The 143,144-nt window shown below is 49.5% G+C and overlaps 3 protein-coding genes across 9 annotated transcripts; 2 read left to right on the top strand and 1 right to left on the bottom strand.

Moving 5' to 3' along the window:
* Positions 1 to 206: 206 nt before the first annotated feature.
* LOC135245800 (anoctamin-1-like) lies at positions 207 to 46,240 on the bottom strand. Of its 4 annotated transcripts, none has more exons than XM_064319079.1 (27): positions 46,053 to 46,237; positions 44,696 to 44,868; positions 43,374 to 43,415; positions 42,424 to 42,768; positions 32,594 to 32,686; positions 30,402 to 30,556; positions 29,966 to 30,020; positions 29,583 to 29,634; positions 29,009 to 29,064; positions 28,791 to 28,838; positions 28,125 to 28,189; positions 27,069 to 27,203; positions 26,103 to 26,263; positions 23,508 to 23,590; positions 22,827 to 22,907; positions 20,888 to 20,974; positions 14,604 to 14,678; positions 14,022 to 14,223; positions 12,503 to 12,614; positions 12,313 to 12,370; positions 11,374 to 11,474; positions 7,330 to 7,466; positions 5,721 to 5,873; positions 5,278 to 5,330; positions 3,633 to 3,814; positions 2,520 to 2,625; positions 207 to 1,789 (listed from the first exon to the last, which is right to left on the bottom strand). In XM_064319079.1, exons 1-27 carry the CDS (start codon positions 46,207 to 46,209, stop codon positions 1,424 to 1,426), a joined length of 3,333 nt encoding a protein of 1,110 aa, XP_064175149.1. In that variant the 5' UTR covers positions 46,210 to 46,237; the 3' UTR covers positions 207 to 1,423. The 4 variants fall into 4 exon arrangements, with proteins under 4 accessions (XP_064175149.1, XP_064175148.1, XP_064175150.1 ...); XM_064319078.1 differs by having other exon boundaries at positions 32,594 to 32,689; positions 46,053 to 46,236; XM_064319080.1 differs by lacking the exon at positions 20,888 to 20,974 and having other exon boundaries at positions 32,594 to 32,689; positions 46,053 to 46,240.
* An 8,506-nt stretch (positions 46,241 to 54,746) lies between these two features.
* On the top strand, positions 54,747 to 69,779 carry LOC135245530 (CD9 antigen-like). Of its 2 annotated transcripts, none has more exons than XM_064318633.1 (8): positions 54,747 to 55,044; positions 64,632 to 64,734; positions 66,250 to 66,347; positions 67,370 to 67,444; positions 67,664 to 67,765; positions 68,016 to 68,105; positions 68,624 to 68,707; positions 69,195 to 69,779. In XM_064318633.1, exons 1-8 carry the CDS (start codon positions 54,976 to 54,978, stop codon positions 69,258 to 69,260), a joined length of 687 nt encoding a protein of 228 aa, XP_064174703.1. In that variant the 5' UTR covers positions 54,747 to 54,975; the 3' UTR covers positions 69,261 to 69,779. The 2 variants fall into 2 exon arrangements, with proteins under 2 accessions (XP_064174703.1, XP_064174704.1); XM_064318634.1 differs by lacking the exon at positions 54,747 to 55,044 and adding an exon at positions 59,327 to 59,504.
* A 339-nt stretch (positions 69,780 to 70,118) lies between these two features.
* Positions 70,119 to 141,491, top strand: LOC135245511 (cGMP-inhibited 3',5'-cyclic phosphodiesterase 3A-like). Of its 3 annotated transcripts, none has more exons than XM_064318596.1 (14): positions 70,119 to 70,708; positions 120,861 to 120,911; positions 124,001 to 124,279; positions 124,874 to 125,031; positions 127,186 to 127,250; positions 127,626 to 127,807; positions 128,153 to 128,290; positions 129,279 to 129,390; positions 129,727 to 129,840; positions 130,432 to 130,631; positions 131,232 to 131,435; positions 132,105 to 132,266; positions 135,538 to 135,787; positions 138,217 to 141,491. In XM_064318596.1, exons 1-14 carry the CDS (start codon positions 70,697 to 70,699, stop codon positions 138,534 to 138,536), a joined length of 2,247 nt encoding a protein of 748 aa, XP_064174666.1. In that variant the 5' UTR covers positions 70,119 to 70,696; the 3' UTR covers positions 138,537 to 141,491. The 3 variants fall into 3 exon arrangements, with proteins under 3 accessions (XP_064174666.1, XP_064174665.1, XP_064174663.1); XM_064318593.1 differs by lacking the exon at positions 70,119 to 70,708 and adding an exon at positions 91,583 to 94,065; XM_064318595.1 differs by lacking the exons at positions 70,119 to 70,708; positions 120,861 to 120,911 and adding an exon at positions 91,569 to 94,065.
* The last annotated feature ends 1,653 nt before the right edge of the window (positions 141,492 to 143,144 follow it).

Below are 143,144 nucleotides of genomic sequence, written 5' to 3'. Positions count from 1 at the left end.
CACGCATTCTCACAAACAGGCAGACACACACACACACACACACACACACTCACACAGACAGACACACACACACACACCAGTGGTCATGACACAGTGTGCTCTGACCCGACATACAGAAACCCTTTAGCCGATTCCAGTAACACTCTGTGATCACCACCCACTGCAACATTAATAAACCCCTTTTAAGTAACAAACCTTTGAACACCTTTAAACAAAAAACATTTTAATATTTTTTTTTAACATTCATATTTTTAAACAATGTTTTATTTAGCATTCATAAGCTTAAGTGATTTTCAGAATAATACAAGCCATACAGAATGAAATTACACAGCAAAGATTTCAGTGTAAAATCTACTCTGACAGAGTAGCTTTAACACTAGCAGAGTACATTTTGCTCCTGTTGGACTCAAACACTGTTAGAGTTAATTTAGCACTAGGAATTTTGCTGTGCATTTTTAAATTCGGACAGAAAGTGCCTTCATTGTCGTCGTCAGATGTGCTGCTTGGAGACGGAAGTATTTCAGTATCTAAGGAAAAAAAAAAAACCAGACAGACAGACAGACAGACGTTTCCCTGTTTCCAGCCATTAAGGCTTTTAAAGGTGAAATACCCCAAAAGCACGTCTGAGCTCAGATGCCCCAGTCGTCCGCAGTCTTCCTCCTGCTTCTGCTGCTGTCGTGGGGGGGTGAGGGGGGTGAGGGGGGGTGAAGCCAGGTCCGCAGAAAACGGGCAAACTGTCGTTTCGGAGCGAGCGGCTAAACGGCTAATTTCTGCAGTGAGCAGGCGGACTCGATGAGGACTCAAAGTAAAAGAGAGAGGGGGAGAAAGAAGAGGAGGACAAAGGAGGAAAGCGAGAGAGAGAGACAGAGAGAGAAAGAATTGGAAAATGGAGCTTTGGGTACCGTGGTTTGGGTACAGAAGGAAAGGAAATGTTAGAAATGAACTCCGGGGTCGTGTTGGGTCCGACAGGTCCGTAGTGGAGGTGGGGTGAGTCCTCTCTGAGCCTCCGGGGCGTTTCCCCTTCCCTAAAGTCCAGCACCACCCACCCGCACCTATATACCCACACCCACACACACACACACACACCCGCCCACACACCTTCCTGCACCCACAAACCCACCCACACACACACCTACCTCTACCCACAAACCCACACACACCTGCCCGCACCCACAAACCCATCACCCACACACCTGCCTACATCTAAACCCACCCATGCACACACACCTGCCCGCACCCACAAATCCATCACCCACACGCGCTCGCGTAGACACACCCACCCTCATCCACCCATACCCACAAACCTACACACACATGCACCCACACACGCGCACACACACACACCCACTTGCACAGACACACCCACCCTCACACACACGCGCAGCCACACACACATACACACACAGACGCACGCCCCCCTGGCTCACACGTCCGTGTGCTTCACCGGTTTCCCGGGCGACGGCTGCCGGCTGAACTGGCTGAAGCTGGCCGCCCGGGCGCGGGTTCGAGGCGTGTGCTCGGCCGGCTGCTGCTGCTGCTGCTGCCGCCACCACCCCGCCCCCCCCGGCTGTTGCCCCGGCAGCTGCTGGCCCGGGGGCGGGGTCCGGCCCTGGCTCCGCCCCGACGGGTCCTTGAGGAACAGGTTCTGCAGCAGCTGGATCTTCTCCTTCTCCTCCTTCAGGAAGACGTCCACCAGCATGGTCTTCTCCCGCTTCATCTGCTCGCTGATGTCCTTGGGCACGTCCGGGATCATCCAGTCCACCAGCATGCTCAGGAACATCACCAGGTTCTGCCACCGGGGGGACCACAGCGACCACGCCCACAATGAGTTTTGAGTCCCCGTTACAATGCGCCGAGCTGTCAACTCAAGCCTTATCGCTGCTGTTCTCCTTTCCAGTTACAAATAGCAAATTACTCCGTTTAATTTAAATTCACGTTCTAATGAATATTCTTTACTTCTGTATGTACGCGTTGGCAATATTTACAAGTGTGTGTCATGCCAATAAAGCATTTTGAATTTGAATTGTCACTGCGCCCGCTTAGATATAAACCTACAACTGCTTCAACGATTGTTCTCACTAGGAGGGGTTGTGAAACCCTGTTCCTGGAGAGCCACAGGGCGCTTTTGCTTTTGTTGCTATCCATCCGTTATCTGCCCTGCTTATCGCTGGTCAGGGTCGCGGCGGGGGGGGGGCCGGAGCCTATCCCAGCATGCATTGGGGCGAGAGGCAGACATATACCCTCCTGGACAGGTCATTTTGTTGCGATTCTGCACTTAATTGATCGAACAAAGCAGACTATTTACCGTACCTTTCACTACCTTCCAAAAATCAAACCACGTGAAGTGTCTGTTTAGTGCAAGGCGTTTCTACCAGGAAGTAGCCGGAAAGGGCCCACCAATCACCGCGAGCATAGTTCTACGGGTTGTCGCTATTGGTGGAACTCCTCTCGGTATCCCATGCAAAAGGCGATGACATCACATCCCTCCCCCCTTGTGTAACCGTCCCCTGCGGCCCTACCTGGAAGACGATGACGAAGGCCAGGCGGGCGGCCAGGACGGACCAGTACTGCTTGGAGAACTGGTAGGCCTGGGGAGACCAGGGCGGCTCCCGGTAGTCCTTATACCTGCGGGGAGGGAGAGGAGGGAGACGAAAGGGGCGGAGACCGGGTCAGGACTCCGCCCCAAGAGGGCCGCCGAGCCGAGCGCGTGCCACCTCCGGGCGGAGACCGGGTCGCGACCCCCTAAACTGAACTTCCTGCACACTGTCCCGGCCTGGTCTGAAGACAGTTCACAGTCCTCCGGGCCGGGGGGCTGCCAGTCAGGCCCCCCCGATGTAAAAAAAAAAGAAAAAAAGGTCGCTGACCCCCCACCCCCCCCCTGCTCCGGAGGGGCTGGCGGTTCGAGCCCCGTAAGGTAAACAAAACGGGCTGCCAGTGGGTATCTAAAGCCGTGCTTTATCCTGCTTCCATATAGAGGCATCGAGCGGGAGCGTGAGAGACTGCATTTTGGATTCCCCCAAAGCCCAAGATCTCATCTGTGACTGCGGTGAGCGCTGCGTCAAAGTTCTGTGAGGCTTTAAAAGCGGCTGGGTTTTCTCCGATTGCGATGGGGTTTGGGTGGTGGGGGAAGACTGTACCGTGGTGGTCGGGGGCTGGGTGGCTTCAAAGAGAAGGGCCGGAGTTTGAGGAGCTGTCCGTCAGACTGCAGCTCAAAGGAGACTTTGCCCATTCCCATATCAGTTTGATCTGCCTCCATCCTTTCCCATCTCTCTCTTTCTCTCTCCCTCCTCCCTCTCTCTCTCCCTCCTCTCGCTCCCGCCATCCTCTCTCTCCCATCCTCTCTCCCTCCTCTCTCTCTCCCTCCCTCATCTCTCCCTCCCTCCTCTCTCTCTCCTCTCCCTCCTCCCTCTCCCATCCTCTCTCCCTCGTCTCTCTCTCCTCTCCCTCGTCTCTCCCTCCTCTATCTCTCTCCCTCCTCTCTCTCCCTCCCTCCCTGCTCTCTCTCCCTCCTTCCTCTTTCACCTCCCCCTCCCTCCCTGCTCTCTCTCCCTTCTCTCCCTCCCCCTTTTTTTTTTGTGAGAGCCGGGGTGCCGCGCCCCCCCCCGGCGGCCTGGTCGAGGGGGTCTTCTCACCTGCAGTACACCACCTCGCGGTCGGCCGGGGTGAAGTCGGGCGCGGTGCCCGGCTTGAAGTTGCTGACGTTGAAGTAGGAGAGGGTGTGGTCGATGAAGCCGTGCATGCTGCCCGAGTCGCTGTACATGTACAGGTAGACCAGGCGCGGGATGAAGTCCGAGGTGAAGGAGATGACGAAGGCCTGGTAGGGGGAGGGTGGGGGGATGGGGATTAGACGTACGCCCGCTCACAACAGGAAGGAGCTGTGCTTTTTCGGACAGCCCTCTATGACCTGCTGGCACCAGATGGGTCACAAGCTTTAAGTGGACTTTAGAGAGTCAGGAGAGAAATGCATTTTAAGGCAAACCCTAAGGCCATGGTGATCCTACTAAACAAAACAAAAAAATGTCATACAGGTATAAATTGCCACGTTCCTTCTGTCCCCCCCATGTCAGCAATCTCTTTTCCTCCCTGTCATGATCTACAGTGCCTTGGAATAAAACCCTAAATTCCTCTTTCTTCCACGTCTGTATCTGAAGGGAGATTTGACTCCACTGAATCCAGCCTTTGGAAAGGGCGGTTCCAGGATCCCTCTGCGGTTCCCGAGGATGTGAAGCGTGCTACAGCCGAAGACATCGGCGATAAATAAAAACGATGTGCGATGAGGACCAGATGGCCTCCACAGAGCTCATCTCCTGGCCCCGCCTTCATAAGCCCTCCGGTTCAGATGTCCCCAGAGGATCTGTGCATAGAACTCACTTAACCCACACTTAACCAACAGTGCATTCACTTAACCCACACTTAACCCGCAGTGCTCTTACTTAACCCACATTCCCTTAACCTTCGCAGTTGTTACTGCATTACTAACCCAGTGGCCTTAACGCAGGTGTCTTAACCCTGACCCTTCCGCAAGTGACTCTTACACTTAACCCGCACTTAACCCGCAGTGCTCTCACTAACCCACAGCTATAACCCGCAGTGCCTCTTAACCCACTTAACCCAGGCACTTACCACTTAACCCGCAGTGCTCTCACTTAACCCACACTTAACCCGCAGTGCACTCACTTAACCCACACTTAACCCACAGTGCACTCACTTAACCCACACTTAACCCACAGTGCTCTCACTTAACCCACACTTAACCCGCAGTGCCTCACTTAACACCACTATACCCCATGTATAAGCAATTAAAATGCATGTGTGTGAGCTTGAAGGCGCCTAGATTGCTAACCCCAGTCATCACTTAACCCACACTTAACCCCAGTGCTCTCACTCACTTAACCCCAGTGCTCTCACTTAACCCACACTTAACCCATAGTGCTCTCACTTAACACACAGTGCTCTCCCATGCCTGCGTGTGGCTGCAGGAGCCTGTTGCATTAGCCTAGTCACTGAAAACAACCTGCTTGCATTATCCATTCTAACTGAGAATGCTCATCAATGAAAACATACTTTCTCTTGGAAAATCCCTTTGAATACCACAGAAAGTCATTTTTTACTGGTTTTACTGGTAAAACAGCTAAATAAATTAAAAAAGAAAAAAAGAAATAATCTGAAGAATAAGTGAAATTAATTTGAAACGAATCTATGGCTTTACTTTATAAAGGTCAAAACTTGAAGTGATTACTTAAACCAAGCGACAGTGTAGGACAGGTGTTCACTCACGTTTATGATGACAGAGAACTTCCCCATCCCACTGAGAATGTTGTACCAGATACCTGTGGAAGGAGGGAGGGAGGGAGAGAGGTAAACAGGGAGGGAAGAGAAAATCCCTTCAGTAAATACAAAATTTAAGTTTCCTGTCCTCATTACTGTTCCCCGTGCGTATCCTGTTCCCTGTAGGTATCCTGTGTGAGATATCCGTATCCAGTGTCAGAATCATCTGCATCTAGAGCTTATTTAAGTGCTTTGTAAGGGCAGAATAAACCCAGGCACAATGCATTGGTGCAGCCACCTCACACGAATGCAAAAATCAACCTTTGACTCTAAACTTGACCGTCAAGCTACTTGAGCCCCGCTAGTCTCCCGTCTGCATTTTTACATATGTGGATGACTTAGCGAGGCAATGTCCCCCCCCGTACAGCCCAAACCCCTTCGAGCCGAGGTACCGATGTCTTTGGTTCGCACGGCGTCCGGCCGCCGGAGCTCGGTGACGAACTTCTTGGCGTCGAGGCGGATCTCGATGACGTTGTTCAGCAGGGCGAAGAGCGGAGCCAGGGGGAAGGAAGCCACGAAGAGGGAGACGAACCCGAACTGGATAACTGCAGGAGAGACACACACACACACACACACGCGCACACGCACACACATGCACACAAACACACACACAGACACACACACACACACACGCACACGCACACGCACCACACACGCACACACACACACACACAGACACACACACATGCACACGAACACGCACACGCACACACACACGCACACACACGAAAACAGACACACTCGTATTCTCGCTATATACTGCATCACTTCATTCAAAAACAAGAACTGGCCTTCCAGCTTCTAACATGAATCACGTATCATTTCCACTTCTTAAAAAAACGTTCAGCAACGTGCGCGTGGGGACGTCGGCCGACATCGACCGGCGAAGCGACTGACGAGGGGGGGGGCGAGTTGCGCGCCGAGGAGTCCCGGGAGCTGGGCGCAGCCATGCCGACGGTTCCCACGGAAATGAGAAAGGACGGCGTGCGCGCGGGCCGACCCCCCGAGACGGCGGGAAAGGCGGCGTAATTAAACCGCCTGAGACCGAGACGCGCGGCGTCTGCGGGGGGGCGGGGGGGGCGACGCTCTTCCTCGGCTCGGCGAGGACGCGGCCTCCCCCCGGGGGGCGTGGCGGAAGGAATGCGCTGGAGGGCCACCTGACATCACCTCTGATGTCTCTCTCAGTCCCCCTCGCCTCCCTGAAGGCTGGGGCCCAGACTTTCCTACAGCCCCAGTCCTCCATTACACACACTCACACGCTCACGTATGCGTGCGCGCGAGTGAGAGAGAGACAGCGTGTGTGTGTGTGTGAGTGAGAGTGTGTGAGAGTGTGTGTGTGTGTATGTGAGTGAGAGAGTGTGTGAGTGTGTGAGTGAGAGTGTGTGTGTGTGTGTGTGTGTGTGTGTGTGTGAGAGTGTGTGTGTGTGTGTGTGTGAGTGAGAGAGTGTATGTGTATGAGTGTGTGAGTGAGTGTATGTGCGTGTGTGAGACTGAGAGTGTGAGTGGGTGTATGTATGTGAGTGAGAGAGTGTGTGAGAGTGTGTGTGTGTGTGAGTGAGAGAGAGACAGTGTGTGTGTGTGTGAGAGAGAGAGTGTGTGTGAGTGGGTGTGAGTGAGAGAGTGTATGTGTATGAGTGTGTGAGTGAGTGTATGTGCGTGTGTGAGACTGAGAGTGTGTGTGAGTGGGTGTATGTATGTGAGTGAGAGAGTGTGTGAGAGTGTGTGTGTGTGTGTGTGAGAGTGTGTTAGTGGGTATGTATATGTGAGTGAGAGAGTGTATGTGTATGAGTGTGAGAGTGAGTGTATATGCGTGTGTGTGAGTGGGTGTGTGTGAGTGAGTGTATGTGCGTGTGTGAGAGTGAGTGTGTGAGAGTGTGCGTGAGTGGGTGTGAGTGAGAGAGTATGTGTACGAGAATGTGAGTGAGTGTATGTGCGTGCGTGTGTGAGAGTGAGTGTGTGTGTGTGTGAGTGTGTGTGCGCGCGTGTCTGTGTGAGACTCACTCATCTCCATGTACTCGGGGGTGAGCCCCTGGAAGGGCTCCAGCCTGTAGTCCTGGTGCCAGCGCTGGGTCTGCTCGTCCACCTGCTCTGGGTCCGAGCCCTTGTCCTTCAGAGACCGGTACAGCTTCTTCAGCTTCCTGCAGGGAGGGAGGGAGGGAGGGAGGGGGGGGGGGGGGAGGGAGAGACAATGTGCGTGTGAGAGAGAGAGAGAGAGACAGGATGTGAGAAACTGTGTATGAATGTGTGTATGGTAGGGGGCCATCAGTGAATCTAGATGTCATGAGATGTCAAGATTCTGCCCATGTCATGATGTCTGATCTAAATTGAATCCAGAAGGCTAGACAGGGCTATTTTAGCAATACAAGGTTGTCGGACAAACGTGTTACTTGGGACACCAATATGGCCGGTTTACTGTGAATGACAGCCCGTTTCATAGTGCAAAAACAGCCACTCGGAGACACACAGAGGCTTGGACATACGCACAGGGAGGCGGAGAGGAAGAAAGAAAGAAACGTATCTGCCCGTCTGACTGGAACACGGGCACGGAAGATCAAAGAGGGCGCCGATGGGTAATGGCTAAGGCGCACCATTTATAAATCGCTTCTGAACTTGGTATCCAAAATTGGTGTACTTCATTTTAAAACTGTGTTCCAAGTTAACTTCTGGAAAGTGAAGTGTAAGTGCACTTCAAGTACACTATCTGAGATTTAGTGTGTACTTAAGGCCAACTTTTATAAACTTACTTTTTTTTGTAAGGGATGCCATGCTGAAAAGCTATTATGAAACTTCCATATTAAGAACACCTGGACTGTCAATAGTGTTATTGTGATCGCGCTTCTTCGTCACATTGTGTTTATATCTTAAAGCTGCCATTTAAGAACTGTTCACTCAAGCAGGTACACATCCATATGTACACAGGTCAGAAACAGGTCAGAACTGTGTTGGGAACAAGTCGGAAATGGGTCTGGAACAGGTCGGAAATGGGTCAGGAACAGGTCAGAACTGGGTCTGGAACAGGTCAGAACTGGGTCTGGAACAGGTCAGAACTGGGTCAGGAACAGGTTAGAACTGGGTCTGGAACAGGTCAGAACTGGGTCTGGAACAGGTCAGAAATGGGTCAGGAACAGGTCAGAACTGGGTCTGGAACAGGTCAGAAATAGGTCTGGAACAGGTCAGAACTGGGTCAGGAACAGGTCGGAAATGGGTCAGGAACAGGTCAGAACTGGGTCAGGAACAGGTCAGAAATGGGTCAGGAACAGGTCGGAACTGGGTCTGGAACAGGTCGGAAATGGGTCTGGAACAGGTCGGAAATGGGTCTGGAACAGGTCAGAAATGGGTCAGGAACAGGTCAGAACTGGGTCTGGAACAGGTCAGAAATGGGTCAGGAACAGGTCAGAAATGGGTCAGGAACAGGTCGGAAATGGGTCAGGAGCAGGTCGGAAATGGGTCACGACATCACATAAATGAGAGCTCAGACTCTGGAGGCTCTTTCTCTGATGCCATGTGAAGTAAGGCCTCAGTAATTAGATTCTTTTTTTTTGGATGATTTTCATTAAAACTGTGCCACACATGAAGCGCCTACAGGCTAAAATGCTCAGTGTGATCCAGAGCAGACAGGAAACGGCCTAGTTCAGGTCTCCGGCCTGACACCAGTGCTCAAAGTAACACACACACACACACACGCACAGATATATACTCACACACACATGCACACACACACGGTTCCCACTCCAACCAGGTTTATATTGTCCATGATTTTGGGGGGTGCAAGATCAGGATTAATGATTTTTTTTGTGTGCAAGGCCTACCCTGAGCTACAGGGCTAGTTTTATTTTGAGGCAGATTTACTTTTAAAAAATATATATTTTATGTCTACAAAGGCACACATTCACTTTCCAGTGACCAAATACTTTCGGTAGTGGAAATGACGTCACGTACAACCCAATAAGCTCTCAATTCAGCACACTGATACTGCAGATACTTTAAAGGATTTTCAAGGACTGTGGGAACCCGGCACGCAAACGTACACACAGACACACACACACACGCGGAAACACACCCACCACTCGCGGGCCTGCGGAGCGTCTGGTGGAAAAAGGGTGTTGAGAGAAACACTATGGAAGCCCCATTACGGTAAACAAGCCAATTTGGCTGCCACGCAGAATATCCAGCGGCGATAAGCCCGAAACTTGTTTACAGGAAGCTTTACAAAGGACAACATGGGTGGGGCGGCCTTCCCCCCTGAAACGCAGCCAATCAGGAGTGGCTTCAGAGGCCTTGGCGGCGCATGATGTCATCTCAGACATCTGCTGTCAGAGCGAGAGAGAGAGAGAGTCCGATAACTGGATGACTCAAGGCTGGCTGACACTGGAAATACACACGAGCTGCTTTACATAAACAAGCCTAAAAAAAAAAACACACTTCAACGCCTGGAAGGTGATGAGTCAGTAATTATTCGGTGTGCCCCCATTTCAAATGGCTGTTTGCAGAGAGAACGCCGTTTTCCTGTGTTCCTGATTCACACGGCTGCAGAAGTGAGAACGCTGTGTTTGACTGTTGTCGGGCAGGTCAGCTGTTCGAGGCCAGGCTGAGGGTAAATTTCCTGGTTCACTTGACTCTGACGTTGACTCACAATACATTAAAATCGTAACAGTGCGACTTCAACTGGGCTACCCTTCCAGGAAAACCAGCTGCACAAAAAGACACTTCACTTCAGTTTGCATTTCAAGCCAGGAGAGGACTTCATCTTATTTTTGTTAATGCAACTGGAGGGGCTGCATACGCAAGGCCAGCCAGGCTAAGTGGGAGACTTAGTTAAAAGGCCATTACTGAGGAGTAGCTATAAAACAGGAGGTCGGGAAATAATGTGCACGCGGTTTCTCAGTTTTGAGTTTAGAGGTAATTAATGGTAGTTCAAACACAATACCATGAAAGAAAAACTTGTGAAGGAGCCACTGGAGATGTTCTTCCCCATGTCCTATTAGTTTTTATTGGCTCCGTATTTCCTAGCCCATTTGAGACCCCAATGACGGCTGAAAACGCCAGAGAATTATGAACCACGCGTCCCTTTTCGGGGTCTGATAACTCCCTGTTTCCTTAAAAGAGGCCCCTTTGCGGCAGAGCAATCCTTGGGGGCTGCAGGGTCCGAGGAGAGTTTGGGATGCGTGATGTTGTTCCGGAATTCACCAGGGAAAAAGAAGAGCGAGAGAGAACTAGAGAACAGTCTGCAGCTCACGTCTGACTGCTGAACACATGACACATTCAGTCACGTGTGCTCTTATACTGTACAGACTACGCTGTCATATTCCAGCACAACCTAAATCTGTAGGAGCAGTACTGTCAGAAATGGGCCCTGGCAGAATATTCTTCAAAGATCTGAAACAACACCAGATATCATTGCCTCACTGCGCACGTAGAACTATACGCAGAACTGCATTTTGGAGTTTGAGCATGGCATAGCACTAAATGCATTCAAACAAAAGGCTTGTAGAACAGGAAATGAGAAAATGAGACTTCAAAAGCTGAATATTATTACCTAATTCTAACCGAATTGATTGGGCAACTATTGACGAGGATAAAGGATATCATCAGTACAACAGTCACAGACCACAGACATTTAACTCTACAATACGTATTACGACAGTCGATAGTAGCATGCTAATAATACAAAAGGATATTTAATATGGATCAAGCATTCTGCAGCTTCTCTAAATTGATTAGTCTATCCATCGTTATTTGAATTCGGGAGACTGAATTCATACTCCAATGCAACGGAAAATGTTTAAAAGGACAAATTGTCATTTTTTCATTTCTCAGATGTGACATGCAGAAAAAAAAAACAAAAGCAAAAGGTCGCGCTAGGGGTGGGGCCCGCAGACCCGACAGCAGGCTGACGTGTGGTCACAGCCCGGAGGACACGCCGCCAGCGCTGTACATCAACAATGGGAGAGCCTGAGCGCGCTCAATAGCTAGTCACGCTACCTTTTGTTGAGGGCTGTGCCTGGTGGGTGGGAGGGCGGCCGGGCGGCGCACACGGATACTCACGGGATGCCAATCTCAAAGATGTTGTTTTGAATCAGCTGCTTGCCCAGCATGATGATGCTCAGCTGAATGCAGAGCTCTATCAGGCAGCCTCCCGGAGCACACTGGACGGACGGGAAACACGTGCGCGCACACACACACGCACACACACACACACACGCACACGCGCACACAAACGCAGGCTCGTGTTAGTCAGCTCATACCCTACAGCGAGACAAGCAGTGTTTGTTTTCCACAAACACTGACAGGACTTGAATTTCCTAGAGCACATTTAATACAGAACATCATGTGCACCTGCGGAACGCCATTATTTCAGAGCAAAGAGCTTAACAGAAAAAAACGTTTTAAAAGACGCAACCTAACAAATGCAATTACGCAATAAAACCATATTCAAAAACGGCACATGGTAAATACACAATAGCGCGATTTACTACAAATAAACGTAGCGAAAACTACATTTAATATTACAGAAAACAAGAACTACGAAGAGTTGCAAAAGCAAATAAATAGTCATCACCCAACAAGCCATCTTAAAAACACGGGCTTTAGGTTTCATGTTCTACAAATATTTTTTGGAGCAACATGTTCCAAAGTCAGGGGCTAAAACAAAGACCGACTGCCTCCCCCTCCATCCGATGAGAACTCAGAGCTGTAAGATCAGAAAACATCCCTGCAGATCCCCGAGACTTTTCCACGAAAGCTATCGACCAAAACGAACAATTAGCTGAGCGGGTAATATTTTGTTCTGAGCGCTTTGCGGAAACAGACTTTTGCTTTAAAATTTCCATCAATACGCTTGATACTGTATACATGGAATTTCAAATAAAGCGTTTGACCCAGGTCGACTTCTAGCGCTACCGCTACAGATGCTACCGCGACTGATATCAACGGTCATCGTCGTCATACAGTGGAACCCATGCCCCCCCGCCGGGCGGGCCGTACCTCCTCCATGCGATAGTGGTTGAAGACGTAGACGTAGTTCCCCGGTCGGCCGGCGAACCTGACGACAAAAAAAAAAAAAACGGGAGCAGTGAAGTCAAACGGGCCGTGGCTGGTTTCCGGGTTGCGCTCCGGCCAATCGGAGTTCACCCCCTCTGCGGGGGGCAAACCGGGGCGTTTTTTTTGCCCTTACCTTCCCTTGAAAAAGGCCACGTAGAAGATGGGGGCGTACGCGTTCATGAACTTCAGCAGGAAGGCCTTCAGGATCAGACGCTCCTCGAAGTCCGTCTCCGTTTTGGGGATCTCTGAAGACGAGACAGCGAACGCGCCCGGTCAGACGTGGAGCGACGGCGACACAACAAAAAAAAAACTTATCCGTTTTAATTTTCGGTTTAAAAACTCGTATTTTCTCAAGGGCCACCGCCTTTACTGTCCTGCCCGACCTTTCACCTTTCCCTGACCTCCACCACCCCCCCCCCCCCGTGATTCCTGCTCATCACCCCCCCCCTTCTCCAGCTGTGCGGCCTCTCAGCGTAATCTCCTTCTGTGCACTGCCCTGTGAAACCTGGCTGGGACCCCCCCCCACCTCTGTCATTATCCCCCCCCCCCCGGCCTACCGTAAGCCAAACGCAGATTACCGCGCCCTTCAAATACTACGGCTTTATTTGACACAACGGATTATTCTCCCGCTCGATAAACACACAATAATGCCATAATTACTCACGCGCAGCGCGCACGCATGACCAGCCCATGATAAACTCAAGAGTGCGATGATTCAGGTGTGGTAGAACGGTGGACGTGAACTTTACGTTACATTACATAACAGGCATTTAAGCAGACGCACTTATCCAGAGCGACTTACACAACTTTTTTTTTTTTTACGCTGCATCCATTTATACAGCTGGATATATAGTGGAGTAATGCAGGTTAGGTACCTTGTTCAGGGGTACAATGGCAGTGTCCTACCGGGGGGAATAGAAGCTGTGACCCTTCAGGTTACAGAACTAGTACCTTACCCATAGAACAGTGTTAGAACAGTGGTTCAGAACAGTTAGAATGGGGGTTTAGAACAGTGCTGGAGTAGAGGTTAGGAACAGTGTTAGAACAGTGGTTCAGAACAGTTAGAATGGGGGTTTAGAACAGTGCTGGAGTAGAGGTTAGGAACAGTGTTAGAACAGTGGTTCAGAACAGTTAGAATGGGGGTTTAGAACAGTGCTGGAGTGGAGGTTAGGAACAGTGTTAGAACAGTGGTTCAGAACAGTTAGAATGGGGGTTTAGAACAGTGCTGGAGTAGAGGTTAGGAACAGTGTTAGAACAGTGGTTCAGAACAGTTAGAATGGGGGTTTAGAACAGTACTGGAGTAGAGGTTAGGAACAGTATTAGAACAGTGGCTTAGAACAGTGTTAGAACAGTGGCTTAGAACAGTGTTAGAACAAGGCTTTCCCATTCACTCCTGCGATTCCACAGAGGCTGTCATTCATCAATGGACGGTGCTAACTGTTAGCTAACTGCGAGATGCTAGGTCCCACCACTTTGTCCCTAAGAAGCCTTTCCGCTGTATAAAACTCATACCAAACATTTAAGAAAAGAAATTCACGGTTTTAATGGTGCTAGCGCTTTCCCCTGGGCAAGGCGGATAGCGGTTGGCGTGAGCGAGGCGGGGGGTGGGGGGGGGGGGGCGGGGCTGATAGGGGCGGGGGGGGGTGCGCCACCGAGCTCGGTCAGCCAGACGGCCACGCTGCCGTAGATCTCGTCCAGGATGAGGATGACCACCAGGTTGATGACGACGGCGGTGGCCGTGACCGTCACGCGCACGTTGGACTTGACCTCGGGGTCCGGGCTCATCGCCATGATGGCCGACAGGGTGATGCGGTACACGATGACGCCGAACACCGCCGAGAACGTCACCGCGAACTGAGAGAGAGAGAGAGAGAGAGAGAGAGAGAGAGAGAGAGGGAGAGGGAGAGAGAGAGGAGAGAGAGGGAGAGGGATAGAGAGAGATTTGAGTTTTAATAGAACCTTTATTGTTCCATTTTCAGTAGTGGCTTGACCTCAATTCCAATACTCAGTCAGTACATCGCAGCCATTTTGTCACAACACGCAAAAATCACATGCATTGCACAAACAGCAGAGAAAAAAGAAAAAAAAGACCATTAAAAATCAAAAGTCAACTGCCCATCATCACCAACCTGGGAAAGAACCCCCCCCCCCCCCACCCCACCCACACACCATGTTGAGCAGAACTTTCGTGGAAAGAGAGAGATGGAGAGAGGAATGGACTAACAGCCACCTACCATTAACAAAATGGAGGAGATGTTGATGAAGTACCCAGGCAACCGGTCTCTCCATGTTAGCTTCTCATGTCCTGGCTGTATTTTTTTTTTTTTGGGGGGGGGGGGGGGGGCATAGGAAGACATGATCATTACCAAACAGGGGCATCGACCCAAAAACCAGCAAACACCCTGAAATTGTACTGCAGTATCACTTTTGCGCCTGAAATCGCTCGTTCTTCCGAGACTTAAGAACTATACCAAATACAGCACGCTAGAGTGGCTCGGATCTGTGTATTATTTTGGGCAGCTAATGCAGGAACAGGCAGATCGGGAGACGGTCAGGTTACTCTGACTGAGCGGTGGTAATCTGCTATAGACGTCAGGGGTCCTTTAGTACTGATGATTTTTTTTATTTTTAATTAGTAAATCCGTTGATAGTACAAGAAATCTCTCAGATACGCCGAATCGCAGAAGCATCAGATTGGCAAAGGAGCGCGAGTCATCTTACCCGATGCTACGAGAGCGGGGGATTAAATTAAATTAAATTAAATTAAAAGTTATCTCGGTTATCTGACCCCAAAGTGTTCTAACCTTTCCTCTGTAATTGTGTAACGTGTAATTGAATGGCGGTACGCATATGATGCACAGAAGACCGTGTTCGAGCCATCGCACTTTCCCCCCCCTTACATACCCAAAAGATCAAAGCAAAACCCCAAGCCATCAAATAAAGGCACAATCGTACCAAAAACAGTACATGAGCAGTCCTGCTTGCACTACCTCTGTAAGCGTGCCACCCCGGGTTAGCCTTCGTATCTGGGCTGGGTGCTGACCCATCGGTATCAAGATCTTCAGTCAGCACCCCAACCACCAAAAAACACCGACTTGTTCCCCATGACGTGGGCTTCCCAACAATGCGAAACACGATTACCCTGCATTATGGGGAATCTTTTTCAGTAGGATGTTTTGTGTCTGTCTCTTTATCACACCCTGCTGCCTCCCCGTCAGCACAGTAAACAGCCTGTTTTCCTATCCTGAGGGGCACGCTTCTCTTAAACCGCCTTACAATGGGCCTGGTGCGATAAATCACTTGGTCCATCACGGAAAGAGCATGCTTTTTGCCTTTAGCAGGAATACTTAGAAACAGAGTGTAGAAACAGACAGAGCATCGAAACAGAGTGTAGAAACAGACAGAGCATAGAAACAGAGCGTAGAAACAGAGTGCAGAAACAGACAGAGCATAGAAACAGAGCGTAGAAACAGAGTGTAGAAACAGACAGAGCATAGAAACAGAGCGTAGAAACAGAGTGTAGAAACAGAGTGTAGAAACAGAGTGCAGAAACAGACAGAGCATAGAAACAGAGTGTAGAAACAGAGTGTAGAAAAAGTGTAGAAACAGAGCATAGAAACAGAGCGTAGAAACAGCATAGAAACAGAGTGTAGAAACAGAGCATAGAAACACAGTGTAGAAGAGCGGAGAAACAGAGCATAGAAACAGAGCATAGAAACAGAGTGTAGAAACAGTGTAGAAACAGAGCGGAGAAACAGAGCGGAAAGCACTAAAATGGCGAAATGCACGGCACTGCACTGCCAAAAAACAGACAAAAATAATGCAGTCCATGACACCTGCGGCTTATAAGACAAACACCCAGCCGCATAAATAATTACTCTTCTGGGAGAAATAAAAGATGACCTAGAACCTCCCACGTGTTCCCATTCCATCTCGGCAACAGGCGAAGCTCCTAGCACCATTACGCTATCGCACATCTGGATCAATTCAATCGCCAATTGCCACCACAGCTGGAATATGCGTATCAGGTTCTGTGCCGTCTGTAAATGCTGGATAGCCTGTGCCCTTTCTCCACATCCAATGAAGACACACTGCACAATGTGTTCAGCATTAAATGGACTCTTATAGTTTATATGGGTCCACTGTGGCCAGAGGGGACTCACAAACTCCTTAATAGTTGAATTAACACAGGGCATTTTATTGTGTATTCAAGGCACTAAACTGGAGTCTACATTACATTACATTACATTACATTACAGGCATTTAGCAGACGCTCTTATCCAGAGCGACTTACACAACTTTTTACATAGCACTTTACATTGTATCCATTTATACAGCTGGATATATACTGAAGCAATGCGGGTTAAGTACCTTGCTCAAGGGTACAACGGCAGTGTCCTACCCGGGAATCGAACCTGCGACTTTTCGGTTACAAGCGCAGTTCCTTACCCACTGTGCCACACTCCGTCCCACTGTCTATTTTTATTTTCTGTTTAACTGTACCTTTTAAGCTGTGCTTCATACACAAAATGTGAATAGTAGGCAGTACCACTTTGCTGATAGCTGTGGCCTTAGTAAATAAGACGCTAATTTCAGGCAGGCCGCAAATGCACCAATTTGCGCTGAGTTTTATGCACATAAATCTAGGCCCAATTGTCCTTCCAAGCAATGGAGACGAAATGGTGCGAAACGATTCCACCAATGAAAACCATCGACACCTCAGCCCTGAAAAGTCTGTTGTTGGATTCGACCAATCACCTTTCCCAGGGGATCCACTGGAGTTTACCTTCAATAGATTGACTATGTACAGATTAGAGTGGCTTTCATTTCAGGCTCCACTGTGATATATATATGCTGAAGGAGGACAGGAAGGCGGATTCCCTTCACTCTCGTAGGGTCGCGTGTATTTTAGGGCCTTTTCACCGCCAGACACCACCCTTCTGGTACTTGTAGTCCATAATGGCTCGGGTCCGTGGGAGTGGATACGGCCCAATCCTTAACGAAGCTGTGAAAGGCAATTAGCCGCCCAAAAGGTGCTTACGGCCAAAGCCAATTAGCAGCCAGGAGGCATTTCCCGCGCGGTTTGCGGTCGAGTCAGGCGTCCTTTTTCCAAAAAAGGAAGAAGCCGTTCGGGGCGAACCGCCTGTGAACACTCCGTACGACAGGGACTAAGCATCAAAATCAGACAGCACGGCGACTGTGGCAGCTGAATTTGATTGGCTGGATCCCAGTCTGTGAGAAACCGCGGCCATGTTCAACCGCTGCAGTTTCACGGGTGTGGCGAGTCGGCAACTTGCTCTATTCAGAGGGCAACAGCGCCACCTAGGGGTGGGGAGGACATCCCTCAACCGGAGGGCAGTGCAGCGAGAAGATGTGTGTGAGCTTGGAGCCCCCCATACAGGAGAACGAGGACGACCTATCAGGACTGAACACTGCCTATCAACACTGTCTTGCCACTCTATAGCAGTGGAGCCCAATCATGTGCAATGGAGGGCTGAGAGTATGCAGGTTTTTACCAATTACATCACCTGGTTATTTCACTAATTAGTTCCCTCCTCTCCAGTTGAAGGTGCATTAATTAGCAGGTGAAATTATTGTTCTGAATGAAAACCTGCACACTCTTGACCCTGCATGGCACACAATTTGGCACCATTGAATTCTTCATTTTTCAGAGAACTCACAACGCACATACAGTACATTACCATCTGAACCAGGACAAACTCTGAAGACCAGGTGACCTAAAATAACCCATTACTAAATATGTCCACATACCCTAAATCATTTTTTAGTGGGTTCCTCATCAGCAGAAAACTTGGCCAGTTACAGCCATTTGACTTCAAGTGAAGTTGAACGTTGGACACTGAATACAATAATGTAACCGTTACCGCATTGAAAACGCAATGCAGTACGATGGTAGTGCGATGGACAGGATGACGTGATTGACAGCTTTTGTGGGCGTGGTTTAGGCGTCAGGTGCGGTTTGGAGGCGTACAGCTGCCAAACGGAGAGTGGGACTCCGGTGGTCTGTCTAGACCCTCCCCGCTCAGCCGTATGGATGCCGTGCCGGTCGAAGCCTGCTCTCAGACGTCTATCACTGGTTATCGCTTAGTTACTGACACCTGTCAATCATAGCCACCTCTGAAAGTATATCCAGCTACAGTCAGTATACACTGCTCAGTCAAACCTTGCTTACAGAAGCCCCTTAACCAAAATCAACTAACAAAGACCCCTTGTCAATCGCACCCTAATCAGACACCTGCCAATCACTCTAGTGGTCGCCCAGGACCAAGTTTGAGACCCACTGCACGAGTCAAAGAAACCCTTTGATCATGCCATTCTGAGAGACACCTGTCAATCAAAATCCCTATGTAGAGAAAATAATTGAAATTCAGGAAATATCCACTTCCTCTCAGCAAATCAGGTTAGCTCTGAGATAAGAAGGGGAAGCTCTCAGTTTGCGCCATTTCAAAAGTCAGGCATAATTAATAAGCCTTATACATATAACCACAAGCTTCTTAACATGGAGCCAGGGAAATACTGGCATTAGTCCTGTCAAAAAAAAACTATATCTGCGCAGATTGAAGCATCATCTACTGCCCTCCGGCTCCCTCTAGAGGCCAATCTAATGCAGCAGCACACAGAAAAATACAGAGAGCCATATTTCAGTGCGGTATGTTTTTCCTCATAGCACTGAATTCTGACAGCACAATTTCCCCCTTTTTTCCAGGCACATACGCATGAAGGCCACCTGCGTCACCAGAGAAACCTGAGGCACTCAACACACTACAGGGCGGCGCGCTTCCATAGAATTTCATACTACCTGACTGTGTTTTTACAGTCCTGTATACACGTATGCGTTTGGACGGAGTGTAGCACAGTGGGTAAGGAACTAGACTTGTAACCGAAAGGTTGCAGGTTCGATTCCCGGGTAGGACACTGCCGTTGTACCCTTGAGCAAGGGTACTTAACCTGCATTGCTTCAGTATATATCCAGCTGTATAAATGGATACAATGTAAAATGCTATGTAAAAGTTGTGTAAGTCGCTCTGGATAAGAGCGTATGCTAAATGCCTGTAATGTAATGTAATGTAGACTAGCTTCTTCTTTACTCTTTCAGGATACTGCCTATTAACGCTTGAACACGAGGAATCTGCAGTCTCTTCCAGAGAGCCCTGCAGGCATGTATCCAGCCAGCACAGCTAGGTATGGGGAGGGGGGGTGGGGGGGTCAGTTCCATTGACATTCGATTCGATAAGTGAAAAAACCGCCGCGTAGCATAGTGGGAACTTTTCAAATTAGTTTCCTGAATTTATTGAACCGAAACCCTGAATCGCTTCGTCGGCCCCTGACGGGAGGGTTGTTTATGAGAACGGAGGAGGAGGAGGAGGAGGAGGGGAGGAATGAAAAAGGGGAGAAATGAAGGAGGAGAGGGAGGCGGGGCGGAGGGGAGAAATGAGGAGGGAGAGGGAGGCGGTGCGGAGGGCCAACGAACGGGGCCGAGAGCCGTGTTCACCTGCGCGGATACGAAGCGGCCTAACCGCCATTGTGCTCGTTGTGCAGAGCCCGGGTTTCAGCGCGCTAAGAGGATTATCTCCAGAGAATGGCCGCGAAACCAACCAGGCAAGCCCCGCCCCCTCCCTCCCTCCCTCCCTCTCTCCTCCTCCTCCCTCCTCCTGATTTTCACACCTGGCACTCCCAGCTGCTCGCCTTCTCTAATTTCCCCAAACGCCGCGCCCTGTGCACGCGACCGGGGAGTTCTGTGTCGTGTGAGGACAGGAGTTATTTATTTATTTTCTGCTGCTCCGCTGCAAAATAGCCCAGCCATTTCCGCGGGGGGGTAAAACGTCTGAACGTGCGAACGAAAAAAAAAAGAAAAATAAATTAAGTAGCCTAGGTATCAAGGAAGAAATAAGTGATGTTTAAAACGTTTATCGGTTTAAGAAAGGGCGCGAAAAGGTTTGTTTGCGATTAACAGACAACAGTCGTCATGAGGTGGAGGTGAGAGGAACACACCTTTAAGCACCCGGGCTGATTAGATAACGCAACCCAGGTGTGCGTGTGCTCTCTCCCCTAGCTGGCACAGCCAAGGCCAATCCGGTTAACCGCTGGACCGAATGCCACATACCTCCGACCCCAGAATTCAGCCAAAGGCTAATTCAGTTTACACGGAGACCGCTCCCTCCCGGGTTTGATTCCAAGTTGCAGTATTGAAATGATATTCCAGGTTGCAGTATTGAAATGATTCCAGCTTACAGTGTTGAAATGATTCCAGGTCACAGTGCTGGAATCATTCCAGTTTGCAGTGCTTGGTGGAGAGAAACAGCGACACGACACTCACACTGACAGTGGGGGGGACACCAGCGACTCGCATGCAGAACTACAGAAACCTGAGCGAGGGGAAATGGCCCGCCAATCACCCGGGAAGGACCGCCCACGGAGAGGGACGGCCCAACGGGTGGGGGGCGGAGGGGCGCGGCTAACGTGAGGAAAAGGACGGCGCGGCGGAGGGCTGGGTTACCGGCAGCATCCCGTTCATGGCCAGCAGTAACCTCTGCCTCCACTTCTCCCTCCCGGCGTCCGGCGTGTCCACCGAGCCTCGGTACGACTGCAAGACACACAACACGCCCGCCGTCACCTGCTGCGGGCCCCCCGAGGGCCGCCAGGGGCCCCGCGGGCCCGCTCGCCTAAGGCCACGGCTTCCGACGGGCGGGGGCCGCCCCCGCTCCCAGGCCGGCCCGAAGGCCTTCCGCGGAGAGAAAACCCCCACTATATAAGACAGGGGGTGACCGACCACCTCTGTGCGTCACCTGAGCCAAAATGGAGGGCTCCGGAGTAAATAGCAAGGTCAAACACACAGAACAGCAGTGAAACAGACAAGAACAGCAGTGAAACAGACAAAATGGAGGAAAGCATGGCAGGTAGAATGTGACAGAAACGACAGGATGAGCTGAGCATTTTTACATACATTTCAAATGCATATGTTATGTATGTATACACGCACACACACACACAAACACACCTCATTTTTTCTACTATGTATATTGTATATAGTTGTACCTTCATAGTCAAATTTTAAATTTTTTTTATTTAAATCTATATAAAACTTTATTACCTGGTGGAGAACCGCTCCGTTAAAGGGTACTTCCACCGACATCAAGGACAGGTGTCATTTATTGCGTATTAAAAAAACCAGTAGTGCGGAAATCCACCTGCAGATATTCAATACCAGCATGGTTTTTACTCTCTGCATTCAGGCACACGCCATCTCCCCACACACAGCACCGAAGGCATTATCACAAAAGGGATTAGTCCACGCAGCCATTACTAGCTTTTATCGATATCCATAACCGTATTGAAAAGCACCATTCAGCTGGAGGGAGCTCTGGCCTCATGCTCACACGTACGATGGCCATATATGGTAATGCGGTATTGGACTACGGACAGGTGCAATGTGGGCCGGTGCAACTAAGATGGCTACCTGCGTGCGTTTTATAATGGTCTATTATCAACGAAACGCGCGTCAACTGTTTGCGTTGCTCGTCTTATTTTCCTGCATCAACGCATGTCTGTACCTCTGCGTGCAAGTAGAGTATGACTTGTGACGCAAGACAAATTTCTGCGAAATCTGACCATAGAGTACCATCTAATTTGATATGAGATCAGAGGCAACTCAACACCGCCTTTTGTGATACACCATGTGACCAAAAGTATCTGGACAGCCCTTGGTCTGGGGCTGTTTTTCGTGGTTTGGGCCAGGCCCCTTAGTTCCAGTGAAGGCTAATCTTAATGCTCCAGCATATAATTACATTCCAGATGATTCTGTGCTTCCCCTACAGTTTGGGGAAGGCCCTTTCCCGTTTCAGCATGACAATGCCCCCCCGGGCACATACATAGGTCAATATAGAAATGGTTTAGGTGTGGAAGAACTTGAGTGGCCTACACAGAGCCTTGATCTCAACCCCATCCGACACCTTTGAGATCGATTGGAAATCCAACCGCAAGCCAGGCCTAATCGCCCAATCACTGCCCGACCTCTAATGCTCTTCTGTCTGAATGGAAGCAACTCCCTGCAGCGACGCCCCAACATCAAGCATACAGCCCAAGGGTGGACCAACTCCATATTAAAGCCCATAATTTTGGATGAGATGCTGCGATGTCAGGTGTCCACATACCTTTGGTCATGAAGCGTATCAGAGAGTTTCTCCACAGCCTTTGAACATAATAAGATTCACTTCCCATATCCTGAAGATGCTAGTGTAACTACTATCACCAATCTGATTCACCCCACCGGTATTCAACGCGCGTGATTCAACTCACCTAACTCCATCCGTCTGATTCAGTCCTCGGGATTCACGTCACCGATCCAGACCGCCTGACTCAAATCAACCCGATTCAGCGCATTCGATTCAGCTCGTAAGATTCGCACGCCCGATTCCGTCCACCGGATTCAAACTCACCTCGATTTTGCCCTTTTTATTCTTCCTCTTTTTCTTGGTCTTCTGCAGGAGGAGGGTTTCGTATTTTGGTCTCGGGTGTTCCTGAAGGGACAGAGAATAGGGGTCACGTCCCGTTCGCAACCCGGCTCTAGAGACGTACGCAGAGTTGTACTCAGAGTGGTCAAACTCAAACCAAACACGAGAGGGAAGAGGTGTAGGAGGGGCTAGCTACACTCCCAAGAAAGAGCCAAGCCAACAATACTGAGAGGGGTACAGTTTAGAAACAAAAACTCCAAACCTTCATTCGGTCCTTGAGGAGAAGATGGCAGTTTAAAAGAGAAAATGAAACATTTATTTTTGAATGAAGGGAAGCTCATTTCCCCCCCCAAAAAAAAATCTGACATGAACTTCAATGCCAAACCTTGAAACTGTTCAAATTTTGGCTCCGCCCAACCAATAACAACACCAGTGGTGATTCGTTAAAATATGAAGGCGATGTTTCGTGGCGACATGATGATTGGCTACTATTAAACCATCATGTTTGCTGGGCCCATTGTATGCACCCACCACATTCTGTTCCACGACAATAAGCCTGATACCCCTGAACCAGCTCTACTGCCAGGGTGAGGACTTTTGTTGCATCCACTTCCACTGATGCTGACCCCTGACCTTGTGACCTGTGACCCCCGGGCCCACTCTCACCTTCTCCTCTTCCAAGCCAGCCAGGTCCCAGCTGTAGTTCAGGCTGATCTGCCTGCGCTTCCAGTGTTCCTGGAACATGGCCGCTAGAGAGAGAGAGAGCGAGAGAGAGAGAGTGAGAGAGAGAGAGTGAGAGGTCCTGTCAGAGAGGCCTTACACCTGTAACACCCCACCCAAACCCCGAAACCAACTTCGAAACTCAACCTCCACCCCAACTCGCTCGCAACAGCATACTCACTCACTGACAAAGACAGGCCAGCTAGCGAACGCACGCTCTCGCACTTGCCAGGCATACTCTCGCAGACTTGGCGGCTCACACAGAAAGAAATTCAAAACTACTCCGACAGAGTACTTTTAACTAAGAGAGTACATGATTTCTACCGTACTAATATAAACTGAGCAGACGAGGCACAGAGATCGATGGAGTGTGAGTGTGTGTATGTGTGTGTATATATATATTTGGGACCTATACACACAAATATTATATTAACACGCACACACACACACACACACACACACGGTGTCACAGCCCACCCGAGCGTGCGTGCTCATTAATACTTCATGCCCCGCCCCCTGCGGAGGGCCAGGTGGAATAATGCATGCCCCCCCCCCCCCCCGGGCGCGCACACGCGCTGGGACGCGGGCCGTGAAAGACTAGCTGGGTCACGGGGGCGGGCACAAAGGGCGGGCGGGAGCGGAGCCAGGCGTAACCCGACGCCCGGGCGCATTCACGCCCGCCGAACCGCCGAACCGCCGCCCCGCCCGAGGCCCGGGGAGACGAGTGACGGCCGCGCGGATCCCGTTGCTCCCGCCGCTCCCCGAAAATCGGTCCGTCCGCGGCTGCGGGTTCGAGTCCCGCTGATCTACCGTCACGCCACACGCTCCCGTCCACTTCCAAGCTGTGTGGGTGAGTAGTGCCGTGTGCATACGTGTGGAACGACCGGAGTCGGGCGTTCAGACCCGTGGAACCGATCTGGTGACGGTGAGGTTCGGTGTTCAGCTGCACCGTACGCATCTCCTCATGCTCACCAGAGGTGGAAAGGTTCAGAAAGTACCGTGAAAGTCCTGCCCAGCATTTTGTTCCAACCACCTGGATTTGCTAATTGGCACAGTTCTTCAGCCAGGTGGTTGAGCTAATCAGTGAAATCAGCTGGCTGAGTTCATGGGGGGAAGAAACACACGGCAGGACTTTTACTCTCTGACACCTGGACTCTCCACCGCCGGTGTTCTCACGCACGCTGACCAATCACACCGCACCGTGTCTTTCACAATACACGTGCAAACAAAGCTATGCTTATGATGAGCCCTTAAATGTCAGGCTCATAATCCAAAAGATAAACATGATGCCATTTATGTAGAAAAGGGATGATGCAGTGGTGCGTGTACAGTGCACTGTAGTTCAGGGATGATGCAGTGGTGTGTGTACAGTGCACTGTAGTTCAGGGATGATGCAGTGGTGTGTGTCCAGCGCACTGTAGTATATGGTCAGTACTCAGCTGTACCCCAGAGGGACATAAAGATGGTGAAACAGACAGTGGGTTGGGTTAGGGTGTAGTATACAGTCAGTACTCAGCTGTACCCCAGAGGGACATAAAGATGGTGAAACAGACAGTGGGTTGGGTTAGGGTAGTGAGTGGGGAGTATGTGCTGTTTGACCCAGAGGGACATAAAGATGGTGAAACAGACAGTGGGGGTTGGGTTAGGGTGTAGTATGGGGGGAGTATTGTGCTGTACCCCAGAGGGACATAAGATGGTGAAACAGACAGTGGGTTGGGTTAGGGTGTAGTATGGGGGAGTATTGGCTGTACCCCAGAGGGACATAAAGATGGTGAAACAGACAGTGGGTTGGGTTAGGGTGTAGTATGGGGGGAGTATTGTGCTGTACCCCAGAGGGACATAAAGATGGTGAAACAGACAGTGGGTTGGGTTAGGGTGTAGTATGGGGGGAGTATTGTGCTGTACCCCAGAGGGACATAAAGATGGTGAAACAGACAGTGGGTTGGGTTAGGGTGTAGCATGGGGAGTATTGCGCTGTACCCCAGATGGACATAAAGATGGTGAAACAGACAGTGGGTTGGGTTAGGGTGTAGCATGGGGAGTATTGCGCTGTGGAGGGCGAAGTGGTGGTAGGTGATTGAGTATGCCGTCCCAAGGGCTAAAGATGGTGAAACAGACAGTGGGTTGGGTTAGGGTGTAGCATGGGGAGTATTGCGCTGTACCCCAGAGGGACATAAAGATGGTGAAACAGACAGTGGGTTGGGTTAGGGTGTAGCATGGGGAGTATTGCGCTGTACCCCAGATGGACATAAAGATGGTGAAACAGACAGTGGGTTGGGTTAGGGTGTAGCATGGGGAGTATTGCGCTGTACCCCAGATGGACATAAAGATGGTGAAACAGACAGTGGGTTGGGTTAGGGTGTAGTATGGGGGGAGTATTGCGCTGTACCCCAGAGGGACATAAAGATGGTGAAACAGACAGTGGGTTGGGTTAGGGTGTAGCATGGGGAGTATTGTGCTGTACCCCAGAGGGACATAAAGATGGTGAAACAGACAGTGGGTTGGGTTAGGGTGTAGTATGGGGGGAGTATTGCGCTGTACCCCAGAGGGACATGAAGATGGCGAAGAAGACGGTGCCGGGGTTGTCGAAGAGGTGGCTGGCGCGGGCGGTGCTGCAGGCGGTGCTGAGGTGCCAGTAGTCACATGACCCGTCGCACAGCGGGCACATGGTGAAGTTCTGCTTCTCGTCGCACATCTCCATGCTGCGGGGGGGGGCAACGGAATCACAGGGAAGGGTGGGGGGGGGGTGGGGGGGGTCAATACTTCATTTTCAATCTTCTCTGCAGATTTCACATTGAAGTGCTGACGGTGCTGCTCCACCTCAATACAGGGTTATCCACACACATCGCACTGTAGAAATCACAGTCATACAGACCGCACAAATACACATAAACCATGGACTGGAGCAGCTCAGAAATAGTCTCGCTTCTTTGGAAATTGACCATGAGAGCTGGAACAGAGCGGTACCACCACGCGACAAGCAGATATAAGCTGTATGAATTACCGCACACCAGGGCTGCCCAGCCCTACTCCTGGAGATCCACTGTACCGCAGATTTTCCTTTCAGTCCTAATTTGGCGCACCCGATTCCACTATTTATCTGCTCAACGAGATCTCTAGCAATTGAATGAGGTGTGGCTTTGTTAGGGTTGGAGTGAAAACCTACAGGACAGTAGATCTCCAGGAGCAGGGTTGGGCAGCCCTGCTCTAGCTGCTGAATGAGGTGCGGCTTTGTCAGGGTCGGAGTGAAAACCTACAGGACAGTAGATTTCCAGGAGCAGGGTTGGGAAGCCCTGCTCTAGCTGTTGAATGAGGTGCGGCTTCGTCAGGGTCGGAGCGAAAACCTACAGGATGGTAGATCTCCAGGAACAGGGTTGGGCAGCCCTGCCACACACTCAAATGCGCGTATACGCATGCGCGCTCGAACACAAGAAGACACGCGCTAAAACGGCGCGGGTTTGAACAGGCTGCAGACTTTACCAATGGCCCCCAGACCCCCAGGGTTACCTGGGCACGTTGGCGTCCACGGTGGCGCACCCGTAAAAGAACACGATGATGCCCACCACCGAGGCTGGGATGAGCAGCTGCGTGTAAACGCCCAGCCAGGCGAAGTACAGGCCGATCTTCTCCCCAAAGTACTTCCTGGGTGGGGGGGCAAAGGTCAAATGCACATCAGCTGACAGGGAGGATTCAGGGATAACCAATCACACGGGAACGACTGTACTTTTCGGCGATGCAGAGTTTGCAGGGAGGCAGTGTGAAGATGTTTTAAGGACAGCTATCTGCTCCTGCACCAGATGGTCAATTGTTTGTCAATTAATTGTCGTTTATTTGCCTTAAGCTGAATTTCTTAGTTTCAAACCAAATCAATAAATGCACTGCAAAAACCAAAAAAATATGTCAATCTTAACCAGTATTTTAGACTTATATTTAAAATCTTATTTCTATTACTTTTCTGCTAAATAAGTCAAAGATTGCCAATGAGGTCACACAGTTTCTACTTGAGAGAAAGAAAATAAGATTATAAGTCCTATTATAAGACTAAGACACGAGACTAAGACTCTTGTAAACAGACCTTTTTTTGCAGTGTGTGTTAAAACACACCCCTGCAGACTCAACTGCCCCTTTGAATAAGGAGGCTTCAGAGCCACAGAGGCAGCAATCCCACAATGCATTATTCTGCTTTTTATAAAAAGGTCCTCAGCGTTTTTACATGTAAACGGCATATAACAAGTTTTGTTTTTTGAAACAGGAACCAAATGAGGGATAATCTTATTTCCCGCCCTGCGTGTTTAATTCTTGTTTAGGGGCGACATGGCTCAGGAGGTAAGACCGATTGTCTGGCGGTCGGAGGGTTGCCGGTTCAAACCCCGCCCTGGGGGAAGTGTCGAAGTGTCCCTTGAGCAAGACACCTGACCCCCTAACTGCTCTGGGAAATGAGAGGCATCAATTGTAAAGCGCTTTGGATAAAAGCGCTATATGAATGCAGTTCCGTTTACCAGTTCGCCGTTTGTTTCTGTCCCTTTCGAGACGCGTGCAGGAACAGGGCGAGGGGGTCCGTACCTGATGAGGTCGACGGGCTGGTACTTGTAGAAGGCTCCGTATCGAGCCCACTCCTCGTGCAGTATCTGCGGAAACAAGGCAACAGGGCATGCTGGGAGAAATGCGTTACTCCCCCCCACAAAGCCTCTTAGAGCTCCGATCTGGGATCGGCTTAGCCTCGCGGCTCAAAATTGGATGAGGCTCGGCGCGGGGAAGGGAAGGCTGATCCAGGAACAGCGCTATGACCCCTGCCCGACTGAAAAAGCCGTTTCACGACGTCATGCCAAAACTGGATCAGATTACCGAAAAATGCGCGCAAATAGTTTCCATCTTAAAAAGTCAAGACCTCAAAAAGGTTTCCATACTTGGGTCAAGGGAATTTTAATTTTAGAAGGAACAGGAAGAACCTCCTTCTATTCCTAGCATGCAGTTCCCCCCCCCAGCCAGTAATGATATAAAATTATTTCTTGACCATAGGGTTTAGAATGTTCTAGACTGAACATTCTAATGCTGATGTACAAATACCCACTGGTAATTGAATGCAATGAATATAATATTATAAGAATGTTGACTTACAATTTTGAAGAAAAAAAGAAAACGAACATTCCAAAAAACCTTGTCTGCAAAGGCTTAAATAAACATCAAGTGGAGAGCAAACGGTAAAGGAAAGGCGCAGGACCCACCCACCTGTCTGTCGTTTCTCGGTTCGTCCTTGCCACTGCCGTGGTAGTCGCCCTGGGGTACAGTAAGAATGCCACACCTTAAAGTCGCTAATCGCAAACCGTCCACACATCGTCCGATAATACGCTACAACGCTCAGACAGTTTGGGTGGGAGATGTGCTTTATGCACCCTGGGGGGTGGGGAGGGGGTGGGGGGGGTGGTGGGGGGGACAGAAAAACTCACGTCGTGCAGAGGGAAGGCGGTTGTGTAGACGCCTTTGGCGATTAAGGTGGAGATACCTGCGGAGGGAAGACACGGTCGGCCAAGGCTCTCCACACCATGCACAGTTCAGGCACACCACAAGAACACCAGCTTTAAATAGCCCTTTAACACGCAACTATGCAATTAGAACGTTCTGAACTGAACATTCTAATGCTGATGTCACAATCACTACTGGAGTTCTAGAACACTGGCATAGAATTTTGAAGAAAGAAAAAAAACATTCCAGAAAGCCTACTCTTGAGAAGGGTTAAAGGGTTAAAGCAATTTCAAAATGGCTGCTGAAAGGGCGTGTATCGAAACCGCAGCGATTGTCCCTGCGATAATGAGAAGGGGCGTGCGTCCTCGTGGCGTCCAGCCAGGGACGCGGCGACCCATTTCCTCCGCCCGGCTGTGGGCGAGGCTCTGCCTCCCTGCCGGCTACGGGTTTCCAAGGCGGCCCTCCCCCCTCCCCCAACAATCCTTCCCGCATGGGAAGGGGTATTCTGGGAAACTCCTCGGCGAGGACCGCCCCCCTGCGCGGGGGATTGGCTCGTACCCATGGTTTGGCAGGTCCGCAAGCACGCTGTGCGCCTCAGGATCTCGTACACCTCGGGGAGGGAGGGAGAGAGAGAGAGAAAGAGAGAGAGAGAGAGAGAGTGCAATAAAGAGAGAGAGAGAGAGAGAGAGAGACCACCATTACACAAAAATGAAAGGAATTGCAAAATGTCCCTACTGCACCTACTACATGCATAAGCCTTAATGTTGTACAATGTGATGTTATTGGTTATTATGCCGTTCGGTCTATTTCTTTGCATCTCGTGCCAACAAAGCGTTCAGGCATTTCGAATTGGAACAAACGGTGGGAGAAATAATGAGATGGAGAAGGGTGGAGAAGAAAGACGGAGCACCACGGGAGATTTTGCACGATGAGGGACTCACTATGCGACTGCGGGTCGTGTTGTCGAAGAAGGTGTCCTTGCACTTGATGTCGTATCTGGAGAAAATCAAAATGGAGGTCGGCGCTGACTGTCAAGAGCGCAAGTCACAGTCGTGCCCTTACTTAAAGAGCGTTTAGCAGACGTTCTCATCCAGAGTGACGTACAAAGCAACCACAAGTGCAGCAATTCCCCAGAGGGGGACATGTACTCCCATAAGAGTCGACTGGCTGAAGAAGTGTACACTCCCTTGACAACTACCTTATAGAACAATGAACCAAGCTGTACCAACAAGGACAAAAATGACCCCAATGAGCATTAAGCTAAGTTAAATAAACAACGGGGTCAGAAAACAGATCTACTGTAGAAGCGTAGAAGCAGGTAATGTGTACTGCTGTTTAGTTGTTGAACCCCAGCCCCCACCTCCAACCCAAACTCACAGGTGTAGCTTGTCCCGGGAGAAAGAGTGGGACAGGTACTTGATGCGGCCCTGGTCCTGGGGTTGTGGCACGTTGGGCTGGAAGGGCTGGTTGAGCGTCCGCCAGATGGCGGACAGGGTGCCCGAGAGCCCCTTCTCCTGCTTCAGCTCGTAGCTCTGAGGGACGCCGACACAAGGAACACTGCTGAGCGCCCTTCTGATGTGCCACGACCACACACTATGCCCTCATGCAACCCAACCACACTACATCCTCATCCAACAAGACCACTTACTACACCCTCATCCAACAAGACCACATACTACACCCTCATCCAACACACACAACCACACTACACCCTCATCCAACACACACAACCACACTACGCCCTCATCCAACAAGACCACACACTACATCCTCATCCAACAAGACCACTTACTACGCCCTCATCCAACAAGACCACACACTATGCCCTCATGCAACCCAACCACACTACACCCTCATCCAACAAGACCACACACTATGCCCTCATGCAACCCAACCACACTACATCCTCATCCAACTAGACCACTTACTACGCCCTCATCCAACAAGACCACACACTACACCCTCATCCAACATAAACCACTTACTACAGCCTCATCCAACAAGACCACTTACTACAGCCTCATCCAACAAGACCACTTACTACGCCCTCATCCAACAAGACCACTTACTACACCCTCATCCAACACACACAACAACACTACACCCTCATCCAACACAACCACACACTATACCCTCATCCAACACACACAACCACACTACACCCTCATCCAACAAGACCACACACTACATCCTCATCCAACAAGACCACTTACTACACCCTCATCCAACACACACAACACCCTCATCCAACAAGACCACACACTACGCCCTCATCCAACACACACAACCACACTACGCCCTCATCCAACAAGACCACTTACTACACCCTCATCCAACAAGACCACACACTATGCCCTCATGCAACCCAACCACACTACACCCTCATCCAACAAGACCACTTACTACACCCTCATCCAACAAGACCACACACTACACCCTCATCCAACAAGACCACTTACTACACCCTCATCCAACAAGACCACACACTACACCCTCATCCAACAAGACCACACACTACATCCTCATCCTACAAGACCACTTACTACACCCTCATCCAACAAGACCACACACTACACCCTCATCTAACAACCACATTACACCCTCACATCCACCAAGGCCACATACTACACCCTCATCCAACAAGACCACACACTATGCCCTCATGCAACCCAACCACACTACATCCTCATCCAACAAGACCACTTACTACACCGTCATCCAACAAGACCACACACTACATCCTCATCCAACACACACAACACCCTCATCCAACAAGACCACTTACTACACCCTCATCCAACAAGACCACACACTACACCCTCATCCAACAACCACATTACACCCTCATCCAACAAGACCACTTACTACACCCTCATCCAACAAGACCACACACTACACCCTCATCCAACAAGACCACTTACTACACCCTCATCCAACAAGACCACACACTACACCCTCATCCAACAAGACCACACACTACACCCTCATCCAACACACACAACAACACTACACCCTCATCCAACAAGACCACTTACTACACCCTCATCCAACAAGACCACACACTACACCCTCATCCAACAAGACCACTTACTACACCCTCATCCCACACACAGAACCACACTACACCCTCATCCAACAAGACCACACACTATACCCTCATCTAACAAGACCACACACTACACCCTCATCCAACACACACAACCACACTACACCCTCATCCAACAAGACCACACACTACACCCTCATCCAACAAGACCACACACTACACCCTCATCCAACACACACAAACACACTACACCCTCATCCAACAAGACCACACACTACACCCTTATCCAACAAGACCACACACTACACCCTCATCCAACACACACAACAACACTACACCCTCATCCAACACAACCACACACTATACCCTCATCTAACACCCTCATCCTACACATTTCAACCAACGTGGACAGGACAGCAACACCCACGTGCAACGTAACACACCATTCCTGGGTCGTGTACAGGTATAAAGAAGGGGGTTCAAGTTCACAGGGGTCAAGGGTCGGAGGTCAACGGCGACTCACCTTCTTTGTGGACACTTTGACCTTCAGGAACTCGGCCTCCCTGCAGAGCACGGGCCAGGGGGCGTGCACCCGGACGAAGCTCAGCCCATGGCCCTTCTTCAGGGAAAGAGAGAGAGCCAATCAGGACAGGGCTCAAAACCGAAACGCTGCACTGTCACTGAAGACCCCACCGCAGGGGGCGTTTCTCGTTAAGGTGCGAGCGTCGATTCCCTCAGAAATTCTCTTTCTACATCCGGCCACATGACCGTGCCTCGTACAGCTGGCTGGCTACAAACCTCCCTCAATTCTCAGGTCATCTCTGCAAAAATGACATACATTCTTGGTTGACCTAAATCAGGGCTGCCCGACCGCGTTCCTGGAGATCTACCATCCTGTAGGGTTTCATTTGAACCCCAATTTTCCACACCCGATTCTACTAATTAGCAGCTCAATGCAGACCTTTAGCTGTTCAATGAGGTGTGTGCTTTGTTAGGGTTGGAGTGAAAACCTACAGGACTGTAGATCTCCAGGAACAGGGTTGGGGCAGCCCTGAGCGAAACGGTTAAACAAAGGTAAGCAAAATGAAGATACATCAACGAACGTTGAAATGGACGGCTGGAAAGAGAGCAAACTAACAGAAATGAAAACGCATGCTAGCACAGGTAGAGACAGATGTACTGCACACACGTACACATGTATCCTGATGCTTGACTGTTGTGCTAGCTAAGGACAGAGCTCAATGCCAAAGGGGATTAGGATGTGCGCACGCGTGCACTGCAAGTGGTGTGTGTGTGTGCGTTCAATGCGTGTGTGTGTGTGTGCACGTGTAATGTGTGTGTGTGTGTGTGTTATATGTGTGTGTGTGTGTGCGCGTGTGTTATGTGTGTGTGTGTGTGTGTGCGTGTGTGTGTGTGTGTGTGTGTGTGCGTGTGTGTAATGTGTGTGCGTGTGTGTGTGTGTGTGTGTATAATGTGTGTGTGTGTGTGTGCGTGTGTAATGTGTGTGTGTGTGTGTGTGTGTGTGTGTGTATAATGTGCGTGTGTGTGTGTGTGTAATGTGTGTGTGTGTTTAATGTATAAGGGTGTTTGCGGACGGCTCTTGGCAGAGCCCCATGTCACGAGGCTCGTGTGGCGACGCCCGCGCGAGCGCGAGCAGCTGGCAGGTGAGTCAGCACCGGTGGAGCGCACCAGGGGTGCGCCGGGTCCCCAGGGGGAGCTGTTGTGCCGGTGCACACCGAGCTGAACTAATGGAAGGGCCGGGAGAGAGAGAGAGAGAGAGAGAGAGAGAGCTCACTCATCATGACAATAACAGGGCCCGCCCGCCCGCCCGCCCGGCAGAGAGAGAGAGGCCGACCGAGCGCGCTCGCTCTCTCTCTCACGACATGGCCGCCCTCTATCCCCCGCGACGCCGTCGCCGCATCGAACGCAAGGCGCCGCGCAGAGGCTGCTTTTCCCCCCCCTGCGCGGCCGCCCCCCCGGGGCCGCAAATTGCTTATCGACGGCCGCGATAATAAAACGCCGGTCGTAAACGGGAGATCGATCGAGGCTGAAGGCCGAGGGCGATCGAAGAAAGAAAGAAAGAAACGGGGAGGTTGAGAAGGAACGGCCGGCGCTGGAGTACGCAGTGCTCGCGGGGCGCGCGGCGATTCGCGGTTAATCAAGCGAACGGGTCGGCGAACGGCAGTCCGCTAAACGGCCGTAAAAGGCGCCGTTCGTCGCATCTTTCGCCAGGTGCCGTTACCGTCCCTTACTTCTCATTACATTACATTACATTACATTACAGGCATTTAGCAGACGCTCTTATCCAGAGCCACTTACACAACTTTTACATTGCATTTTACATTGTATCCATTTATACAGCTGGATATATACTGAAGCAATGCAGGTTAAGTGCCTTGCTCAAGGGTACAACGGCAGTGTCCTTACCCGGGAATCGAACCTGCGACCTTTCGGTTACAAGCCCAGTTCCTTACCCACTGTGCTACACTCCATCCAGACGCTCGCGGAGATGAGAACGCGTTTTTTTGGAACACGGAACCGTCACGAGCAGGCGATTTACGCGATAAGGGTTCGAAATCGCCTTCGATGCGTTTCACATTTGAAAGGAGACCTTCGCGCCTACGTTTCTACAATGGGGCGACATAGCTCAGGAGGTAAGACCGGTTGTCTGGCAGTCGGAGGGTTGCCGGTTCAAACCCCGCCCTGGGCGTATCGAAGTGTCCCTGAGCAAGACACCTAACCCCCGACTGCTCTGGCGAATGAAAGGCATCAATTGTAAAGCGCTTTGGATAAAAGCGCTATATAAATGCAGTCCATTTACCATTTACCATTTACATCACAGGACGAATCGCGGTTAGAGTACGCGCGTATTCCTTTTTGCCAAACTGTAATTTTCACGTGCAAGAGAGGCCAGCTAAATTTAATCTGGAAAAAACCAGCATAACTGACATACATCTATCAGTCAAGGCAGTAATTGGGAAGAACACACAGAATAAAGGCTTTCTTGATGAGTATTTAGGAATGATAACATACAAGGAAAGTTTTCTTAAGTAATTAGGATTGATTACGCGCAGAGAAGACTTTCTTGGTTAGAAATTATTTTTATACACAAGGAAGGCTTTCTTGATTAGTAAGCAGCAAATTCATTCTCGATTAGTTAAGAGTCATAATTACACAGGCAATGGTGTGTCGTCTAGTAATTAACCAAAAAAACTAGACAGGAGGTCTACAGTGCTCCCATTTTAGATGCATTCGCACCTTAAAAATGATGCGTGCCAACTGGAAAAATAATTTAGGCGCACATCAATCAACTGGGATACATTAGTGTGCTCCTTAATATTTCAACTTAGGAGCACTTGTGCTCCTTGGAAAAAAAAGTTAGCACAGAGCTCTGAAACAGTTGCTTGATTGACAGTTGACAGGACTAATTAGACAGGGAAAACTGTCTTGATTGGTAATCAGAAACATAATTCTCGGTCAGTTTCTTGCTTAGTGACCAGGAATGATTATGCAAAGGCTGGGCCACGATTTGAGACCTTTCAGACTTATTGAGGGGCAGGTGCTCAACGTAAGAAGAGTTTTACAACGCACAGCTATTCTACAAAACACGTGCAACAAAAATGACAATGAATGAATGAATGACAATGAACGACACCAACAACAGCAATGCAAATGGATGCGGATCCAGTGGCATGGGAGGGTCTCCTCTTGGTCCCCGCGCACCCTACGCTCCCACCTCACCCTCCCCCACGCCGTGCCGGAGAAGCTACGCAGCCTCTACAGCCACGTCACCTGCACACCAGACCTCCCGCGTGACAGGACACGCCCGTCGGGCGGGCCGGCAGGGGGCCATGCTTTCGCTCACGTTCGGGAAGGGTGGAGGAGGGTGGAGGGGGAGGGGGAGGGGGGGGGAGAGGTGGTCCCTCTTTTATGGGTCTGGCTCAGAAAGCCGGCGCTGTAAAAATAGTGCGAATCGGAGAAGGTTAATTAGGAGGGGGAATTCCATTTAGCGCTTTTCGTCTCAGCAGGGAACGGGCAATTAGGTCGCGCTTCTTCTTTTTTTTTTTTTATTTTTTTTTTTTTTCCTTCCTGACGGGGACGGTGCCGTTGCCACGGCGATGAGTGCCGGGTGACATTTCAGGCCCCTCCCAAAGACACCGACGTGGAAGCAGCTCTGCGTGGCGCACCGGGAGAGAGTGACGGAGAGAGAGAGGGGGAGAGGGAGAGAGAGAGAGAGAGAGAGAGAGAGGGAGAGAGAGAGAGAGAGAGAGAGAGGGAGAGAGAGAGAGAGAGAGTGTGGGAGAGGGAGAGAGAGATCCTAGTATAAGTATTCTATTTCTTTTTTCTCTCACTCTTTTCTCCTTCTATTTGGAATTCCTGTATTTGTGTGTGTGTGTGTGTTTTAAAAAAAAAATTTAATAAAATTTTTTTTTTAATGTAATGCTTTGGCATATTTACTGTATGTATTTCATGCCAAAAAAGCAAATTGAATTGAGAGAGAGAGAGACAGAGACAGAGAGAGAGAGCGAAACGGAGACAGAGAAGATGAAATGGGGAGAGGGAAATGGGGAAAGAGAGAGAGAGGAATCAGTGACACAGAAAGGGAGACAGAGAGAAGGACGGAGGGAAAGAGAAAAAGAAAGAAAAAAGAAAGAAAGCAAGTGACAGAGCGACAGAAGCGGAGATTAAGCTTCAATTCGCTTGTGGCCCTCGCCTCCCCCAAGCCTTCCCTATAAACACAGGACGGGGAAACTCGTTAACCCTCTAACCTGCCGACGGTGATTAAAGCCTTAATTAGGCTCGGCTCTGCACAGGGAGCCCTCACGCCGGGACGTCCCGCAGCAAAAAAGCACGGCGTCCCCTCGGACGACCGACAGGTCCGAGCGCAGCGCCCCACCTCGGGGTCCTCCTCCATAAATGGACTGCATTTATATAGCGCTTTTATCCAAAGTGCTTTACAATTGATGCCTCTCATTCGCCAGAGCAGTTAGGGGTTAGGTGTCTCGCTCAAGGACACTTCGACATGCCCAGGGCGGGGTTTGAACTGGCAACCCTCCGACTGCCAGACAACCGCTCTTACCTCCTGAGCTATGTCGCCCCATCTAACTCTGCGGGCAACGGAAGACCCCGGGGGCCACTCGGAGCGGGTCGCAGGACGGCCCCTTACCCGCTCAGGCTGCGCGTGCCCCCGGAAAAAACCTCCGTCCCGCGAACCGCCGCACGGGGAGATTCAATCTCGAATTTGATTTATCGCACAATGGAGGCGACGGACAATGGGCGCATTGTCGGCGCGAAGCCACCTGCCTTCCCGAAACCCATTCATCGGGCATCACGAGAGCAGCTGGTTCAATATCGCTTCTGCAGAGCGGCTAATATAGCGTAGCCGGTACGGTACAGCGCACCTTACAGTGGAGCTTGAGGAGGAAACTCCCCCCCCCCCGGGCCCGTCCGTGATTAGCTCATGCGAGGGTTTAAAAGGATCGGGCTGGAACAGGGGTCCCTGACCCCCCCCTACATATAGCAGCTCACCTAAGGCGTACAACAAGGTGGGTTACCATGGGAACGGATCGCAGGCCCTGCCCCCCCCACCCATGCGGTCACTGGGAAACAGCCGAGGGGGGTCAAAGTTCACCGGGCCGGCCGCTTTAGCGGGCTTAGCGTGCGCTAGGCCGCGCTGTTAGCGAATACGCCGGGGGGCGCGGGTTTTCGGGGGGCCGGTAATCGGGGTGAAAGTGGCCGCCCCCCCAAGATGCGTCACTGCACTTCGGCGTTGGAACACTGTGCCTTGGCTGCGAGCCCGAAACCGGAAACTACGCGAGAAACCGGACTCCTTTAACGGTGAAAATTCTGGGCCGGCTACTCGTGGACGCAGGGACCCCCCCCACCCAAATTCAAAAGCCATCCGGGGGACCCCCATCAAAGCCAGGGACCATCGACTAAGACATTTGAGGACCCCCCAGGGGTTCCGGAGGCCCCCCTGTTGGAAACCCCAGGCTAAAACGGTAAAATGCAGCAGAGTTGGAAGAAAGAAAATGCTGGGCCAGCAGATCCGCGTGCCGCATCATTCAGACGCTTCAGACTCTCATCGTAGTTCTCATCATGGAGGGTGACGAACTCAGACCTCCACGTAAATTACCCGCTTGCTATCATTTAAATAACGTTCTTCTCTGACCGTTCAGCTGTAAATGATATTTAAGCAGGGCCCATTCCTTTCACAGTGCGGGTGCAGTCAGCCAAGCTTGCAGACATCAATACGCTCAGTACATGACCGATGGCGTACTGGAGACAGAATATGCATTTGCAGGCCCCCCACGTGAGGCCCCAGCTTCGAAGCAGCCCTCGCACCCGAAAGTCCTCCCTCTGCTTCACAGGCCGTCTGAAATGAGTTACGGGTCCCGACCGTTCCAGAAACCCACTCATGCGCGTCGTCTCAGAAATCAAACGAGCTCCTGATGCGATCTCGTCCGCGGCCTGGACTGGACGTGGGGGGGGGGGCGGGGTGGGGGGGAGGGGCGGTACTTCCACAGAATTTACACATGCAGTACTGTAGAGCACAGTGATGCGGTACACAGGAACATTAACGCGGTACGTTAGCGCACGCTACGCGCAGAGAGGCCGTTTACAAGATTTCTCGCTTCACGAAGAGACTGCTGAATGATTCTCAAACCGGCACTTGCGCAACGTACACAGAAAACATTCATTCAAAAAAGAGCGAATAGCTAACGTTCGCGGCAGAACAAACTCAGAGAAATGTAATTAGCAGTGTGCTAGCGCTTTTAGCAAAAACAATGGAAATTGAATATGCTGAAATGCATTCTGACCGCACTGACTTCTTGTGATAAACTGTGACGTGGTGCTGCTGATATCTTACATAATTAGTTTAGTAATTAGTTTCAGTTCAACCTATTTTGAGTCAACACCGTTTCTGTAGGTGATTCGCGTGGAAGGAGGTGTCAGCTCAGACTCCCCAGCCGTGAAACCAGTTCCCTTGCCTTTCAATACGCATGCTTTACTTACTAAAGCGAGAAAAGGGGGAATGACCTCATATTTCAGCCCGTAATGATGATGCTCTACACCCTTGCTCAAGGGCACTGCCACTGCACCCCTTGTGTGAGGCACTTAACCTGAATTGATTCAGTAAAAATATCCGGCCGAATAAATGGAACCGTTTGTAAAAAAATGTTATCTGTGTCAGTCGCTCTGAATGAGGCCCTCTGCTAAATGGCTAATGCCATGTAATGCGCATGTCATATCGGAATGGGTTTTTGACAGCATGATTGGCAGTGTTCCATTGGCTAATCATTACGCACAGGTGGTTGATGGGAGTTGAAGTCCAGACCCCCCGTTTTACACCGGCGCGCCTACGTTTGCAGCGCAATGCGCAAAGCAGCAAGAACAGCTAACAAAACAAAACAAATCATTTACATATAAATCATCAATTATTGCTTGAATCCTGAGGGCTCCTCAGCTTAGAAACAGATAAGAAGGCCAGGGGCTACAGGATCCAGTCCAGACTGTGCCTCTGGGGTTTCTATACCTTCTGTAAGCGCTCGGCTGCCAAAACAGGAGGCTGACTTTGGGGCTTCTGACCGCAATCAGAGTTCACCCTGGCTCCACGCTGCCAGTACAGGTAGCCAATATGTACAGTCAGGGGTTCATTGCAAAAGCACCCATAACCAAGCACAAGTGTACAAGCGCACATATACAAGTATACACCCATAACCAAGGACAAGTCTACAAGTGCATACATACAGGCATACACCCATAAGAAAACACAAATGTACAAATGCACATACACAAGTATACACCCATAACTAAACACCAATGTACAAGCATGCATACACAAGCATACACCCATAACCAAACACAAGTGTACAAGTGCACACATACAAGCATACACCCATAAAAAAATCACAAATGTACAAATGCACATACCAAAGTATGCACCCACAACAAAGCACAAGTGTACAAGCGCACGTACACAAGTATGCACACACAAGTCACAGTTACAAGTCCCAAAATCCAGGCAAGACTAACCCGCTGGAAATGTACACTTCTCTTCTGCCTCTGGGGAACCTGTACCTATACCATAGATACTCAAATCCGGACCTCGAATCCCGACGGATTTCCTAGTTTCCCTGGTTTTCTCTTCCCCCAGGTAATTAATAGAACAATTAGTGCTACTGTGACTGTACTAGACTTTATCCTCAGCTGACTCCCAGGTAAAGGGAGGGCAGAAGACCAGCGGTTCTTCGGTCTTGAGGGCTGTGATTTGAGTAAGCGAGACCCATACCCACTCGGTGTGTACCCAATCCACCCGTGTACACTTATGGTAAGAGATTCAGCTCATTCTCGTCACATCAGTTCTGAAATCCATACACCAGGACTGCCCAACCCTGCTCCTGGAGATCTATCGTCCTGTAGGTTTTCACTCCAACCCTAACAAATCACACCTCATTCAACAGCCAGAGCAGGACTGCCCAACCCTGCTCCTGGAGATCTACCGTCCTGTAGGTTTTCACTCCAACCCTAACAAATCACACCTCATTCAACAGCTAGAGCAGGGCTGCCCAACCCTGCTCCTGGAGATCTACTGTCCTGTAGGTTTTCACTCCAACCCTAAAAAAGCCACACCTCATTCAATTGCTAGAGATCTTGTTGAGCTGCTAATTAGTAGAACTAGGTGTGGCAAATTAGGGTTGGAGTGAAAACCCACAGGATGGTAGATCTCCAGGAACAGCGTTGGACCACCGTGCACTACAGGACTCCTGTGGAGACACCAACACAGAAGCTATGCTACTGTACAGCGTGGGAAACGCCCGAAGGGGATCTGACCGAGGACGTTTTGTAAGGGGGTTACAGGGGGGTGTTCTGGCATGAGTTCTACCGCCAGAGCAAAGGGCCAAAGGTGAAAACGAGTTCAAAGGTCATTTTTTCGCACTCCGAGTCAGGTAGAGGAGGCAAAACACCGCGTGCGTACAGCAGACGTGACGCGGCGCAGGATTCTCTCCGGAGCGTGGATACGCCGCAAATCTGGACCCGGAATCCCAATCCGGCCCGGGTTTTCTTCACCCCCCCCCCCACCCCCAGGGGTAATTAGCCGAACAATTAGCGCCACTGCTTGGCCACACGTGTTCGCACGTACACCTGACTCCCAGGTAAAAAAAAAAAAAAAGGGGGGAGGGGAGGGAAACCCGCGACGCTCGGACCTCGAAGGGCCGCGATCTGAGTAACGGGGCTCTGGAGAGACGGGGGCGGAGGAGGCCTAGACGGAGCGGATTTTGAGCGAAAACGAGCAGGCGACGCCCTAAAGCGAGTCCGTTCTCCCGGAAGAGTTCGGCCAGGCCACGCCTACCGCCGGGCGCCTCCGCTTCGCTTCTCCCCCGGGCGGCCGTTATTCGCGCCCTCTTCCCCCCCTCTGCGATGACCCGTCCCTCCCAGGAAAACTCTTCTCTCGTTATCGCGCAAATGAAAGGTGAGATTCGGAATCCAGGGAGGACGGGACCGGCGTGCGAACATGAGAAAGCCTCGTTATCTCGCTCTTTGATTTTGCTCGGCGCGAACAACACGCATCCCCCCCCCCCTTACATTTTTATACGGGGCGACTTTTTTGTCAGAATCGCCCATTTGTATGCCGAGGCGTTAGAACGAACCGACGAGCCTGGAGGGCTGAATGGCCTGTTCTCCTCATCAAAAATTGTTATGTTTGCCTGCCTGGAAGGTAACTCACAGCTTACTGTCAAAACAGATCAGAAGTACGCTTTCGAAAGCGAACATTCTGCAGGCGCTCTTATACAGACTGCTCACTATAGTGCATATGTAAAGATTCAGGCAAGGGGCGGGGCTAATGCGTAGCAATCGGCATCACAACCAATAGGAGCGGTCGACACATAAGCCGACAACGTGAAGTTAAGTTCCGCAGTCGGCGTAACGTTACATTACACAGATTCAAAACACAGGTTCGATAAGGTACAATACTCATTTTGCACAGTTGTTCATAGCCAGGAACACAAAGTCCAGTGCACACAGTGAAGTGAACATTATTCTGACCTAACCTATGCCAAGTCAAACTAGGAGGCATGAGAAGCTACAACGTCAGGACGACAATACAAACTCCGACAAGTGCTTGGGGGTGTTGCGGTTTCAGTAGGGAATGGGTTTGAGGGCGTGGCATTAGATGAAGCACGGGCTGGACAGTTAAACCCTGCGTGAGTACTCAGAGTTTGGCGTTAGCTGAGGCCAGGCGCGGTGCGAACAGGCGTGTGTTCCGAGCACGCAGTGGGCCAGAGCGCCCGAGCGACCGCGTTCTGTGGCGCGGTACAGATTTTGGGGTTTCGGCGGCGTGCGGCTCACCTCTTTGTCCCGCTCGATCTCCAGCCCCGCCTCCAGCAGGCCGGACTCGAACTCCTCCCTGATGGGGATCATCTCGCCGTCCTGGGGGTCGGCGTGACCGTGACCGTGACCGTGCCCGTGACCGTGACCGTGGTCGCGGTCGGCCGCCCGGGGCTCCGCCTTGTCGGCGGAGGCGTGGAAGCTGCCGTTGGAGATGACGGACAGCCGGTGCTGCTCGGGGGACTCCTGGATGGAGGTGCCCCGCCGCCCGGGGAACACCAGGACGTAGTCCACCTTCCTCTTCCCGTCCGCGAAGAACAGGCCGCTCCCGCCGTCCTCAGGCACCTCCACCGTACAGTTCTCTGCCTGCAGCGACACATGCAGAGTTGGAATAAACCCTTTTTTTTAAAAAAGCAATTCCCCAGTTTACTGAAAAAAAAACTGTTATGCGAAAGACCACTTCTTGCTTGCTATATAGCCTTGGGTAACATCTTAAAACAACCATGAGAAAACATTTCCATGGTAAAAAAAAAAACAAGTATTATACAACATACAAGAGTTATTTTTGTCAAAATGAATCCAAATGTAATGAGAGAAATCTACATTAGGCAAAGAAATTTGCCTAATTAAAGTTTTTTATATTGCTGTAACTGTAGCATACACGTTAGCAGCCTATTTCAAATATATTATCCATACAGCTGTACAAATAATAACCGTATTTAATAAAAATTGTACTCTAAAATATTGGGTTGCCAGAACTTCACCGTATATATAACGTAACAATGTGTTAGGCATAGGGTAGCAGGCTATATAGCCCGTCTAACAAATGTTAAATGTATTAGGCTGTTACCCCGTAAATAATACAATTATTTACATCTCAGCTGTTCACAGTTTCGTACCTTCGCCAACATATTTGTATCATAAAATTCACATAAATATTTTACAATGTAACAAAAGCGTTGGTGACTCACAGGTAGTTCATCCTTGCCCGACATCTGCGGCATCGTAGTCTTCTTTAAGACAAAAACACAAACACAAGTCGTAACGACGGTTACGGTTAGAACGTCAGCCCAAAGCTCGAGCACACCTACAGTAACCGTGTCCGCTCGGCGCACGCGAGCAGGACATTCATCACGAGGAAGAGGGAAAGGGACAGTCCGTCTATCAGCGCGAGCTTTCTGTCCTCCACAATGCATGAAATCAATCTGCTCGTCCGACTTTAGCGCCGCGCAGCGCTGACGGTCCTTGGCGAACAGGCTTGCCCGGCACGAGCCCAGCTGCGCAGCGCCATAGAAACTTCGCGCCTCTTTCGTCACTAATTCCACAGCCGAGTCTCACCTGCGACATTGCATCAGGTGTTTCTAGGCTCACATCAAAGCAGCGTCAGGATTTCAAAGTGCTACTACACACAAACCAAAGGAAACATTAACCTCCAATGAAAATATTTTCTCTCTTGCAGGAGTTGTTACGAAATTCGTTTAGAAAACGGAATAACAGTGATGATGTCTGACATTCGAATTGAATAAACTGTTTTTATTACAACAATAAAACAGTTTTTATTGCACTTTATCTGCAACTCAGGCTACATGTGTGCCCAGTATTAAATCTAAACAAAAACGTTTTCCACGTAACGAGTCAGTTTCCGACATAGCCTACACAAAGCATATGCTCTTACAAATTATCAGCGTGCCAAATTATTTACTTCAAAACGATGCAAATTTCAAACTCAACTTTTATTAATGTTTCATACAAACTAAACAGGCATTATGCCAAAGTAATTTTATCCACGTTTTCCTGCTTTTTCTTGTGTGTGGTAAATTCCATGTGTTTCTGCATCGTTATATTAATGAACGGGAATTAACAATGTTTGTAAAAGCTGAGATTCTGTGCAATTTGTACTTCTTAACCTGAAAAGTGACAGGTTAAGAAGTTAACCTGAAAAGTGACAAAATCTCAAAGTTGTATTCTGTAGAACACGGATTGTGCCCTATCAGACGGCACATATGCCTTCCGAATTAAAATAATAAATAGGCCAAAGGATTTCATACATTGCATTTAAAGACATATAACGCAATTAAGAGTAAGTTATGCTTATGCTTATGTTATTACATACCGTCATTATGCGGGGTTTGAATGCTTATGTTTCAGGCATAATTTATTATGTCGGTCCGACATCATTTATTGTCGAGATATATAGGACACAGAAATTTAAAAAAAAAATACCCGTTTACAGTGTTCACTCCCAACACTCAGCAGCATTCAGATCTGGAATATGTGGCCCCTGCGCACGTACGGTTTCTGGGCGTTCTTCGTTGCAGTCCAAGGGATCGAACACACCGTTGATCATGTCCAGGTCCACTTCTGACGGTCCGCGTGGCAAAGAGAGGAATTTGTCGCTGTGGATCGAGGAAGACTCGCTCATGGCAGTGGTGACCCTGCCTCGATCCGGACCATCACGTGGTGTCTCTGCGTGACACAGATTCCGTTTAATGACACGTCGGTTGTACCTTTCATTCAAAAGGTTGGCAGAAGTTTTGCAAATGAGGGAAGACAGTAAAAACCTGCACACGTTTCAGTCGGAGAGTGATAGGAGCAAAACTCGCTCCAGATCAGCACCACGGACAAGGCCCATAAACAAACCTCACGCTTTGACAAGCAAATGAATACATTTCAAATAAATATATAAATGTATCAATAAATACGAAAATACCAATTTCGCAATATAGCATATGACCAACGATCATATGCTATATTCGCCTTTTTTTGTAGGCAGATATGTGAAGGACCAGTTTTTCCTAAAACTAGTTCCCCCGTTCGTGCTGCTGTTCATGTTGTTATTACAAACGATCGCTTCAACCCACACCATGACGCAATGGCGATGACATATATTGGTTTCTGATGGAAGATTTGAAAAACTACTCAAATCTAAGTTTGAGCTAAAAGTTCCTTGCGAAAATATTGCAAAATGCTAATTATTAAGACCAGATTAATTTCTCGATGCAGAAATCAGAATGCTCAATCTACCCGATATTTAGATTAGTGATCTGTGCTGGTGGGGGGGAAAAAGAATTTAAATACGCCATCAACCATTTAAGGTTGATTCCACGCGTCTTATTTATCATGGAGAGTGGTCACAGTATACAACTGCACTACAAACAAGACTTTTCAAAGACCCACAGTATGGGTATACAAATATTCAAAATCCATAAAATAGTCCAGATGTACGCAGCAAATGATAAAACTCAACAAGTGTGACCTAATTCGCCTAATACTCGCCTGTTATCGACATTTGATTCCGACGGCCAAACGCTGTTCTGGCAGGCACCGCGCGCAAATGATTTAATAATTAGGCCTAAATAATAAATGGGACGCGATGTGCATTTATAGCATTTTAATATAACACTGTGGAATAGTGGAACGCGTCGTAGAAAATCGCCCTTTTCACACTTTGGTCTTAAAACTCGCAAGTTAGTCCTGTAAACAAGTGGTCAACAGCGCCGTCACGCATGGCGTGCCTGTTACCCAAATTCCTGCGCTTATTTATACCCCCACATGTCGCCCACTGCCTTTTTATATCGAAACGCAAAAGTAGAATGAATCGCGGGGACACACCCGCCCACGAATCCCCTGGTGGAGGGTGACCCACTTACCGACGCCCGGAGCTGCTCTTTTTGCCATCTTTCCCGTGAGGGGTAGTAGAGCTGGTGGGTGAGAGGATCCACGGGCAGGGAGACCTGGGAGTGAGGTTATCGTGTATAGTCCACTCCTGGTCCCGCACAGGCTTAACTTGCGAGGGGCTAATTCCATGAGAGCTCGAGGTCAGGCTAATGGTCAGACCAAACTTACGCTGATTGTCCAGACCTGTTTCGCGGTAACGCGCACATGAAGAAAAAACGCATTCAATTTTCGGCGCAATAGGTTATGTCGTCAGGTGTAGTAAATATCAAAATGAAATCAACAAAATCTGTATTCCAGGTTAATGTTCATTTTCAGTGCTCTTACCCTAATAATTTATACCCATTTATGCAAAAAATCCCAAATGTTCTTTCATATCCAGTATTTCCTGTTGCTGTGTAAATCGACACAAACGAGAGAGAGTTTAAATGTGTTAAGAAAAGTTTTACCGGCGAAACACAGAATCAGATTACTTGAGGTTCTCTTTCAGGAAGCGTATCCAATGCGATGCATTGACCCTCGTTGAACTACGGGGAAGCACACCTTCAAACACGCGCGCACGGTGATACCGCTTAGCTATGTCTCCGGTTTCCCGTTGCGTGCGGATATATCCAGCCAATTAAATATTAAACCATTTTGTAATCGAGGAGAGTATTAAAGCTCTGAAAGTAGTCTTAATGCTATTCTGTCTCTCAATGTTCTGTTTAGGCGTTCACTGAGGTGTTGTGCTACGAGGTTACAAAAAAACATTTGAACCTTTTCTTCATTCAATAAATTAAAATACATGTGAGTGGTAAAATCATAGGCTACTGTAAGAAGACTTGATAAATTAATAACAGGAAAGATATTCTAACCCAGCGAGATGACTGCGCATCATGTTAAACTAGCTCCTTACCCGGTAGGAGAGACCGCGTTAAACGGCCCAGGTATCAGGTGAGGTTAAGTAGAGGTTAAAGGGTTGTGGTTACCTGGACAGAGTGCGGTGCTCATGTTTGCCACGGCACCGTGTCCGCATATGTATCTCGGGTAGCATTGCGTTCTGCTCCGCGAGGCCTGGGCGATATCGAACACCTCCGGGCTGGCTGGCTCCGGAGAAACAGTTTATACCGGAGCGCATACTGATACAGTTAAAACGAGAATAATCATGTATCTGTTTGATGTTAATGCGTTGAACATGTAACATTATTATAACGTTAATAGACAACCCCACAGGAAAGTGTTTCATCAATTTCTCTTAAATTGTGAGCATTAAAAACAAATCTTACAAAGTCAAATATTCTGTGTAAAATTCAGTGCATTTTAATCTGATAGAGTACATTTATTCCCTATTTGAGGCATGTAAACTCAGGACTGCCCAGACCTGTTCCTGAGGATCTGCCGTCCTGTAGGCTTTCACACCAAACTTAACAAAACACACCTCATTCAACAGCTAGAGATCTCGTTGAGATGCTAATCAGTAGGATCAGGTGTGCCAAATTAGGGTTGAAATGAAGACCTACCGGATGAAAGATCTACAGCAGCAAGGTGGTGCAGCCCTCATTTAAACTAACTGCACACGTTTTACTGTGCAGAGAGGACCGAGAGTCTGGAGTCAGGGGGACTGTGTGCTACTCCGGCCACACACAAGGCCAGCACTCCACACCTCTCCTCTCCTCTCCTACTTTACTCTGGAGGCCCTTGCCCATTTAGACATTTTCTTGTCTTCTGGAGTTCACGACAGCAACCCGAGCACATAAAAGCAGCCGACGCGTTAAAAATGTTTAACTTCTCGAGAGCACGCACTCTCCACCCAAGCACACGTGAGCAGAGCCAGTGTTATTAGGTGCATTCGCACAGTAAAGTGTTCAGTGTTAATTCGACTCTGATAGAGTTTATCCCGGCCCACTCTGGCCACGGTGGAGTCGATTTAACGGCGAGCGTTTCACCGAGAGGGAGACGGCACACTTTCGGCGCCCGCGACAGCCGCTCCTGCTCCCCGGCCTGCCAGAAATTGTCGTGGAAACCAGGTCGCCGATGTGCCACGGCCAGGACCGTGAAGTGTGTCACAGCCGCCCCCCCACCCCCCCCCTGCAGAAACGGCGTCCGCGCCCCGCTTTAAAAATAGCAGGTCCGACCCCCCCCCCCCCCCCGTGCGGCCTGTGGGGTTCATGGTGATCTCAATATGGGTTTGGAAGATGTGTGACACTTTCCTGTATCTGCATATGCACTGTATGCGATGTATCCGAGCATACTGAATATTCCTTGAATTTGAATATTACTTGAATATTTTGTGCATACTGTTTGAGGGTTTTCTCACCACTGGGAGTTTTTACCTTATGTGCCTGCTGTTTTGGGGTTCAGGAGTTAGCTCTGATTGCTCATTTTGCACTGTCTCCTGCCTTGCTAAGTGTCTTTGTGGCATTCCCTGTAAACACGCCATACAAATAAAATTGAATTGAATTTAACTTAATTGAATTGAACTGAATTGAAACATCTGCTGGAGTTGAACTGGAAAATGTACAACCCGGTCTACAGGTATGCACTTTTACCTGCACTTCAGGTGACTGGTCACTTTGTGTTGCTGGGTCTTCATCAGACCTGGGTCAAATACGTGTTTGATTTGGATTCAAATACTTTTCTGTGCTCTATTGACCAAGACCAGTAAAGCTTAGAAAAGTATTTGAATCCAAAACAAATACGTAATTGACCCAGTTCTGGTCTTCATCACCGATTTCTCTGAAGGACTGGCTCTCCACTGTTTGTTTCTGGTGACTTTTAGGCAGAAAGTTGAGAGTGTTGTTCTCGAATAAGTCAGTGGACTGGAATTGCATCAGTACATTTCTGCATATGTGCTTATGTAGTGCAGCGTTCTTAGAATACAAGTGAAGTACCCAGCTGGTGATGGGGAGGACAACAACCTGGAAGAGTAGCTTCACAAACACTCATTCACACACACACACATTCAGACACACACATACGTGCACACATGCACACACACACACACACACACACACAGAGTTAAGAAAGCAAATCCAGCCTAATTAAATCCAGGAGGAATCCAAGCGCCGAATGACGTAACAGTATTGCAGCAACACTGTGGTGGCAGAGCTGGTAAGGTGGGTGCGTATTGGAAATGAAGGCTTTAATGCCCCCTGGTGGAGAGTTGACGCTAAACCCAGGAACAAATCCTGTAATTCTAAACTTTCACCACAAGAGGGTGCAAATGTTGCATAAATCTAGTATTCTCTCAAATTTGAAGAGATTTTGGTCAGATTGGTTTTATCTTCTCCAAAAGGAATCCATTTTGCGGACTTTTTTGAAAATACATTGCAATTTATTATCAATATATTGCAATGCCATTATATATTGGCAAACATCCTCATTACTGGCCATTTTATGTTGAGAATATTGCAACATATTACACTGATGTGAAATATAATTTCCACAAAGAGTACAAAATATATTGTAGACTATTCCATTTACAGTTGACGTGGACGTCATACACGTATATATATATGCATATATATATATATATATATATATATATATATATATACAATATGTGTGTGTATATATGTGTGTGTGTGCAAGTGTGTGTGTATATATATATATATATATATATATATATGTGTGTGTGTGTGTGTGTGTGTATATATATATGTGTGTGCACTGTACATTGTTATGCATTTCCAGATGGAGGTGTACAGAAGCAGTGCACTACAACTGCAGTCCAACCGCTGTGCACCACCTGCAACTCAAACCTGCTAGCTTCTGGTTCACCACCGTGCCTGAATGTAATTATGGCCACCTCTGCACCCTCCAGTAAAAAAATAAATAAAACTCTCTGCCTCTCCCTTCCAGAGGCCCCGCCCCTGTGCTGCTTTTGGGAATGAGAGCCTTTGGGGAGGGCAGGCGGGTTTTTTTTTTTTGGAGCCCAGGGTAAAACCGTACAGTTTTGGGAAAGGGAGCATAAAGCCTTTATTTAAAAAAAAAAATGGTAGGCATGCCCACCCATCCCGGAGGGGGGAGGCAAGGAATCCCAACCCAACTTCATTCGCAGGACAGTGCTACAGCATCGACGCGCATTTACTCAGTTTAATGCTAATAATATGTTTTTTTTTTAACTACCAGTCGAGAGGAATAAAGAGAGCTGAGCGAGATGTCTCTGGTCTCTAGAGACGCGCGGGCTCCTTTAAGACTCCGGGCAGTGCGACTCCCGCTGGTTCCCCCCTTGTGGTTTTGCATCTCACATGAAAGCGCGCCGCTGCGGTGCCAAACTAGGCAGCCGTTTGTTTGGACAGAACGATAGTGGCCCCGCCCACTGCATTCCTCCCCGCTCCGCTCAGCCCCTCCCCTCCTCGTCTCCCTCTCTCTCTCTCTCTCTGGGACAAACGCTCCCCTCCCTCCCCATCTCTCTCTCTCTCTCTCTGGGACAAACGCTCCCCTCCCTGTCCCTCTCTCTCTCTCTCTGGGACAACGCTCCCTCCCTCCCTCTCTCTCTCTCTCTCTCTCTGGGACAAACCCTCCCCTCCTGTCCCTCTCTCTCTCTCTCTCTCTCTGGGACAAACGCTCCCCTCCCTGTCCCTCTCTCTCTCTCTCTCTCTCTCTCTGGGGCAAACGCTCCCCTCCCTGTCCCCCTCTCTCTCTCTCTGGGACAAACGCTCCGATCCCTGTCCCCCTCTCTCTCTCTCTCTCTCTGGGACAAACGCTCCCCTCCCTGTCCCTCTCTCTCTCTCTCTCTCTAGGACAAACACCCCCTCCCTGTCTCTCTCTCTCTCTCTGGGACAAACGCTCCGCTCCCTGTCCCTCTCTCTCTCTCTCTCTGGGACAAACGCTCCGCTCCCTGTCCCTCTCTCTCTCTCTCTCTCTCTCTCTCTCTCTCTCTCTCTCTGGGACAAACGCTCCCCTCGCTGTCATTAAGAGGCGAATAAACAGGACCGTTGAACTCTGAAACGTTCTTTGGGCCAGCGTTTAAAATAGCCACGCAAAGCGAAACCAAGCCCGCGCAACCTCGCATTTCCAACCGTCTTTGACCCAACACAACTCCTGCTCTCTCCGTGACCCAGCGCAATCCCGGGTCTCTCTGACCCAACATAACCCTGACACTCCGGGACCCAACCCAGCCCCCCGCTCCCCGCGACCCAGCACAGCCCTGATTCCTCTGACCCCAAATAAAAAATAAACATTTTTTTTACAGTCACGCCGACTGAGACTGTCGGACGAACGCACCACCTCAAAGGGAAGCATTTCGCCAGATTTATGGCCCACATTTGGAGGTTCAGTGGCTGAGAGGGGAAAAGGCCGGGGTTGAACTTATAAATGACCCCCCCCCCCAATCTCATTCTCAATTAAGGTTGTTGAACACCCGTTTAAGTAATTTCAATTTTTCTGCCCTGACTTGTTAACGCGATCCAGGTTTGGCTCGCTGTCGTTTGCTTGGTCTACCAAACGGTTTGTTTGTTTTAGTTGGCCTGGTGTCCGCGCTTTCAACAGTTAGGAGCCCGTCGATTCGCCTCAGTCTTGCACGCGTTCAGTTAAAACGTCACCTCTTTCCACGTAATCATCTGCGAGTACAGCACAATAAACACAATGTGAATGTGGGACTTTTATTGTACCTCGGCACGCATCGCTATTTCTAACACAATGTGAATGTGGGACTTTTATTGTACCTCGGCATAGATCGCTATTTCTAACACAATGTGAATGTGGGACTTTTATTGTACCTCGGCATGCATCACTATTTCTAACACAATGTGAATGTGGGACTTTTACTGTGCCTCGGCGTGCATCACTATTTCTAACACAATGTGAATGTGGGACTTTTATTGTGCCTCGGCACGCATCACTATTTCTAACACAATGTGAATGTGGGACTTTTATTGTGCCTCGGCATGCATCACTATTTCTAACACAATGTGAATGTGGGACTTTTATTGTACCTCGGCATGCATCACTATTTCTAACACAATGTGAATGTGGGACTTTTATTGCACCTCGGCACGCATCACTATTTCTAACACAATGTGAATGTGGGACTTTTATTGTGCCTCGGCATGCATCGCTATTTCTAACACAATGTGAATGTGGGACTTTTACTGTACCTTGGCATGCATCGCTATTTCTAACACAATGTGAATGTGGGACTTTTATTGTACCTCGGCATGCATCGCTATTTCTAACACAATGTGAATGTGGGACTTTTATTGTACCTCGGCATGCATCGCTATTTCTAACACAATGTGAATGTGGGACTTTTATTGTACTTCAGCATGCATCACTATTTCTAACACAATGTGAATGTGGGACTTTTATTGTACCTCGGCATGCATCGCTATTTCTAACACAATGTGAATGGGCTTTCATTGTCCCGCATGCATACACTTAACACAAGTCAGAGGTAAAAATCTTAATCGCTAGCATATTAAGAATATTATGGGACTGCGCTAGCGGTCGGAAGGAAAAACCAGCAGACGCAGGGCTCCCCCAGGACCGAGTCTGAGAAGCGCCGCTGGGGGGGGGGACAGAGTGAGTCTTCTGAATCCGCTCCAGCGGTTCTCCCTCCCCATGAGGGAACGCGGTATAGGCGGACTGCCTGATCACACTGTCCGCTTGTCTGCGGAGAGGCCAGTACAGACCGCCGCAGCTGAGCTCGATGACATCACTCGGCCTCGGATGGCATCACGCAACAAAGCGCGGGCTCTCGTTATGTGTGCTCTGAGATTCAACGGACGCCCTACACACACACGCACACACACGCACACATGTACACATACACACACACGCACGCGCACATGTACACACACGCGCACACACACAAAACCCCCTCCCTCTCACCCACACACGGACCCCCATCCCACACAAACAAACAGGTCAGTTGATACTGTGAGGGATGAGGCACCCCCCCCAAAGAACCATGTGACTCAGCTCATATCTGTGATTGGCCCAGTCTTCATGCCCATGAAAGGTGTCTGTTTTCCATGATTGGCCCAAGCCTAAGGAAGCACGGGAAGGATGACTGACAGGCTCGTTAGTGAATAGATGGGAATATGGTTCTGATCGGCAGTTTCTGATTGGGGCTGCAGACAGGCTCCCAATCCAGCCCAGATCCATGCTCGGTTTTGTCTCCTGCCTGTCTCCCTTTTTAAATGGCTGCTTTTACAAATATCTTCAATACTACAGAGCAAGATATAGGCACAGTTACAGAATGTATGCATATGTATGTATATGAATAGACATTGGTACATAGAATTATATACATAGATATATAAAGTTATATTCACAGGTGTAAAAAGATATAGGCAAATGTTTATGGAAGTATATTGTTTGGCATATAAAGGCATATGCATAGCTGTAAAAAGGTATAGGCATTGCCATATTAAGGTATAGGGGTAGGTACACAAAGTTGTATGCGTTGACATAGGAAGGTATAGGTCCGTTTTGTACAGTAAGAGCGCGTGCCGTTGCAGTGCTCAGAGTGACTGGCAGATAGGAGGCACCTGGCTTCTCCGTGGCCTGGGAAGCCGTGGGCCACGCCTTGTCATTACAGACCATAATCACGCGTCTGCTCGCTGCCCACGAGCCGCAGAGCTGGGCGCGGATCGAACGGGGGCAGGACGCTGCTTAAATTAAACGCTGGGTTTCGGTGGGGGGGTGGCTCCACCCACTCTCCCTTCGCGCCACTGTGATAAGAATCAATCGGTCCGCGGTGTGAGGTCCATGTGCGAGCTATACAAACGCAGACTAATTCTAACTGTCCGTCTCGTCGGCCGCTGACCCAAAGGGATCCGGCTGAATTTGATTGTTAGGTGCTTCAGATCATAAGCTAAGCAGACCCCACACGAGAGGCTGACGGAGGGATTAAAGGCCGGGATGAAATCAGGTGAGGTTTTTCATCTGAGGCACGGCTGCTCTCCAGACACGCGGATTTCACGGGTCTCGCGTCACTGACGGGTTCGATTCATACTACTGCGAGAAGCCAGCCAGCCACAATACCGTTCAACAGGCACCCAGAAAAAGTCTGTGAAGTTCTTTCCATAGGGCTGTCGTTGTTATTTTTCAGACCGTATTTATTAATAATAATAATAATAATAATAATAATAATAATAATAATAATATAACCGCAATGCAGGTAATAATAATAACTAATATTTGCCAATGCAGGTCTGATACTGTGGCATTCACGTCGGTCTGGGAATACTATATCTTTTGCTGAACATGTCAATTCAACACCATTCTGATTGGCACGGCCATTTTTGATCATTGTAGAATAACCATAGGCCTACTATAATTTAGCGTTAACTTATTTTTAATGAGTTTCATTTCCAGTGTGCATTAAAAAGTGAGCAAGAAAATAAAAATAAATCACATTCTGACCATCATGGACACTTTTTTTGGTTTTTTTTGCATGTTTTAATGCACATCGGAAAATAAAGAACATCAACCCACAATAAAACTTTGCTAGGTCTCGCCACTTGTAGCATACATTTTAAATAAATAAATAAAATGGAAAACTCAGACGCGCAATTTTGTGTGGCTCGTGTTTCTTCACGGTATTAGATAAATAACTGAAAAAGAAATGCAGAAAGAAGTTAAGAATGTATAAAGAGATGCCTATAAGTGATGGGTCAGTGTCAGTCACTCACCACTATAATGGTCACACTCACGTGAGCCTCTTCCGCCCCCGAGACAGTCACAGTTGAGGTCTATAAACTGCGCGCGTTCACTTCACAAGCGAATTAACATCGAACCACGAAGCGTCACAGCCAGACTAACGGGCACCAAAAGCTGAAGGATTTACAGCAATTCAATTTTTATCATCGTTTAAGTTTTTATTGTTGTTAATTAAAGGCTACTTACGCACAGGGATATTATTTTGTAAAAACGCGACCCGTACAAACCGTTTGTTTTCTACAAGAGACCATGGCAGTTTTGACAGATGGAGACAAATGCATCAAATATTTGCTGTTCACGTTCAATTTTATTTTCTGGGTAAGTTTCTACTGGTGTGATTTCATGATTTGTCGCTTTTCTTCACTGGAGTTCGTATTTATTTAAATGAGCAGCCTCTGTCAATCAACGAGACAGTGTTGACATTTTACAGTGTACGTAAGAGAGCGAGTTTATAACACACCATGCGAATTTTTATTCTATGAGCACGTTGATATTCTGTATGTCATCCATAAATAGTGCGTCTATACCAGTATGCGCTTTTTAATGTTTTAAACCGGGCGTATTGTTTGTATAGCTACGTTTTCTCTAATAATTAAATGCACTTTTAAAATTAAAAAGCAATTGTGCCGTGGTGCTGTGTCATAGTATTTTAATAACAGAGTGCATGTGTACTCTTTTAAAAGCCCAGACCCTCCACAGACTTCCAGAATACGAAAAGCGCATCATTCTGAACGCGCTGTCCAGGGAGCTGATTTTTCGGTTGCTCGTCATCGAGTTAATCGGTGACGGGCTGCATCATTACCCTGCTAGTTAGTGTCCGACTGACCCAATTCCAGTTGCAGTTGCTGGAATCCCGAACTCGCTTGACGGCGAGGGTTTAGCCAATGGGGATGAGAAATCACCGGCAATGGCAAAGGTCCGAAATCAGAGGCGAGGGCGGGGGTCCGAAGGAAGTGTTGGGCGTCGGGGTGCGACTTTTGCGCAATCCCATAATATGGGACTTTAATAAACACGTTAATAAATAGCCTAGAGGTAGCCTACACCACACTGCAAGATATTCAGTTTGAAACTGTAAGAAACCTTAGAGTCAATCCAGACGTAGTCTGTGTTCTACGATAGTAAAATGTGCTCTATGAATTGAATGAACTGTGATTTTCTTACTGTGTACTTTACTGTGCTTTTTTGCTCAGTATCTTTTAAACTGGTGGGCGCGCCCACTTAGCAAAATATCCAGATGCCCGACATACGTTTCCCCTCTAATCTCAGTTTCTATAATTAGAATGGGTTAATCTCTTGAACAAATTAAGATTACAGGGCGCGACTCAGCCGCGGCTGTCTGCCCTGTAGTCTGACAGGAGGGACACATTATACCGCCGCCCATCGCTTGTATGACTTGTAATTTAAATTAATTATATAAAAAAAGAACTGGAAGCGCTGCCCGAGACAGCCTGCTGTGACGCGGACCAGACGACATGGCTACGTTCTCAAAGCGAAACAAGTTCAGGAGAAGTATTGCCTACAGTAGGCTGAGGGCGGTACTTTTCCTGAACTTGTTTCGCTTTGAAAACGGAGTCATGTCATCTGGAAGTCTCTGGTCCGCGTCACAGTAGTCTGTTGGGCATCGTTTTTAGTTCTTTTTTTTTTAGATATTTAATTTAGTGGTCAGAGCAGCAGTGTGATGTAGTGGTCAGAGCAGTGGTGTGGTGTAGTGGGTAGTGTAGCAGTGTGGTGTAGTGTTTAGAGCAGCAGTGTGGTGTTGAGCAGTGTAGCAGTGTGGTGTAGTGGTTAGAGCAGCAGTGTGGTGTAGTGGGTAGAGCAGCAGTGTGGTGTAGTGGGTAGAGCAGCAGTGTGGTGTTGGGTAGTGTAGCAGTTTGGTGTAGTGGTTAGAGCAGCAGTGTGGTGTTGAGCAGTGTAGCAGTTTGGTGTAGTGTTTAGAGCAGCAGTGTGGTGTTGAGCAGTGTAGCAGTGTGGTGTAGTGTTTAGAGCAGCAGTGTGGTGTTGGGTAGTATAGCAGTTTGGTGTAGGTCCTCATTATCAGGAAGCCGTGGTGCAGGCTTGTTCCAACAAGCAGTAACACACCTGATTCTACTAATCAACCCCGTGGAATCTCTGCTAAGCACCTTGATTAGTAGAATCAGGTGTGTAACCGCCCGGTTGGAACAAAAGCCTGCACCCACACCGGCCCTTCCTGGATAAGATTGAGGACCCCTGGTGTAGTGGGTAGTGTAGCAGTGTGGTGTAGTGTTTAGAGCAGCAGTGTGGTGCTGGGTAGTGTAGCAGTGTGATGTAGCGGGTAGAGCAGGAGTGTGCTGTAGTGTCTACAGCTGTAGTGTGTAAGCTGCAAATAAGCACTTTAGAAAATGTCACTTTGAATAATTTGCACTGTTAAAGCACCAGAGTCTGTCATGGCATCTGGAAACTGTCAGACCAAAAAGCAACTAGTGTATGCTCCCCCAGTATTTATAAATGTTCAGTAGCAAACTATCAGCTTCAGTCTTTTCTGAGGTCTATATTTGGCCTTGTGTTTGGCTTACAATGCATGTTTTAAAATAAGTCTGATATTTCTTTGGGTCTACTTCCCTCACGCTGCATGTTCTCGACATACCTTACCAGCGCAGCGCTTGGATCGTTGGTTTACTGTGGTGCGATCAATAAAAGCATGCAGGGTATTGACTGAATTTCGAATTTTCATCTGGAGGATCTGTTGTGTATCACCTCACCCAGACCTTATCTGTGGAGACAGAGAAACTTCGGTGTTTGAGGCTGGTCTGTGATAGAGCCAGTGAACAGTGGACACACTGGTTGGTGCAATTTAAGGGTAATTCTTTTTTTAAAAGGAGAGGTATAAAACAAGGGTGTCAGAAATTTGGTTGAAATATATCTGATGGAAATCTAAGATTATTGAAACCACAGCAGTTTGGATGCGTAAATTCCATTGGCAGTTGCTTTCTGGTACATTTCAAATAACATCGAGTGCTTTTGTACATTCGTTGAGTAAATACAAGATGTCCTGGCTGAGGTATATATTTAAAAAAGGTTTGTTTTATTTTAAAACGTCGAATTTTGGGTTAAAGGGGAGCCTCTATTTCTGTTGGAGATTTCGCGTAGGCTGTCATCACTGCGAAGCGCTCTGTGTTTTTTTTTGGGAATCCGCACGCGGTGTTTATCCTGACCGATCCGCGTCCCCGGCTGTCTCCGTGTTTACACTGAGCTGCAGCCGTGTTTATTCAGGACTCGGCGGAACCACCGCGCGCAGCGGTTACACCGCTCACAGAGCGCCGCCGTGGGCCTAGCATTAGTGGAAGTGATTACCCTCCAGTTTGCAGTATTCGGGAAGCTATTCATCACATCAGCAGCACTGAAAGCTTAAAGGCCCTGGGCAGCCAAAAGCATTCTTTTTGCTAGTTATTCTATATGTAATGGACTACAGAGAACATGTACAATGATTTCAAGCCACGCTTTAATATCCTGAAAGTAACAAAGTTGTTTTACTGTGCACTGCAGGAGGATGTTGCATTGGTCATTTTGAGACCCTGCTTTGTTCTTTTTCCTTTGGATAAATATGATGTACGTATATCCTTTAATTAAAATTAAAAGAGGGACCCCAAAAATCTCTGATAGAAACTTTTTAGCAGTACCTGCTCTTAGACACTGGGAGGGTGCTGAAGCTCCTGAAGGGTGAGACTCAGCATCTGGCAACCAGCTCAACATGGCCTGGGAGAATATTATTTATTTATTTATTTATTATTATTATTATTATTATTATTATTATTATTATTATTATTATTATTAATAATAATAAACTTAAAATTGTATAATGCAAGTTCATAAAGCAACGTTCAGTCTCTTTTTCTGTTTTTTTTTCCTCTCTGTAAATGACTTGAACTTCATGTGAGTAAACTGCATGGAATGTGCCTTCATGTTTAGGAAACTAGCTCTGTTTGTTCACAAACTTCAGGCCAGATTGAGGCATCGGCTTGTGGTTGCCAGGGTTGGTTGAATTTGTTTTGTTTCAACATAATTTGACCCCTTAATCATTTTCTCCAGAACTTCAAAAATGTTATCACTAATAATATAAAACAGCATACGTAAGATAAGAGCTAACCAGTTTATTACTATGACTGTTATGATTATTATGGTTATTATTTGCATTCTTCTGCTTCTTCGTCTTATTGTTATGGTTGTCATTATTGTTATTGTAAGTATTACTTTTTCTGCATTGAAATTACGGTAAATTGTAAGGGCAATAGCTTGCATAAGCTGGCAGCAGGACTAGCAAAATGTATCACAGGATGATATAAAAACACGAAAAGCCAGTGCTGTCATGCAAATGAAAATTTCTGAACCCAGAGAAAAAGAAATACCAAACCGCCAAACGGCTTCTTATATTTAAAAAAAATGAATAATAATAATTAAAAAACTGGCACACAGAAACCAGACACGGTAAGTACGACCAGTTCTGCTCAGGAACGAATAACTCAAGACGTCAGTGACGGTTCAGGTAGTCTGGCTGTAAAATACTCTTCTGGCAGACCTAGCTCATTCGTACCCACGCACGGTCCCTCCCCCACCCTGGGCTGTTTTTTTTTTTACGGGGAGCAGGTAAGCGCTGCCCTGGCAGGCGTCCCAGAGCCTCTCTCTCGGGGGAGAAAAACAGAGCCGTCTCCGGCAGATCTCTCGCGAACGCGACCGCGCAGCGCTAACTTTACAACATGGGGCTGCTGGGCGGAATTAAATGCATCAAGTACTTGATGTTCGTCTTCAACTTCGTCTTCTGGGTAAGTCCGCCCGCAGTTGCACTGCGTCTTGAACGTCCTTTTCCGAGTCTGTGTTGGCTGCGAGTTACGCCGTTCGAAACGGGATTTGGAGAGCGCGGGTGTTGAGCCGCGTTAAGCGTTTGAGGGAGGGTAGTGGGTGCGGGTGGACAGCTGATGTTGAGTGTCCCAGGTGAGCCATGCGGTTTACAAAGGCAGCCTGGGCACAGTAAGCCTAACGTTCTTCAACATGGGTTTAATGTTTATTTGAGCTGAGGAGCACACCCTTTTGTTTGATGTAGTTTAGTTTTTTTTGGGAATTTTCTTGATGCTCAGCCAAAATTCTGATTCAAGGAAAACAGTTTGGACAGTTCTGTCCTCAGAATGTCTAGACCCGTATCGAACCTCACTTTTTTGAGTAATATTTGAGGTGAGGTGATCTTTAAAGAGCCAAGATATCTGAAAGCAGTAGTCTGGGACGTTTTCCAGTCCGGTTCCTCCTCAAGTCATAGTGCAGAGACTTATTTGGCAACAGCAGTCAATGACCTCAGACAGAATCTTGCAAATACGGTGTCAGTTGTTGCTCTTTTAGGCTTCGGTGGTATGTTGTACATTACAGACCATGGAAATACTAATACATCACCTTCAGGCTGTATATCATATGTGAATGAGGGGGGGGGGATTTTTTTGCTGTCTTTTTCTGTATGCAGGCTCCTCTTAAGCTACATTATTGGCTAGCGTGGTGTAACATTCCACAGCAAACTGTTAGCACGCAGTCATACATGCCTGTGGCATCAGGTGATGACTTTGCTTTTTTAGCCCCTGGTTAGCTTTAGCCTTATCAGGGAAAGGCAGTGCTTTTGTGCTAATGGGCCCAGGTGCTCCGAGAGCAAAATTGAATCCATGAACTGAACCAAAATTTGAGAACCTTTGGGTAAATTTTGACTGAATTCCATGCTAATCCTGTAAGTGAAATGCCAATTTTTTCCCCCCATTTGAGAAATACTGCCAGAATAAGACCTTTTCTTTCTCAGCCTGATTACAGAATTGTGTTAGTAAGAAATACAAAATAGAAGAGAACTGTTTTCCATGTCTTCTGTGTGGGTGGGGGGGTGGGGGGTGGTGGGATGTGCCGACTGTTGTAATCAGGAGTCTGTTGAATCACGTTAAGTATCAAGTCATGCATTGTAATTACATGACCAAACGTTGTTTTGGGCGCTCAGTGCCGTGACGTGATCTTTCCTTCTTGTCGCAACCAAAACAGTAATTTAGCCATTTAACGCAGCTGCAACAATAGCAGCACAGGACAAAAATGAACCTTTTACTGTTGATTGCTTTTCTAGTTTACAGGACGCTAAGCGGTTTCAAAAAATAAATGACCTCAAAAAAATGAAATGGCTAAATTGATGAATAAACCCATGAAAAAAATAGGTGAACAGTCAGGCAGCCTAGATGAATTACTGAAATGGGCTGTGAGCAGTAGGCTTACAGAGAGAAGCTCGCTCGTTAATACGTTAAAGCATATTAATAGACCTTTTATTGACTGCTCTGATTAAACCATGACATCACAGGAAGTCTCTTGGACGACGGGAGGTTGTTTCGTCGTGCACAGCCTGTCAACAAGCTAACAGCTAATGTAAATACCGTGTACGGAAAAGATCCACTCAAAACACAGTTAGCTTGATGTGAAAATAAGCAGTCTAGGATACCCCCCTCTTTGCGCTCTCTGTGGGAGGGGGGGGCGGTCTGGCAGTGCACTGTGGAACTGTCTCCCTCAGCCTGGTCTGTTCAGATAGAGACGATGGGTGTGTCGTCGGAGGGGAATTCAAATTAGGGGCTGGCAGGCTGGCATCAAAACCACCCAAACCACCGTGATGCAATCTGTCTGTCGGGGATGCCCAAAAACCATTTTTTTGAAACAGGCTGCTCAAAAATGACGCAGCATCCTGAAATAAGCGATGTTTTCGAAACCCGAAAATGCCCCAGCAGGGCATTATCAAGCGCGTTAGTCCCAGTCCCCGGTTCATTCCTAGTCGCAATCACATTCACCTAATTAAACTGCGCCCCAAAGCTTGCAGGCACGTCAGTTGCAGTCGTAGATACGAGGAGTCGTGTGTCAGTTGCAAGTGCAAGTTACACTCCTGTGTTCCAGGCACAGTAGTTGAGGAGGTGGAGATATGCTAGTCTCAGTTACGATGCGCGTTAGTCACGGTTACAAGTACAGCGCATCAATCTGCACATTAGTCTGAGTCTCAGGTACATCTGTCTCAGTCCGAGCCGCACTAGGGGGCGACATAGCTCAGGAGGTAAGACCAATTATCTGGCAGTCGGAGGGTTGCCGGTTCAAACCCCGCCCTGGGCGTGTCGAAGTGTCCTTGAGCAAGACACCTAACCCCTAACTGCTCTGGCGAATGAGAGGCATCAATTGTAAAGCGCTTTGGATAAATGCGGTCCATTTACCATTTACCGGTCCATTTACCATTTACCAGTCCATTCACTAGTCTCAGTGACTCCCCCCGTCCCCCGTGTTTTGATTGTGTGAGCTGCTGCTGTACGGTGTGTGGTCACAGTCACTCCGACTCGTAAACACCGTTTACGGGCAAAGTCTGTCCTCGTATAAAACAGTCCTTACGAAACCAATGCCTTTATCAACAGCATTTCTCACAGATACCTGACTGATGTGCACCTGCTGTTACTGAGGGAGTTGGAAATTGCTAATGCAGAAGAGCTGGCTGTCTGAAACTCTTGGCCATGTTTCAGAAGGGGTCAAGTCGAAATACCTGGCTGCTTTGCAGTTCTTGCTGTCTGTTTTTTAAAATTTATCTCCTGGCATTAAAGGCAGGGACTGTTTAATGTGTAGTAATGTATGAAGCATTTGGATGAACTTCAGGAGAAAAGCACCTGCTTGGACTCATACTCCTCTTGTGAGTAGACACTCTTTTAACACGGGAAAGATAACCAATCAGAATCAAAGCCCTAGCTGGAGGTTCCAGTGCACTGCTGTTTGCTTACACTCAGAGATGACAAATACGACTAATATTACGTATACCTGATACAGTACAATACGTAGGATGTGATGCGTATGTTTATTAAATCCGGTATCCATTAGGAAAGTGGTTCTCAAACTCAGTCCTGGGGGAGACCCCTGTGGTGTGCTGGTTTTTTGTTTCCGCCAGTCTCTTGCTCAGCTAAGATTGTTTAACATGCAGTTTGTGTTTCATAGGTTGTAGGTGGGAATACTTTATAAATGTATAAACGCAACCTGTGGCCTTGACTAGATCCTCTGTGCGTGACAGAACAAGGTTTTGTGCGAAACGGTGCGTCATGTTACGGCAGTTTGACGTCCGCGTGTTATTCTTACAGGAGTACGGTATCGTCTCAAATGCTGCTATTAAATGAATGCGTCAGAGAACGTAGCGTTAGCCTCCGCAGAGCCGCCGACTGGCTGAAAGTGATTTGCAGGTTGATGGCCGTTTCCTGCGGGTGAAATGTTTAAGCACGGTCGTCACGGCTACCGTTCCCGCCCCGCGTCGGAGCGGCGTCTCCTTCCCCCGCGGAAAACGATCCGCTCCCTTGCGTGCCGGGACAGGCACCGCGATCGACGGCCAGACCACACGGAAAGTTTTCGAGCAAACCTGTCGCTTCCTGTTCTTGCTCCGCGCTTCAGGCTTCCAGGAGTCACCAGTTCTAGGTTCGCTGGAGTGTAGAGCCTCGACTCTACACCGGTGTTCTCTTTTCAGGTGATGATCGGCCTAAATGGATCTATCTACTTTATTTTGCAGCGGCTATGCCTGCCGCTAGACGTTACATTACAGGCATTTAGCAGACGCTCTTATCCAGAGCGACTTACACATCTTTTTGCATAGCATTTACATCGCATTCATTTATACAGCTGGATATATCCTGAAGCAATGCTGGTTAAGCACCTCGCTCAAGGGTGCAACGGCAGCGTCGGGGAATCGAACCTGCGACCTTTAGGTTACAAGACCAGTTCCTTAACGCTAGACCGGAGTCCATTCGACTGGAGACCTATTCCGATGACTGGGGACCAGTTCTGGGCTTTCATTGGCTGGGCTTGAGTTCAGAGGTCGCAGCGGTGCATTCTCAGTCTGTTGGAAAAAACCCTGCTGCCGTTTCTGCGCCTTGATTGGCAGACGGGAAGGTCCACGCCCCCCACCGTTATGCAGGGGAGCGGGGGGGGGGGGGGGGGGGCGGCGGGGTGTGCTTTTGAGGGAGAGTCAAATGTCTTACCTAATCCTAACCGCAAGCACGTGTGACTCAGTGCCTACTCACCTTAGTTTTTACCGCTTACCGCTCGCCTGTGTTTACCCCTTGGTGGGCGGCTGCTCTTCATTGGCAATGTGCCGTAAAATGTTTTTGTGAGGCGGGTGTGAGATGGAGCCCGGGGCCTGTTTAAAAACAGAGGAGAAAAGCAGAGGTAACCCTTAGCGGTGTTGGCGGTTATGCGGTACTGGGCTGGAGGACCCGGGGGAGGGGGAGGGGGAGGGGGGGGGGGCCCTCAGTGACTGGGTGGACAACTGTTACTCTCCAAAGAGTTCTCGCTGACCCCAAGGGGAAGGAGGATTGGCTCATTTTTGAACAGAAGCAGACGCGACAGATAAACACCGCGCCAGAAATCGTTTCTGCAGTTCCGGCATGTTTTATCAGATTTAGCAGCACGCTAACGTTTTCCGTTTTGCTGCTAGCGGCTTCTGCGTTCGCTGTTCAGTTCACCACGCAGAGGAAGTGCGCAACGTAGCGTCTGTTTAAGAGGTGCTGCTGCTTATCCAGTCTTACGGAGCCACGTTCCCTCGCCAGGAACCCGAAACCGTGAGCTCTGCGGTCGGTACGGCTGCAGAACCGAGCCGAGAACCGAGCCGGGACTGAGCCAGAACCAAGCCAGAACCGAACCAGAACCAAGCCAGAACCGAGCGAGAACTGAGCCAGTACCGAACCAGAACCAAGCCAGAACCAAGCCAGAACCAATCCAGAACCGAACCAGAACCAAGCCAGAACCAAACCAGAACCGAGCCAGAACCGAGCCAGAACCAAGCCAGAACCAAGCCAGAACCGAGCCGGGACCCGGGGCCGGGCTTATGCGGGCGGGATCGGTGACGGGTGTCTGTTTGTTTGTTTCCCCCGTCTCTCCAGCTGGCAGGGACGGCGGTGCTCGCCATCGGACTCTGGCTGCGCTTCGACCCCAAGACCAAGGGCCTGTTCGAGGGGGAGGAGTCACCCTCCGTCTTCTTCACAGGTAAAGGTGTCCCGCCCGGGCCCCGAAATCTCCCTCCGCCCCTCCTCCTTTGTCCCCCCCCCCCCACCTGTACGCGACCACCCTCGCACCCCTCTCGCCGTTGCCGTCGCTATGACCTGAATGGTTTGGGATTTCAAATTTAAATGCGACTGATTCCGGTTAAGAGAATAATGCTGAAGACCGAACCAACAGTATCGCCAAGGCACTGGAAACCTGACCTAGACAGGGACTGAGGAGCATTTCTAGGGCCCTCGAACTGCAGTATTTTTTTTTTACTCTTGTTTTCTTCGCTGACGCGTCTGTGTCGCCTCTTCTCTGCCCCGTTTCAAAATGGCCGCTTTGGGAGGGAGTGAGTGAGTGAGGGAGGGAGGGAACCCGTTCGAATGCGAGAAAAAAAAAAAGGTTCGAAAGGCGGGTCTCCGCGTCGGCGGGGAAAAAGCGGGAGAAGGGGGGTCTGTGTCTTTCCCCGGCCCGTGCCTTCTGAGGGTAAAACGGGGACACTGCGTTTTGGGGGGGGGGGTGGCCGCCAGCGTGTGCGAGCCAGTCCGAGATAAAGCACCCGATTCACTGCCGGAACAGGAGGCCATTGTCACACAACTCCGGGATTTTTTTGTTTCGAAACTGCATAAATACTCCCTATTTTTTTCTTCTTTTTTTTCCACTTCTGCGTATGAAAGTGACAACTTCAGCGAGAGGAACAGCAGCGTGTGTGTGTGTGTGTGGGGGGGGAGGGGGGGGGTGCTCAAAGAGGGCGGGGCCGAGAGGGAGAGAGAGAGAGGAGGAAGCGGGCGCGGTGACCGCATCGCGAGCGCGAAACGCGTTCGGTTCGGGTCGCGTGCGAAAACGGGGCGCCGGGGGCGGCGCTATTTGGGGAAGCTGCTCTGAGGCGGAGGCTCTGCCTCACGGACGGGGTGGTGGGGGGGTGAGGGGGGGCGCGTGTGGGGCCCTGACCGCACACGGCGCCACGGTCGATTCTGGCGGAGTGCCTGCTTGGTCGGGTGACTGCTGGCAGCGGCCCAGTTCCGGCCTGACGTTGGCACAGTTGCCAATTTAGTTACATGGAAAGCTGTGACCCGTTCCAGGTCAGAACTGGGCCATGCAAAGTTGTCTGTCAGAGGTAAAACTCAATTTCCCATGATGCATAGCAAAAGAGCCATTATGCATTAATGAGTACCAGACCACCCAGATGTGCACAATAGATTATGTCAGATCGGGACTCTTCTATGGTATGGGGGTACCATAGAGCTGTTTTAACAAGATAGATTTACAGGCAAAATGTACATTCTTCCTATATCCCAGCTGCGTTCTGTTCTGCCCTAGTTCAACCAGCCTGTCGGAAAAGCAGGCTGCCGCATGCCATCCGCCGTTATTTATCATGTGATATGACTCATTGGCTCTATCTCATATCTGCTGAAGAGCACGCCCATTCTTACCGCGCGACGCGCGGTACTGCATGCCGGCCCGCAGGTGGCGCTGTCGGGGCGGTCTCTGACGCTGTGTCCCTTTCCGTCGCAGGCGTGTACATCCTGATCGGCGCCGGGGCGCTCATGATGGTGGTGGGCTTCCTGGGCTGCTGCGGGGCCATCCAGGAGTCCATGTGCATGCTGGGATTGGTGAGTCCGCCGTTGCTTGTTTTTGCGTCGTTATTTTCCCCTGGTGAATTCGGGGGTTAAATGTTTCTGCACTCGCACATTTGTGGGCCACCGTCCTGCACATTAACCCTTCGAAGAGTAGGTTTTTGGAATGCTATTTTAAAATTCCAAGTCAGTGTTCTAGAACTTTCAATTACCAGTAGTGATTATGACATCAACATTAGAACGTTCAGCTAAGAACATTCTAAACACATATTTGTGATCTTACACCTTAAAGGGTTAAACTAATAATAGGGCCTGCTGGGTGTGAACAGAACCTGCCATTTACACTGCAACAGAGTGGAGAACCTGCATGTCATTATATGGAGATCTCAATTCACATTATGATTGGGTGGGAAATTTGCCAATCAAATTGTGACTAGCTGGAGGCTTTGTCCTGCTGTTTTATTGAAACATTAATGATGCAGAGCAGGGGGCGGGACTCTGGTGGGGTCTGTGGGGGGGTGTGAGGTGGGGTTCGAGGGGGGATTAAAGTTCAAAGCCTCTTGTCCTGAATCCCTGTGTGCTCATGTGTAAGCCCATATTGGAACTGGGACAGCTGTCTCTCCCTGTCGCCAGGTCAAAACACACACCGGCAACGCCAGAAGAATAGCACTGTACAAACAGTGCATTTTAGGAAACAGTACGACACCACAGGGAACTGTGTTACTAGGATACAGTAATACACCAGAGAGAAGTGTGCTACTAGGATACAGCTGGGACTAGTGTGTGTGTGTGTCTGTGTGTGTGTGTGTGTGTGTGTGTGTGTCTGTGTGTGTGTGTGTGTGTGTGTGTGTGTGTGTGTGTGTGTGTGTGGTGTGTGTATGTGTGTGTGTATGTGATGTGTGTGTGTGCGGTGGTGTGTGGTGTGTGTGTGTGTGTGTGTGTATGTGATGTGTGTGTGTGTGCGTGTGTGTATGTGATGTGTGCGTGTGTGTGTATGTGTGTGTGTGTGTATGTGTGGGATAACAACCAGTCTTAACTATTTTTTATTCTCCGTCTAGTTTTTCTTCTTCCTGCTCGTCATATTTGCTGTAGAGGTCGCGGCAGGAATCTGGGGCTTTTCCAACCAGGACAAGGTCAGTAAAAGCTTTCCTTTTCCGACCGGCCAGCCAATCAGAGCGCGGCCAGCGAGCCGGTCGGCGTTCGGGAAGGGGCTCGGCCGTTTCGCGTCCGAGTGAAAGATCAGCCGCGGGGGCCGTGTGAAATATCGCAGAAAGCGCTAAATTAAATTTTCGCGTTTCTCCCTCTTTCTCTCTCTCTCTCTCTCACACCCTCCCGACCGATTCCTGGCACAGATCGTGAACGACGTGGCGGAGTTCTACAGGAAGACCTTCGAGAACTACAAGGCGACCAAGCAGGAAGTGCTGAAGGAGACCCTTCGCCTGATCCAGCACGGGGTGAGTTCCGGCTTCCTCGGGCCAAACGACCCGAAAACCCCAGAAGCGACGAAACTAGACCCACCGGGAGCTCGCTGGAACTACGCGCGCGTTCCACTCTGAAGTCGCCACCGGGGGGCGTTTTTGAATCGCGAGCTGCTTTTCGGCACGTGTGCCAAATAAGGCGTCACGTGTGTGCGGTGGTGTGGTGTAGGTTCGACTGCGCTGGTAGAAACGGTCCATGTTCTGGTCTTTCTCTTCTCCTCTTCAGCTCAAATGCTGCGGCACCACGGGGACCAAATTCGACGGCGCCGGCGACACCTGTCCCAAAGCGGAAGGGTTGGAAGTGCTAATCACCAAGGTGAGAGCGCCCTCTGCTGGCCAGAACCCTGCACTCTAGGGTTGAGACTGGATTACTCGGACTTTGTCTTGTACAGCAGTGCTTCGAGTCCCTGCATTCACTGCTTAGACAGAACCTTATGGCAACTGTAACTTAAAATGTGATTTTTAAAAAAAATTTTTTTTACTTTTTAAATTTCTAATGTAACACATAAACCACAGCATACATATACATACATACATACATACATACATACACACCCCCTTCCAGCCCCAGAAAGTGGGAATATTCATAATGCAAAAATTTTGTAGTAGACCAGATACCTTCAAATACAAGCGTGAACATTTAATCTATAGACATCCAGTTTTTAAAGGCTTCCCAGTTGTTTCTTGTCTAGATTTGTTCTGTATATTTGTATAAATCACCTTCTCACACGGAGCCATTTTTAAGAGTGCATTTAACCAAGGGTGAATCTCAGGGGGATGGGAACCCATAACGTGATGGTTTTTTTGTGTCTTTGTGTCCCGTGTGTGTTTCAGAGCTGCCCGAGCGCCATTGAGGAGGTGTTCAACTCCAAGCTGCACGTGATCGGGGGGGTGGGAATCGCCATCGCGGTCGTTATGGTGAGATGGCGCTCCCCCCCCACCCCCCCACCCCCCAGTCCCCGCAGCCATTACACGCTGACTGTTGTAGTATTCCACAAATGCAGTTTTTTACCTGCTGCACTGTTCACCAAGCTTTACCTCACACGTGTGCGTATCACTACTGGCTCCAGAACCGATGAGGTCCAAGCTACGCCCCACTATTTATTTTCTAACATCTCTCCATCTCTCCCATGTCTGTCGTTCCCTCTCTTTCACTCTCACTCCCTCTCTCTTTCTCCCTCTCTCCCTACACTCTGTCTCACTCACTCACTCACACTCGCTATTTCTCCCTCTTTCCCCAACTCCCTCTCCCCACACACCGTATTCATCTCTCTCCTTCTCTCTCCCACTCCCTCCATCTCTCTCCCCCCATTCCATCTCCCTCTCTTTCTCCATCTCTCTCCTGCCACTCCCCTTTCTCACTGCCCTCTCCCCCTCTCCCTCTCCCTCCCTCTCTTCCTCTCAGATATTTGGTATGATCTTCAGCATGATGCTCTGCTGCGCCATCCGGAGGACCCAGCAGGTGGTGTGAGGCTCCCATCGCCACGGCGACGCCTCCCTCCTGCTGTTCTTAACGTCTGCCCGTCAGTCCCAAGGCCACAGCTTCAACTACCTTTACAGTTCGCAACCTCCCTGTCCTCGCCCATCCTGTTACGTCACAGTGTTCTACCCAGTCACTAACCGCGTTTTCCGTACTAGCTGAAAAGCAGTTATAGGCTGCCTTTGAACCGGTTTTGGAATTTTACTTCAGAAAGCTAACGTTGTGAGGATTTTATTTAGCAAATAGCTAGCAGTGTTGTGGTTTCGTGATCACGAAAAAAAACAGCCTTCAAGTTTTACTGTTTTTGTATTTTTTAATGTAATGAGTTTGTAAAACTTGTGTTACTGAGTGGTACTTGTGGATTTTTTCAAGCAACAAATGATATTGACTTTTGTAACATTTCCTAAGAGTAACCTGATTTATACTCTTGATTTTTTATGTATCTATTTTATTGAACACAAAGAAATGTAAGTAACATTTTAAAATGCCAAATAAAATTAATCAAAATAACTAATGTTGTCCTTTATGGTGGTGGACAGTTTTTACTGAAGATAACACACGACAAAATCAGCTTTCATTTCTGCTGATCGCTCTTCCTCTCCCTGTGGTACACCAAGAGACCCGCGCAGATGTTGAAGATACGAAAAATATTAGTCTACGATATAGACCCTTACAAAAAATATGCTGATGCAGAAATATGCTTCTTATCAAGCAAGTTATCTAAAATTTTAGATAAAAATCTCCTTTGCTTCAAGCATAACGGCCATTCGGACTTGATGGTGGCTATAAGCATCGCGAGCAGCGTTACCATGCGCACGGCTGTCTCGCGCAATTGGGCTACTTTGAACCCGAACTCACAGGTGAAATCAATCAAAGCCGCAGGTTGTCTATCTGTTTTGTGGGCCACTATCAAAATACACCCCGGGCGCGTTGTGACACAGTTTATAGCGCAAGAAATCATGCTTCCACCCGTGAAAACCGAAATATTAGAACCAGAAAATAGGAAAAGTTTTAGAAAGTTCCACAGCAATACTTTACCTCGCAGCAATGTTTTGCACAACAGCAGCCTTGGACTGCCTTTGACACTTCGTTTATTTTGGCTTGTTTGTTTGACTAAAACAGTGGAACTAAAACCGGAAAGCTATCCCAAAATAAACATCTTAAACATCTTGTTTAAAAACAAGTTATCTTTATCCATCTTATTTTATGTTGATCACCGTGTTTATTTGGATAAACCAGTTATCTTTATCCGTCTTGTTTAATATTGATTCCCGTGTTTATTTGGATGAACCAGCTATCTTTATCCATCGCATTTAATATTGATTACCGTGTTTATTTTCTGCCTGCAAGAGAGCTAATTTGCTTGTTTCGCCTTGCTAACCTGTTTGGGACTGTTCAACGGCAGCTGGGGTGAATCCCAGCAAAACATGAGACTTCTGGTAAGTTACAGGAAGGCCTGCTTAAAATAAACTATGATTTATATTGATATTACAGATGTTTTAAACTAAATATCTCGAAGAAAATTATTTTCAAACCAGGAGTCATGAATACATTTAACTTGAGAGTTATTTAAAACGTGGCATGCAGTCCTTTCATTTTTGCATTTTTAATTGATTAAGTGTGGCCTGTCCGCGGATTTTCATACACTGCAGGTTCACTACCAGCTCTTTTTGCATGACTCATTGAAGCAAAAACTGAAAAAATGTATTTGTTGTTCCAGAGAATGTCCAAATTCACAGAAATATATTTTGATCCCTAAGTTTTATATTCAGTTATTAACAGAATAGATTGTGTTATAAATATAAATGATTATGTTGTGGAAACAATGAAAGCGTGTGCGTTAAGAGAGTTCCTTGTGTTTAAGTAACTGGTCAGAATTATAAGAATTCACGAACTAGTCGTACCCCCCAAATGAAATAATATTAAAATTTAGGGAAATTAGGTTGCTCATAACGGCTGCTGTTCTAAATTCCACACCTTGCCAGTTTGTGTAGTTGTGTAAAATGTAACCCCCCCCCTCCATATTTGATCAGCGCCTTGTTTGACAGTTCGGTCAGAGTTTCATGAGCCTACTGTACAAATAATTTGCATATAGAATACATTATGCATCGGAGATGGACACACCTTCTCCACCCACCCCAGGATGCATTTCTCTGAATTGTGTAGTAGGCGGAGCCAGGCTGAGACATTACATTACATTACAGGCATTTAGCAGACGCTCTTATCCAGAGCGACTTACACAACTTTTACAAAGCATTTTTACATTGTATCCATTTATACAGCTGGATATATGCTGAAGCAATGCAGGTTAAGTACCTTGCTCAAGGGAATCGAACCTGCGACCTTTCGGTTACAAGTCTAGTTCCTTACCCACTGTGCTACACTCCGTCCAGTGAGTGCAGTGAGTGCAGTTACTCTTTAAAGCTCGCATTAGAGTCCATGAGATGTCCTTGAGTGACAGTCGGCCTTCACGCATTCCAGCTGACGGTGTGAGCCAGAGACCGCTGATTGGACGCTGCTAGGCGCCTCCCTTCCTCTGATCCCTGTGTGGGCCTGTGAGACAGCTGATTGGTTGCTGCCTGGCTCCCGCCTTCCTCTGTCTGCCCTTTGAGTTGGGGGGGAACGGACACTTGAATGCTGGCTGGGGTATCTGGCTGAGGTCTGGAAGGCCGGCTGGCCCCGTGAGCTCTTAAGCTCACTCAGCGCTGACCGCAGTGCATTCTGGTATAGAACCTCCGGGAGGCACCCTTCCACCAGGGATGTTGCCACGGTCACGGATTGTTGCCGGGGCCGGGCCGGGAGGCTCCGTGGGGCGGGGAGCCCGCTGTCCACCCTCCCCCTGCCCTTCAGCTTCGCCTCCAGTCGCCTCCTGGCCAATTTCACGAACGCCTCCTCCAGCTTAGGGTCCTGCTCCCCCTCTTCGCTTCTCCGCATCTCCTCTTCCTTCTCCTTCCTCCTCCTCCTCTCCTTGGCCTTTCTCCGGAGCCACCCGTCGTAGGTCTCTCGCTGGGTTCCCCCCTTGGAGGATGCGTTTGTTTGGCTCGTGAGTGCCCCCTGCTGGTCAGAGTGGACCCCCCTCCTGGTTTTCCCGCCCTTCGGTTCCGGGTAGCCAATGAGGTGCGCGTAAACGAGCGCGGCGGAAGCTTCCGGCTGGGCTGCGGGCTCCTCACCGGCTCTCCTGTCCACAGGGGGCGCTGTGGACATGTCTAAGTAATCGGGGCTAAGGGAAGATCCGGGATTTTTCTCCTCGGCTTCTTCTGTCTCGTCGCCTTCCCGGGGTCCCATCTGAAGGGCCCGGCTCTGCCCCGCCCTCCTCTGGCTCCTCCCCCTCTGGGAGGCGGGCGTCTCTTTATGGCCCACCTGCGGTGCAGGGGATGTCGCCTTTGAGTCATGTGACAGGAAGTCCCTCGGGCCTTGGGTTGAGCGCCCGTGGGGGTGAGCGGTGGCGGTGGCGCCCTCTGCTGGTGTGACCGCTGCACCAGGCCGCTCGGCCGCCCCGCCGCTCGGAGCTCCCGCTCGTCGATCCGGCTCCGCCCCCGCGGCCCCTCTCTGCCGAGCCCCGGCCGCCTCCCTCCTCTTCCTCTCCGCCCAGGCGCTCACCCTCCGCTCCGACTCCCTCGCCCGCTCCTCCGCCTCCCGCTCCTTCCGCCTCCTCTCCTCCCTCTCCGCCCGCCTGCGCCTCCGCGCCTCCGCCCGCTCCCTGCGAGCGAGGCGGTCCTTCGCCCGGACCCAGTCCCCCAGCGGCCCGCCCTGGCTGCTGTCCAGGCGGCTCTGGGTCGGAGCCTTTCTGGGCGGGGCCTGCGCTTCCCCCTCCCCCTCCTCGGCCCCGCCCCTCCCGGCCTCCCGCCTCTCCTTCGCTCGCGCCCTCCTCCTCCTCGGTCGCCGCGGCGAAGCGCTCCTCTCCGGCTCGGGCGGCCGCGGCGGACGCGTCGCCCCCAGCAACCGGAGCCAGGCGGATTTTTCGACGGGCACGACCAGGACGCCTCCGAATCGCAGGACCCCGGCCGCCGCCGTGCAACCCCGGAGGTGCTCGCGAAGCTTCCGCGTCCACGAATCTCCCGAGCGGGCCCCTCCCGTCCCGCCGCTCCTCTCCCGAAACCCATCCCCTCCGTCTCCCTGATTGGACGCCCGAGAGCAGCCTCCTTCGTCCCGCCCCCTCGCCCCTACAGCCCAAACCTTGGGCATCTCCACGGTGATTCGCCGCCTCTGCTTCCGCTTCTCCCCGGCCCCCCCTGGCCCCCGCTCGGGCTCGGCGGGCGCCGCGGCCCCCCCCGGGTCGGCCGCCCCCGCCCCCGCGGCTCCGGCGCTCTTCCTGTGTCTGCAGTGCATTCTGGGAACCAAGCCCTGCACTGTTATCTGTGGAAAAACAGGCACGGGTTCAGCTCGAAATAAAATTTCTAATCAAATTCCATGTGCGGTTAAAGTAACTGTAAAACTAGGTTCAGTTCCCATAAGGACAGTGTATTTATACATCTGACCAAAGTACATTTACCTGAACTGCCACTGTCAAAATATCCATTTCTAAATATGGACAGAATATTATATAAATCTCCTTATGACAGTCTGTACTGAACATCTGATTATGCAACATTAAAATGTCAGAAGATATGTTTTTTTCTCCCCTCAATTCTGGGAAAAAGTAATGTTAAATAGTTATTATATAGTTAATAAATTAATATTTAAGATATCTGCCTGTACTGGAGCATAACTAATAAAAACATTGCTAACTGCAGTGGGGAGGGGCAGTCTGGGTTCATTAGTAAAGCATCTCAGAGCTGACCTGGGATCAGTTTTAGGGTTTGAGCTCATAATGGATGAGGTTAGGATCTGGACGGGGGGGAAACTGATCCAAGGTCAGCTCTCGCTGCTCTAATAAAAATGGACCTCCTGGTCTGTCGCCTTTCCGTGCAGAAATGTGCTTGGCAGTGATTTTGATGTGTGCTGGAGGTTCTGCCTGACGGTGAGGCCATGTGACCTGTTGTCATGGAGACAGCACTCTTGGCTACTCAAACGCACCAAAAGAAACTTTGTGGAAACCTCTCTGCAGTATAAACTGAGCTGTTTCCCTAGTCCCCCCCCCCCACCCAACACAAGCTCTGTGGAGTGAACACCTTCAAACTCAGTGTTATTTCTGTCATTCTGCCTTTTTTTTTACATTGGTATTCACTGATCGGCTGTAGCACACAAAAGGTTCAAATCCAAACCGCCACATTCCTAGGAGCGCTCGACCGTACGCTACGCGGCTCGGATACTCACGCAGTGGTTCTCCAGGTGGACCCAGCGCAGGTGTCCGGCTCCCTGTTCCCTCCCGCTCTTCAGTGTGTTCCCTGCAGTGTTTGGGCTCTGCTTAGCAACCAGTGTGACCCTGCGCGCTTTACAGTGACAAGGCGACCGTGCTACGGAGGGAAAGCAGGTCTTTAACGAATCCCTTCCTCAAATCCTTTTCCACTTTAATCCGCAAAACCTCCTTGTCCAATAGGAAGCCTCGCGTCCGCTTAAAAGTTAATGTTGTATGACAATGCGTTATCGCATTAGGATATTTCAAATTACCAGCTGGAATAGGGGGACTGCAGTTTTTATTACAAGTCTTTATGTGTTGTTCTCTGTGGGTCACCGTATAACTGCACTGTTTAACAGCATGCTTTGCTTCTGGGTAATGCAGTTTTGCTAACTGCCATTTGACAGATCCTTTGTATTGTTTAAAATGTGACCGTATTTTGCTGGTTGACAATGCTAAGTTTCAATGGGTGTCTTGCTAATTGCCGAGCTTCTCCAGGACCAAGGTTGGGAACCCGTGTAACAGATCGGGGGTGTAATATATCAGTGGTGGTTCTCAAACTCGGTCCTGGGGGAGCGCTGCGTATGCTGGTTTTTTGTTCCAACCACAGTTGCAATCCCAGAATTTTTATCAAGATGCTCATTTTTTATTAATTGGATGCTTTTTGTGTTTTGAGGGATTGTTTGCCATCTTAAGCCGCATTGTCAAAAATAGCTTTGCCTACTGTGAAGAAAAAACGTGCCAAATTCACTTTGCGCTACATTGGGGAAACAATTAAATAAAAAGTGTTAAAAAGAAAGATTTTTTTTAAACTGCTGAAATTAAAGACTGAGCTGAATCAATAGGCTCCTAATTGGTGAATGTTTGGACACCTGGCCACTAGAATGAACCATTTTGTTCTTAATGAAGAATTCCAAGACAAAGCAATTGGTAACGAGGCACACCTGCGTTGTGTTAAGGAAAACATTATGAAAGAACTCGTGCACGTGCGCTTAGCAACCTTAATTGAGCAAGAGATTGGCTGTAAAACCAGTGCACACACAGGGGTCCTCTGCACTGAGTCTGAGAACAGCTGTGGCTTGGCTGTTTCTTACGCACACCTGCTGTGCTGGTCCCCCTAATAAGAAGTAAAGGTTCTGGAGGAGAACCAAAAAGTTTGTGCCTATGGAAAGCAAACTAAATTATAATGTATTAAATGAAACATGCCAAGGTAGATAAAATGCACTCTAAATCCAATACTGAATTCATTTGTTTCGCATGAGGTGTTGGTTTTTGGTCTTTGTTAAACTGCAGTTGACCTCTTTTCAGGGCAAATGTGCTGTGGGTTATGTGAAAAAACAGAGCCTGTGTGTGTGTGTGTGTGTGTGCATGTGTGTATGTGCAAAAGCGTAAGTGTGTGTGTATGTGTGTGTGTGTGTGTGTGTGTGTGTGTGTGTGTGCAACTGTGTAAGTGTGTGTGTATGTATGCATGTGTGTGTGTATGTATGCGTATGTGCGTGTGTGTATGTGCAGCTGCGTAAGTGTGTGTGTGTGTATGCGTATGTGTGAGTGCTCACACATTAATGAGCGAGTGTGTGTAGGTGCGCACGCTCACACGTGACTGAGTGAATTAAGCTAACACCACAGGAGAGGAGAACAGATAAGACGGGTAAACACTGGGCCCCTCAGTAAAAATGACAGAAACGCAGCAGTGCAAGCAGGAGAGCCTGTGAAAATGCCCTTCCCATCAGCCCCCCAGCTGGACAGCGTTCCTCAAACGTTCATCAAACATTCACAGAGCGCACGGGACCTGCCCATGTGTTGTTTATGTCCGCGTATTCGTACATTTCATAATTTAAACTGTGTTTTACTGCGAAGGGGGAGACTGCAGTGGGAACATCGGTTTCACTCACTGACTCGATGAGCAGAGCAGCAGTACCTAACTTTTTCCACTAGATGGTGTAACGTTCAGCAAATCGATTTGTAGCTCCTGAAGAATCCCCCCTCTCAGTTCTTGCTTTGTCTAGCATTGTTTTAATGGGGGCACCATTGGCAGGGGACAGATCCCCCTGCAACACAGAGAAATGTTGCTTTTGCCTCCTCTCATAATCGATTAATCCCTGAGTCAAATGACTTTGGGGGACCGAGGCCAGTCTTGCTGCCCTTGTTGACAAACGCTCGGGTCAGGACGCCCGTCCACGGCCCGGCCGCGTCTGCCTCTCCCCTTCGGCCTTAAAAATTAATGTTGTATGACAATGCGTTATCGCATTAGGATATTTCTAATTACCAGCTGGAATAGGGGGACTGCAGTTTTTATTACAAGTCTTTATGTGGTGTTCTCTGTGGGTCACTGTATAACCGCACTGTTTAACAGCATGCTTTGCTTCTGGGTAATGCAGTTTGCTAACTGCCATTTGACAGATCCTTTGTATTGTTTAAAATGTGACTCTCCACTTCGGCCCCACGCCGCCATTTTCTCCCCCCCCCCTCAGGACCTCGCGTGGCGGGAGGGACGCTTTCTTTCATTAAGGAACAAGGAGGCAAGAGACGTTGCCAGCAAACCACTTTCCTCCCAAAGTGTGATTAATCCCGCTGCTGTTTCGCAGCTCGGTTTAGTATAGATTCGAGAGAGAGGTGAACGAGTTCAGGTTTGAGGCTGCAGGTTCCTCTCTTAGTGTGTACATTTGTGTGGACAGCCATTGCCGAATATTTTGGACTGTAAAATACAAAATGGAAGCAACATTTTCAAAAAATGTGCGTAAAAATATTTTTTAAATGCTCCGCATCCATATGTAATACCACTATGTATATATAATAATGTCTCTTGCTAAATATAATCTGTGTTTGTTTTTAATGCAGACTGGGGAATGACCAGCCCCCCCGTCACACTGTTTAAGCTGACCAACATCTGCACAAGTACTCAGATGTTCGAAGCACCTGGCAGAGATCGGTGAATCCGCTCGGCGTCAGTCAAAGAGAGTTTTGAGGAAAGAAAAGCGAGCGGGTCATAGAATATGGAGAGCTGTGGCGTAGCCAACGAGCCCTCTGATATATATATATAGATATACTATATCTATGGTAATCGGTTGGAACAAAACCAGCACATAGATCGGTTCTTCGGGACCGGAGCTATGCACCCCTGTTCTAGAAGCATCCCCAGCACGTGGTCTCACTCCCGTTATTTTAGATGCAGGTGACGCGGCAGGTCCGCAGTCAGCTGTGGGAGAACGATGGCGTGCTGATGGACAGGACGCCGCGTTGGAGATCATCCTTCCCCCCCCCCCCAGGTCAGTTTTCTCCACCCCTCCCCGCGAAGAAATGTCACAGTGGCATTTACACGCTCGTTTACACGCTCGCCAAAAGGATCGGCCGCGACACCAGGCTCTCTTCCTCCTAATCACGGGCTCTCTCTCTCTACAGCCGCTAAGCCCAGGTAGAGGCTAACATCTGCCCTTAAAATCCCCCCCCCCCCATCTGGAATCCAGATCGCTCTGAATCCCCCACTGTGAGTAAGGAGAAGTTTTCAGGAAGCTAAGCCCTTGTCCAAATGTTTAAAAAAGAAATGGAGAGTGTCCTGCTGTATTTATGTTTGAAACTGTGAAAATATCCTCTTTTTTTTCCCGCCTTGAAGTGGCTGCTGGCTGCAGTTTGCTGGCTTGCGCCGCGTCCTCCATTCTGGCTCAAAATAGGCTGGAAGGCTCCGCAGTTTCGCAGTTTCCGGAGGTTGCTGTTCTGCGGAGATTACTGCCAGACGAAGAAGGTAGGTGGGGAGAGAGGGTTATTTTAGCCTTTTCTTTCTCGGAAGGATTCTTCCGCCGCGTAGAAAGCCAGCCGCTATGGCGAGGTGTGACATCACAGTTTTTTTTTTTTGTGGGTACCTATTTCTGGGACTATACAGAGCCCCTCACACAATCTCACACGTGCAATCACACAGGCATACACAAAAACCCACTCTGTTACACACAGGCGCACACAAGGCTGCACGCACATACCGAAGCACATGCATACATGCACATACACACATCGTCAGGTACACACGCTCACACACACTCACACAGGCATGTGTGACGCTCACACACACCCACACAGGCATGTGTGACACACATACACACACACACACACACACATACACACACACCCACACAGTCATGTGTGACGCACACACACACACACACACACACACACACACAGGCAGGTGTGATACACATACACACACACACACACAGGCAGGTGTGACACACATACACACACACACACACACACAGGCAGGTGTGACACACATACGCGCACACACCGCAATATGAAGACTATGGAAGGTTACTGGCGGGGAAAGTTAGTTAGTTAGTGCGTCGTGTACCAAACTTTTAACATTTCCCATTAAGGGCTGTTTTTTACTTCTCTGTAGTCTGCATAGTTTGCATTGTGTGTAACCCCTGTAGCCCAGCTGGCAAAGGCCTTTCTGCGTGGGGAGAAGCCGGGTTCGACACGTCTCCCGCGCCTGTCCCAGCTCGGTGGAGCCCCCCGAAGCTCTGGATGGTTCCCCTGCTGCTCGGCCTAACGGGGCTCAAGTCAGGTCTGGCCTGTTTAAAACTGAAGGGGCGAGTGGAGTCTGGATAGTTTCATGTCTTGTTTAATTCGAAATAAGACATTGCCTGAGGAGATGCTGTCTTATTTAAGCACACACACACACACACACACACACACACACAAATGCAGACACTTTTTTCCCCAGCCGAACAGTGTGAATCAGATATTGTGATAGTGGGTGATTAGTCTCTCTTCGGTGATTGATTGCAGTGCGCACTTCAGGAAAATGGCGCGCGGCTGCATTCTCAGACCCAAGAGGAAGAGCTGCACTTTTCAGCACGAGAAATCATGCAAAGTCTACAATCGGTGGCTTTCTTGGGTTAAATTTGACACGCAAAGGCGAATTTAAACTTTGTTTTAGCGCATGGCTCAAATAATTAATAACTTTGCTGTAATTTCTGGGGAGAAGCTTCAGGTCCAGGTCCAGGTCCAGGGTCCAGTCTCACAAGCAAAGCAAGCTCTTAGCCAATCGGAATCTAGTCTAGTCCCACACAAGTGGGAGCCATCTGTCTCAAAACTGTCAAATGGAGCGGGTGAATTTTTTTTTCTGGTCTGCTGCAATACTGCTGCCACGCGTTATTACACGGGTAAATCCTACACTGAGGGTGATCGTCCCTAAAACCAACCCCCTCACCCGGCCCTCCCTTCACTGTTGAAGCTTTCAAAATGGACGCCGCGATATATAAGTGCGATCCGTCAGCGTTAGTGTCATCGTTCCCTCCCGCTGCTGAAATGGTTCTCCACACCTACCTCTCATATTCCAATTTTCTGTCTTACTGCTCTCTTCCACTGCCTGCAGGCTGCTGTGCTGTGATTGTTTAACTGCGTTTTCAAACCAAGAGGATGACGGCTTGGGAACTCCCAGCATGCACTGCAGCGGCCGATGTCGATCGGAGGCCGCAATGGGGTTTCAGAAAGGGCCGCGGCCATTAAACGGCAGACCCAGGGTGAGCTTCGATACGGAGACACAAACATCAGAGATAAGGTGTTCACTCCCGTTCACACAAACGAGTGCTAATCTCCAGAAGGATAAGAACATTAGCGGCCATAAAAGCAGGCGGGGCCAGCTTCGGTCGGCTTTAATAGCAAAGGCACGGACGGGAAGCCCCATCGCTCAGCTCGGAGTCTGGCCCTCACAAGGTCACGCCGAGGCGTACGCAAATATTTTATGGCATAATTATGCGTTTGATCATATATAAACTAGGTTCATGTGTGAAGCGATTGTTTCGGTGAGGTCACTGTTTAATAAGCCGCTGGGTTGGTTTAATAAGCTGCTGGGTTGGTTTAATAAGCTGCTGGGTTGGTTTAATAAGCTGCTGGGTTGGTTTTTAATAAGTCACTGCATGTTGCCGTCGCTCTCCCTGTTTCTTCTCTGCTGAACAGGGCTGAACAGAACCCAGAATTTCATAATTATTTATATCCATATTTGCCATCCATTCTCCATATGGATATGACCCATCCATTCTCTGTGTGGATGCATGACATCCATTCTCCATGTGGATATTTTCCATCCATTCTCCATATGGATATGACCCATCCATTCTCCATATAGATATGACCCATCCATTCTCTGTATAGATGCATGACATCCATTCTCCATGTGGATATGATCCATCCATTCTCCATATGGATATGACCCATCCATTCTCTGTATAGATGCATGACATCCATTCTCCATGTGGATATGACCCATCCATTCTCCATATGGATATGACCCATCCATTCTCTGTATAGATGCACGACATCCATTCTCCATGTGGATATGATCCATCGATTCTCCATATGGATATGACCCATCCATTCTCTGTATAGATGCATGACATCCATTCTCCATGTGGATATGACCCATCCATTCTCTGTATAGATGCACGACATCCATTCTCCATGTGGATATGATCCATCCATTCTCCATATGGATATGACCCATCCATTCTCCATATAGATACATGCAATCCATTGTCCGTGTGGATATGACCCATCCATTCTCCATATATATGCATGCCATGCATTCTCCATATGGATATGACCCATCCATTCTGCATACAGATGTGCAACGTTCATTTTCAAACTTTTGTTGCGTCAGCCAGGATAGACTGGTACGTGGAGGCAGCACGTTTCAGTAAGTCAGATACGGAGAGACCAAGGACACGTGCACTGTTTGATTGTAGACACACCATAGCCTGAACATGTTGAGGGGGGGGAGCAGTGCAGTCCTGTGGTTAGGGAGCCGGACTGCCAGCGGTTGCCGGGGGTTACTGTCGTACAGCTCGCCAAGACGCTTTATCGGAATGGCGGTGGCATTAATTAAGGCGTCAGCTGGTCAAGGGCATCTGCTGCGTAAATAAAAAAAACGCCGTTGCTCAAATTGGGCGGTTAGCAGTTGCGGAAAAGCCCTGGCTGGCTGTTAGCAGTTCAGTGGATAGCGGTGTCTGGCGCCGAGGCGTTTGCCCCAGTGCAAAGTGTCGGCTGGCTGTGAGGTCACCTTCTGTGAGGTCACCTTCTGTGATCATCTGGGAGAAGGAGGGGGCGGAGTCTTTGGCTCGCTGGGCCAGCGTTTATAATTCTCAGTCATGCGTCTGTCATATGAATGCGTAGTTTGTGAAACGCACATTACGGTTTCATCATTGCACGACCACAGCTTTTTTTTTTTTTTTTAGAGCAGTATTCAATGAGAAATTAAAACGATCGGCTTTTCTGTCGCTCAATGACTCTGCTTCAGAACAGCGAGTGGTTGAGTGGATGCTGGAATCTTATCGGTCGGTTGATTGGTCACCGGTCGATTGCGGTTGGCCGGCTTCATTCCCGCCCTCCAAGGAGAGAGCTCGTCATTGGCGGGAGAGGTCGCCTGGCTTGAGCCCGCGTTGTTTTTACGATACGGTTCGTACCTGGAGCAGATAACCCCGTGGGGTCGTCCCGCAGAGCTTTCTGGGGTAAAAACAGTACCCTGGCACGGCGAGCTAAAGTTTTATTCCATTACGAGAGCAGATTCGTCACCATAGAGGTTCAGCCGCGTCCCAGGCCGGTTCGTGGCCGAAGGGCCCCTCTCCTCCCTCTCCACGTGTCTGGCCCACTTTGGCGAAACGGTTCTCGTGTGCCGGAACGTTCTCTCCCCTCCCCCCGGACACCGGGAACGCGCGTGTACAGCGAGCAGCCGTGGGTCGAATGATTACTTTAAATCCTGTAGATTCCGGTAAAATTTAATGCAGATTATTAAAAAAAAAAAACAATGTTTCACAAAAACGGATATGTGACCAAGATGAAAGGTTGACGTGAGCAAACGATCTTCACATCGCATCACAACGAGGGCTCACGGAAAATGGCATGGTTGAAACGTCAGGCTATTCGTGGTGTTAGCTTCTGCGATTTAAAAATATTTATAAATGCATCAAAAGTCTCTTGAAGGCCATTTCCGAGCGTGTCCGATTTAGTGAATAATTTAATAATAAAACCGACAGAAAAATGTCGCGTCTTCATTTTACTTAAGATTATCCAAAGGAAATGTTTGTATTGCAGAATTATTCATAATCCCTTCAAATTCATACATCAACACTGACAAATCTTTAATTGGGTAAACATCACAGTCTGTGGAATAAACTGACCTCTCTCTTTTAGTCAACTATGTCCCTAATATAAATCACATGTCCTGTCTTTGTCCAATCAGAGCAAAATTCCATTTAAATTTGCCATAAATATTTAGTGTGCACAATATCCTGATGTAATCTCCGATCAGTGTCTAATCCAAATCACTATGTCTTAGTTTAATCATAGATTCACGTATTCTAGTTTATCAAAAATAATTCCAGAAATGAGACGCAATATTTGCTTTATGCTACGCATTAACTGCATCAGTTTTTTTTATCAATATTCATTGCCTTTGTTTTCCATTAAAAAAAACAATTGCCCTGAAACAATTCAAGCAAAACCACTTTGTGTGTGTGTGTGTGTCTGTACGTTTGTGTGTGTGTGTGTGTGTACTATATGTGTATATATAGTATTGTGGTTCATTTGGCATTTAAAATGTGCTTGAGACTGTCACTGGATATATGCATCGGAAATTAAAGAGGCCCCCAGAACTGCTGAGGCATTTACTACACAGATGTGTATGGGAATCATTGGCTCCTGATTGGTTCAGCACGTGACCTCACACATGTGTGTCGACGCACATGTTCTCTCCTGGCCCGAGGCTCAGTGTGGATCTGTCACACTCGATTTGTTCCCTGACAAAGAGGCAAGCAAGCACTGCTGTTATTCTAGATTGGGTCTCCCTGACAGTCAATTCACCCTTTAATGTGTGAGGTCACAAATAGGCGATTAGAATGTTCTTAATTGAACATTCTAATGCTGATGTCACAGTCACTGCTGGTAACTGAAAGCAGTGGAGTTCTAGAACCTTTGGTAAAACATCTTTACTCTTCAAAGGGGTGAATCAAGTAAGGACCGGAAGGTCACATGGTAACCAAGACATTTGACCTCTTTGTGAATGCGGTGACTTAATTAATCGGTTCAGTTGGACTTATCCTATGTTTTTCAGATCAACCCATTTTGAATCCCGATGACAGCTAAGTGAAAGTCAAACCGCTCCACGTAGCCGACTGCATTGCATTAATAACAAATTAATTTTGTTACGTAACAGCGAATCAGACAAGGCTTCTTGCTGCCTGGAGAGCTTAGTAATATTTTATCATCCTTGCCCGTAGAATCCCATCGTGGCACCCTGTCACCGGAACGAACATTCCAGTGGAGGTATTTTTGGTAAATCTGGGGGGTCGGATTGTTGTGGCGAGAAGGCGGGGCCTCGGGGTCTGCGATGGGTGTTGTTATGGAAAGGCACAGAGCTCCGGGGGACGTTGGCGTGGAAACTGTGACCGGGTCCGAGCGTGTGTGTTACCTTTCAAAGTGGACGTGTAAACACGCGAATACGCATGCAAACTGCTCCACACACGTGCCCTGTGTCTCACTCGCATACATACGTGTGCACACGAGCACACACACACACACACACACACACACACACACACACACACACGTGCATATAACATACATGTATACATGCCCTATCGCTCTCTCTCTCTCACACACAAACATGCTCTTACCAATATTCATGCCCTATTTCCTCTCTCTATCTCTCTCTCTCTCTCATACACGCACACCCACACACACACTAATACACATGCTGTCTCTTACAAATACACTCTCACATGCACACAGTCTCTCTCTCTCACACACACTCAAACAGTTTCTCACACACTCACTCGCACACACACATGCTCTCTCTCGCACACTGTCACTCTCTACATAGTCTCTCGCTCATACACACTCACTCTCTCTCTCGCATACTCACTTGCGCACGCACACACACACACACACACACACACAGTCTCTCTCTCTCTCTCTCTCTCACACACACACACACAGTCTCTCTCTCTCTCTCACACACACACACACACTCTCTCTCACACACACACACACACTCTCTCTCTCTCTCACACACACACACAGTCTCTCTCTCTCATACACACACACACTCTCTCTCGCATACTCACACACACACTCACACACACTCGCACACACACACTTGTCCCCAGTGGCGTTCCCGTAGTTCCCCTTTCTCACCTGACCCAGGCGGGGCGTCCGGGCCCTTATCGGGCCGCCGATAGAGGAGCTCTTATCCGCGGATTCCCGAAAGGGCAGCGGGGACCCTTATCAGCACGCTGACGCAGGACCGCCCCCCCCCACACACCCCACACCCTCCCCGAGGGAAAGCCTGCTTTTCCCGCCGCTGAACTTCCTGCCCCGCAGATTAGATCAGAACCCGCCGTCTACTCCTGAGAACCTGCTGACATTTGCAGCCGAGCTGGCCGTAGCTCTTATTAGCATTAGCGTTAGCATAGCAGATGCGCTTATACACCCTACTGTTGAAATGAGACTTGAGCCAGCATGTGCTCACTCACACATACGCACGCACGCACACACGCATGCACGCACACACACACACACACACACACACACGTACACACACATGTACACAAATACGCGCACACGCACACACACGCACACAAAAATACTGCTCACACTCCAGCGAATAGCGCTCATGTAACGTCCATCGCATCTCTACACCCTTGTCGCTCTCGGACGGCAGCGGAGCGTAATGACGGGCTTGTAAGTTAAAGGCTTGCAGGTTCGATTCCCAGGTTGGGGCACTGCCGTTGCACGCATGAGCCAGGAGCTTGATCTGACATGCATATGTACAAAACTGGTAAAAAGCTACCTCTGGATAAGAGAGTCTGCTAAATGCTAGTAAGGTTATGTAATGTCGCGGTGCCGGACTGTTCCGGAAACACGGGTGCTCGGGCCCGGTCCGGACATCGTTACCCGCCCTGCTCTTACAGCTCCCATCCCAGCACTGAGCGCGTGCAGTGCGGGGCAGCCAGAACCCTGATGGACCCCTCAGCCCCTCCCACAGTTCAGCGGGAGTAGTCACGGTAAACATGGCTCAGGAGTTCTGCTTTAATGAATGTGTGGCATGAGGGGATTACAGTGTCTTCTCCAGTATGTCTGAATGATTTTACTCTTCGGTACTCTTCAGCATGTGTGAATGAGTTACTCTAATGTATTACTCTCAAGAATGTGACTCATTCTGGTTTGAGTGAATTTTTGGGGATGGTGACCTCCGATGCACTGACGTTGGTGCTAGTGCTGTATATGCTGGGAGGAGAGATTTTTTTGTTTTGACACTCCCGTTCCCCCGCTCGTTGAAATATTGATGTTTTTGGGAACTTTGAAGAAGAGGTCCCGCCCCCTCCTTTCCCCGTATTGGTGCAGGATGCTAATCGGCTCATTCATTGGCTCAGAGCTTCGGAGCCTTCGACCGCACGGCCTTCGATCGTCCGTGCAACCCTCAGAACGGCTTCTGGTTTTTAAAAATAAAACCAGTCAGGGTACGGTTCTCCTTTTGAAGGCGAACGTTGCCTGGAGTTACCTACCTACCGGGGACAATCTCTGGCATAAATACTTTTAAGCTTACACGGTGCACGCCGGGTGTGAGGAGGCTTATATTATTAATTAGCAGTCTCAGCTTGTATATTTTTTAAAAAACTGTATTCATTCAGCAGGGTGTTAATATAATGACTCACGCGCTTTTTCGCGGTGCGTTGAAACGGTTGTACCAGGCTTTGACGCGCTCTGCCTTGGCAGTCGCGGGACCCTGTGACCAACGCCGGCCGCCCCGCGAAAGGGCGTCTGCCGACGTCTGAAACGCCTCCCCCAGAAGAGGACGGCGAGTTTTTAGCGCGGACATAAACGCGATAACGACGAGCAAAGAGGTGTATGTATGTACGCATGCGTTAGCGTGAGCAGCGATTGGGGGCGAAGAACCGAGCTCCGCCCCCGGGCAACGGTTTCGTTTTTCTTTTTCCACGTCGATTCCCGCGGCGGCCGAAAATATTTTCCCGCCGAAACGGAGGCCGGCGTTTTCGGGGGAAAAAAACCGCGTCGCGCGCCGCGGCGTACCGTGCGGCCGTCCGTCCGCGTCCCTCCCGGATCCACGGGCGGCGTTGTGGCGGCGGCGGCGGCGGCGAGATAAACCTCAAAAAACGGGGCCTTTCAAGTCCGGGTTAAAAATTAGCTCTGGGAAAACAGGCGTGCTCGGCCTTGTGAAGATTAACGAGCGGACCGGCGCTGGGGGGCTACTCCTCCTCATCTTCCTCGCCGTCCGCCCGCCCGCTACGGTGGTTTTTCCCGCGCGTATCCACGGCGATAACCGGAGCGCAAAGCGAGCGCGCGGGGTCTCCGCGCCAGCGAATTCTTTTCACGAGCCCCCCCCTTTGCCTTCACCGGAGGCTTCTGGGTTCAAAAGTGCAGGGGACAGAACGTTCAGTGTGAGGACCGGAACGCTGACGTTAGCGTTCAGCTATGACGTCGGATCGGCTGATCCGGAGGGCATAGCGCCGTCGCGGCAACGCTAAAACCGCCTCTCTTCCTTTCTTTAACTCCCAATGTGGGAACTACAAAAACTGCAGCGTGCATCTGGTTTCCCTTAGCAGTCCCACACAAATTGTCCAAATAATTGGAGGATAACATTTGATTGGACCCAGACACTTCCTCGGTCATGTGATCGACAGCAGTACCAGTGCGGCAGAATGCGATCTTCAGTGTGTGTTGGGGAGCCGTGTTCCTGGCTCCTTGAGGAACACAAGCCCCCCCCCCCCGCCATCAGGTGGGGGGGGTCTTGGCCCGGTTGGTCCTCGGTCCCGAAGTTCACGCTCGGGATCGGGCAAGAGGTCCTGCCAACACTCCTCCCCTGCCCGCGTAGCTTTGGTTTGGCCTGGACGCTTTTTCGGGCGTTTTCGCTCCCGACCCTGGCTGGGCTTGACCCCCCCCCCCCCGTCCTGGACGGCGTGGGGGACAGTTTCCCGCCACTTTACCGCTGCCCATCCGCGGGACGGACGCTGTGTTTGGGGGTTTTTTTTTTCTTGGCGGTCTTGACGAAAACAGGCCGATTACTCCAGCGCTGCCCGACGGGCTCGACTGCGACGCACGCCAGCGTCGTGCGTTCTTGAGGCATCGAGAGAAATGAATGTTTTCGGGACCTCGAAAATTACATGAAGGAAAACTGTTTCCTTTTTTGACGAATGAGCGTTGCATAGCTGCGAAACCAGCTTGGCTGTTTTCACCCGGCTACACCCATTTCACATGTCAACAAGTCATCGGTTTCTACCCTCACGTGAAATATAAGGTCCGTATGGAAGTTTCCATCAACAAATGAATCAGCATGAACACAGAATGTGAACGGTGTGGAGAGGACTAACTGTGTGATCTTTCATTTTGAAAATGAACTGGACTGAACTGAACGATGACAAGCAGAACAGTTAAGGTGTGGCTTTGGCATTTGTTTAGTGAGCTGTGTGTATCGTGAGTCCAGCATATGTCTCTAAATATTCTCCTTTATACTCATTTCTAGAACTTTCTGGCCATTTGGAAAGGATTTTTTTCCCCCTGCTCTTGTAAGGTTCATTTTACTCTGGCTTGGCTCTAAAATTCATGGAGAGGACTTGCATTATTTATATGAAGAGGTGCTGCTGCTAGCAGTGCCTCTTTGTTACTGGAAGGCTGTATTATGCAACCTTAGCATTTTAAATCCATTTTATTTTTCAAGAAATCTAAAGATTAACATAACTGTTTATGTTGAGGCGCATCACCGAGGATGCTGCCTTAGGTGATGTTGCTGGGCAACAGCACTTTGGATGCTGAGTGACAGCAGCAGTAAGGATGTTGGGTGAAATCGTTGCCGGGCAACAGCACGGAGGATGCCAGGTGTGATGATGTTGCTGCGCAACATGACTGAGGATTCTGGGTGAGACGATGTTGCTGGGCAACAGGACTTTAGATGCTGGAATAGAGGATGTTGCTAAGATATGTACATGACTGCTCTGTCTGCCTGTTCTTTGAAGGATACTTAGTGATTTGTTTTTGTTTTGTTTTTTTATTAGGCTTCATGTGTTTTCGTGGACAAGGTGAGTACTTATTTGAAAACATAACTGAACTTCACTACAAAAGCACAATCCATTTAAAGTGAAAAATAGTTTTAAAAATGTCATGTTTACCAGGTAGTAATAACCTGTTTCAGCAGTTTGCTAACAACAAACTCAGGCCCTGGGAATATAGAGAGTCGCACAGTACCCTTCCTAGTTGGGATTTACTGGTTGCCAGCACTCAGGCATTTTCTCACTTATCCCACCTTTCTGGTGATATTTGGAGTCACGCGTTTGTATTTTAAATTTAGAGCAGAAACTCTTGGAATCATTTATCGGCAAGACAAGTCGTGTGAACAAGTCACAATTCTATATTAAACTCGCCAGCTCAGGCACGTGCAGGGCCTTTTTGCTCTGTTGTGTGTGTGTGAGTGAGTGTGTGTGTGTGTGTGTGTGTGTGCATTTTCAAGTGTGTAGTATGTGTGTGTACATGAGTGCGAATACGTGTATACATGTGCAGAATGTACGTGTGTTTGTGAGTTTTTGTGTGTGTATGTATGTTACAGTGGGTGTGTGTGTGTGTGTGGCTGTGTGTTCTAAAATGCTTTTCTGTGTGCTGACTGCATGTGTTTGTCAGTTTCTGTGTGTCTGTACGAGTGTGCTTTACGTAAGTATGCAAGTGTGCTTTATATAAGAATGTGAGTGTGCTTTATGTAAGTATGTGAGTGTGCTTTATGTAAGCATGTGAGTGTGCTTTATGCAATTATGCGAGTGTGCTTTATGTAAGTGTGCGAGTGTGCTTTATGTATGTGTGCGAGTGTGCTTTATGTAAGTATGCGAGTGTGCTTTATATAAGTATGCGAGTGTGCTTTATGTAAGTATGCGAGTGTGCTTTATGTAAGTATGCGAGCATGCAGCAATGTTGAAATGGAGGTGGGATTGCGGAGACTTGCAGCATGCGCTGCGCTGTTTGTGACCGATGAAACATTAATGCGGCCTCTCCATCGGCAGCCCCGCGCGCTCCGTCGCAGCCAGTTCCCTCAGATGAATATTTAAATCACTTCTCGCCCAGCTGGGGATCGGGGAGCTCAATCAAAAGCTGTTTTTTTTTTCTTTTTTTATAATCCACCTGGATGGTGCACTGAGAAACGCTCTCTCTTACGCAGATCAGCAGAGCTTGCACAGGAAGCGGAACGCGACGATCAGGCGACGGGCGGCGTTGGCGTCTTCGCTGACGAGTCCAGCGCGACGACCTCATCCCCGTTTAGAGACGGACAGTTTCCAGAGAGAACGCGACTTCCGTCCCAGCCGGAGCCAATAGCGTTTTACGAAAATGCCGAGTTCATGTTAGCAGGAACAGAATCATTGCCGTGGGTCGTCGTTACCTTTGACCTTTGGCAGAAGTTCAAAGGTCGAATGCGCTAACTGCTTTCATTGGCTGCAGTCAGGTAGTGACAACTGCTTCCACCTGGCAGGTCTTAATTTTTAAGCACTTGCCCTCGTTTAACTTCTTCCGTCTGCCGGAATTCAAGTCATCTTACTGATCACAGCGAGCAGCATGCATGCGCAATCAAACCTGACTATAATTGGGAGCACTTCAGATCTTATTGAGCAGCAGTTTCAAAGGGGGAAAAAAGAGAAGCTCATTTCTCTTTACGTCGAGACCTGCGTGAATTTTCCACTGCAGTGTGTGGGAAAACTTTAGCTTCCCCGATGAGATTTTCTGATGGTCCAGTATTGTAATAAGGTACTAAACTAAACTAAACTAAACTAAACTATGGGGCGACATAGCTCCGGAGGTAAGAGCGGTTGTCTGGCAGTCGGAGGGTTGCCGGTTCGATCCCCGCCCTGGGCGTGTCGAAGCGTCCCTGAGCAAGACACCTAACCCCCTAACTGCTCTGGTGAATGCGAGGCATCAATTGTAAAGCGCTTTGGATAAAAGCGCTATATAAATGCAGTCCATTTAAACAATCAGATTTTTAAAAAATATATACTATCTGAGGTTCTGTCTTACTGTAGCACAGTAACACTTTTGAATCCTGCACGGTGTTGCGTGTAAAAAAACGCTACACGCTTTTACAGTCACGTCGCTCGAGACGAACGCCTCTTCTCTGTAGATGAATAATGTAGAGTTCCAGAAGGCACAGAATGTTCTAGAATTCGTCAGGTTGCCGAATTCCAACCGCCAGCAAAACTGTGGCAAAGTCAAATTACCCAGGGCTGCAATTTCATACATAACCTAAGTGCTATAAACCCGGGATGGCGTGTTGGGGTAATTACACATTCATCTTTATCGCGTATAGTGTGAAGCTGCTCCCAGTTTGGCTTTCCGGCTTTTTCCGCGCGCAGCAAAATTCTTAGCGTTGAGTCAACTCGGGCAGCGTTTGTACAAGTCCCGCAGGGCTGTGGGTTCTCAAACTGGGGCCCCTGGGGGGACCCCTTGTGCGCGCTGGTTTTTTTTTGCTGCAGCCGGTCTCTTGCTCAATTAAGGTTTTTTGAATACGTGTGCTCAAGTTCTTTCCTAATTTTTTTTCCCTTAAGCTTATTATCGCGATGCAGATTTGGCTCGTTGTCATTTGCTTTGTCTTTGAATTCTTCATTATCTTCCAGTTTTGGAGGCCAGGCGTCCACACTTTCACCAGGTACGAGCCTACAGGTTCACCTCAGTCATTAATTTGAGTTTTTAAAGCTTCTTTTTATGAAATTGTTTGTAATATAGCACGATAAGCGCAAGGTGAATACGGTACATTTATTCCTCATGATTTCTATAGGTATTTCTGACATAATGTGGCTTAAGATGGTAAATAATTCCTCAAATCCTGGAAAGTGTCTAATTGAAAATGACAGCTTGTTAAAACTTTTGGGATTGCGGGTGTGGTTGAAGTGAAAACCAGCACATACAGGGGCCCCTGGGGGCCCAGCTAGAGAACCACTGCAGGAGGGATTGTACTGTGTTGGCATTAGAAATAGTGTATCATTACCGTGCATGGGCAAGGTGCTTTTAAATTAAGAGTACATTTCCAGTGGAAGTACAAATATGAAAATAGTTTTGTTAAAGTCAAAAGTCAAAAATGGGCTGCTTGTATTTAGAAATACTGAGATTTCTGCAGCAGAACAGAGGCTGTTTTCTGTGTGCCAGTGTGCCATTGCCCAGAGGCTTGTATTGGAATGGGCTCACTTAGTGGATGTAAGTGAAATCAACTGAATTTAAAACATACTATATTATTTATTCGCTTAGCCGATGTCCTCAACCAGGACAACCTACACGACCGACACTTTATATATCATAAATTTATGAATCTGGGTATATTCTCTGAAGCAGATCAGCTTAAGTGAATTTAAAAGGCATGCCATGACTGTGGCTCACTCAGGAATCAACCCGGCGACCTCTCTTGCACGTAAAGCAAAATTTTAATATTCAGAAGATGGATTCGTTTAGACAGAACTGACGATTGTGAACACATAAATATGTAAACTTCTCTACACTGCTTTACGACGTTGACAGAACGTGCCTTTATTCAAAATGCACCTTTTTCCGATTCCCTGGAACGTGTACCGGCATTCTGAATAGCCTAAAGCGGAAGTGAAATGATATGTTTTAAAAAATACTTTCAAAACACGTATGCATCTTTAACAGTAGTTTTTATTGACCACAATGTATCCTCTTTTTTGTTATTATTTTTTTATACCAGATTCAGTTGCCTTTTTCCTGAGAAACTATCTGGCTGGGTGGCGACAGTTCTTAAATAGGCTAACCTATGCATTACTCAGATATCCGCGTGTGTAGTTGAATAATCTGACAGTCTGTTGTACAGCGGTGATGCAGCTGCATTGCATGACACATCTCCTTGCAGTATATACCTGTACGAACACATCAGAGGAGGAGATTACTACTAAGTGTCACTGCTAATGGCAGAACATACAGTTTCCCCCTCCCTCTGTCGTTTCTGGATTTATAGTTCTGCCTAGTGAGCAGCAGGATTTATTGCCGTTTCTCCTCATTTAAAAAGATCCGAAAAAACAATGACCGGACAGCGCGCAGCTACGTAGAGAAAGTGAACGTGAATGACGCTCGTATATTGTCAAGAAGAAAGCGCGCTTGAATGGATGGGATAAACGTGAACGGCGAGGAGGGAATTAAGACTGAGAGAAACGCTGGGATCCCGCGCAGGACAAAGGAGAGCGCAGTGAAGAACTGCGATGGCCTAGATTTGTAAAACCTCAGAAGCTGGTCTGTCATTCTGCCGCACTGGATTCCGTTTAAGACGCTAGATTTATTATTTTATTTTTTTTGTGTGTATTTGAATGCCGAGTGCCTTGGGGTAAGCCTTATAGTATCAGATGTTCGCAACTTCGCGCAAAAATGCATCAATGGAACACACTCGAAAACGTAATCCTTTACGTTTTAAAAATAAAAATAATTGAAAACAGTGACACTTTTGAGAGGTTTGGCATGTTTTGTTTCTCGATGGTTGTTTATCCAGAGCATTGACTACGCCATGGCTATTTAACCCCGCGGTTAAATGAGTAAATATACTTTTATGTTCTCGCAACAATGTTAACTCTTTGAATTATGGCGATGACCGCGGAATCTGGTGGTAGCTGCGGCGCATCCCGTAAAAGCGACGGGAAAAGCCCCGGGGCCCCAGACCGCAATGGTAACGCGAAAACTTGCATCGCGTCTTTGTCTCAGCGTCCGGACTACAGAGCGTTGCCGAGACTGGCGCTGGACAAAATACGGAGTTCCGAGAGACTTTCGTCTGCAGTCTTCGTGGGGTCGCTTTCGGTCTTTCTCGCCCTGGTGGTTAAATTCGTGAACTGGGGATGCGAGCGCAGCGGCAGAAGCAATAGCAGACAGACCGGGTCTCCCGTCATTTTCACGTCCAGCTGCGCGGGGGAGCTATTGCTAACTTGGTGGCATCTGCTTTCCACAATCGTCACCCTCCTTTGTGCCTTCTTCTGGGTCGGCTTGCATCTGATCCGCTGTGGAGTCCTGGTCCAAACAGTCCTTTTTCTTTTGACCGCGTGCCAGCTGGGCGAAGCGGCGGCGCAGTCGCTCGTGCACGGGGCGGAGGGGCAGTTGCTCTCGTTCACTTCGACCGTGGTGGTGCTCGCGTGCCTGGCGAGCGGCGCACTGATGGTGGCGAAGCTCGAGCACGGGATCTCCATCATCGTCTTCATCAGCGTCGTCCGGACGGTCTCCATAATTTCGCTGAGCAAAGTACGGGCCAGCTGGAGACCGTACTTGGCGTACGTCGTCGGGGTGCTCGGCGTCTTATTAGCGAGGTATGCCGACAAGCTGCTGCCGAGCCAAGGGGTACAGAGGGAGGGCTGTACCTCCGTGACCGGGGCAAAGGAAGATATCCCGGTTTTTAAAAGGCGAAGGAGGTCCAGCTCCGTGATATCGTCGGAAATGGGACACGGTCAGTCTAACAGCAAGTCGCGCCGGCGCACCTCCCTCCCGTGCATACAGAGGGACCAGGTGAGTTTATTTTTCTGTCCCGTTTACGGTTAAGATGTCCGACCGTGGTTGGAATTGACATTTCGAGATTTCCCGGACTGTGTAAATTTTGGGGTTGCCCGAAATGAGCGGCCTCAGCAAAAAAATATGTGCCTGGAGAAGTGTTAATTTCAAATTGGGTTATTGTTGGGTTTTGCTATTAGTCTTGCAATAGCAATTAATCTAGGTCGAATGTAGACTATGCTTTACAAATTATTAGGTTATATCGGTATAATGTGGTGTTGGATGTTAATGTAGAGATTATTTAAAAGGCTTGAAGTGTAGAAACACTACAGCTTACATGAATTTTGATCATGGTGTTCATATCGGTTTGCTGAGGTGTATTCGTCCGTTTCAAGCTTTCACTATGAACCTTGCTGAACGAATGGTCTGTCATTGGATTAATTCATTTTGTGCAAATAGTTCATACTTGATTTTTCGTGTCTCGATTGGAACGTCTGCATTGGCGATTCGGCGTGTTGTGTTAAAATGTGACCGCATGCATGCTTAACGCGACTGTATTGCGCAAACACAGAAATGCGAGCCTGTGTGTGTGATGCCAAATGTATTCATTTTTATGGTGTGCGCTATTCATCTATTAGCACTTCAAAACAGGGTTCCCCGCTGTGTCGGAGATGATGACGTAGTTCTCGTCACCTCTTGAGAGGTGGCCCAGGTATAGGTCGTGGAATGTTTTGGTGCACCTCAGATGGCTGGAGGCCGTGAATTTAAATGTTGACATTGAAGTTGTTAAGAATAGTCCTTTCCTCGTTTGATAAAACCAGACAGATATGCGTGTTGCATTACCTATTTATTATATTAGTATTATTATTAAGGGCTCCCAATTATGCGCTTATACATGCAAAAGGCACATTTTATTTAGAAAAGAGTGTTTTCAGAGCCCGCTGGGCTATGGAGCCAGTGGCCATGGGATATCCTTCTGTATTCGCCCCCCTTTCCCTGAAAGCAAAGGCAATTCGCCACATAGTTTTACCCCCGAAAACGGAAAGCCCAACCAGATTTATTAGATTTTAAATGGAGTGGAGACTATGCGCAGTTTCCATTTTCAACCGTGCCAATGTGTAAAGCCTTTATGTAACGAGTGAAAATCAGCTTGAACTGTGGATTTGTATTTCTGGTGTAGTGCGTGGACTTTTTTTCCACCGTATTTACATTTAACCTGGTATGCATGAGCCTCCAACGTAAATAGGCCCATGTTGGGTATGTGAAACCCTTGTTTTTCCTGAGGTAATTATATTTTAATAGACGATTTGATACCTATATTCAATTATTTTATAAGCACATAGTCTGCTTGCTTTGTTTTCTCTGCGATAACAATTTTCATATTTATATGGAGTTCTGGACTGTTTAGGAAGTAAATAGTGAGTACTCGCACAGGTTCTGTTTCTATGAAGAAATTGTCTTGACTCGGTTACTGGGCAAAATGACCGTGGTCACTGGCAAGTCTATCCATGTAGATTTATCGCTTCCCCTCGCGAAAGCAGTCGCCACAGTGACCGGTTGAACAGAATACTCATTTTCTGCTGGATCAAAGCTTTCATTGTGGTTTCCGTGTGCGTAAAAGACTCGGGGCTCGCGGTGTCTGCTTGGCTGTTTAAAGCGCCGTCGTATTTTAGGCTTGGTAAATGAAGTGAACACCTGTATTTAATCCCTAGTTTTCTCTCACTTTCTCTAAACCGAGCATACGTTTGGGGCAAAATACGATTGCCATTTGCGCTTTGCCCGTCATATCTGTCCACGGGTCCATTCAAATACGCATACGTTTGCGTGGTTGAGCTCACGTTGATCAGGTATGTTCTACAATCCCTTGGAAAGTTATGATAGAACTGGATGGATCAACATATGGCGACTGTCACATTCTCTGGTTGAGGATACAAATATTTCTATGCAGCATATTTGTGTGAAACAAACCACAGTCTGTTAAGATGTACACGTCAGCCAACATTTTGAAGACTGACAGTATGTCAGACTGTACTGAAAAGTACAGTATTGTGAACCAGAACTATAAGAACTTGAAAGTACGCATATTGTCGTTGGCCCGTGCAATTTTTCTTCCATCTGGAGTGAGTGAACCATGGCGATCATTGGCAGTCTGTTTCCATTCTGCTGCATCTGCCAAACATTCTTCCGAACATGCTCCCTCTACTGGCAGAAATGTACAGTTACATACGGTGGGAAAAACGCGTCTACCCCATTCATAAATTTGTAACATTACCCATTTGGATCATAACGTCGGTCATATACATGTCACGAAGGTGTATGTGCTCCTGAATGTCACGGAGAAGGTTGCGCGTTTCCAAATGTCACAGAAATGGGTGTGGGGGGCTGGAATGTTGCCAAATGGGACTATTCAAAATGTTAAGCTTGGGGGGGGCAGATGGGGGGCGTTGTGCACCAGGATATCAGACAGGGGTGCCTGTTCTGAAATCTCACGGAGAGGGGCTTTTGTCCCAAAATGTCACTCCGAGAGGAATGTACGTTTCCGGAATGTTCCCAAGAGGGGTGCATGCTCAGGAATGTCGCGGAAAGGTCTGTGTGTTTAGGATTTTTAAGGGAGCGGGTCACTTTCCGGAATGTGTTTTCCAGCGTTTTGCAGAGAGGTTTCTGAGGTTTTCCGTCAGTGAGGCACAGACACAGCTTTAATAACACTCTAATCCATACACATTTTTTGTGAGCGGTAGTGGCCCTGTGTCCCACCCCAGGTTTTTTTAAAAGCCGACTAGCATTCATATCCAACGGCCATATCCCCCAAGCCCTCTTTGTACCACAGATCTCCAGCTGATTTTTAGTTTTGAACACAGCATGTTACTGCAAAGTGAGGAAATTGACATGCGAAGCGCGGCTTTTGCAATCCACAATTTTTTTCATTTCTGTGTACTAGCCCAAGACGTACAGCAAATGTATAAGAGATTCGCAGAAACGCGGTGGGTTCTCCAAAGAAGTCAAAACGGACTTAGCCTTCGACGGAATTAGCGTCGGTTTAGCTGTGCCGCGGCTAGCACAAAACCGCGTCCGCCGATAAGCCGCGAGCAGAAATTGGCAGTTCCTCCCCAAACACGCTGCGCCTGACCCAGTTTCGAGATAAAACGATCACCCTTCTGCTCATTGACGTCAGCCAGCTGAGGAAACGGGAAGGTCTTGCGCTGCGCGGGATTGGGGGGGGGGGACGAAAACACGGCGCAACAGCCCGCTGGATAATTAGCGCCATTTCGGGTTCCGCGTGCGTTCCCTTTTGCCGAAATGCGATTGGCTGTTACGCCCCGTGCTTCGGAGAGGTCCGTTCGTAACCAGCTCCGATGTTTAAAAATGAATTCTGCGTTTGCAGATGTCATAATACAGAGGTACAGGAGCAGATGAAAATCAGTTCTTCTCTGAGGGACTCCAGTGGTTCCATTTTCAGTCATATGTGCTATTATAAGTCTTATTTGTTATTTGGCAAATTCTCTTTTTTATTACTGCACAAAGTGCTATCATGACAAGTTATATAAGATTGAGATCTAAGGAGAAACAGGAAAGAATGCATGTAGCAGGCAGTCAGTAACAGTAAAGATGTAAAGAACGATATTGGAACGTAGGCCGGCTAGCTCTTTGAACCGGATAAATGCACATCTTACATAAGCGCGCAAATGTATGACATCATTCCGCCTCGCAGATCATGCCAGATTGCATCAGTCTCTCTTACTTGATGTGATGCGTCGTCACTTGTGTTCAAGCTGTTTGCGTTCCGGAGAACAGAATGGCGGCTTTGGTCAGTTCAGGATATGGCCATTCACGCTCAGGCTTCTGGGATATCACTGGGAGGAGGAGGTTACATGAAAGCAAATATGAGCAGAGCAACATGCAGTATGCTTTCAAACACTCATTGACAAATTTTTGTTTTTCTCAGTTTGTTTTATTAAATTCTTTTTTAAAAAACGCTTTTCCTACTTTTTTTTTCCACACTTGTATTCATCAACACTCAATTCAGTGACCTCTTGTCATCGATCTTCCTCCAAAGTGCGTGATGTCACTCGTCGCGTCGTACAGAACTGCGGTTAACGAGTCGAGCTTGCAGGAACGTGAGCCGGAGGAAGACCCTCCACATGCGTCTGAAAAGGCAGGCTGCGAGTCCCCCGGTCGACCAGCGGGGGGCGATGTTTTCCCGGGCTGACTGACCCCCCTGACCCTGGGGCCGATTGCGTCTTGACTCCTGGCAGTGGGACCCAGCAGCCTCCAGATCAGACCCTTTTCATTGGTCCGAACGAGTCAATGATTGACAGCATGCTATAGCTCCACCCATTATGGCCGTTCGTGAAACACCCCCCCTCTCCCCCCACCCCCGCCGTTCCACCTTTGAGACCCAGAGCTTTCATATAAGGGAATATCTACATCCGGCTCAGAATGTATCTGAGCTTGATTTTTAAAACCCTGAAATGTAAGGTCCCTTAAAGCCTTTGTGTGATGCTTGACGGAGTCTTCCTCAGTGCAGGGAGGAGGTTTTCTCTTTATTTCGTCATGCCGCGTTCCTCTGCTTAACGACTCTGTACCCCCCCCCGTACTCTGTGGGCCCTCTTAGCTAGACAGGAACTGGAGACAGCTCGGCTTCAAGGGACAGTGTGTTCAGCCTAATGCCTCGTGACTGTGTTCAGGGTAGGCTGTGTTTTGTAAGAGCGTTTTCGCGTCTTGTCGCTAACCTTGCCTTCGGCCTCCATCACCGGATGCTTCCGGAAAGGACGTTTTTATTCGATGTTGGTCTGCGGGTGGGAGGAGCCGGCAGTCAGTAGGCGGAGTCGTCTCTGCGGTCAGGCTGAGTGACGGCTCCGCCCCCTCCCCTCGGCCGAAGAATGACTCCCTCGCAGAGCACGGGCTGCAACCCGCCGTTTCCATAGACACCGGCGCGAATATTATCCCAGCTTGAAGCGGCCATTATTGTCCAACAACAACAACAAAAGGTCTTTGAAAACCATTGTGGCGACTTCCTTTGAAGCAAAGCAAATCACCGCTCGCTCATTTGAAAATATTTTTTTCGTAACTTAATTTTGAGATACGGTTGTTTTTGTTTAAGGCCCGCTACGTTCAGAGGGATCCGTTGGTGCTGAGCAAGCGCTCGCACACGTCCCTGGCGTTCGGGAGGGATTCCAGCTGTCGCGCCCTCGCAGTGGCCGTTAGTTGTTTGAGTGGGAGCCGTCGCGTGGGATGCGATTTTTGGGACGAGGCCGAGCCTGCGGTTTTCGGGACGGGCGCGGCGAGAGACTCGGAGCCCCGCCTGAGTGGAAACAGCCGCCGCTGTCAGAGCGGTCGTTAGCCGCTGGCTGCTTCACCCTCACGGTTTGTTTTTTTTTTTTTTCATATTTGTTTTGCTGCTCCGACCGACCAGCAGGGGGCGCTGGTGCCGGTTGTGAGCCTCACCCGGCTCTGGCACAGTCCAGACTTTGATACCAGAGTGTGGGGCCCGGCCATGTATTATTAGAGTCTTAACGGGATGCGCCACCCAGCAACCACGTGCTGTTTTGAGTTTTTAATTACTTTCTTTGCTGCGGCTATTGAAAGACAGTATATTGTTAAGATATTGTGACACTTCACTGTATGTGGGTAAAAAACACGCAAAGTGTTGCCACTTTTAGATTTTGCAATGTATTACACTCCTGCAACTGTGTGAAGGCTAGGACTGCAGCTCTCTCTCTGGGTCTCTGGCCACAGGCTGGGCTTGGAGCTCTCTCTGTGGGCTTCAGGTCACAGGCTGGGCTTGGAGCTCTCTCTATGGGCCTCAGGCCACAGGCTGGGCTTGGAGCTCTCTCTATGGGCTTCAGGTCACAGGCTGGGCTTGGAGCTCTCTCTATGGGCTTCAGGTCACAGGCTGGGCTTGGAGCTCTCTCTATGGGCTTCAGGTCACAGGCTGGGCTTGGAGCTCTCTCTATGGGTCTCTGGCTGCAAGCTGGGTCTGGAACTCTCTCTATGGGCTTCAGGTCACAGGCTGGGCCTGGAGCTCTCTCTATGGGCTTCAGGTCACAGGCTGGGCCTGGAGCTCTTTCTATGGGTCTCTGGCTGCAAGCTGGGTCTGGAACTCTCTCTGTAGGCCTCAGGCCCCTCAGGCTGGCGGTACTGCAGCTGCCAAGCACACAAACGTCAGCACTGGGCTTAGACCAAATACCAAAACCCTTAATCCCGGCCTAAAATATGGAGGCCCCTTAGCCTAAATGAAGTCTGAGATCGTTGACCTATCACGCTCAGGCTCGGGTTCCACCCCACAGCCAGTTACGCATTTAACCCTTTGAAGAGTAGGATTTTTGCAATGTTATTTTTCAAAAGCGTTCTAGAACTCTGTTGCTTTCGATTACCAGCAGCGATTGTGACATCAGCATTAGAACGTTCCGTTAAGAACACTGTGAGCACATATTTGTGACCTCACACCTTAAGGGGGTTATAGGAGCAATTGGTCGGGGATTTGATTTGCTGGCTTGAAGCGCTCTGGGAGAACAAAGAGGCGAGCTGTGGCTCTCCGGTACCGGCTCAGGACCGCAAGCTGAACCCAAGGTTTTTTGGACCGAGCGCGCTGCACCACCGGGGGGGGATCGGGGGGGGGAGGGGTGTTTTGGCCGCGGCGACCCCGCCCTCGTTCCAGCGGAGAGCGAACGCCGCTCGGCGGCCACGCGGTCCAGACTCCTGACCGTTTCAATAAATGTTGTTTTTAAAAACGGGACAGAGTTATGAAGCGGGGGAGAAGTATGTCTCAATAACCAAAAACATGCGCGTGCACACACACACACACACACACAAACAAACACACACACACACACAGACACAGACACAGAAACAGAAACAAACACGGGGGGAACTCGTTCCCCTGGCGACGCTACCGAGGCTTCCCCCCCTAGCGCCCGGCCGCTGTTTCCGCTACATTGCTGGAACGTTTTAGTAATGACCTCACTTCCTCTCAGAGGGGGGAGGAGGGGCAGGCAAATGCCAGTCTGAAAACCTTCACAGAGGCTCAAATGCATTTACCGGGTAGGAAAGGTCAGTTGAATCTTGAGCTTTCTTAAAATATTAGATCCATCCTTGAGACAGAGAGACAGAGAGACAGAGGCAGAGAGTGTGTGTGTGTGTGTGAGAGAGAGAGGTACATCTTGAGAGTTGGCGAGAGATGGGGTGTTTTGAATATGTGCACCAGATGCGTTGGGCCAAGAAAACCGCGGTTGTGCTCGTGCAAAAGCCTTGCATTTGTTTTCATGCGGTGTACCGAAGGTCAGGCAAACACTTCTATCTGTAACAAAGAAATAAACTGCATGAGGACGCACTCTCACCAGTGACCTCAAGTTCAAACGCATCCCAGTCCACACTTTCTCTGTCCAGTGTGAGTGGTGCTGTTGCTGTGCTGGACTGCATTGTGCTGAGCTGTGCTGTTCTTTGCTGTTGGGCTGTGCTGTGCTGTGCTGTTCTGTGCTGTTGGGCTGTGCTGTGTTGTGATGTTGGGCTGTGCTGTACTGTTGGACTGTGCTGTTAGGCTGTGCTGTGCTGTGCTGTTGGGCTGTGCTGACTTTCTCTGGTATCTCTTTTCTTGTACATTTCATTATTTAGCCCATAATTATTCTTATATAAGGCTGACAGTGGTTTCAATTGTTTTTCAGTCCTCACGTCCTGAAAAGGCAGACATCTTAGCTTTCATTTGACAAATCTGATGCGACACCGTGGTTTCGAAATTTAGGCCACCGTGTTCTCTGTTGCGTGGCTTCGCCTCGAAGATTACCGCCTTTCGCCTCCAGCGCTTTCGGCGTTTTAAAACGTGGAGTGCGTCTGAGCCTTTCCATGTGCGTTCTGGCTCTGCGATCGTCAGCGTCGAGCTGTTGTCATTTCTGCGTGTTTGAGTCTGTGTTGCTCAAGGTTCCTGTAACAGCCACGCACGGAGCATCCGCTCCAGAGATCTCTCCGATATCTTTCTGTTTTGGCAAAGATTTTTTTAACACCCTTATTCATATGTTAAATGAATTCCATTGCATTACTGGCCTTGAGCAGATGCTGTTATCCGGAGCGACTGACACAACTCATTTACATGCATTTACGCAGCTGGGTGTGTACAGGCAATGCAGGTTAGGTACCTAGCTCAAGGGTACAAAGGCATTTTCCTACTTACCGAACTCAACCCCGCCCAGGTGTGAAACTGCTGATTGTCGATTCTGTGGGGGGATTGGGGGGGGGGGGGGCAGGGGGCACAACGGATCGGGGCACCGTGGGTACCAACCACGCAGCTGTCCCCCTCACTACAGTTCTTTGTAAATAAAGGTGGATGTAAGTGTGGGTCTGAGTGTAAGTAAGTGTGCAGTTGTGTGTCAATGAAGCTGTAGGTAAGTGAAGTTCTGTGTAAATAAAGGTGTAGGTAAGTGAAGTTCTGTGTAAAGGAAGCTGTAGGTAAGTGCTGTTCCATCCAAATGAAGTTGTAGGTAAGTGTAGTTCTGTGTAAATAAAGGTGTAGGTAAGTGAAGTTCTGTATAAAGGAAGCTGTAGGTAAGTGCAATTCTGTGTAAATTAAGGAAGCAGTAGGTAAGACAGTTCTGTGTAAATGAAGCTGTTCTTAAGTGTAGTTCTGTGTAAATGACGCTGTTCTTAAGTGCAGTTCTGTGTAAATGAAGCTGTTCTTAAGTGCAGTTCTGTGTAAATTAAGGAAGCAGTAGGTAAGACAGTTCTGTATAAATGAAGCTGTTCTTAAGTGTAGTTCTGTATAAAGGAAGCTGTTCTTAAGTGCAGTTCTGTGTAAATTAAGCTGTTCTTTGGAGTTCTGTAAAGGAAGCTGTTCTTAAGTGTAGTTCTGTGTAAATGAAGCTGTTCTTAAGTGCAGTTCTGTATAAATGAAGCTGTTCTTAAGTGTAGTTCTGTGTAAATGAAGCTGTTCTTAAGTGTAGTTCTGTGTAAATGACGCTGTTCTTAAGTGCAGTTCTGTATAAAGGAAGCTGCTCTTAAGTGCAGCTCTGTGCGCGGTGCTGTTTGGAGTAGCAGAGGATGGCTGTAAATAGGGCCCAGACCGTATGGCGAGCGCTCTCAGCCCTGCTGAATTCCTGGGTGCGCGCGGAAGACAGGCCTGTTTGACGGGCCGTCGCAGCGGGATTGTAAATATTTAGCGGACGGGACGGACCGTCTCTAAAGTGCGCCGCCCCCCCCGCCCCCCGACGCCCTTCCCGCTGTCATCACACACACGAGCGCATGCCAAAACACAGAGTGGCCCCCACTGACACGTCCATACATCTTACCCCTACAGGCGTCCCGGGGCGTGTGCTCACAGAGCGCTGGTCCTCTCAGCAGTGAGGTGCTGCAGTAACCACGGGAACCCTGTCCGAGTCTATTATGTCAATGCCATTCGCTGTGAATTAAGTGGCCTCGTATTCAGGGTTAGCATTGCAATGCTTGGCTTTCATTGGAAGAGGCTGGTGTCAGTCAAGGTTATATCCCAGGGCTTTCGCGTCTTTCATCCAATCAGGCCTTCTTGGGTTACTTTTGATCGCTTTGACAGTCTATGCTTTATGAATTGATAAACATCTCCGGGTTCGCACACTCATATTTGCCATATTGCGTCACATGCGTACGGCGATTAATATTCCGTGCGTTCGTGACCATTTCATTTTGGCTCTCTTCCAGCGTTCGTTGAAAATAAATTGGCCGGTGTCGTTCGAGATTACGCCGTGAAGCGCGTCGTGTTTATGGACTGTTTTTTGTTCCGTAAGCGACGTCTCTAAATCACCGGGAGCCGAGCGAGAGCTTAATTTGTTCTGTCTAAAAAAAAAATAGCAGCTGAATAAAGGTCCGTGCAGCCGTCGGTAGGCCTGTATGTTTCTTGTTTGAGTTTAGATAAGAATAAAGGAAGTTTATGGCATCTGACACTGAACAAGTGTAGGAACTGGTCTTGTGTGATAAATGGGATTGGAGTCACCACTCCAGTGTTCTGATGGGAGTTACAGAGAGGGGCCAAAGTTCTGCAGCTCTGGGCTCTGTTCGGATTTCGGGTTCAGGAGAACACTGCTCCCTGGAGCGGACACGGTGAAACCGTTCTGCCGGGAGTTCCCTTCCTCCCTCTCTCCCTCGCTCCCTCTCTCCCTCACTCCCTCTCTACTTCCCTTTCTGTCTCCCTCCCTCGCTCCTGCCTTTATTGGATGTCCCGTCAGCAGTAAAAACGCACGGCGAATTAAGCAGCCTCTTTATTGTTTATCTGGGAGACGGGTTGGGGGGGGCGGGGGGGGGGCGCGGATATGGTTCCAGGAATGTGACGTCCGGCCAGGCCATTAAGAGTGCGTGCGTGTGTGTGTGTGTGTGGGTGTGTGTGTGTCTGCGAGTGTGTGAGAGTGAGCGTGCATGTATGTAGACACACACGCACAGACACACGCGCGCGCGCACACACACTCACTTCATTAGCAGAGCTGCTTGTGTCGCTGTATGACGGGCTCTGATGTGTGTGAGAGAGAGTGTGTGTGTGTCCGTGTCTGCATGTGCGTGTGTCGCGTGCATGAGAGTGTGCGTGAGGTGCAGAGAGAAGAGTGTTGTGTGTGTGTGTGTGAGAGAGATGCTGCATATGGCGGTCAGATAAGCAATCGGATATGAAAGCGCCGATCGATTGCTCTATGCACCGCTCCTCACCTGCGTTTGCGAGCCCAGGCTCTTCAGGCCGCCTGCGTGCCTTTATCGGATTTTCCAAAATGGCGCATCCTTCGCCATCAAAGACGAAACAGTATCTGGACTGCGGCGCAAACAAAATCAAAGGCCGTCGATCACGTTCACGTTTCGCGTTCCCGTTCCCTGTGAGACTTGCGGCCGACCGAATTTGTGTCCCATGTCGTGTTTTATTTATTTATTTATTTTTTAAATAAAGCTTTGGATACATTTGCTCCGCGCCGCCTGTGACCGAGGAGGCGCGTCTCTCCCGTGGGAGTCAGCTTAGCGGCGCCGGCGTGCTAACGTCTGTTTACGACGGCGATGCTGTCGAAAGGTTGTCATGAGGAAGTGGCTGGATGTGATGGATTTCACCTCGGGTGAATGGGGGGGGGGTGCGGGGCTCTCTGGGCTTCACATACACGCTCTATCAAAGGTCTTACTCCCCTTCTGGCAAAACTGACCTCCCGGCAAGGTTTCCTGTTGCATAACCATCACGTGTAGCGTGTAGCATGTAGCATGCAATGCGGGGTTGTTTAACCCCCCTGGGGTAATGGTGCACTAGTGTTGTGTTGTGTTAAACGAGTGGGGCTGGCTTTCCCCCAAACTGTGAGAGGCTGTCTATGGGCAGGGTAGGCGGCCATTTTGAAAGTTTGTTAGATTCGCCTCCAAGCTGATCGGGCCTCCCCTCCCTCAAAGAATTGTGGGAAAACAGTAGGCCAGCATCGGATACACTGTGATAGATGACCCAAAGCATTAATTATTAATGCTGGTGTGCCGTTTGGTGCATGTGTGTATCCAGATGTCACTTATGAAGCATATGTTTGTATAAGGATGTGTCAGCTTAGCACGGAAGCCAATGAAACAGCTAGCAGGAGCCCGTGTTCTTAGCATTTTTATATGCTAACAGGAACTGGTCGTCTTAGCATTTTTACATGCTGACAGGAGCCAGTGTTCTGCACATTTTTACATGCTAACAGGAGCCAGTGTTCTGCACATTTTTACATGCTGACAGGAGCCGGTGCTCTGCACATTTTTACATGCTAGCAGGAGCCAGTGTTCTGCACATTTTTACTTGCTAACAGGGGCCAGTGTTCTGCACATTTTTACATGCTGACAGGAGCCAGTGTTCTGCACTTAATGCTAGAGGGCCTGTGTTTGCACATTACAGCTGCAGACAGTGTTCTGCACATTCTGAGAGACTGCATTCTGTGACAAGCCAGGTCCACTTACAGCTAGCAGGAGCCATGTTCTGCACATTACATGCTAACAGGAGGCCAGTGTTCTGACTTTTTTACATGCTAGCAGGAGCCAGTGTTCTGCACTTTACATGCTAGCAGGAGCCAGTGTTTGCATTAATGCTAACAAGAGCCAGTGTTTGCATTTACATGCTAGCAGAGCCAGTGTTTCCATTTTACATGCTGCAGGAGCCAGTGCTTGACATTTTACATGTACAGGAGCCGTGTCTGCACATTTTTACATGCTAGCAGGAGCCGGTGTTCTTAGCACTTCAATACGCTAACGAGAGCCGGCATTCTCTGTGTTTTTATGTGGCGCTCACAGCTGTCTCTGGTTAAAGTGTTTACCCGCCCCCGTCTGAAAGGAACGCACGCTGCCTCAAGCCGCCTCGAGGCCTGTCTGGCACCCCACGCCGCCCTCAAGACACTCCAGAGGCCGGGTGCCAGCCCGTCCGAGCCCGAGGGACACTTACTGATTGGTAAGAAAACCAGCGGGCCCCGGTGCTCTCCAGGAACAGGGTTACAGATACAGTTGTTCATTAGCTCTGACCTTAGAAAACCTGGCACACAAAGTAACCAACGTCAAGTAACAAGGTTGATTTAAAAAAAATAAAATAAAATAAAACGCATTGCTTCCATTGGTTAGCTGGCTTCTGCCTCACGACTGCTTGCATTGCTTGACCCTTGGGAGCGTAAGAAGACCTGACTGCTAGTTAACGGTCATGTTTCACTGAAGGGAAGGGGAGGGGCTTCCATATGGAGCCTTGGGTATGGGCTGTGAGCAGCACGCATGTCTGCACGTGTCACGGTTACCTACGGTTACCCATCGAAAAGAGTGAGTCTTCTGGCGAGCTCTCTTCCTACTCTGACCTACTCTCAAAAGGTTTCCAGAACAACAAAGAAAAGGAACTGCCAGACCTCCCGCAGCCTATAACAGAAAAATGCATTGACACAACTGTAACTTAAACCGAAAGCAAAAGTCTGAAAATGAAAATTAAAAGTCTGAAATTAAACTGAACGTTCTAAAATCTGAAGCAAGGACATGAAAGGGAGTCTCTGGAACTGCAGAGTCCACTTTGGTTGCCAGGTGACCACAGGTGCGCATCATTCGCAATCAGGCCGCCAATCAGCCGCACCTGCTGGACTCAGACGGAGAGGCACACAGAGAGACTCCACAGAACAAGAGCACTTAACTACTTCTACAGCTTCCCTGTTACTGTATCCTGTTAGGGCCGCTTCATGTGAAACTACTGAGAAATTGTCTTCGACTTATGGCATTTAATCATATTTTAGACACGTATTTATATTTATGGCAGAAATGTATGATATCCTCCGTATGCAGAGCTATGATTTTGAAATGTTCCCCTTCTAGCTCCCCGCTGACTAATTCAGTAAGCTGCCCGAGATATGCATCTAGAGAATTGTTTTTTTTTTTGTTTTTTTTTGAACCAGCGTAGCGTAACTGCAACCATACTGTTAGCGCTGCTATGCTACAGGCTAAAACGTGTGGAAAGGTCTTGTCCCCTCTAGGTTGTTCTCTCTGTCAGGGTTGGTTATGCTCTCTCATGATTCACAGTTTCATAATGTACAGCAGTTCACTCAGGACTGTTGGCTTGTCTCCGCTCTGTTTGCGGATATGAACTTTTGATGGTTTTTCTGTTGCATTTCTCCACCTCTGTCGGAACTGCACGCTGACACACAGCCCCCGGGTGTGTGTGTGTGTGTCTGCGTGTGTGTATGTTTGTGTGCGTTTTATAGTTTGTCAGCTCAGGTGGGAAATCCAGATTCAAAAAGTAAAACTCCTTCCCGGTTTTTTCATTCCAGTCATCTGTATTTGCTAATTAGCACAGTTATCCTGGCAAGAGGTGAGAACTAATGAATGAAATCAGCTGGGCTCAGTTCACGGGTGGAAGAGAAACACGCGGCAGGACTTTTGCTTTCCGACCCCTGGACTCTTCCACCTCTTGTTTGCCGTTAATGAAGCGGAACAAGCCAAGAGAATCTGGCCCGAGCTTCGCCTCGCGAGCGAATCGGAGAAAGCCAAAAAGAACACACTGCCTTTTCCAAGGTCCCGCGTTTCCCCTGTGGGGGATAAGATAGAAATGGCCGTTATACTGCTTGTATTTTTTCCATAGATTGCGTTGTTGCCGTTCTCGTTGTTAGTGTTAATCAGTTTAACCTTCAGGGTCCAAGTTGAACTATGCGGTTGTTCCCTGCACTTGGACCGGTACTTCTCTCTAGGGTTTTTGTCATACTTGTTCCTGGTTATGGTTATTACACTTCGTTGTACGTCGCTCTGGATAAGAGCGTCTGCCAAATGCCTGTAATGTAATACAGAGGGCTGAGCGGTGCGTGAGAGAGCGTCTTCGCCGTCCTTGCCGCGGTGGACTTGGGGCGTCTTACCGAAGGATCGTGGGAAGGGGGGGTCGGCCGTGCGGTCCTCCCGCCTCTCTCTCGCGCGCCTGGGCTGAGCTTTACGGAGGGTTGGGGTGTTGGTGCGGTCACAGGGGGCGTTCGGGAGCACGGATAGGGCGTTTCGCCGTCAGCCGTGCGAGGATCCGGCCATCTGGAGGGAGTCCACTTCCAGAGCATCTGTTCGAACGTGGAGCTGGGGGGGGGGGGTATTCTGTTTTTTGGGAATGCCTCTGGGTCTGCTAACTGCCCGTCTGCTGAGGAATGCATCCATCCGCACCGAGCGGCCATGTCTTTTTTTTTTTTTTACATCAGGAAGCGTCAGATTGTAAATAAACAAATAGAAGACAAATAACAAACACTGAGGCGTGCCTCGCTCGTCGAGCCGCGAAGCATTTTGTCCGTCAGGGGAATTAGAAACGAACGAAAAAAACCCAAAACTTTTGGACGGGAGACCGATGACAGCTGTTGAAATGTTCATTTTTCTTTCTCCCTGAGAATTTGGTTTATTTTATTCCATTTGCATCTGCGACTTAAAGACTCAAAGGCACCTTGAAGACCGCTCAAGGCACAAAAGACGCGAACCAATGGGGTGCCGGGAGGGGGGCGTGGCCCCACGACCCCGTGGCCCAGTCGCATCTCGGCTGATGTGAGCGCCCTCGCTGCCATTGGTCGGCGCTTGGTCGACCCTTCACTGCGTAAGATTAGAAATGAGTGATGAGAATGTTCTCATCTGAACATTCCAATGCTGATGTCACAATCACTGCTGCTAACTGAATGCAACGGAGTTCTAGAACGCTGGCTTTTCCCAGAAAAAAACATTCCAGAAAACCTGCTCTTGAAAGGGTTAAGCTCAGACAGTGTTTCCCCCCACCACCCCCCTCTTTTCCACAGGAAGTGAGGAGAGAACGGTGGCTTATTGGGGCCAAATACAGTGAACTTGGCTGGGGCTAGAGCTTGAAGTGTAGGCCATTAGAGCGCTGAACTCGGTTAATTATAAGCAATTCGGAAAGGGTGTTCCAGGTCTAATGATCTGACGGAGTGTGGCACAGCGGGTAAGGAACTGCGCTTGTAACCGAAAGGTTGCAGGTTCGATTCCCGGGTGAGGACACTGCCGTTGTACCCTTGAGCAAAGGTACTTAACCTGCATTGCTTCAGTATATATCCAGCTGTATAAAATGGATACAATGTAAAGTGCTATTTACAAAAGTTGTGTAAGTCTGCTAAATGCCTGTAATGTAATGTAATGTAATGAAAAGGGCTGAACTCACACCTAAGGTTGCTGCTGTTGCTCTGGGCCGTACAGCTCTTAAACCTTGGTGCCTGTACCTCATATCTTCAGCGCTAGATGGCAACTCCGCTGTGTTACAGGAGTAGAGGATACTTGCTTTTTTTTTATGCACAGGTGGCTGCAACATGTTTTTTTTTGGCCGGAGTCTGATATCCATGTTTGTTTATTTAACAATGCAAAACCGTAAAAGAAACGTTAAAAAAAACACGTTCACGGTTTCCCATCATGGGGGATGACCGCGCTTGCACCGGCGTGTCACGATTTTTGGGAATTCTGGGGTTGAAATTCATCCAAGTTTTTTTATTGCCGGTACAGTATAATTGCAGTCTTACAATTATGTGTGCATTAACAGTGCAGAACGATGCCTCCTACAGTATATCAAAAGTCTTTAATTTTCGATATTGGATATCTTTTGTTTAGCATTTTATTAAGTATATTTATTTTATATTTTTTTCCCTTAGAGTACAGGAAAACTATAGTGCATTAGAGCCTTAGTATTGAGCCCAAGATGCAGAAATGACAGGAGAATCCATGCCGTCTTGACCTTCATTTCTGTAATTTAATTCAGAAGCCATTTTGATTTATTTATTTCAGATTTATTACAGACGGGGAAGGTTCTGGTGTAATGTCCTCGCTAAATGATAAAGAATGGATTTACAGCGCCTTCAGTCTTGGGAACGCCTGGAGTAGATCAACGTTTGTCCTAAATTTTAACTTAGGACAGCGGCATAGATTTTCCACGCTTGTATAGCGGGTTGTAAATATGAAAATTTACATTAAACTTTATATATATATGTTTTTAACTTAACCTTATAGGACGGGCGTTGATTTTCGCTCAGTGTCAGCGTTTCGCGTCTTTTTTGGGAAGAGCTGCAGTCGGGCGCTCTGCTCCCCGGTCACGTTCTGAAACCCGAACTCCCCCCCATCCCCCCCCCCCCCGGGCGCCGTCCGGGCCGCTCCCCGCGTGTCCGAGGCCGCCCTGACATCTGCTCTGACGTCATCTGCTCTCCCGGCGCCATGGCGACCCAGCTGCCAGGAGATGTGCTTTTCTTTATTTTATTTTTATTTATTTATTTATTTATTTTTTTCACCCTGACCCAAAAGCCCCTCCCACCCTGATTAAAAAGCTCAGCACAGCTCAGCAGTTTCCCTCTGCCTCCCCTCTCTCTCTCTCTCTCTCTCTTCTCCTCGTCCCTCTCTCCCTGTCCTCCTCCGTCTCTGCCTCTCCTCGTCCATCTCTTCCTCTCTCTCTGTTCATAGGTCTGTCTGCACATCTCTCCACGTCTTGCATCTTAATGTATAGCATGGCTAACTTTATACGTGCATTAACATACTACCTCAGATGGTAGAGAACACAGGAAGTGGCATCACATGAAAACAATGGATTTGTGTTGTTGGTGTATCAGGGTTTTTTTTAGGGTTTTTATGAACATTTTTTTTCATGTTCTGTATTTTTTTGTGGTTGTTTATATTTTTCAAATGGTGCTGTGGTATTTTTTTTTTTTGCTATTTTTTCATATTTGCTGGGTTTGCAAAATAAGTCTGTTCTTTATTTACTCGATTAACCCTCTCAAACCCTTATTCTCTCTCTCTCTCTCTCCCGTCCCTCTCAAACCTGAAACAGGCACAAGTGCCGTGACGTTTTCGTCTTAAGCCGTGCAAAAACACTATCTGTAGCTCGGACGGAAATGGCCAACCCCGATCCCCCATCGCTCATCTTCTCCTTCACCGGCGTCCCACGTCTGTTTGTCGTCTCTTTCTCTTTCTCTCCTTCCCTTTGTCTGCTTCCCTATTGCGATGCTTCTTCAGGTGAAACAGTTCTGTTGTTTGCGAGCGGGTCAGCGATTCCCATTGAGGCGGGGGTGGGATAGGCGAGGGGATTCGGACCCCTCTTTGTTGGGCTTCTGTGTTTTCTCTCGGGGGCCCTGGCTCGCTGGCGCAGGCTTCCGCCTCGATCGCGCGCGCTGACATTTTTGCGTTTTTTTTCGAGACGGCTCGCGTTCGTGCCGGCTGCGCGTCGTTAGCACGAGCGACGCCAACCGCAGCGCGAACGACGAAGAGCCGCCCTGAGCTGCCGAAGGGCGGAAGCGATCGCCGTTCGCGCGCACCGCACCTTCCTGCCAACAGAGGGCGCCGCAACGCGGGCTCTGCGGCCGGGAAACAAAGGCTGCATTGTCCCAAAAGCTGCATTGGCCGGGGCCTCTTCCTCGCTCACGAGCGTCCCGCGAAACGCTCAGGAGGCTAATTAGGGAGCTCGCCGTCGCCGCGGGTTCACTTTAGGCGCCAACCGCTACCTGCGGTCGGTGCCGCCGTCGTTACCGCCGTAGCACTTTGGGGCCGTGGCTCAGGCCAGCCGAAACGCGGACGGTAGAAAAACTAAATAAGACCGTTTTTGAAAAAACGAACACACAACCTTGCTATTGCCGTGAAATTTTACAAGGCCAGCTTTTGCCGAACGGTCTGAGGTCTCCCGTCTGATTGTTTCCATCTGCTGTTCGGGTTACAACACGGGGGCGGGGGGAGGGGGGCTGAGGGGGGGTTCATTAGGGCCTGATTTGTGGTTTATGTTTCACTGGGGTGGAGTGGGGGGGTCGTGGTGGGATGGGGGGGGTGGGGGAGGGGGGGCGATGACAGGACCAGGAATGTCAGATTTATCGAGCTGATCTCAGTTCCCATTCCAGAACATTCTCAGTGGGAGATGCAGTGTAAACAACAAATAACTTCCCAGTTTAGCGGGGAGACGAGCGCCCGGACGTAAATTTGGAGGATCCTTTTTGAGCCGTCTCTCCCCCCCCCAACCCCCACGACCCCCCCGACCCCTGGAAAAGGCAGAAATTTCCCCGTAAATTAGCCACGGGATTGTTTTGGTCTCCACGCCGCCATAATCTGATCTGAGATCTGTTACCGGCTCCAGATGCGTGGAAATGTGGTGGGGGGTGGGGTGGGGGGGGGGGGTTTTCGGAGGTCGTGGGTCACAAACTGTTCCCGTGAAAACAGGAAAAGGTGACCTTCCACCCAGGCAGCGAGTGCATGGAATGGAAAAGGAGGAGGGGCTTGTGGACGAGGTGGGGCATGCGCTAGAGGGGGTGTGGCTAGTGTGAGGTCCAGACCTGAATATACAGAAGAAGACTGTCACACTCTCCAGGTTATTTGGGCCCCCTCTGCAGGTAATACTCAGCCCCGCCCCTTCTTGTTAACACCAATCAGTGCCCTTCCCCAGTCAGCATTCTGTTTGCTCTTGATGATGTAGGATACGCTCAGAAACCACTTCCCAATGGTGATTACGCATCATCTTGAGAAGTCATGAAACGTAAATGCATTCAAGCAATTGCATTAAATTGATTAAAAGAGGCAGAACCAATCAAATTGAAGTGAGATGAAAACCTTTGTATGCTATTGGTCAGTAAGGCTCAGCGGAAAACACACTGCTTTGCTGCTGTTCACAGGTCCTCTGCGATGTCTCTATCCAAAAGCGAAATGATTTTGAAATGCGTATTGACAGAACGAAGAGGACTTAACATAAATTTTCTAACCGCAGATCTGAGGAGGCATCGGGGGGGAGGTGGAGGGGATATTCCATCCGCTCAAAATGGCCGTTTGTCTCCAAATCCGGGTCACAAATTTAAGCTGGTTCAATTCTTCTCCTGTTTTGCCGCCCGTCTAAATCGCGTCGGCGTGAGTGAGGTTGGCTGAAATGTAAAACTTCGGTTCAGTTAACCGGAGGAGAGCGGTCGCCGAGCAGAGAGCGGTGCGACCGCTCCAGGAAGGCCGCAGGGGTTTATGGGCCGCGGCTGCTGGAGAGGGGGAGCGGCGGCGGGGGTGTAAATATTTGCCCGGGGTCACGAGCGCGGCGCGCTGAAGGCGTCGGTCTGTGGGGGGGGAGGGAGGGGGAGGACCTCGCTGTGCAGCGTGGAGCACGCAGGGCTACTGGGCACGAGGCTTTCAGACCGCAAATCCCAGCATGCACGCGTGCACTCATGCTCACACACATGCAGACACATCCATATGCACTCGCACACAAATGATCCCACACAAACGTTACTCTCTCACATACATACTGTACATGCACACACTCTCTCTCACTCACTCTCTCTCTCTCTCTCTCTCACACACACACACACACACACACTGCAGCCTGGAGCAGCGGCATAGTTTAATGTCTAAGGAGCTGGGCTTCGTAGCTCTGAGGTCGGAGGTGAAATTCCGAGCTGTTCCACCACTGACGATGTGGACATTTTAACCTGAAAAATGTAACCGACATTAATGGCAGTGACCTGATCTACTCTTGATGCTCATTAGCCTTCACCATAAGGTTAATCTGTCTGCTGCTAATATCAAACATGATCTTCCTTAGATGTGATTTTGCCGCTACGAGGGCGGCAGCCCCCGTATCCCTCGGCGACCGCGGCACGCGGTTAGCGCCCCGCGTCGGAGGCCCCCGCGGCGTTCCGGGAGGCCGGCCTCTCGCGCGCGCCGTGCTTTCCCGCCCGCCGCCAAAAATAGCATCCGTCCGCTTCGCCTCCTCCATCCCCTCCTTAAGCTTCCGCTCCACTTAACGTCGCTGGGAGGGTTTTTTTTCCCATAATCCCTTTCTCTCTGTTATCTCACTTTAGAGGTATTTCTCCCATAACCCACTGCTGCCTGTGATGTTGCTCTCGGGTAAGCCCCCTACTCCCCGCAATGACATTTTGGAGGTATTTCTCCCAGAAACCCTTGCTTTTTGGAATGTCGCTCTTGAGCTTTTTTTTTTTCCCCAGAAGCCACAACTTCCTGCAGTGTCACTTTGGAGGTATTTATCCCATAAACCCCTGCTCCCTGTAATGTCAGTTTTGGAGGTATTTATCCCATAAACCCCTGCTCCCTGTAATGTAATGCAGGAAGCAGGGGTGTATGGGAGAAATACCTCCAAAGTGACATCACAGGGAGCAGGGACTTACAGTAAAGTACCTCTAGAGCAACATGACAGAGAGCAGGGGTTTATGGGAGAAATACCTCCAAAGTGACATCACAGGGAGCAGGGACTTACAGTAAAGTACCTCTAGAGCAACATGACAGAGAGCAGGGGTTTATGGGATAAACCCCTGCTCTCTCCTCAGAACAGAGCCCTATGTGCCATATAAGGGCGATGTGCCTGGAAGAGGGGTGTGGTTTATTCTGTAGTGGAGTGAACACATGCTGTTATTAGATTTCTGTTCTCCTGGTTGGACTCAACCATGGATAGCTATTGTTCAGAGGCTACTGTAGCTTTCTGATGTCTAATTACTGGATTTATTTCTATGGTTTGAGCAGTAGTTTACTTGAGTATTGCTCTGTACATAGAAGAAGGACAGATGAATTCTGAACCTTTCTTTCAAGTTTGGCTAGTCATTCTGTTTACAGGGGTAGTGCAGCTCCTCTAATACTTCTTGACCCCCTTCCACCCCTTCCTCCCTCATGTTAACTCACGGAAAATTCTAGATTTTCATTTTTCTGGTGGCCTTTCTCGAGAGCGTAGGGGTTTTGCTTCAGAAAAACGTTGTTGTTCTCGTGAGCGGCTTTGTTACCCTTCTGAAGGCCGAATTCCCTTGCCGGTTGCGCGTCGAGGAATTTGCGGGCCCGTGCGTAAGCCTCAAAAAGCCCTGCTCACAGTGCGTTACCCCCAAAAAGAAATACTACACCAGCCAGACTTCTGGAATCGTAAAAATGTTTTTTTTTTTTAATGCCAGACCAGTAACAGCAAGGTCTTTTGTTCGAGTTTACTAGAAGGCAACAGGGGGGGGGCGGGTGGGGGGGTGGGCCTGTTACAGGCAGGCGGGAATGTGTGGGGTTCTCACCACTTATTTCACGGCGGCCAGTGGAAGACTAGAAACGTTGCCCGGCGGTGAACTCGCTGGACGCCATTTTGGATCCCGTTCGGCGGCGAACTCGCCGGACGCCATTTTGGATCCCGTTCGGCGGCGAACTCGCTGGTAGCGCGAGCGCGACACAAAAGTGCGAGATGAAGACACGAGTGAAACACGAAGGCGCTGGAATATCAAGATTCTGGTGTGCTGTGAGACGGTGATCTGAGACCGGGAGTAAGCAGGCGGAGGAGTAGCGTCGGATTACAATAAACAGTTTTACAACGTCGACTTCGTCAGCAGCGATAACGCAGACCACCGCAGGCACAACAGCAGACGCCGCTGTATAAACAGTAGCCCTCTCTCTCTCTCTCTCTCTCTCTCTCTCTCTCTCTCTCTCTCTCTCTCTCTCTCTCTCTCTCTCTCTCTCTCTCTCTCTCTCTCTCTCTCTCTCTCCGACAGCCCCCTCACCTTCTGAACCGCCTCCTCACCTCCTGGCCAGCGAGTCAGCGGCGGCTCTTGTTTCCCCTCCGTCTGTTTAAACGCCGCCTGGCCTGTGAATGGGCCCCATTGTGTCCTGATGGACTCTGGCGGCCTCTGCCACGCTCCTTTTGGGGAGCGGCCAGGCTGTAAGTGGGCCCATCGCCATGACGGACCCGGAGTCCCCGAGCTCGCACCCCGCCCCCCAAACCCGGCCCCCGAGCGGGATTCTGACCCCGCTTCCCCGGGGTTCACCTCTTAGCCCGGCTCTCTCTCCCGTCCCCGCGTGTCCCCTCGGGGTAAAGCCAGCTGGAATAATAAAACCGGGATTAGTTTGCCGCCATTTTGGCTCCTTTGAGGAAATGGGTATTACATTTTTGCAGGCTAACCTCGGTGTGTGCCTCGTGTCTCGCGCGCGGTCGCGTAGCCTCACGCTCGTGCTGACAAACCTTACGCCCCCCCCACCTTAAATCAGGTCACCGTCCGGCCAGCAGCAGCTACCGTACCGGACCCGGCGACAGCAGCCGGTTCGGCTAACCCTTGGCGCCGCAGCCAGAAATCGTGGGCGAATTTCACACACCTTATTAGGAGGGACCTTAAACTGTTCCCTCTGCGCTTGGAAGCCACGGTTCTTCGGCGTTGCTTATTCCACAGGAACGCGAACACGCTGGAGACTCACACAGGCACACGCGTCACGCCGGGGGCCATCTGCGCTTTCTCCGAGTGAATTAAGGTGGTATTATTTTTTTACTGCTGCTGTTTTAATGAAATGACCGGGGTCGTGAATTTCCCCGCGTGCTTTGATGGGAGGCCCTTCGCGTGTTTTTTATTAGCGACGTTCCGTTAACTAAACTAATGATTCTTTCGAAGAACGCGTTTAAGTGCGGCCGTTTTTCCGGTCATTGTCGGACGTCCCTCTCGTGACAGGGCGTTCGTTTCTGCTCGTTAGGACCGTGCTCGTTTTAATTACGGCTCCTGTCAGCTTAACCGCGATGGAACGCGCTGCTCTGTACAGAGTTACGGTTTGTCTCTTTCTAGCTTCTACAGCGGAACACTGTGGAGTCAAAAGGTTCTAAATAAGCCTATTTACGGTTTATAAGAGAATTGTTTAACCCTATAAATAGGAGGTTTTTTGGAAAGTTTTTTCAAAATTCCATCAGTCAGTGTTCTGGAACTCCATTGCTTTCTTTTTCCAGTAGTGATTGTGACATCATTACATTACATTACATTACAGGCATTTAGCAGACGCTCTTATCCAGAGCGACTTACACAACTTTTACATTGTATCCATTTATACAGCTGGATATATACTGAAGCAATTCCGGTTAAGTACCTTGCTTAAGGGTACAAGGCAACATCAGCATTAGAATGCTCATGTAAGAGCATTCTAATCACACATTTGTGATCTTACCCCATAAAGGGCTACGCTGGTTCATTTAACAGCTATACTGTTTCAAACTTTTTGAAGTAGGCGACAATGTGAACGGCTTCGCTTTGTTCTGTGGACTTTCATGACTTCAATGGCCTCCTAATGACCTTTGTTACGAGTGGGCTGATAAAACCACCAGTACTTGACTGGGTGCTAAAATAAGAGTATATGTCAACAACAGCCCATACCCAGAAATGGACACGTCGCAATAAATCTTCTGTTACGAAACGTTTGGGAACCGGCCAGTACAAGAGGCTGCTCTGTCATGTTAGTTCTCTCGAGTAAAACACGATTGCTGTCGTAAAAGTCTCCTGCTCTACATCACCGAAGGGATTAGATTTATTCTGTGGCCTTGAAGCGCGTTTGGCGATAGCCGCGATAGCGTACGCGCGGAGGCTCGGCGGCTCGGCAGTTAGACGTAGCGGTTGATTTAGCCGCTCGGTCGGCGCACGGTGGACGTTTCTCATTGCGGAAGGGGCCGGGTGGGCAACGCGCGTTGCTCCTCCCGCCGATAACGGACGCTCGCTCGCCGGTTAGCGCGCCGCGAGACTAACGGCTAACGGTGACGAGGCTGTCGGCGGTACGCTTCCTGAACTCGGCGCACGTTGCCGGTGATTTACCGGCTGGCCGCCAAAAGAGATTTTGATTTATTCAGACGGGTCTGAGGTTTGCAGAACACCGTACCCCCAACTCCCCCCCCAACCCCCCCATTTTGGGCTTCTCCGAGCCTTTCTCTCTCTCCCTTGATGAGGAAGTTATTAATCACAGAAGACAGTCTTCACAGTGTGAAGACCAGGGAAGAGAGCCGCTCTGTGTTTGCGAGAGCGCTCTCTGTTGTTCCTCCTCACGGACAGCTGGCTAAAAGTGGTGAGCTGACAAAAACGACATTTCCACAGTGTCCCCGCCATGTAGTGTCACCGTTATAACACTGACAAAACGTTACGGTAACCTTGTGAGAACATTTTGGGTTAACTGGGTGGTTCTTTCCAGCATTAATGAAAATGACCCGTTTGTGAGTGCACCTCGTCTTATTGGACTGAACCACTAAGCGAGGTCATGGGGGGGGGTTAGTGTATACTGACACTAGAGCTGATATTGAAATGCGCTGATGTATTGTACGGGCCGGTCTTCGATAATCATTTCAGGCGTTCGGTCCAGTAACCTATTCTGCTGTGGTTACACTGCAGCCAACTGCTGCTCTTCTGCTCGTCTTGAGAACTAGTGCTCCCTCTGCAGGTTACAAGGAAGTGTCGCGTCTCAGTCTTGCTTTCTGCCGCAATCCCTGCATTATCTATGAGAAGGACCGTAAACTATTCAATTAGACAGGGAGAGAGACGGGGTTATATCTGTGAGGCGGAATCGATGGGAAGTTTCTGCAAGAGCTCCTGTTCGTCCGCTCGCTCTCACGCTGGATGACTTGACACGGTAAGCTCATCTGTGCATGGCACCGGCCGGGCTTTTTATCGAAGCTGTTAAGGTTACTGACCTTTCTCATGGTCAAACGGGCACCGCTGGACTGGAACCTGCAACCTCCCGGTTAAGAAGCCAGTCTTGACCACAAGCCGCTTGCCTCTGTGAGGCTAGAGCTGTCGCATTACGTTAGCATTACATTACTTTTACATTAGCGTTGCACGTCTTTGTGTCATAAGGAGACTGTGCCACATTTGAGCCATCCCAGACGCAGGCTGAACATAAGAGCGTGATTCTTTCCTGCTCGCTGAAGGGTGATGCCATTTTGAAGCACGACACAGGAAGTGCAGAGGACACGCCCGTTAAACTACACATGGCAGGATAATGTCCTTTTGCACTGAGGGGAAAAATGCCACAGGCGTTGGCAATCTTCCGCTGCCACCACACAACATTTCCAAAATGTTTTCTCTATCTGTTTGCCAGCGGTAAATACTGACTTCCGCGTGATGCTTACACTACTTTCCATCCTGAACAAAGACTGAGGTGTAAACTGAAGTTCAAGCTTGAGCTTGCGATGGTACCTCTTTGTGTTGTGTTATCTGCCTTCAGGAATTGTGTGGATTTTATGAATATATATTTTGCATTGTTTATCGATTACTTGCTTGTCAGATGCTCTCAGTCACTCCGTAGTGAGTTCAGGGGGCTGTCGTGGTTAACCCGGCTAACGAAAAGATGTTCTCTCAATGTTGCCGGAACGTTTTGTCAATGTTATAGCGTTGCCACTGCGTTGCGGCAACGTCGCGAGAGCGTTTCGTGTCAGGTGGGAAGATGAGTAGTGCTGTGGGGGGGGGGTAGCCTGAGTCACAGAGCTCTGTGGCAGCTCACAGTGTCCCCGGCTCCAGGGATTTAGCAGTGGCCACAGGCTGCAGGGATTTAGCAGTGGCCACAGGCTGCAGGGATTTAGCAGTGGCCACAGGCTGCAGGGATTTAGCAGTGGCCACAGGCTGCAGGGATTTAGCAGTGGCCACAGGCTGCAGGGATTTAGCAGTGGCCACAGGCTGCAGGGATTTAGCAGTGGCCACAGGCTGCAGGGATTTAGCAGTGGCCACAGGCTGCAGGGATTTAGCAGTGGCCACAGGCTGCAGGGATTTAGCAGTGGCCACAGGCTGCAGGGATTTAGCAGTGGCCACAGGCTCCAGGGATTTAGCAGTGGCCACAGGCTCCAGGGATTTAGCAGTGGCCACAGGCTCCAGGGATTTAGCAGTGGCCACAGGCTGCAGGGATTTAGCAGTGGCCACAGGCTGCAGGGATTTAGCAGTGGCCACAGGCTGCAGGGATTTAGCAGTGGCCACAGGCTGCAGGGATTTAGCAGTGGCCACAGGCTCCAGGGATTTAGCAGTGGCCACAGGCTGCAGGGATTTAGCAGTGGCCACAGGCTCCAGGGATTTAGCAGTGTCCCAGGCTTGAGGGATTTAGCAGTGGCCACAGGCTAAATTTCCAGGCCTTCAGCTCCGTCGAGTTGCATTCGCCAAAATGGAGCTCGCCTACAAAACATTGTAAATATGTGGAAAACACAATCATAAAAACGTTTCACAGTGGTGTATTAAAAAGTATTTTTTTATTGCAATATATATATATAATTAGTATGTGTGCGCATATTGTAAAGTGTTCCAATATCTTAACATAGTTTGCTTCACTATATTTTCAGCATGTAAAAGTTTCCTGATATTTTTAATCTCTGCTCAGAAAGACTTAAATGAACACTGGATTTTAAAGTGAACGATGAACACAAATGTACAAACAGGATAAAATCTGCACGTATTCAAGGGTGTGATATTTTTCTTCTCTCTCTCTCTCTCTCTCTCTCCAGAAGTGTTGACATGTTTTCTTCTGTGGCAGCTGTTTAATTTCAGGCTTGTGGCCTGAATTTCAGAGCTCTGAGCCAAGAAGCTTGTTATTGTTGGGTTTCAGAAGTGTGTAATAAAAGGACGTTAATAATCCTGAGAGTCTCGTTATTCATTTTGCTGGTGTTGACCCGCTGCATTTCCCCCGGTCGGTTTTATTCACAGACGCTGTTCCAGTCTGAACTGGACCACAAGCGGGGCCCTCGGATGTCCCAGGTCAGTGAGATCTGTCTGATTTCACCTGCAATCAGTCAACATCACACAAAATCTGTCTGACTTTACCTGCAATCAGTCAACATCACAGACAATCTGCCTGACTTTACCTGCAATCAGTCAACATCACAGACAATCTGCCTGATTTTACCTGCAAGTCAGTCAAAATCACACACAATCTGCCTGATTTTACCTGCAATCAGTCAACATCACAGACAATCTGCCTGATTTCACCTGCAATCAGTCAACATCACAGACAATTTGCCTGATTTTACCTGCAAGTCAGTCAAAATCACACAATCTGCCTGACTTTACCTGCAATCAGTCAACATCACACACAATCTGCCTGACTTTACCTGCAATCAGTCAACATCACACAAAATCTGTCTGATTTCACATGCAATCAGTCAACATCACAGACAATCTGTCTGACTTTACCTGCAATCAGTCAACATCACAGACAATCTGCCTAATTTTACCTGCAATCAGTCAACATCACAGACAATCTGCCTGATCTTACCTGCAATCAGTCAACATCACAGACAATCTGCCTGATTTTACCTGCAATCAGTCAACATCACAGACAATCTGTCTGACTTTACCTGCAATCAGTCAACATCACACACAATCTGCCTGATTTTACCTGGGGGTGGGGGGCTGTCTGGCCGGCTCTGGGCTTTGTGCTGTAATCTCGGGATACATTTTAATGGCTGAAGGGCGCTATGGACAGCGTACTGCAAGCCTGCTGCCGCTGCAGGTAAATTTGATTGATCGATTGCCTGCCCCGGACTGACGGGCTGTCATGTACTATAAGGATTTTCTCGAGTATGAATCTGAGGCCCGTCAGCAGAATCTTGTAAACGTCTTTTCAAAGACCCTTTGGAATGCACAGCTTGCGCTGGGTATTGAGTCAGTGTTTCTTTTTTTTTTTTTAGCACTGTGTTATAGGTTAAATAAACACTGTATCTGGGAAGAGGCTAGACGGTTTCCTGTTTCCTGTGCGGTTTATAAGTCCTACGGCCTTTTTTTGGCGCTTGCTCCCCCATTCAGGATTTACTGAAAGCCGCCATTTCCGCCAGCACGCGTTAGCGGGGTCTTTAGCCTAGCTGCGGCATTTTTGCTATAAGGCTGGCGGCCCACCCTTTTCAGTTGTACTATGTAGTTTTGTAGTTTCTGGAACTACAGTTTCCCTTTGTCTGATATTACATTTCATCTGACGATCTGCAACCAATCAGTGTGTCTAATATGCAATAACAGAGGAAATCGGGACCAGTACTTTCTCACGGCACTGCGTTCATCCACTCGCGTATCCCGTCAGTCTGGGCTCGCTCCGCAAACCCACTGCATCGTGGGTAACGAAGTGAAACCTTCGGATCAGCGATAAAGACGGTGCCGCACGGACGGGGCCAATCGGGATCGCCGAGGCGGACGCTAAGAGGCTAGCCTGTGCTTCGCCGCGCAGAGCCTGACCAGGCCGACGCCCTGAGGAGAGGCAAGCGCACACCAAACTTCCGGGGACGCGTTCCGCTATTCAACCGGCGGCCATTTCGGTCACGATCGTGACCTCGCGCAGGATGGACCCCGTCTGCGGCTTCCCTTTCCCCAAAAGGGCGTCTAGGGATAAGCCTGCTGAGAACTAGGACCGGCCTTTGTCTTGCAGTGCCGAGTCGACGCCGGGTCAACACTGAGAGAAACCGGGTGGAGGACTCCCGAATGTCAGACTCCTGTTTGTCTTTTTAAAGAGCTGAACGGATTGTTGTTTTTTTTTGAGAAGTGTAATCTCTATTTTATATGCATACAGTAATATTTACACTCAAAGAGTACCAAGGGGTTTCGGGGAGAACGTCCTGTGGGATAGATTGAATGCAATCCCTTATGGCCGTTGTCTTGGGTCATGGTGGTTTTCAGCGCCTTGTCATGACGGCTAGGAATGCTGAGGAAACAAGATAATAAATTTAAAATGTTATAAAAATTGGAAAGAAAACCGTTGTGGGATTCAGTGAAAGATCACCACATGTACAGTCAAGACGATAATAATAATAATAATATGTGTAGACTCGTACTAAATTAATCACAGACCATAATGCACATTGCGGAAATTGGCATCATCAGTTTATCTGGCTGATTTAAAGTTTGCTGGGTTGAGGATGCGGCATTCGCTGCTGTTTCTAAGGAGAAGCCGTCTTTCTGCAGTCAGTGAAGATGTCACACTGAGAGCAGCAGTTAGCGGCTTGTCATAAAGCTGGGGGGGTTTCAGTCGCGGCTGAGCGGGGGGGGCGGGGGGGGGAAGGCAGCACACACACGGCTCCCCCGGGACCCGGTTGGAGCGGCGCCGCTTTGGCGAGCGGAGCAGATGATTGGGTGGGAGGAGCCGCCCCGGAGCAATGGCAGATGGGTAGTGTGCGCGCGTACCCGAGCCAGAGGCTACAGCCGCCTCTCACTGAGCACGTGCGGCATGATGTCATCGTAACCTTCCTCTCGAGTCTCGGCGACCCACCCCCCCCCACCACCACCTCATTACACCCACCCCACCCCCCCTTACACGCTGGCATTCTCTGGCCTTCGAGGTCAGAGGTCATGCGTTTATAAGGGGTTTAATAAGCCAAGGTCAGGTTCACGTGCGTTTGACGCAGGCGCGCTGTGCTCGCGCATGCCGCCGGTGACCTTTGACCTTCGACCTCGCGCAGGATGGAGTTGTTTCCGGGTCGCTGCGCACATCTGTGACCGCTCGCTGCCCGTGCATTCCTGCTTTATTACTGCGTAGCTTGAAACCGTGAGCGCTTCTGTAGCTACCCTGCCATGCAGTTCCGTCAGTTGAGGTTTTGAATTGAAACTGCTCCTTCCAGCACTTCATCAGAGTACAGTAAGAACTCACTTAGACACATGCGCACACACGATTTATACAAGTACACACATTGACACAGACACGACCACACACACACACACACACACACCCATATACACACACACACACACACACACAAACACTGAATCGGCACAGACTGACACGTCCACACAAAACGAGGACACGTCCAGTCTCAATGGCGAGCCCAGACAAACCCTCTCCCCCTCCCCCTGTCCCCCCCCCCCAGTCCCTGGGCACCAGCGTGGCGGTGGACGTCGCCGTGATGGGCGAGGCCCACGGCCTCATCTCGGACCTGCTGGCGGACCCCTCCCTGTCCCCAAACACCTGCACCTCGCTCCGCGCCGTCAGCAACCTGCTGAGCACCCAGCTGACCTTCCAGCCCCCCCCGCACCGGCCCCGCCTCAACACGCTGGGCTCCTTCAGCGACACCCACGCCTGCTCCGACTCCGACGACGGCGGCGGCAGCGGCAGCCTGGACAGGGTCGAGAGGCTGGCCATCGCCAAGGTGACCGCCCCCCGGTGCATCATGGGAGATGTAGTCACCTCACACATCCTGTTAGAACTCTGCCCTCAGAGCGCAGTGCTGTGCTGTAGCCGGATTTCACTCTTGTCAGATGTTGCCAGGGAGGCTAATGGTGGCCTGCGAGCAGGGTTAGCATCCCCGGGTAATTGACTGTAGCGAGGCTGGGTTGTCTCATCTCGTCGCTTACAGTGACCACCCCTTTAGTTAATTAGGCTGTTGCAGTTCAGATGTTGTGCCTGGTGAGGGCAGCATTCTCCAGAATTGACACAGGGTGTCACAGTTGTAGGTTAATATAAGTTCAAACTTGCACTCTCAGCATTCTGATTGAGAAAGTCCTTGATGTTTGTGCCCAAGCTTGTGAGGTGTTGACTTTCATAAGAGGACCACTTGCGAAAGTATCACAGCTGATGGCAGTGCTAATCAGCCTAACTGGTGCTAGTCAACCTACTGTGTTTCTTCCTATGTGTCTAACTATGCCTATGAGAGTCCAGAGGTGTTTATCATGTATAGCTCAGCACTGTGAAGTGCTACATAATGAATATGCGTGTGTGTGTGTGTGTGTGTGTGTGCGCGCAGCGTCTCAGGCGGAGCCTGCCCCAGGGGGTCCTGCACAGGGTCTCCTCCAGCTGGACCACCACCACCTCCGCCACGGGCCTCCCCACCCTGGAGCCGGGACCCGTGTGCCGGGACCGCTCCGCCAGCGGCAAGCTCGCGCACGAGGGCTCCACCTGCAGGTAGGCCCGCGCACGCGCGCCCGCTGAGCCTCTCTCTCTCTGTCTCTGTCTGTCTGTCCCTCCCCTCCCGCTCTCTCTCTCTCTCTCTCCCTCTGTCCCTCCTGCTTTCTCTCTCTCTCTCTCTGTCCCTCCCCTCCCGCTTTCTCTCTCTCTCTGTCCCTCCCCTCCCGCTCTCTCTCTCTCTCTCTGTCGCTCTCTCCATTTCTGTCCCTCTCTCACACCCGTGGGTTATGACTGATATTTGCAGATTTACAGCATGCCTGTCGTGTGTGTACATTTTGTTTCAGTCGTTGTGTGTTGGTTCCTTCTACTATTCCAACTACTTCTACTATTCCTGTTAGTTTATTAACTCTACTGTAACCTGCTTAAACCATTTTATTTGCTGTTAGAACCCTTATTATGTTTCTGTTACACCCGTTGTACTTCTATAGCCGTTTCCTCCCGAGATTTCTTCCCATTGGGGAGTTTTCTCTCACCATCGTTTGAGGGTTTTGCTTCCCTACTGGGAGTTTTTTTTTACCTCATGCGCTTGCTATTTGGGGGTTCAGACCAGGTTTTTGCTCTTTCTGCTACTCTGTGAAGCATCTTTGTGACAGTTTTCTATAAAACGCGCTATACAAATAAAATTGGTATGGTTTGACTTGTAAATCTGTGGTTCCAGTCATTGTGTGTTTGTAGATCTGTTTTGACGGTCGTCATGTCTGTAAATCTGTTGGGTGAGTCATTGTGTGTTTGTAAATGTGTTGCCAGTCATCGTTTGTTTGCAAATCTGTTATGGTAGTCATCATTTGTTTGCAAATCTGTTATGTTAGTCATCATTTGTTTGTAAATCTGTTATGCTAGTCATCATTTGTTTGCAAATCTGTTATGTTAGTCATCATTTGTTTGCAAATCTGTTATGCTAGTCATCATTTGTTTGCAAATCTGTTATGCTAGTCATCATTTGTTTGTAAATCTGCTATGCTAGTCATCATTCGTTTGTAAATCTGTTCTGCTAGGCATCATCTGTTTGTAAATCTGCTACGTTAGTCATCGTGTGTTTGTAAGTCTGCAGTGGGGAATAGTTTTGAGGGGTGAAAGGCTGCTGAACGTGTCACAGCTCTCTGAGCGCGTGCGGCTTGCAGCTCTGAGGGGGGCTGCTGACCGTCTGACCGCTGAGCCTGGCGCGGGTCCAGCCGCGCGGCTCTAACCTTCAGCCGGCCCGCGCTTCCCGCCAAAACCGCGCGGGAGCCCCCGCTGCAGCGCTCCGAACCCCCGCGGGACCATGGGAAACGGGGGCGGGGCTATGGTAGATCAGCGGGGACGGGGTGTATAACGAGAGAGGAATTATCGTCTTTCCAGATATCTTGTTTAAACATGACATCTGTAAATTACTCCAGCGCACGGGAGGACGGACTGGAACAGGGCAGTGTCGTACACAAGGCAGAACTCCCTCCTGTTTTTCTTTTACAAGAAACATTATGTACCAGAATGGATTAGTCCTCGGAGGGGGGGGGGGGAGGTGACCGTGTTCTGGGGCGTAGCTTGTTTTCGTCTCTAGAGGAGAAGTTCGGAGGAGGAGCCACGTGACGTCATCACCAGTGTTATTCCACCCAGACTGCGGGCTACCCACAACGCACTCCGTCTTTAACTGATGATCAAGGTCTAACTCAGGGTGCCTTTGGTTGGGGCGTCGTTTCTGCAGGTGCTGGGACACGGCCCGGCTCCGCGTGGATTAGTTCAGCGAAACCGGTCTCTCCGCTCAGAGAGACAAGCGGGGTCGGCAAATACATACCGTTCTGTCTCTCTGAGAGAGACCGGCACCGTCGGACTGAGAACTGCATTTCCACATAAGAGAGACCAGTGCTCTGGCACTTTGCAAGAGAAACCGCCTCTTGCCCCTCAGAGCACAGCCACAGCCCCCCCCCCTCCCCAGACTTCATTTTGTTATTAGTTTTTTTCCCCAAGAAATCCGATATTATTGACCTATATTATCAAATGCGTCTTGGTTCAATGACTTTGTGGGTTCAAATCAAGCTTGTTAGTTCACAAAATGGTTTGGTGCATTTGCCTCCTTTCCATTTGAATAATAGGTGGTTAATGAGGTATGAAACAGTGGCTCATGGGTCGCTGTGTTTGTTTGACGTTTGACCTCTGACCCGGTCTTTTTAACAGCTGTGGGCGAGCCTATGCTAAGCTAAGCCACGGGGAAGGGTCAGCTGACAGGATACACCGAACACGTGAGTGAGCTGCCCCTGGAGTCATGTGATCACCCTTCAGGAAGTAGACCAGTGTTTTACATGTTAAAGGGAACAATGGCTGTTCTCCAAAAACTCATAAGTAGTGTAGTTATATACAGCTTGTCATTTTAACACATAATGCTCAATTTCAGCCTGAAGGAAGTGTTTATTATGTGTTTTCTTGAAAAAAAATACAGTAAATCTTTGAAAATGTTCTTTGAAAATCTGACAAACAGTCGAGATCCTTTCCCAGGCTGTTTATTATAAAATAAAATGGGTAATCTACGCAGACCTGTATAGAGATGTAATAATTGTTTTGCGTGGGTGTAGTGCTGTGTGGGTGTAATGATGTAACGATGACATCACTCATTCCAGACGACCCGGCGATGACGTCGTCTGACTACGACAGCACGTACGAGACCAACAACAGCGACAGCAGCGACGTGGCGCAGAACGACGACGAGCCCCGGGGAAGCAGGAAGCCCGCGGAGCCGCCGGAGGGGTGCAGGGCGTGCCCGTCCGAAAACAGCGTCCTGCACCCCTTAATACACACAGGGGTACTGACCAGCAGCTCTCTCTCCCTGTCATGATCAGAAATCCTCCCTGTTTCATAAATATTTAAATATTTGTATCATTTTAATTCACGTTGTTAAAAAGAGTAACTTTCTGAAATGTATATTCAGGTAGTCAGTTTTGAATAATAGTTGCTTTCTGATGTTTGTCATAATTTCACAAAGCAAGTATGGTGTGTTGAGGATTCTGGGAGTTGGAGTATGGTGTGTTGAGGATGTTGGAAGTTGGAGTATAGTGTGTTGAGGATTCTGGGAGTTGGAGTATGGTGTGCTGAGGATGATGGGAGATGTAGTATGGTGGCTCACAGCCCTTTGGCCCCTGGCCCACAGGAAGAGCCCATTCTGGCCCCCGAGCCCCTGGTGATGGCGGAGCTGGAGCCGCTGATGAGCCAGCTCAACAACTGGAACTTCCCCATCTTCAGCCTGGTGGAGAGAACGCACGGCGACGGCGGCCGCATCCTCAGCCAGGTGCGTCTGCGCAGCTCGGCCCTCCAATCAGAGCGCGGCACCCGCCCCGGGTCCCCGATCGCGGTCACCGTCCGCGGGAATCCCAGTTAGAGCCTTCGTTTCGCACGATTTCACACGCGGGTTCCATATTTCTGCGGTGTCTGAAACCCAACAACCTCCCTTTACTTTGAGTGGCCTGAAAGGCGGGCGCAGTGTCGCTGCAGTGCGCACGTGGATAATTACACCGTGAATAACAGCGTAAGAACTGAATTATACCATCTGAATTTTGAACTTTTGCACGCGTGAAATTCCCATCGCGAGAACGCCCAATGCGTGCGCCGGCTACCGCTTACGGTCGTGTCTGTGGTGACCGCGGTATAAATCAAACGCCACCACGAACGAGCTTTACCGTTGTAATTACAATGTAATAGTGTGCACATACATGGTAGTTACAATGTAGTTACACAGGTATTAGGGCTGCTACGTGGAATGGAACCAATACTTCTATGTTATTAGGTGTTTGTGAATATGAATATGTGAATATATTTGCTTATGGTTTGTTTGTGTTGTGCATCGATCAAATTATTTGTTGGGGGGGGGACGTAGACTTCCCAGAAACCATCTGGGGTCTCCGCTTTGCAATTTTACCTCGCTGCTTACGTCCGAACTGTTAATTCACTTGCTCTTGAGACGTGTATCTACCTGACCATCCCTCCAGCTGTCCTTCCCCTGGGCTCGCTCACTCAGAACCTCATCCCCCTCTTAAAAAAAAAAAAAATATATATAATAATTTTTTTAAAAAGAGCAGATGTAGGGTCTCCGGCAGGTCACGGGTTCAAATCCCGGGCTCAGAGCCTGCTCTACCCGTGAGCGCTTAATCCGAGCGGCTTCAGTAAGGCTCCGCTAAATCTCTCCCCCTCCCCCCCCCTCAGGGGCATCTTTAAAGAAAAAGAGCATCATTAAACGGCATTAAACTCAGAAAAGGCTGTTTCTTCCTCTTCCCCCTCAGGTGTCCTTCAGGCTCTTTGAAGACACGGGGCTGTTCGAGACGTTCAAGATCCCCGCGCGCGAGTTCATGAACTACTTCCACGCCCTGGAGAGCGGGTACCGGGACATACCGTGTGAGTGGGACTCGAACACAGGAAGCCTGCGAGCTTTTTTACCGGAAAATCAACATCAGCTCTAATGCATTTGCCGTCAAAATTAATATCTCGTTGAATTGATTATTTTTCACTTCTTTAGACTCTTAAGGTGGTGTTGAAAAACATCAGTCTCGTAAAAAAAAAACACCACTGTACTAATGTATTGATTTGAAGTAATACCTCAGACGTACCACAAGAGGGAGACAAATGCCTTCAAGTTACATTAGCGCTCCTTCTGCCAAAAAGGTTATATTGTGCTGCTCTCTAGTGGATTGGTTATAATATTACAGCAGCCTTTGCTCTTTCCTTGTCCAGATCACAACAGGATCCACGCCACCGACGTGCTGCACGCGGTCTGGTACCTCACCACGCAGGCCGTCCCGGGTCTGCCCAGCCTCGTCAACGACCACAGCTCCGCCAGCGACTCCGGTAAGCCCCCCCGGTGGGCACGCAGGAGGCGCGTCGGGGGAGGGGGGGGGTTTGCCGAACGTCGACGCGTTAGTAACCAGCGGGAGCGGTCCTATTTCGAAACCGTCGCTCAGAGGTTTCATTAGCTGTTCCCCGCTACGTCTGCTTCGCGCGTCACGCGAGGCGTTCGGCTCGAGTGTGGCGAATTACCGCAGTCAATCATAATAATAATAATAATAATAATAATAATAATAATAATAATAGTGGCTTGCACTTATATAGCACTTTCCTCAGATTCAAAGCACTTTACAGTAACGAGCAGGACACCTGGGTGACGCGCGGCGGCCATTTTGTGCCTGAACGCTCAGCACGTATTAGCTGAAGTGGAGAGGGGTGGGGGAGAACGATTTCAGCCAGCGATACGCGCTGTGTCTTTTAGGAAAGCTGTGCTGGAATTTCCATCGCACCAATCGGGTGCAGTTGTGAAGAGTGTATTGGTGGGGGGGGGGGAGGGGGGGAGGTGGGTTTGAGAGGCGGGGTTATGGGCGGGGCCTAAGCGCAGTGTCATCTCCGTCCCACCCCCCCGCCCCGCCCCGCCCCGCCCCCGTGCAGACTCGGACAGCGGCATCACGCACAGCCACATGGGCTTCCTGCTGTCCAAGACGTACGCGGCGTCGGAGGACGGCTACGGCTGCCTGTCGGGCCTCGTCCCCGCCCTGGAGCTCATGGCGCTGTACGTGGCGGCCGCCATGCACGACTACGACCACCCGGGCAGGACCAACGCCTTCCTGGTGGCCACCGGCGCGCCGCAGGTGGGCAGCGGCGGCAGGTCGATGATGTCATGTCCACCGCGTGATGATGTCACGCTGCGTTCATTTCACTGTAGTTCATAAATAGCTCTGTTTTCTCCGGTGCTGCCTCAATCATAAACATAATCAAATTATTTCCCCTTTTAGGCATATCGCTTAACTACCAACGACAACATCATTTCCAAATAGCCTGCATATTTACATCTGTGCATCATTTACTTTGCTGCATCTCTTCCTTATTATGCTGCTAGCTGTTGCAATGCTGTTATGTTCCTCTATACATCTCTGCAGTTTTATAGTGCATTTGCCAAGCTGTGGGGTGCCATTAGTTGTTGAGTGGCTGACAAGGTGCTGGTTCGAGGCCAGTAGGATATGGGTTTACATCCTGATTTTCCTGCTGATGAACTCCTAAGCAAAGCAGGCGATTAGGGGGATGGATGAGAATTAGCCTCTCTAACCTGCCTGCCCAGCTAAGACAAAATGTCCTCACAGTGTCAGTGGAATATTTAGCCAGTGATATTACGTGGCAGCAAGGTTGTGTGAGCGCTCTGTGTCAGCTGTGGCTGGTCGGTCACCGCGTCGTCCGCTATCGCCCCCCCGCAGGCCGTCCTGTACAACGACCGCTCGGTGCTGGAGAACCACCACGCCGCCTCCGCCTGGAACCTGTTCATGTCGCGGCCCGAGTACAACTTCCTGGTCAACCTGGACCACGTGGAGTTCAAGCGCTTCCGCTTCCTGGTCATCGAGGCCATCCTGGCCACCGACCTGAAGAAGCACTTCGACTTCCTGGCCGAGTTCAACGCCAAGGTGAAGGCCGCGCCCCCCCCCCCCCCCCCGCCGTACGCCAGATCTCAGTCCCGCCCCCGTGCCGCGCGGCGTGGCCGCAGGGCTGGCTCGTCAGCACGCGCTGCATCCTTAACGAGGCTCAAACCCAGACCCCAGGGACCTCATTCTCCACTAGAAAAAAAAGCTGTATTTTTACCGTAAAATGTTTGTTAAAAATTTACAGTATTTTACCGTTTTTTTTTTTTTTTTTCATTGTCAAAGTCATGTGAACCCGCTCGTTACTGAACGGCCATCCCATAAAATAACAGGATTTATACAGTTTTTTTTCACTTCATTAAATGGTTTTTTCCCAGGCAGCACTGCTGCCAGTCTTTGCGCCTTTGTTTTTAACGAGGTATTTCTTTTTTGCGGTGTAGACGGGCCTGACTGCATCTGTTAATGAGGATGTCAGTCTGGCTGTAATGTCGTTTGTAAAGGAAGGCAATAGCGCACAAACCTGATTACTTAATTGATTAATTGATTTAGGTCCTTAATTGCAGCCGCCTGGTTATTGGCAAAGGGAAACAAGCCAAACCCTGCATTCTGAGTGAAACCCGCTGGAAGAGCGTAGATTCGGTGTGCCGGAGGGGTAAAACCGGCTTTTTGGGGAGAAGCCCGTCCCGACGCGGTGTCGTCTGTTGTGTGTGGTAGGTGGGGGATGACGGGAGCCCGGGCATCGACTGGGCCAATGAGAACGACCGGCTGCTGGTGTGCCAGATGTGCATCAAGCTGGCCGACGTCAACGGGCCCCTGAAGAGCCGGGACCTGCACCTGCAGTGGACCGAGGGCATCGTCAACGAGTTCTACCAGCAGGTGGCGCTCACGCGCTCTCCCTACACACACACACACACAGTACTGACACGCACAGTACAGGCAATTATATCATGCAAATGCTTTCACGGTACAATTTCACAGTACAGCACTATCACAGTAAAGACACTCACAGTAAAGGCACTTTTACAGTACAAACACTTACAGTACAGACACTTTTACAGTACACACACTTTTACAGTACAGACACTTACAATAAAGGAATTTTTACAGTAAAGACTCTTTCACAGTACAGACACTCACAGTGAAGGCACTTTTACAGTACAGACACTCACATTACATTACATTACATTACATTACAGGCATTTAGCAGACGCTCTTATCCAGAGCGACTTACACAACTTTTACATAGCACTTTACATTGTATCCATTTATACAGCTGGATATATACTGAAGCAATGCAGGTTAAGTACCTTGCTCAAGGGTACAACGGCAGTGTCCTTACCCGGGAATCGAACCTGCGACCTTTCGGTTACAAGCCCAGTTCCTTACCCACTGTGCCACACTCCGTCCCCTCCGTCTCACAATAAAGGAATATTTACAGTACAAACACTTTTACAGTACAGACACTTTGACAGCACCGTCAGCTTATTTTAGCGCGTTCACAGGAAGCAGCCGCGCTCACACCGTCTGGTTACTACGGCGATGCGTGTTACATAACAATCTGTCAATAACGTGTCTGAAAAGGGCATCTCATCTTGCTGCTCATCCACGGAAAAACACCGACGCTGATGCAGCAACGTATAAAATGACTCAGAAACAGGCCCTTTTTACCATCACCATCCTGTGTGCGAACAGATATTTTCATTCCTTTTTCTCACCCCGCCCCCCCCCCCCCTTGGTTCTAACTGCAGGGTTATTATTGCAGGCCTTGCTGATCACCTCAGCCTCCAGTCCCGAGGTGCCACTTTGAGCAATGGCACACCAGCCGCGTCCAATCGGGTCGCTCTCTCAGCCTCTCAGGACGGATAGCCTTCTTCCCCCCCTGTAACTATAGTACAGTTAGGAAGGTCCTGCCAGGTTTTTTTTTTTAGGCGCAGTCTGAGCGCGCTCAGTTTCGTCCGCCCGCCATTTCTCTGGAGCGAGCTTCCACCTCGGACGTGAACCAGAGACGGGCCCTTTCCTCACCCCTTCAAGGGGTCCCACTACGCCACGCTCCAATAACGACGCTGCCGTTTGGGCAGGGAGCGGCGGCGGGCTCCCCGTAACGGTGATCCCAATTGGACGGAGCGCGCAGACGCGAGCGAGCGAGGGAGGGGCCGAAGTGATCGTCCTCCATTAAACGCGAGCTCTGACACGGGGCCACGGGACACTCGTGGGGGGGGGGGAGGTGAGGAGCCCTGTTTTTGTAGAAAGTTCCGGAAAGCGCCGTGCCGTCGGGAGAAAGCGCCAGCGACGCGCCCCCCCCTTTTCCGACTGCCGGATCCGGCTCAACCCCCCCACCGCCCCCGCGCCCGCCCGGCCCATCGTTTCATCGTCCCGCGCACGCAATTCGAAAAAAAAAAAAACAAACAAAATCATCCTCCAAATACATCCAACACCATCCGCTCCCAAAGGCTTCCTCCCCCTCCCTCAGTTCCTGTTTCTCTTTGTCCTTTTTTTTTGGGGGGGGGGGGGGGCGGGGCTGTCTGGAGGCAGCGTCGCGTATCGCGCCCCTCTGACAACACCTGCGCCGGTTTCCCTGGCAACGGGACAGACGTCTCGCCGGCGGTGGCGGCGGCGGCGGCTGCTGCACGCACCTCCAGACGGCGCCGCTCGTTCCAGCGCCGCGATTGGCCCGCGCGGGGGGGGCGGTATCGGCCCCTCCCATTGGCCGCCGGCAGGCCGGGGGGTATCCGCTCTCATCTGTAAAGGGCCGGTGAGGGTGCAGGTTTTTTTACTTTAGCCCCAGCGCTAACACACCCGGCTCTATTTATACAGCAGTGGTGTCAAACTCGTTGCCATGGAGGGCCGTGTGTATGCGGGTTTTCATTCCAGCCTCAGATCTTGATTATATAATTAGTTAAATTATTTGCTGAATTAGGGATGCAGGTTTGTGCACAATGGTGACCCGACGTATATGGTGACCCGCATTGTCTAAATAAAAATGTTCTTATATTCTGTGCTTCAATGCAGTTAAACGCATATGGCTGAATGAGTAATTGGACTCAATTAAGGCAGCATTAATTGGTTGGAATGAAAACCTGCATACACACGGCCCTCCATGGCAACGAGTTTGACACCACTGTTATACAGGGTCTTGATTGAAGACCGTGAGTACTTGAATAGTTACATCGGGCGTCGCTTTGCTGGGCCAAAACAAAAACCTGTGCCAACATCGGCCCTTTTCAGGTTAGATCGGACACCCCCTGTAGAGTCACTGTAATAGACTCCGGAGGTGGAAAAGCCGGGTTCAGAAAGTTAAAAGTCCTCCCCGGTGTTTTGTTCCAACCGCCTGGATTTGCTAATTAGCCACAATTCATCTGCCAGGTGGTAGAGGAGCTACTCAGTGAAATCAGCTGGCTGGAGTTCATGGGTGGAGGAAACACACGGCAGGACTTTTACTCTCTGAGCCGGGGTCTTTCCACCTCTGGTCTCCATTATCATTTCTAACTTTGCCCTGTGCAGCCATTTCAAAATATGTTATATGAGTACAGCAGCTGTACGGAATATATAATATATATAATAATTTTGCGGTTTGTCCTTTGATCTGACAGGTTATGAAGATGGGCCACTTCGTTATATATATATCAAAGTAAACCTTTGACACATACATTGCAACTCTTCGCCATATATAGGCAAATATGCAAATTTTTGCCGCTCAGCATCGCAATACATGTGCCACACTCCTGTAAAATATATTATCTTCGGAAATATATCATTGTTTTTAACAGAAGTACACATATTCACCATATATTGCAGTACGTTTGCGTAAGGGAAGGTAAGATGGGTGTGCTTTTGATTGTGGCGGGGCACAGGGAAGCCACTTACTCGGGTGGGTTGGTGGGTGGTGGGGGGGGTGGGCGGGAGGCGATGGGGGGATGGGGGCGGGATGTGTCCGCTTGATAGATGCGATGCAGCTAGCCAGGTCTGCTCACATAAATCAATTTGGATTCACTCACTGTTGTAAGTCACTCTGGATAAGAGCGTGTACTAAAGGAGCGTAATGTGCTGTTGTTGTTGTTGTTGGTGGTGGGGGGGTGGGGGTGAGGGCGAGGGTGGGGGGGGCAACGAGCGGAGGACTCACGGCGGGTGTCGGCGGTGCCGTTTCCAGGGTGACGAGGAGTCCAGCCTGGGCCTTCCCATCAGCCCCTTCATGGACCGGGCGGCGCCGCAGCTGGCCGAGCTGCAGGAGTCCTTCATCGCGCACATCGTGGGGCCGCTCTGCGGCTCCTACCACTCCGCCGCCCTCATGCCCGGCCGCTGGGCCGAGCGCGGGGACGAGGAGGAGGAGGAGGAGGGGGAGGAAGAGGACGCGGCGGCGGCGGAGGAGGACAACGCGTACGCCGGCTCCGAGGCCTCCCGTAAGCCCCGCCCACCTTCCGGGTCATAACCGCGGAACGCCCGCTCGGGCAAACGCGTAGCCTTGGAGACACGTCAGAGGTGTGAGTGAGCTGGATGACTGCACTGAGTAAAACCCGGAGCGGCTCTTTTTTTACTTCAGTCCGTGTTCCAGATTAGGGGAGGTCTCCAGGTTTTACTCAGCGCAGTTATCCGGCTATCTCCGTGATCCTGCTTCGTCAAACAGGGCCCAGAACTCCCCAGTAGCCAGTGAGTTTGCTTTTGTCAGAGGCCTGGTTCAAGTAGTTCTCAAACTCGGTCCTGGTGTGCTGGTTCTTCTTACAGCCGATCTCCTGCTCAATTAAGGTTGTTGAACACACGTGTTTAAATTCGTTCGTAATTGTTCCTTTAATCTCATTAACGCAATGCTGGTTTGGCTCGTTTATCATTTGCTTTTTCTTTGAATTCTTCATTAGCTACCGAACGGTTAGTTTCAGTGGCCAGGTGTCCACACTTTCACCAATTTAGGAGCCTGTCGATTTACCCCAGTTTTTAATGTGATCGGTCAAAAACATTTTTTTCCTCTCTTTCCGTAATCGTTCGTAACGTAGCGCGATAGCGTAGCGCAGCGTGAATACGGGACTTTTATTCTCAGCGACACGCGCGTGGCCGTTTCTGACAGTGTGGCTCACGGGGGCAATCCATCACCAAACACGAAAAGCACCTAATCAAAAAAAAAATCTAATAAAAGGAAAAACGAGCAGCTCGTTAAAGTTCCGGGATTGCGATCGCGTTCGGGAATGAAAACCAGCACACGCACGGCGTCTTCGGGACGTGATCTGAGAACCACTGGTCTAGCGGATCCCTTAACCAATGGTAGAAATCTGAAAACATCCAAACCTTTTTTTTAGACAATATAAATCACGTCTGTAGCGAAGGCGTTTATCGAATACGATGTAATTCAGAGAAACCGAGCTTTCAGCTCGATTCCACGTGGTCCCAAGATGAACACGGATCGTGGCAGTAAAAAAAAATATTCTAAACGTACCAAAGGGCAGAACCATTTAACGCAAAAAGGTACATATAAAATGTTTCAGGAAGCAAATGCATGCTATATGAAAGTAATCAAATACGAAATAACAAAACAAAAATAGCAGCGAAAGCTTTCTTGCTGCACTCGCCCTTCTACTTCACGCAGTACCCTCGGAAAGATCTAGAAGGTGAACGGGCTCGAATTCCTCGGCCTGAAGGAAATTCCAGGAAATGAACCAGAAAGGAGGGTGCATTGCTCTCCACTAAAACACACAATGAAAAGAAAAGGGCGTGCGACACTCACTCTCCCTCTCGCGCTCTCTCTCTCTCTCTCTCTCAATTTCAAAGTGCTTTATTGGCATGACAGATATAGGCACTTGTGTTGCCAAAGCAGTGGTTACAACATACAGCTATATACAATGAATCCGAGAATGTGAATTTGTTATATACAAATATAAAAATGTATACAAAAATATCAGGAAGTGATGTTAGGTGTGTGTGTGTGTGTCTGACTATCTGTGTGTTGTGTGCATGAGTGAATATTGTGTGTCTGCTTGTACGCGTGCATGCTCTCTCTCTCTCTCTCTCTCTCTCTCTCTCTCTCTCTCACTCACATGCTTTACGTTTAGATTTACATTAAGGCGTCCCGCAGACACTCTCGCCCACCGCTTCCGTAAGCGCGCGCGTAATGGCCTCCGAAGAAGCGGAGCGGATAACGTCGGCGCCGCGGGCGACGGCGGTCGATAGACAAACCCGCCGCGCGGTCGAGTGCCGGCGGGCGCGATCGAGAACCGCGGGGGACTTAGTCGCAGACGAGCGATAGATCGAGCCAGTCACCTAGCCTGCGATTAGCGCTCGCAGTTCACGGATTTACGTTTGACCCTTTAAGCTGTGAGGTCACAAATGTGTGATTAGAATGTTCGTAACCGAACGTTCCAATGCTGATGTCACAATCGCTGCTGGTCGGCGGAGTTCTAGAACGCTGAATTAAAAAAAAAAAAACATTCCATAAAGGCTGCTCTCCAAAGGGTTAACGCAGATGGGAGTTTAATGGTCTTCTCCGTCCATTTCTCAGCACGGCTTGTTGTTCCCGCCGCGTTTGCTGAGCTCGGGGCGTCTTCATTAGACACAGCCGCCGCTGTGTTTAACCTGTCCGGCCCCCCGATTGCTTTTCGTCTAGCCGGTGATTAAAGGCCAAAAGCGAGGCTTGAAATGCTAATGTTCTTTAAAGGCTGCGGAGAGCTTAGCTTAGCAGAGGAGCGCGGCGGATGGTACGGGCAGTCACCAGGACCCGAAAGGAAGGGTTTAACCCGAGGGGCTTGAGTTCCGGCGCCCCGGTGGAGAACAGGGGGCGGTTAAACCGCGGGATTGGGGTTCCCCTCACGCTCTTCCGTTTCCCCCTTTTTTCGGCATCTCCCAGGGAGCGGGACGGAGAAGAGGCGGAAGGCGTTCTGCCCCATGACCCGCCACCTGCTGGAGAACCACCGGATGTGGAAGGAGGTGATCGCGGAGGCGGGGCTGAAACCGGGGGAGGAGGAGGAGCCGGCTCGCCGCGGCAACCCCGCCGAGCCCAGCCCGGCCATCCACGAGGAGGAGGAGGAGGAGGAGGAGGAGGAGGAGGAGCCGGGCAGCAAAGGGGCGGGGCCCGAGGAAGGCCCGGTGCGGCAGGCGGAGTCGGAGGCGGAGCTTGAGGCCCCGGAGTCCGAAACCGCCGAGGAAGAGGAGGGGCTGCCAGATTGACACTGCTGACGAAGAGCGAGCCAAAGCATTGTTTTATTTTTGCTTTTTTAAAAACTGATATTTTTACTGGCAGCACATGACTTAGACACAACACTGTAGAAGTTTGGGGAGTATGTGCCTATAGGAAACAGGGTGGGGTGAGGGTGGGGTTTTTGGGTAGGAAGGGGTGGGGCTAAGGATCCATTTGGGGAAGCTTCCATCCTGTATTATTGGACCACGAATCAGACACCACTAGGCGGGTGAGCCTGACCAATCAAAATCCCCAAAGCAACGTGCACACGGTGGACTCTACGGACTGCTCTTTTTTTTCCTAAGAGAAATATTTTTAAATAAAATAACTATTTAAAAAAAAAAAAGAAAGGAGAAACAATGAAACACGTTTTTTAATTTTATTTTTATTTGTTGTTTGATTTGACACAACAAACTCGTCTTATAGCGGGATTTACAGCATTCCCCCAAATGAGGTGTTTGTTTTCTCTGTTTGTCCCGTCTCCGTCTGTCCGTCCCATCTGTCTGGGCGCGCGGTAAGCTAGCTGCGCGGTAAGCTAGCTGCGCGAGCGTCTGCCCGGAGCCCATTCCAGCGCGGGCTAGCGGGCTAACGGGCTAGCGGGCTAGCGGGCTAGCGGGGCGGGAATAGCGCGAGTCTTAAAGCTCTATCCCGGCTTCCTGGAAAGCACAGCGAGGTTCGCGCCACGTTTTTTTTTCTTCTTCTTCCTGGCGGTTAGTCGTCCTGGTCTGGGAAGCCCCACCGCGGTCCCGCAGTCCCCCCTGCACTGTCCACCCACCTGTCAGCCGGCTTTCTGGTCCTCTTCCCATCTCGCTTTATCACCTGCTGGTTTTCATTACTGACCCTGGCCGTTTCACACCTTCATACTAGTGTGTCTTCAGCCCTGTTCCTGGAGATCTTCCCTCCTCTTAGGTTTTGCATTTCGACCCTAATTTGGCACACCCGACTCCACTAATTAGCAGCACAATGAGATATCCAGCTGTTGAATGAGGTGTGTGTGTGCTTTGTTAGGGTTTGAGTGAAAACCTACAGGACTGTAGATCTCCAGGAGCAGGTTTTCACTCCAAACCCCGGCAAAGCGCACGTTCAGCAACTAGAGAATCTCATTGAGATGCTAATTAGTGGAATCAGTGCCAAGCTTGAGTGGAAATGAAAACTTGCAGGATGGTGATGTCAGGGAACAGGGTTTGGAACCACAGCTTGGTTTCCTCGCAAACAGATGGCTAGCAAGGGAACTACTCGTATGAACTACTTGTAACTGTTGTCATGTATCGCCCGTGGCACACCTCAAAGAGACGCCGCGGTCCACATCAACATTTTGGTGGTCAGCGGCGCCGAAGCAGTACCTCGACGCGGACCGGGCGCCGGCCCCCCAGCGAGAGGCACCCGTGCCCTTTCACAGAGAACTTCCACAGGCCGCGGTCCAAAAGTGCACGACCGGCGCACGCAAAAAGGCGTAGAATCTGTCTGGTTTCGGTTCGTCCAGGGACGGTCGAGGTCTCGCGGCACGCGGCCAGGCGAACACCGGTAAACGTCTTAGCCGCTGCGCTGATCTGGGTTTCGACCCAGAGTAATTTAGTCCTCCATTTTGCTTGACAAATTACAGAGACGGAAATGACAGGGAGATAACGGCGGATTCGGTAGTGCCGCTTTGGTACTACGAGTTCAGCAGCCGGAGGCGTAAGAAAAAGAGGTGCTTCTGTTTCACAGTAGACCCGTTAAAAAAAAGTCCTGGCGGGAGGAGTCGGTTTTGCTCCAGACTTCGGAGAACTCTGTTTCTCTTGACGTTGGATGCCTGAGCCCTCCGCTGCAGGGGCGGCCGTGTTCTGGAACTTTCCAGCTCGCGGGGGGGGGGGGGGGGTCTCCTGGTCCGGGGCACCGGCGGTCGAACGGGCCAATGCGGCGCGACCGTTGCGACCCCTCACCCGTAGAGACTGTCCAATCAGTAAGTTGGTGGGCGGGGCCTCTACTCACAAGAGACTCTAGAAGGCAGTGGGGGTTTTTTTTCCCCCCCTATTTAACTTGATGTATCCTTGCAGATCTATTGGCCATCTCTGATAAACGGGCACTGAGAGATTAGTAATAATTGCACCGCAGGTTGTTGAAGGGGAAGATGGATGGAACGGCTGCTTGCTTTTTTCTATGCTTTACCCCAATCTCTCGAGATCTTAATCATTTCAGACCGGAGCTCGTTTTTGCAGCGCCGTAGCTTTGAAGCGACGCTAATTAAAACGCTACGCTCGGCGTCTGCAGAAGGGCGCGTTTCCCTTACCGTGGCGAACGCCCTCTTATGCGACCGCCCGCTATCCTGCAGAAAATCGTTTTTCACCGAAAGCCGTCTCCTGCCGTTAAAGCGACGTCAACACTTCTGCGTCCTGAACGTTGTCATTGCGCTCTGGGGTTTTTTTTTCGGGAAGAGAGAACCTCTTTCTGTTTATCAGCATTTTAGTAATACAGCTCGTCGGTTTAACTCCTTTGTTTTTCGTTCGTTCAGTTACGAGTGCTGAAAAGAGTAATTCTCCGAATCAGATCTTGAGTTCTGCCCCCTGGTGGCAGTGGAGTTTAAAGCTCAGAACATAACATTGACCGTTGCTGCAGCCTGTGATTGGCTGATTCCGGCTCGTCGTGGCCCCAGGCACACGCTGGCTCCCGATCGGCTGAATCGTTCCACTTCTGTGCTCCCTTAATGTAAAACAGAGCCGCGAGCTCCGCCCCACCCTCCCCTCCCCCTCTGCGTAAGCTCCTCCCCTCCCACCGTAGCTCCTCCCCCAATGTCAAAGACACACCGCGTCCTTCGCTTCTCTTCCCTCTTTCCCCTCCTCCCCTTTAAAAACGCTGAAACGTCCCTGGAAGACGTCGCGCTCGAAACGCGCCCAATCGATGGCGGGGATTTTCCGAGTCGCCGCCGTCCGAGCGGTGTAATCTTTCCGCACGCTGCCCGCGGCGCAGAGACGCGTTAGTGCGAGGGTGGGGGGGGGGGGGGGGTTGTATCATGGCAAAGCATGAATGGGAGCGGCCGCACGCCGGCAGAGTCTGAGTCCGGCGGCGGCGGCGGCGGCGGCTTCGTTAAGTCGCGGCGCGTCCGCGGTACGGGGCTTTAATCGGGCGGGCGGGCGCGGCGCGGCCGTCTGGGCCCGTCCCCCAGCTGCCCTCTGCGTGGCCAGCGAGCCGTTACTCACACACGCGCGTGCGCCCCCCACGCTCCGGCCTGTGTCCGCGGGGGACTGTAGCTCTGGGCCGGGCCTCTGACGGGAGGGGCTCGACATAGCATCTCATGGGCAGTGCGCCGCGAGACGCCCCATCCTACCCTGTTAAAACCACACGCACAGATACATGCATGCACTCGCACACACAGACACATGCACATGCACTCACACACACACAGACACATGCATGCACTCACACACACACAGACACATGCATTCACACACACACACAGACACATGCATGCACTCACACACACACAGACACATGCATGCACTCACACACACACAGACACATGCATACGACACATCTGCACACACACACAGATACATGCACCCCACACAACAGCACATGCATGCACTCACACACACAGATACATGCATGCCTCACCCGACACATCATGCACCACACACAGACATGCATCACCACCCCACACTGCCAACACACAGCCTCTCATCACACACACACAGCACATGCACACACCACACCAGACCACTCATCGCCTTCAGCGATCAAAGAAAATAACACCTACAGCGCTTCACACTTGGGTAGTTCCGCGTGCCTAATCTCAGTAATCTCCAGACAAGAAATTTCAATTTCGGTCCCGCTCGTTTCACATTTCATATTTTTATTTGCATCTTGTAAAGCGCCCGTGTCAGTTAGTTTATCCGCTAATGCACTGCTTCTCAGTCTCAGTGCGGGGGACCCCCCCCCCCCCCCCCCCGTGTGTGTGTGCCGGCTTTCCTTTCACCCAGTCTCACTCCAGGTTGTTCGACACGCGTTTCTTTCGGTGTTCTTCCGTAAATCTTTTCTTAATTTTATGAACGCTGTGCAGGTTTGGCCGGTCGCTTTCTTCCTTTTTTTGAATTCTCCGTGATCTAACGAACGGTTCGTTTTTTTTCGCGGACGCGTCCACGCTTCCGCCGGTTAGGAGCGCATCGATTCGCCTCTCGGTCTTTAATTTGACAAACGTGCGTGATCGTTTGCGATACGGCACAGTAAGCACAACGGGAACGCGGGCCTTCGCGTTCTTTACGGCACACGCGGCCGTAGTATTCCTGTCACAGTGTGACTTAATAATCTCTCGAAACTGGAATGGTGTGTAATTAAGAGGAACGCAAACAGCTTGTTCAAATTTGCAGGACCGCAGTTGCGTTTGGAATGAAAACCAGCGTGCGCAGGGCCACCTATGTACACTAGCCTGAGAACCACCACCTTAAGACAAAATGTAAAAGACTAGAAAGTGTCCAAAACTGTGTCCCTTTCTCTGTCCTTCCTCGTGCAAAATAGCGTTTCGAATGAAATTCAATTTTCCCGAATTTATTATTTGCCATTGGCCTCGTTTTGTTTTATTGCGGCCCCTCAAAATTAAAGTTATTTAAAGCACCGTTAAGGCA

The sequence above is a fragment of the Anguilla rostrata genome, chromosome 19 (genome assembly GCF_018555375.3).
Source record: "Anguilla rostrata isolate EN2019 chromosome 19, ASM1855537v3, whole genome shotgun sequence".
NCBI lineage: Eukaryota > Metazoa > Chordata > Actinopteri > Anguilliformes > Anguillidae > Anguilla > Anguilla rostrata.
Note: the sequence above shows the minus strand (reverse complement) of the source record. Positions and strands in the feature narration are given on the sequence as shown.

Excerpts from the sequence above, each read along its gene's own strand:
- LOC135245530 (XM_064318633.1), top strand. The coding sequence starts at position 54,976 with ATGGCAGTTTTGACAGATGGAGACAAATGCATCAAATATTTGCTGTTC. Across the intron at positions 67,766-68,015 it reads TTCGCCTGATCCAGCACGGG|CTCAAATGCTGCGGCACCAC; the intron begins GTGAGTTCCGGC and ends TCTCCTCTTCAG. Across the intron at positions 68,106-68,623 it reads TGGAAGTGCTAATCACCAAG|AGCTGCCCGAGCGCCATTGA; the intron begins GTGAGAGCGCCC and ends TGTGTGTTTCAG.
- LOC135245511 (XM_064318593.1), top strand. The coding sequence starts at position 93,157 with ATGGCGATGACCGCGGAATCTGGTGGTAGCTGCGGCGCATCCCGTAAA. Across the intron at positions 131,436-132,104 it reads TGGCCGAGTTCAACGCCAAG|GTGGGGGATGACGGGAGCCC; the intron begins GTGAAGGCCGCG and ends TGTGTGTGGTAG. Across the intron at positions 135,788-138,216 it reads CGCCGGCTCCGAGGCCTCCC|GGAGCGGGACGGAGAAGAGG; the intron begins GTAAGCCCCGCC and ends GGCATCTCCCAG.
- LOC135245800 (XM_064319078.1), bottom strand. The coding sequence starts at position 46,209 with ATGGAATTAGCCCCTCGCAAGTTAAGCCTGTGCGGGACCAGGAGTGGA. Across the intron at positions 42,769-43,373 it reads CGGGCAAGGATGAACTACCT|GCAGAGAACTGTACGGTGGA; the intron begins GTGAGTCACCAA and ends GTGTCGCTGCAG. Across the intron at positions 14,224-14,603 it reads TCTCCTCCATTTTGTTAATG|TTCGCGGTGACGTTCTCGGC; the intron begins GTAGGTGGCTGT and ends TCTCTCTCTCAG.